The sequence below is a fragment of the Rhinoraja longicauda genome, chromosome 19 (assembly GCF_053455715.1).
Source record: "Rhinoraja longicauda isolate Sanriku21f chromosome 19, sRhiLon1.1, whole genome shotgun sequence".
Classification (NCBI taxonomy): domain Eukaryota; kingdom Metazoa; phylum Chordata; class Chondrichthyes; order Rajiformes; family Arhynchobatidae; genus Rhinoraja; species Rhinoraja longicauda.
Genome location: NC_135971.1, coordinates 40,860,767 through 40,985,335, shown reverse-complemented (window position 1 = coordinate 40,985,335; position 124,569 = coordinate 40,860,767). Strand labels below are relative to the sequence as shown.

Sequence of the window (124,569 nt, the reverse complement as noted above, 5' to 3'; positions counted from 1 at the left end):
TTCATCCATTACTTAACGTCTTTACATGTGCGAAAAGGAGTAGAAAGAAGTGTGAACTTATTTAACCCTATCCCCGTTCCCTAATCAATATTTATCAAGTATTATCTATAATAACTAATACCTAAAATACATATATAACTACATATATACTCACTCACCCCTACAATCATATGAATATACCTATTCACACAATAATGTCTATATTAACTACATCTGATATATATACATACATTAGGCCAATCATATATATACATATACCCAACCATTTACATACAAATATAAATACAAATATAGTCACCCACCCGTATAATAAGTCAGATATTAATACAAAAATACACCCTTATATGTTCATATAGATATACTTATTTAAATAATGAATTGTTATTATATGTAGACCCCTATATCAATAGGTATACTGTCTGACCCTGGTGCCTTTCCTCCTTTCATACTGACAATGGCCTCTGACAGTTCTGATAGTACAACTGGGGAATGAAGCTCATCTTTGCTCCTAGTAGAACAGGTATCTCTAACTGGTCTAGGAAGTTGTGGAGGGTCTGTGAGATGGCTGGACCTTCTGATGTATAGAGTTTTGAGTCGTATGATTGAAAAATATTGTTCATTTCTTGTGGATTTATTATTGTTGTCCCTTCCTCAGATTCAATTTCCAAAATTGATCTTTCATTTTGCAATGATTTTATACGCCAGGCCAATAGCTTCCCTGCCTTCTCTCCTTGATCATAAAATGTCTGTTTCAATTTCATTGGGCTGGATGCTGCTTTATTTGTGGACAATGCGTTGTACTGTGCTCTGAGAATTGACAATTTCTGTTTGGTCTCTTTTGTATCGTGAAGATTAATTTCCATCTCAAGTTCTTTAATATCTTTTTCTAACTATCAATTTCAGGTGCTGTTTATTTGAGCTGCTACTTGTATAACTGATCATTTACTCTCGGATATAAGCTTTAAATGCCTCCCATCTAGTTGATGCTGAAGTTTGAGTTGTATTCAGTTGGAAATAAGTATCAATATTTTTTCCAACAAATTCTAAGATTTTTTTATCATGACATCTTCAGTCCTACCCACTTCCCTACGCACAGGGAGTACAAAGATGAGGATGGTGGGATGGTGTCCTTAAAGTTTTGAGACTAATGGTTGCAGCTATGCTATTGTGGCTTTTTTAATGTTTATTCTTGAAAAATAAAACTTAATTCATTATGCTAAGAGAAAAAGATACATATAGCACTATGACAAAATTAAAATTCCTTTGAATTAAATAAATATAAAAGCATTACTCCAAAATTTATTAAACTAAGGCCACATGTATGAGCTAAATGGCTAAACTATGACAAAAAAAATTCTCGCACAATAGAAATTAAAACTAAATGCATAGTTTGCTGGAAAGTGATTAACAGCATAATTAAAACATCGTATCGGGAAAGCAGATTACCCTACCTACTTTGTTAAAAATCCTAATATAACTATAAATAACATAAAAGAGGTTGCTGATGAGTTTAAAGTCTACTTTGTAAAAGTTGGGCCTACTTTAGCAAATGAGATTGCTGAACCGAGTAGCAAGGAAGGTCTTAGAACATGAGAGCTCTGATAGAAATGCTCACTCCATGTTCCTCAGTGGAGTACACAAAAATGAAGTCATTGATATTATTAATAAATACAGAAACAAAAAGTCTACTGATTACAATTCCATTTGACACTAGTCAAAAATATTATTGAATGTATAGCAAAATCGTTGACACATATGTGTAATTAAATATGTGTAATCATTCCTATGTGTAATCATTCCTTCCTCACAGGCATATTTCCCAACAAAATGAAAATAGCGCAAGTCATTCCTGTCTACAAGAATGGAGACAGACATTTATTTTCAAACTGCAGGCCGATATCTCTGCTTCCCCAATTCTCAAAAATATTAGAAAAATTATTTGTACAAAGACTTGAAAACTTTATTGATAAACATAATATACTAAGTGATCACCAGTATGGATTTCGAGCTAAAAGGTCTACCTCACTAGTGCTAATGGAACTAGTAGAGCATATTTCAACTGCAATTGACAATAAATATACAGTGGGAGTATTTATAGATCTCAAAAAGCGTTTGATACCATAGATCATGGTTTACTGATGAATAGGCTAGAAAGATATGGTATTAGAGGAGTAACATACTCCTGGTTAAGAAGCGACCTTGAAAACAGATATCAGTATGTTCAAGTAAATAATTTTGATTCAGAACTTATGAAGGTTACCTTTGGGGTTCCGCAAGGCTCGGTGCTGGGCCCAAAGCTCTATATAAACTCTATATAAATGATATTTGTAAGGTGTTAAAATTGTTACATTTAGTTATATTTGCGGATGACATAAATTTATTTTGTTCAGGGAAAAACATGAAGCAACTTTTGGACACAGTTGAAGGGGAATTGGAAACCCTAAAAATGTGGTTTGATACTAATAAATTGTCATTAAATCTAAGTAAAACAAGATTTATTGTGTTTGGAAATCGAAAAGTGAATTTGGAGGTAATACTCATGATTAATGATGTAGAAATTGAAAGAGTATATGAAAATAGGTTCTTGGGAGTGATAATAGATCATAAACTCTGCTGGAAACCTCACATAAAACTTTTCAAATCAAAACTGTCTAAATCCATTGCAATACTGCACAAAACTAAGGCCACCTTGAATCAAAATTCTTGAAGTTATCTAAATTATTTCTGTTATATCTAAGGTTTCACATGATGGGTAGATTTTGCAAAAACCTGAATAATAATCTTGTTCCTCAAAATCTCTCCAGTATTGTACAAATAAACATAATATGACATATATGTTGAAGTTTATGAAGTGAACTTTTTATATGTTATGCTGACAATGTTTGTTTAGGGTCAGAGGTCCAATATGACTGGTCACGTGTGTGCACTCACACAGAAGCATTTTTTTCATAACTCAGTTTCATCTTACAAACTCTGTGAATTTTAAAAAGCTAGAATGTTCATCTCTTTAGCAGACAAGCATTATAGTTCTTCGGGTAGAAATAGCAATGAATAAGATTAATGTCTTACAAGAATTTTTTAATGCATTACTTTATGTGATGACGTCTGGTCACGTGTGTGACATTTTGGGTGGTCATGTGTGTGACATGACGCGCATGGAGGAAATGTGTACAGATATGGCAGCATGTGGGTAGTGGATACCAGGCATAACTATCTTTGGTTATTGCTGTTTATGATTTTAACTGATATTGCAAAGAGTGAGTCTCTGAACCTGGAAATAAAGACAAAAGAATAAAGGTGTTGTTATGGTCTCAACGTTTATTCATAACAAGAAAGAAAATGTATGACTTTCATAGCGAGTTTGACATGAAGTTTACAATGTTTGCTTTGGATAAGCTGTTTAAAACACTCAGCATTGAGTTCATGAAAATGTATTTAACTTGTTTTAGTTCCCATGCTGTCTTTATACATTCACCATTTTCTCTTATATGTACCTCAGCATACATAAAGTATGTTGTTGCTCGTTTTATATGCAAACACATGTACACATGTATTTTTAAACAAACATTGTAAATGATGCATTTGTGAAATACATGTAGAGTGGGCAGGTTAATTAAGCAGGTTAACTGCTTTTATAATAATTAATAATGTCTCCAAATCCAGTGTTTACATATTGTATGAGATGAACAATAACATAAATACAAGTACATGCATTAAACTTCTGCAAAAAATATTTCTCAAACCACTTTCTTGGTGAAACACAAAACTTTACTTTGACAGCAAAGTTTCATGTACAAATCTCAAGGACATGAACTCCACTATTCTTTAAGCAAAATGCAAGACTGTAACTTTATATTACATGTATACCACTAAGGTATTAATGCATTAGTTTGCATGGATATTTCTTAAATTCCATCAAATTTGAACTGCCGTCTGGATCCTGCCACCTGAGGCCCTGATATCTTCTTCATAATTTGATCTTGTGTGTAAAACAAGATGTCTGGTTCTTCATGATGGGTAGGGAAAAAACTGCAGATGCTGGTTTAAATCGAAGGTAGACACCTTCTGCCTGACCTGCTGAGTTACTCCAGCATTTTGTGTCTAGCTGGTTCTTTAGATGGGGGCCACTTCCAGAAACACCCAAACGTGCATTAGTTTTACTTCAGTTTCATTTCACTGGAGAAGTTTTAAGGGTAGTTGGAAAAGATTTTGGTCATACCTAACCACCAACCAATCCCCCAACTACCCAGTCAATATTCTGTTTGGGGGCACAGTACTGGTTAGATAAGTCGGGGTCAGCTCCACCACTTGTATGCCAGAACTTCAAAATGCCAGATGGAGACAACTGGATAACATGATACCTGCCTGGTACAGGAATTACACTTTCCCATGGTTGTCTTTTTTGAATGGCACTTTTTAATCTCATCTTCTGAAATATGTATAACCATGACATTGGGCATCAGTGTGGTGGCCAGATTTGCAAAGTCCTTTGAGCTCTGGACAACTGGGGCATCAGCTTTCTTGCTCATGACATTATACCAAACAAGTGACGTGGCAGCACCCACCTATGCCATCAACTACCCCCTTCCCATGAGAAGTTGCAAAGTATTACCATTCATATGTTGCGTGGTGTTCTTTTGCCACAATCAAGAGACGTTTTGCCATGAACTTGTTCTTGAATTCAGAAGATGGCCCATCTGTAAAAAATATGATGGAACCATCAGCTGAAGCTTTGGTAGCAAGATATCGCATGAATGTGTACACGGAATCCTTTCCTTTGTCATTTGTGTTTGACACAATCAAATGAGACTCACATTTACCATTCTGGAAGATGGCAGCTGTGAACAAACTGACTGAATCAAGTGACCACAAAGCACTCTGCACTTCATGCTGATACAGGAGTAAGACATGGAAAAGTTCATTTGAATGACTGTTTTCATTCTTTTTTTCCTCAAATGACATGGCTTTGATTCGTTTTACAACATGTTCTTGAAATTCTGGCATCCTCAATAACACCAACTCTTGTAGTTCACCACAGCAGCCAACTTTCATGATCATTTGTAACCTACCATGTTCTTGTATTTCCCATGTCATCCTACTCACATCCTTTGCTTTATCTGATTCATTGAATCCCTCTTTCATGCACATTACCCGACACTCACCACATTCACCTCTCCAACATTTGTCATGCATATTCTCAGAATTACACAACAGGCTTTTCCACAAATCATTGTTGTAGATGATGCCAAGCCCTGCCAATTGGAGCATAACATTCTCATGCTGCAAACATTTGCATTGATCATTGGGTGTGTCCTTAAGCAAAAGAACATTTGACGGGCGCAGCTTTGCAAAATACTGAGAAGCTTATTGGATGTTCTGGATGGCGTTCCTGAAAGAGTGCATGTGCTTTCATAGATATGTCAATATCAAATATCCTTCATTTTCACAGTCCTGATCGCACGGCATCCAGCATTTTGAACTGCAACAGTGGTACGTGGTCGAGGCCATTCCTGAACTTTATGGTGACCACATCGATGCAAATGCACATTCTGTCCGTAGGGAGCTATATTGATGTTAATAGATATCCATTTCCAACTCTTGTACATGAAACACCGGGACTGTCTGAAAAAAATACATTCAGCAGTTTCTAAAAAGACGTCAATCCAGAATTTAGAAATGTGGTTTAGGCCCTCGGGATGGTTGGAAATGCGTACCTATTAAATGCCGATCTTTGACAATGGAACATGCCTGTGTATTATCTGCAATGTTCTGTAATCTCTCGCGTTAAGAAGCTGCAATCCCAGCCCTCCATCTAGCAATCGCACGAAGAAAGAAGTAGGAGCAATATCCAGGCTGTTCCCGGTCGGTACAAGCAGGCAAGGTTCCTAAGTGAACTTTACCGCAACCTTACTGACGCCTTTTCACAAACGAAAGAGATGATAGAAACATAGAAAATAGGTGCAGGAGGAGGCCATTCGGTCCTTCGAGCCAGCACCACTATTCATTGTGATCATGGCTGATCATCCACAATCAGTAACCCGTGCCTACCTTCTCCCCATATCCCTTGATTCCGCTAGCCCCTAGAGCTCTATCTAACTCTCTTTTGAATTCATCCAGTAAATTGGCCTCCACTGCGCTCTGTGGCAGAGAATTCCACAAATTCACAACTCTGTGGGTGAAAAAAGTTTCTTCTCACTTGAGTTTTAAATTGCCTCCCCTTTATTCTAAGACTGTGGTCCCTGGTTCTGGAATACAAGCCTAGTTTTTTCAATTTTTCATCATATGATTATGAGAGTCCCGCCATCCCAGGGATTATGACAGTCCCGCCATCCCAGGGATTATGACAGTCCCGCCATCCCAGGGATTATGACAGTCCCGCCATCCCAGGGATTATGACAGTCCCGCCATCCCAGGGATGAAATGTGGAAACATGCTGCTCACTGACCTGCCCGAAGTTCCTAATCGTTTATGTCTTTGTGCAGATTTCTGGAAATTGCAACACTGAGAACTACTTGTCCGTCCTTACACGCCAGTTATAAAAAGACCAACATGTTCCAATGTCATTCCGTGACCCATACCATTCAGACATATCTATTTAAAATATATTTTTATACATCTACACTTCTTTAGACTGTTACTGAAAAACAGGGTGCAATATTAGTATTTCAAGAAATTGGATTTTATTTATAAATACAGGGAGAAAATAAAGAAACGCTGATGCGTCAGACACAAACGGCAGAAGAGATTAAACTGTCCGGTCTCAGACCATTTATCAGATCCTCTCTCAGAGTTTCCCTTTTGTTTTATTGGGCTTTCAGATTTCCTGTGTCTGCATTGATCGCAAAATTAATATACCTTAACTATGTAGCCCAGAATTATTGTTTGAAATGCACAGCAAGGTCACACTGATTCTACGTCAACTAATGAAGGTCCGTTCTCAGAATAGAGACAATGTACTGCAGATGCTGGCTTACAAAATAGGACACGGATGTACAAGAGGCCACATCGGCAACACGAGATGCAGTAGTTGTGGTTAACGGAAGTGAACATGCGCATCTGTCTCACCTGGAAGGGGTCCTGGCTGAAGTTCAAGGAGGGGGTAGAGGGAAAGTGTTATATATCCTGTGGTTGCAGAGAAACGTAGACGGGAAGAGATGGTTTGTGTGGAAACTGATGAGTGAACCGAGGACTTGCGGAAGATGGAATGCGGTTGAGATAGAAAGATGTCACTGGCAGTGGGATCACGTTGAATGGGACGGAAATGTCGGTTGTTGGTGCGGAGGCTGGTGGGATTAAAGGTGAGAACCACGAGAACTCTATTCTTGTTCCGTAGGGGAGGGGGTAAGGGAGGGGGATTGTGAAGGGGGGGGTGATAGCGAGAGAACTACGGCAAACAGAGGATAATCGGGTTAGGAACGGGCAAAGATAGGGGACACCAGGGGGAAACCGCGTTTACTAAAGTGTAAGGACATCTTATAAGTACTGGAGTGGAAAAGTTGATCTTGGGAGCAGCTGCGGCGAACAGAGGAATTCCATTAGCAATCCAATGAGCGGAGTAGATTAGCAATCCAATGAGCGGAATTCCATTAGCAATCCAAGGCGCTTGATGGCTTGCCGGCAGTTAGAGATTAAATCAAACATCAACAGCGTGTAAAAGGCCGGTAGGTGGACACCAAACGCACGAAGAATGTTGGAGACGGGAGAATGGGTCGTCACTGCGAGGCGAAGATTCCTTCCCGCCCGGAGGTGGTGGTAAACAAGCTCAACATAATGGCGTGCCGGAAACTTATTGACGTGTGGGTGTTGGTGCATAAGGAGGAGGCCTCTGTGTGGACTGACCATTCTGCATCTACAGGAGTGAGGGCAGGAGTATGGTGATCTACTTTCAATGACTGGTGTACCACGACACCCACGTCTCGTTGCATCTCCCCTTCTCCTAATCCGCTACCATTCAGATAATAGTCTGCTTTCCTGTTCTTGCCAGTGGATAACCTCACATTTATCCTCATTATACTGCATCTGCCATGCCTTTGCCCACTCACCTAACCTATCCAAGTCACGTTGCAGCCTCCTAGCATCCTCCTCACAGCTAACACTGCCACCCAGCTTCGTGTCATCCGCAAACTTGGAGATGTTGCATTCAATTCCCTCGTCCAAATCATTAATATATATTGTAAATAGCTGGGGTCCCAGCACTGAGCCTTGCGGTACCCCACTAGTCACTGCCTGCCATTCTGAAAAGGACCCGTTTATTCCTACTCTTTGCTTCCTGTCTGCCAGCCAGTTCTCTATCCACAATACCGTGTGCTTTAAGTTTGCATACTAATCTCTTATGTGGGACCTTATCGAAAGCCTTCTGGAAGTCCAGATATAACACATCCACTGGTTCTCCCTTATCCACTCTACTAGTTACATCCTCGAAAAATTCTATAAGATTCGTCAGACATGATTTACCTTTCACAAATCCATGCTGACTTTGTCCAATGATTTTACCACTTTCCAAATGTGCTGCTATCCCATCTTTAATAAGTGACTCGAACATTTTCCCCACTACCGATGTTAGACTAACTGGTCTGTAATTCCCCGTTTTCTCTCTCCCTCCCTTTTTGAAAAGTGGGGTTACATTAGCTACCCTCCAGTCCTCAGGAACTACTCCAGAATCCAAAGAGTTTTGAAAAATTATCACTAATGCATCCACTATTTCTGGGGCTACCTCCTTAAGCACTCTGGGATGCAGCCTATCTGGCCCTGGTGATTTATCGGCCTTTAATCCATTCAATTTACCTAACACCACTTCCCGACTAACCTGGATTTCACTCAGTTCCATCTCATTTGACCCCCGGTCCCCTGCTATTTCCAGCAGATTATTTATGTCTTCCTTAGTGAAGACAGAACCAAAGTAGTTATTCAATTGGTGTGCCATGTCCTTGTTCCCCATGATCAATTCACCTGTTTCTGACTGCAAGGGACCTACATTTGTTTTAACTAATCTTTTCTCTTCACATATCTATAAAAGCTTTTGCAGTCAGTTTTTATGCTCCCTGCCAGTTTTCTTTCATAATCTATTTTCCCTATCCTAATTAAGCCCTTTGTCCTCCTCTGCTGGACTCTGAATTTCTCCCAGACCTCTGGTAGGCTGCTTTTTATTGCTAATTTGTACGCTTCATCTTTTGTTTTGATACTATCCCTAATCTCTCTTGTTAACCACGGATGCACTACCTTCCCTGATTTATTCTTTTGCCAAACTGGGATGAACAATTGTTGTAGTTCATCCATGCGGTCTTTAAATGCCTTCCATTGCATATCCACCGTCAACCCTTTAAGAATCAATTGCCAGTCTATCTTGGCCAATTCACGTCTCATGCCCTCAAAGTTACCTTTCCTTAAGTTCAGAACCGTTGTTTCTGAATTAACTAAGTCACTCTCCATCCTAATGAACTCAACCATATTATGGTTACTCTTGCCCAAGGGGCCACACACATCAAGACTGCTAACTAATCCTTCCTCATTACTTAATACCCAGTCTAGAATAGCCTGCTCTCTCGTTGGTTCCTCTACATGTTGGCTTAGAAAACTATCCCGTATACATTCCAAGAAATCCTCTTCCTCAGCACCTCTGCCAATTTGATTCACCCAATCTATATGTAGGTTGAAGTCACCCATTATAACTGTTTTACCTTTGTTGCACGCATTTCTAATTTCCTGTTTGATGCCATCCCCAACTCTACTACTACTGTTAGGTGGCCTGAACACAACTCCCACTAGCGTTTTCTGCCCCTTAGTGTTTCGCAGCTCGACCCATATCGATTCCACATTCTCCAAGCTAATGTCCTTCCATTCTATTGTGTTAATCTCCTCTCTAACCAGCAACGCTACCCCACCTCCTTTTCCTTTCTGTCTATCCCTCCTGAATATTGAATATCCCTGGATGTTCAGCTCCCAGCCTTGGTCACCCTGGAGCCATGTCTCCGTAATCCCAACAATATCATATTGATTAATAAGTATCTGCTCATTCAAATCATCCACCTTATTCCGAATGCTCCTTGCATTGAGACACAAAGCATCCAGGATTGTTTTTACAACACTCTTACCCCTTATACAATTATGTTGAAAAGTGGCCCTTTTTGATTTTTGCCTTGGATTTGTCTGCCTGCCACTTTTACTATTGCTTCTACCTTCATTTTACACCCCTCTGTCTCTCTGCTCATGCTCCCACCCCCCTGCCACATTAGTTTAAATCCTCCCCGACAGCACTAGCAAACACTCCCCCAAGGACATTGGTTCCATTCCAGCTCAGGTGCAGACCGTCCTGTATGTACTGGTCCCGCCTCTCCCAGAACTGGTTCCAATGTCCTAGAAATTTGAATCCCTCCCCCTTGCACCATTTTTCAAGGCACGTATTCATCTGAAATATCCTCCTATTTCTCTCTGACTAGCACGTGGCACTGGTAGTAATCCAGAGATTATTACCTTTGAGGTCCTACTTTTAAGTTTATCTCCTAGCTCCCTAAATTCACCTTGTAGGACCTCATTCCGTTTTTTTATCTATATCGTTGGTGCCAATGTGCACCACGACAACTGGCTGTTCACCCTCCCCTTCCAGAATGTTCTGCAGCCCCTCAGAGACATCCCTGACCCTTGCACCAGGGAGGCAACATACCATCCTGGAGTCCCGTTTGCGGCCGCAGAAACGTCTGTCTATTCCCCTTACAATTGAATCCCCTATTACTATAGCCCTTCCACTCTTTTTCCTCCCCTCTTTTGCCGCAGAACCACCCACGGTGCCATGAACTTGGCTGCTGCTGCCTTCCCCTGATGAGCCATCTCCCCCAACAGTATCCAAAATGGCATATCTGTTTAGGAGGGAGATGACCGCAGGGGACTCCTGCACTACCTGCCTACTGCTACGCTGGCTAGTGGCCACCCGTTCCCTTTCTGTCCGCTTAACCTTTACCTGCGGTGTGGCCAACTCACTGTACGTGCTATTCACGACCTTCTCAGCATCGTGGATGCTCCAGTATGAGTCCAACCGCAGCTCCAACCGTTCAATGCGGTCTGCCAGGAGCTGCAGCTGGACACACTTCCTGCACACGTAGTCATCAGGGACACCGACAATATCCCTGATCTCCCACATGTTGCAGGATGAGCATTCCACGGGGCCGATCTCACCTGACATGTCTAACCCCCAAATTAAATCAAATCCCACTTAATCCTTTAAACTGTACCTTTACTAAATGGCACTGAACCCTTAACTCACCGAACCCTTAACTCACTGAACCCTTAACTACAAAGTACGAACAAAAAGCAGAAATACAACCCTGGGGTTTCACCCAATCAGCGGCTTCCTCCAGACCACTTATTTTGAAGTGAGATGGAACGTTTTTAAACCAACGCCGCTCCAACCGCTCCCCGGGCCCCGCCCACACGCTGCACCAACCGCCCCTGGGCCCCGCCCACACGCTGCACCAACCGCTCCCTGGGCCCCGCCCACACCCCGCTCCAACCGCCCCTGGGCCCCGCCCACACGCTGCACCAACCGCTCCCTGGGCCCCGCCCACACGCTGCACCAACCGCTCGCTCCTGGGCCCCACCCACACGCTGCACCAACCGCCCCCTGGGCCCCGCCCACACGCTGCACCAACCGCCCCCTGGGCCCCGCCCACACGCTGCACCAACCGCCCCCTGGGCCCCGCCCACACGCTGCACCAACCGCCCCTGGGCCCCGCCCACACGCTACTCCAACCGCCCCTGGGCCCCGCCCACACGCTGCTCCAACCGCTCCTGGGCCCCGCCCACACGCTGCACCAACCGCTCCCTGGGCCCCGCCCACACCCCGCTCCAACCGCCCCTGGGCCCCGCCCACACGCTGCACCAACCGCTCCCTGGGCCCCGCCCACACGCTGCACCAACCGCTCGCTCCTGGGCCCCACCCACACGCTGCACCAACCGCCTCCTGGGCCCCGCCCACACGCTGCACCAACCGCCCCCTGGGCCCCGCCCACACGCTGCACCAACCGCCCCCTGGGCCCCGCCCACACGCTGCACCAACCGCCCCTGGGCCCCGCCCACACGCTACTCCAACCGCCCCTGGGCCCCGCCCACACGCTGCTCCAACCGCTCCTGGGCCCCGCCCACACGCTGCACCAACCGCTCCCTGGGCCCCGCCCACACGCTGCACCAACCGCTCGCTCCTGGGCCCCACCCACACGCTGCACCAACCGCCCCTGGGCCCCGCCCACACGCTGATCCAACCGCCCCTGGGCCCCGCCCACAAGCCGCACCAACCGCTCCAGGGCCCCGCCCACACGCTGCACCAACCGCCCTTGGGCCCCGCCCACACGCTGCACCAAACGCCCGTGGGCCCCGCCCACACGCTGCACCAACCGCTCCTGGGCCCCGCCCACACGCTGCACCAACCGCTCCAACCGCCCCTGGGCCTCTGTGTGAACAAAGCCCCGCGCTCGGGTTTTAAACTTCCCGCCCGGACGCTGCACCAGCCTCTCCAACCGTTCCTCGGCCTCCTGGGACCAAAGCAGTCGTTCGGTGTAAACAAAATGCTAAAGATCAGAAACATAACTTTGGCCCAGTTGTGGCGGAGTGGAGCAGTTGGTAGAACACACTGCCTCAGCGCCAGAGATGTGAGTTTGATCCTGATATCTGATGATGCATGTGTGGATTTTGGATGTTCTCGCTGTGAAAGCGTGGGCCTCCACCGGATACTCCGGGTTTGCTGCACATCTCCCAAACGTGCAGGTTTTCTGGTTAATTGGCCTCTGTAAATTGTCCCTGGCGCATATGGAGTGGATGGGAAATTGGGATAACGTACATCCTGTAAGAATGGGCGCTCAATGGTCAGAATTGACTCGCTGGACAGCAGAGCGTGTTGCAATGTGGTATCTCCAAACTGAACTATTGAGGGTTAGATTTACAAGTGCTTCGTGTCCCTACAATGCCACGAACCAATGGAGCTGATGCAGATATAGGTTGTGGTGACCGGGAGACCCCCACTGCTGTGGTGGGCTGGGTTGAGTAACTCTATTATTAGAACATACTAGCGTCTTACCTTTAGCTATGCATCTATGCCAAGGGCTTGTTTAACCTCCCAAAGAGCACTTAATCGCGTATTGCAGGTTTACATTTCACGACCCAATGCTCAATCCATTTTAGGAACTCAGATATATCATTGCTTTGGCGAAAACACCCTGCTCATGTTCAACAGCACTACCAGCTCCTCCAAATAGAGTGATTTACGAAATTACTGTTCATACCTCCTGCGTTGACATAGTCAATCAATAGTCAATAGTCGTTTATTTGTCACATACACATAAATGTGTAGTGAAATGAAACATTACCCGCAGTTAAACAATAAGACCAATAAGAATAATCAATAAAAATGCAATAACACATACAATCACAACTAACACCAAACAAAAAGAAACATCCATCACAGTGAGTCTCCTCCAGTCCCTCCTCACTGTGATGGAAGGCCAGAATGTATTTTTCTCTTCCCTGCCGTCCCATACTGTTTGTTATTGTAACTAGCAAAGGACAAAGCGACCCCTGACAAACCCCCACTCGGAATGGAGTTACAATCGCAATAATAACCCTTTGTCATCATCTCCCGTCTCCTGTCACCCATCTAATTCAGGCTATAAATTTCCCGTGGGCTCTAACTTCGTAAAATATTTCTCTGTGAGGCTATGTTAAATGCCATACCGAATTTTATAAAGGAAAATCAGTCGGCCCTCATTATCACATCCGAGTTGAGATGTCAGTGAGGTGGAAGGGATACGTTTGTTCAGCGCTGACACTTCTAAAGCAGTCACCACCATCCCAGGCATGGACCTCCCACGCTACAAATTCTGACAACAAAGGGACAGTCCGGAACAGTTTCATCAAGCATATGTTTTAAAGAACTAGACAGTTATATTCGTTAAATATTAAGCATTTCAATGATAATCCGCTTCGTTATATTTTAACTTTATTCGAGCTAGCCAAATAAAGAGTATATAGAAGGGTCCTTGTCTTCAAAAGTCGACTATCCATATTCCTTGTACAGATGCTGCCTGACTCTGTGCAGTGCTCAGCCCAATAAAGACGGTGACAATGCCCCACAGACGCATACAATCTGCCCCATACGGGTACGCCGGGACTCTACCCACATTCCGGCGAGCAGCACAAAGTCTCCTCAGCGAGAGGAAGGCGCGTAACGTCATGGTTTCATCAACCGCAGTCCATCAATGTCCTTGCAACCAGGCAGATAATTGAACATGCAATGCAAATTTTTAAAGGGCTGATAACGATTGGAATTCTGTGTTTTTAAATTGTTTTTAAGCCAACAAGGCGCCCAACTACTCCAGTCGCAGGTGCCCACATTTGGCCTATATTCCTCCAAAACGTTTGCATCCATGTACCTGTCCAAATGTCTTTTAATTTTCATAGTACCTTCCTCAAATACCTCCACTTGCTGCACGTTCCATCTCCCCATTGGCGTCTGTGTGAAAAGGTTGCCCCTCTGGCCCCCCTATCACAAATGAATGCCCCCCCTTGTTTATGATTCCCATTCGCTGGGTAAAAGACTCAATGCATTCACCCTGCAAATTTCTCTCATTATTTAATTCACATCCAAATTATCACTATTGAAGTAATAAATTCCAAGGAATAACATTTTAGTCCGCCCAATCGCTCCCTAAATTCCAGGTCTCTGTGTCCTTTTAAACCATGGCACTCTTTCCAGCTTAACGACCTCCTTCCTGTAGTACGGGAGGCGGGGGACTCGACGACGTCTCGTCTGATAGGAAGGAGAAAACATTCCGCGGATGGTGGAGGCGGATTAAACACTGTGAGTATTCGGTTGTATCATCTCTAATACTCCTTTTCACCGGGACCTCTCCGCACATAACTGGAGCAAAGAATAGCGATACAGGTATCTAAGGATGCGGAAGTCTTGAGAAATACACAAAGTGCTAGAGAATCATCGCGGGACAGGCATGAACAGTGCAGGGAACCCATCAGCGATGCTTCGGGTCGTGACTACAGATGTCAAATTTCCAGAAAAACACAAAGTGCTGGAGAAACGTTGCCGGTCGGATCTCGATCGCAGAATGGTGCGGTTTGTTCAACAGAATAGCGAGAAGGGAGACGTCATGTCCGAACTCCAACTCAGGGCTCACTGCCTCGCCAGTTTAATGGGTTTAATAATGAAACTACTTAGAATCTTAATCCCGTTCTTCACCTCCTGCCTGAACTTGCTTTGGGTCATTGCGTAGATACAGGTGTTCGCGCAACAACTGACCCGGACGAGTAAGATTCCCACTTCGTTGGCGATGTTCGAGGGGTTGGTGAGATCCGCGCTCACGTGATTGACTGAGACCCGATTAAAGATCAAAGTTACCGTAGCCGTGGTCCAGAGTAATATGTTGGTGCCGGACACGGTGAAGAGTAAAACGATGGACTTGCGCCGATTCTCCGCCTCACTATCCTTGCTTTCCAGTGACTTCAGGCGCCGGCGGACTCTGCTGGCCGCGATGATGTACCGGACCGTCAGCCCGTTCAGGAGCACGATGAGACCGAATGGGAATAAGGAGAGAGAGACGCTACACATCCATGTAAAAGCCACCCACCACATGGAGGTGAAGTAGTCGACTTTGGGTCGGCACCCCCAGTTCACATTGTCCACGTGGAAGCGTGGCTCGTACAAGAATTCAAAGGGGATGTACTTTAAACAGCTCAGCGCGCACAAGGACACAATGACCGCTGCGGCCGTCTTATCCGTGCAATAGGTGCGTCTCAGCTTCCGGCAGCAAATGCTGACAAAACGGTCAAAGGTGAAGGACACGGTTAACCAGATGGAATAGTCCAGGGTGGCGGTCCGCAGGTGTATGTATGAAGGGCACACCGTGCTGAGGGAGAGGAAGGAGTTAGGGTTGTAGTAAATGTAGATTTCTTTGAGCAGTACGTGAAAGATGACCACGATCAAGTCGGTCATTGCCATCGCCACCATGTAACGGGTGATTCCTCTGGTGAGACCGCACTTTCCCCGGCACAGGATCGCAGCCGTCAGCAGGTTCGCTGGAGAAAGAAAAAATTGCAGCGAAATTTCTATTCAAAGCATGCCCACATAATGTGATGGCAAGTGTAACAGAGGAGAAATATTTGTTTGGGTGGGTGGGTGCCCGGGTGGGGGGGGGGGGGGGGGGGGGGGAGGTTGGAGCGGCGGGACCATTGGGGTGAAACTGTGAAGATAATAACTTAGAACAATAAAGCACAGCGACAGACCTTTCGTCCCACATTGTCCGCGCCCAAAACTTACGCCGTTAAATTAATTTCATAATATAGAGCACTCGATAGCGTTTCGACACACTGTCGCAGTGCACATTGAATGGCATGGTCGGTCTTACCAGGGATTCCCAACACCGCCAGAGTCGGATAAGCGATCTCCCTCATGTACAGAGCCGGAGCCCGCGCCATCCCAGAAGATCTCGGCAGCTCTCTCTGAAGAGAGAATTGAATAAGGTACGCGGTTTCGGTCTTCATTAATACCCGCGTCTAAACCTCTAGTGTGTTCGCAGAGTGACAAAACAAAGGCATTAGTTACGGACATCTTAACAAACATTTCCACGTAATCCTAACTCCTTATTGGCGGAGGAATACACAATGCAAAGATTATAGGAGGGAACGGATTTTTTACTAATCCTTCTCTTCATCCACGATGTAAGGTGAAGGACATTTGTTGTGGCCGGATTCGCTTCAATCACTGGAGGACAATGTGCTGGATGTCAGTGGATTGTTAACAGGAGGAAATCCGAAATAAAAACCGCACTTTATCATATTTCTATCCGCGGAACAGGAAATAGGACGTTTCACAATGGCTTTCTCAATCCTCTGTTTCTATTCATCACATCGATGAGTAACGTTGAATCCAGGGAAACGGGGAATTAATTTCACGTAATGGGTGTGCGGCCTTAATTTTTAAATTCCCTTTTGATACGTGTGCTTGCGTCACCTTGTCTAAAATCCACCCTGAATCCTCCGCCCAGCGATTTCATTGGCAATTTTTCATTGGATCTCTCATTTTGTGACGGATAAACAGTTTCATATTAACAGTAATAGATTGAGCTGAAAAGCACAAACTTGTAAACACATTAAACTAAAAACAAAGGAACAGTCCGGGGTGTTTCATCAAGCATATGCTTTACAGGACGAGATAATGAAATGAGTTAAATACTAAGTATTTCAACGATAAATTGTTTCATGACATACTGATTTTATTCGAGTTAGCTAATTAAAGTGACTGAAAAAGGGGTCGCGACTTAAAACGTCGACTATCCATTCCTTGTACAGATGGTACCTGACACTGTGCAGTGCTCAGCCCAATAAAGACGGTGACAATGCCCCACAGACGCATACAATCTGACCCATACGGGTGCGCCGGGACTCTACCCACATCCCGGCGAGCAGCACAAAGTCTCGTCAGCGAGGGGAAGGCGCGTAACTTCATGGCTTCATCAAACACAGTCCATCAATGTCCTCGTGTTCTTGTCAACCAGGCAGATAAATGAACACGCAATTAAATTTCTAAAGGGCTCACAAGGTTTAGAATTCCGTATTTATAAATTCGTTTAAGCCTTTGGTGGCCCGATGTCCCCTGCCCATCCCATCCACAGAAGCTGCCTGACCCCGACCCGTTGGGCTTTGCTCATCTTTTGCGGTAAACTGCGTTGAATTTGAATTACAAACCGACTGAGTGTCAACGGTTTTATTCCGATACAGCGATCGAGTAAAATTAGGGGATTTATGGGGACATAGTTGGGTACTGACAGAGGTCTTAGCGTTCGCTTCCGCAGAGCACCAAATAGAGAGCAAAGCATCGGGGGGGAAACAAGTAACAAAAAACCCTGCCCCGTACATCTGCAAAAAAACAAAGAACAGTTTGAAATACGTTAGCGGGGCGCGGGAGGTGGGAGGGGGGGGGGGGGGGGTTTAGAATGATGTGATTGCCAACAGTTTTTTGGTGGTGCGGATCCCAAAAGTATTCGGTCTTTGTCAGTAAGGGAATATAATTTGGCCTTCACGATCACCCGGTCTCCAGATTGCTGCGCACTGTATTCCTGACCGTCAGACCATTCAGGAGTATGATGAGACCGAAAGGGTGTAAGGAGAGAGATGTGCTACATAGCCAGGTGGACGTGAAGTGCACGGCTTTAGGCCGTTCGCCCCAGTTCAATTGAAATTTGATGTACTTTAAGCATCTCAGCGCACACAAGGACACAGTGATCACGGCGGTCGTCCCATCCGTGCAATTCAGATAACATTTTTGTTGTGATTCCCTGATATGTTCTTCCATTCCCATCGACCAAGGTACATCAATGTGGAAACACTTGTGATTCAGCACCTTCTACGCTTTCTCACTTTCCGTGGACCGAAACAGCCCACCTGCGGGAGCAACGGTTCGCCGGGACTTCTTTCATTCTTGCGCGTTGCAGTCTTGTTCACAAAGTGATCTGATCTGCAGAGAACGACCAGATTATGTGACGACTGCGCCGCTGCAGAACGCAACATCTTTTGCCGCGCCGCCACATTACAGTACTCTTTCATCAACACTTGCAAAGATCCTGGTCATAATAATAGATGCAACAATAAGTACAATGAAGAATGCGAAACTGCAGAATGGATCGAAGCTTGTAGTGCTAGCTGCTGTAGTGAAAACAATGCTAAAGAGAAAAAAACATGACTGTGGCAGTGTGGCGGCACAGTGACGGAGCTGGTAGAGCTGCTGATTCTCAGCGCCGGAGACCAAACTTCGCTCCTGACCTCGGGTGCTGTCTATCTAGAGTTTGCACGTTTGCTCACTGGTCGTGAATGAGAAAGTGGGATAACAAAGAACTCTTGTGAACGGATGATCACCGGGCATCGTGGACTCAGTGGGCTAAACAGCCTGTTCCCATGCTGTATGTATAAACTGAACTTGTTGCAGTTCAATATGCAAGTGATTCGTGTCTCCACAAGGCCAGGAACCTCTTTGAACAACACCTGTAAGATGACCACCAGCAGATCGGCCATTGCCATCGCCACTATGTAACGGGTGATTCCGCTGGTGAGACCGCACTTTCCCCGGCACAGGATCGCAGCCGTCATCACGTTGGCTGGAGAATGAAAAAATTGCAGCGAAATTTCTAATCAAAATAGTGGATGCATTAGTGATAAAATGTGATGTCAAGTGTAACAGAGGAGAACGATTTGTTTGGTGGGTGCACACACACACTCACACGCGCGCGCATAGCACCGCACAACCATACATATACACGAATCTACACGCACACGCACAAGCACAAACACACACTCTCTCTCACACACACACACGCGCGCGCACACACACGCGCGCATAAACATACACACGCGCAACACCGCTGGCAACGTGGCTGTGTACGGTAAGTGGCTAGAGTGTCAGTGTCGGCGCGGTGTGAAGGGGGTGGGGGTGATGGGGGATTGGCTAGACTTTCAGTGTCGGCGCGGTGTGTGTGTGTGTGGGGGGGGATTGGCTAGAGTGTCAGCGTCGGCGCCGTGTGCGCGGGGGGTTGTCATCCTACCGATCAGTTACCATAGTTCTGTTAATGTTAATATAGCGAATGAAAAGATGAACTCATTCACGTTAACTTCATAGGGGCCCGAAATCAGGAATACACTGCTTAAGTGTGTGGTGGAGCCAGAGGTTCTAGCAACATTTTAGAAGTATCCACACAAGTATTTCAATAGTGGACTAAGGCACGGATAAAGATACATACAACTAGGACACAAAAGATTTAAGAGGCTGGAATCTGGAACCAGAACCAAATGCTGCACGAACTCCGCAGGCGAGGCAGCATCCGTGAGGAAATTGGGCAATCGACGTTTCAAGTCAAGACTTTTCATCTGGAGGGAAATATAGTGGTTGGCACTGCCTCATTGGGCTGAATGTCCTTTATCTGCACATCACGATTATAACTCATGGGAGAGACACAGATGTAGGAAACTTGAACAAAACATAAACGTTTTCTAGGAAGCCAGCATCTCCCCCAGTCAGTCCGAAGAAGGGCCTCTACCCCGGAACGGCGCCTGCGTTCCTCCCTAGATGCTGCCCGACCCACTGTGTTCCTCCAGCTTTTTTGTTTTCACCATAATATGGTGGAGTTCTTCATTAGGATGGAGAGTGACAAAGTCAATTCAGAAACAAGTGTTCTGAACTTAAAGAAAGGTAACTTTGAGGGTATGAGACGTGAATTGTCCAAGATAGACTGGCAATTGATACTTAAAGGGTTGACGGTGGACATGCAATGGAAGGCATTTAAAGATTGCATGGATGAACTACAACAATTGTTTATCCCAGTTTGGCAAAAGAACAAACCAGGAAAGGTAGTGCATCCGTGGCTAACAAGGGAAATCATGGATAGTATTAAAACAAAAGATAAAGCATATAAATTAGCCAGAATAAGTAGCATACCAGAGGACTGGGAAAAATTCAGAGTCCAGCGGAGGAGGACAAAGGGCTTAATTAGGAAAGGGAAAATAGATTATGAGAGAAAACTGGCAGGGAACATAAAAACTGACTGCAAAAGCTTTTATAGATATGTGAAGATAAAAAGACTAGTTGAGACAAATGTAGGTCCCTTGCAGTCGGAAACAGGTGAATTGATCAGAGGGAACAAGGAGATGGCAGACCAATTGAACAACTACTTTTGTTCTGTCTTCACTAAGGAAGACAAACAATCTGCCGGAAATAGCAGGGGACCGGGGGTCTAATGAGATGGAGGAACTGAGGGAAATCCAGGTTAGTGGGGAAGTGGTGTTAGGTAAATTAAATGTATTAAAGGCAGATAAATCCCCAGGGCCAGATTGGCTGCATCCCAGAGTGCTTAACGAAGTAACCCCAGAAATAGTGGATGCATTAGTGATAATTTTTCAAAATTCTTTAGATTCTGGAGTAGTTCCTGAGGATTGGAGGGTAGCTAATGTAACCCCCCTTTTAAAAAAGGGAGGGAGAGAGAAAACGGGGAATTATAGACCAGTTAGCCTAACATCGGTAGTGGGGAAAATGCTAGAGTCAGTTATTAAAGATGCGATAGCATTACATTTGGAAAGTGGTGAAATCATCGGACAAAGTCAGCATGGATTTATGAAAGGCAAATCATGTCTGACGAATCTTATAGAATTTTTCGAGGATGTAACTAGTAGAGTGGATAAGGGAGAACCAGTCGATGTGTTATATCTGGACTTTCAGAAGGCCTTCGACAAGGTCCCACATAGGAGATTGGTGTACAAACTTAAAGCACACGGTATTGGGGGTTCAGCGTTGAGGTGGATAGAGAATTGGTTGGCGGACAGGAAGCAAAGAGTAGGAATAAACGGGTCCTTTTCGGAATGGCAGGCAGTGACTAGTGGGGTACCGCAAGGCTCAGTGCTGGGACCCCAGTTATTTATTATATATATTAATGATTTGGACGAGGGAATTGAATGCAACATCTCTAAGTTTGCGGATGACACGAAGCTGGGTGGCAGTGTTAGCTGCGAGGAGGATGCTAGGAGGCTGCAGAGTGACTTGGATAGATTAGGCGAGTGGGCAAATGCATGGCAGATGCAATATAATGTGGATAAATGTGAGGTTATCCACTTTGGCGGCAAGAACAGGAAAGCAGAGTATTACCTGAATGGTGGCTAATTTGGAAAAGGGGAGAAGCAAACGTGACCTAGCTGTCATGGTGCACCAGTCATTGAAAGCAAGTGTGCAGGTGCAGCAGGCAGTGAATAAAGCGAATGGTATGTTAGCATTCATAGCAAGAGGATTTGAGTATAGGAGCAGGGAGGTTCTATTGCAGTCGCATACGGCCTTGGTGAGACCGCACCTGGAGTATTGTGTGCAGTTTTGGTCTCTGAATCCGAGGAAAGACATTCTAGCCTTAGAGGGAGTACAGAGAAGGCTCACCAGATTGATTCCTGGGATGGGGCAGGACTTTCATATGAAGAAAGACTGGATAGACTAGGCTTATACTCGCTGGTATTTAGAAGACTGAGGGGGGATCTTATAGAAACATATAAATTTCTTAAGGGGTTGGAGAGGCTAGATGCTGGAAGATTTTTGCCGATGTTTGGGAAGTCTAGAACCAGGGGTCACAGCTTAAGGATAAGGGGGAAGTCTTTTAGGACCGAGATGAAAAAACATTTCTTCACACAGAGAGTGGTGAGTCTGTGGAATTCTCTGCCACAGAAGGTAGTTGAGGCCAGTTCGTTGGCTATATTTAAGAGAGAGTTAGATGTGGCCCTTGTGGCTAAAGGGATCAGGGGGTATGGAGAGAAGGCAGGTACAGGTTACTGAGCTAGATGATCAGCCATGATCATATTGAATGGCGGTGCAGGTTCGAAGGGCCGAATGGCCTACTCCTGCACCTATTTTCTATGTTTCTATGTTTCTATAACAAGTTCCCAGCTTCTCTGAAGTAATATAATCCATTTTTCATTTGTTATTTATAATAATAATAATTAATTTATTGCATAATTTTGTAACAATGGAATTCTCTGCCACAGAGGGCATCTGTCCATCTAGATTTCACATATCTCCAAAACGCCTTGGGTTGCTCCCCTTCAAGAATGGAAGGAACATGTTGTCTATGAGTACTCCTAATAGCGCGATCGACTTGCTTTCGTACTCTAGTAAAATTGTCCCATTCCAGTTTTGTACCCCTTTTTTTGGGCACGGATATAAAACTTCTATTTCTTACTGCAGAGACGTTTCAGTTTTGCCGAAAACCAAGGAGGTTGCATACGACCGTTAATGGGTCTTTGAGGAACATGATTTACAACAATGTCATTTAAAGAGTCTCTCAGCCACACCCAGTTGTCCTTTACTGTTCTTTTTTATCTGGAGCAGGTTAAAGAAATCTTTCCTCAGTTTTTCTGCCAATTCTTTAAATTCCTCACTGTTCACTTTTCTCCAGAGGGAAAGTTTACGCGGTGGTTTTGAAGGAACTTTAATCTTTGTGTGTAGTTTTGCATGAATAATAAAATGATCGCTGATTCCATCTAGAATTGATGTCTGCATTGCTCTTCAGGATGGTAGACCCATCTTTGCTTTTGGGGCTTGAACGTGAGTGGATAGGCCAAAAGTGTCCTTAGTTGTGTTGAAAAAGCCTCGAGTGTCGTTGGCGTCTGCTCGTTGTTGGATTTCCTGAGCTTTCTCCCTCCACCATTGGATTTTCAGGTTTTGGGTGCTCATCTGGACTGCAGCCTTGCATTCCTGATAGCACTTCCTTTTGGTAGCCGACTGTTGGTCATTTTGTAAGGTGATGAAAGCGTTTCTCTTTTAATCAAGGAGTTGTTGGAGTTCTTTGTCTTTATCGTCGAACCAATCCTGATGATTTTTTTACCTGAACCCAATTGTTTCCTTGCAGGAGGCGATGATACCGTTCTTCAATAGATTCCAGTGTTCTTCGACAGATGGTGGGATTTGTTGGGGCAGTTGTTCTTAAAGTTTTTGTTGAAACTTCTGCTGTTGTTCGTCCTTCGGGTTCGAAGATGACCATGACTTCACTTCCAATCTTATTATTTCGACCGCTGATTGGGATCCCCGCCAGCCGCGGTATGCTGGCCGAGGTTGAAGTCATGACTTGCGCTTGACTTGGATTTAAGTGAGGGGGAGTTGCGCAGATCGTCGGCCTCACTCTCTCGTCCCGGCATATCGGGCCCCAGCAGCAAGACATAGTCGAGACGGCTGTGGACAGATCGGGATGCAGTGGATGTTCAGATGTGTCCTACCTATGTCACTCTGCCCTGTTTGCGCTCCACGACGCTTTGCTGGGATTGTCTTTCTGCCCGTTGAACCTTCTGGTGGTTTCCTCCGCGCAATCCGCCGAACCCAGGCTTCACATGTACGGTAGACAAGCCCCAAAGTCGCTGGAACCAACGACTTGCCGACGGTACTTGTGGCATGTATACAAGACAGTGGAGACATCGTAGGGGCGGGGGGGTAGTCCTGCGGCTGCTCCCACGGCTTGGGGTGACGGTCGAGACCGGGGCGGTTCCCTCCAGGCGGTGGTCCGTAGCCCCACGGGCGGGGAGGGGAGCGCCGTCCGCCGGCTGCTGCTGCTCCTTAGGCCCCGGGTCCGGGTCGCAGGCCGCTGGCTCGAGTCTCCCCGGGGCGCCGGCAGGCTTCTGTCCCGGCCCGGGAGACCCGGCCTACAGTCGCCTCCTACTCGGCAGTGTTGCCCCCGGGAGGCAGGGTCGTCCTGGCCCTGGCCCTGCCCGCCCGCGTTGTTCGAGGAGTGGCAGCCGTGACAGCGCGGCGGGGCGAAGGCGGCGGCCGCCGGTGGCCCGCGGTAAGATGGCGGCGCCCACTCCACGGCCGACTCCGCCGCCGCCCGCTAACTGAACCGGACGCTCGCTTCCCTCTCCCTTCCTCGGGCTCCCGGTCTCCGACTCTGTACATGGTTGATGTCTTGAAGGACACCAACATTGAATTTCTTAATAGTGTTCTGGTTTTGATATTTCGTTTTGGGCGGAATCTTCATTCTCATGTTGGACCAGATGAGACTTTTCAGTACATCTTGTCGGTCACGGGATCGTAGGATATTGTAGTCGATGAGGTGCCAGTGTTTAGAACGTGGATGCTGCCAGGAGACTCTGTGCCTGTTTTGTTGGCGAAATAAGGTGTTTCTAAGCACCAGGTTGTGTTTTACACTTTTGGCGAGGAGGAATGTTCCATTGGCCTTGAGCTTGCGAACTCCTTCCTTGCCCATTGTTCCGGTCCAGAGCCCATGATCTTTCCCGCCTCTAGCATTGAAGACTCCTAAGAGAATGATCTTGTCGTCGTTGGGAACAGAGGAAAGGACGTCGTCAGGCAGGGCAGAGAAGTTCTTTACTTCGTCTTCAGTGTCCAGAGTTGGAGCTTAGGCGCTGATCATGGTGGTGTATTGGTTCTTGACGAGCTGGATTCGCAGAGTCATGAGACGTTCATTGATTCCCAGTGGTTGCTCTGTCAGCTTCTGAAGTTGGCTGTTTCCGATGGCAAAACCCAGTCGGTAGATCCTCGGTTGTTCAGGATCAAGACCTTTCCAGAAAAAAACGTGTATTGACCTTGTTCTCCCTTTAGTTGTTATTCTCCAGCTCCGTGGGTCTCACTCAGAGTAATGATGTCAAAGCTGAATTTGTGGAGTTCACGAGCCATAAAGGTGGTTCTTCTCTCTGGTCAGTCTGAGTTTAGGTTGTCCATCAGAGTTTGTATGTTCCAGGTTCCATGTTTCATAGTTTTGCTTCTTGATGGTTTTGGACCACATGATGATGATCCCTCTGGACGTGGGTTTACAGACAGGACGAGGCGAAGCAAACTATTTTTAGAGCACCATTTCTAGCCCCTTCCCAGTTCAGGGTGAGCAGAGTGGATCCTAATTAGGGCTGCTCAGAAATGAATACTGCTGGCGAACAACTTTCCTGCTTCTGTCCAAAGTTGAGCGATTGAGTCAAGTATTCACCGCTTCCCGTTGTTGACTGGGAACTTTCAGCGATCACGTAGCCTGCTCCTGTCGCCTTTCCCCGATCGCCGAAAGTCTTCAGTGAAGTTTCGTGCTGCTCACAGAACGAAGACGCCTGTGCCTGTGTTTGTTTAACGTGTACTTGATGTTGCACTCCAAGAAGCACACGGTCCTTCACAAAGCAATCCACTAATTGCAATGGCAAGGGAACCAAGACGATTGGAGCTGATAGATCTGTTGCAGCCTTCATCCGCCTTCACAGTCGTTGAGTTCAAGATAACTTCGTCCGCCTGGTCCGCCGTTGAGGTCTGGTAGATTGGATCGTTCTTTGTCTGGACCCTCATCCTCGACCTTACCGCCATGGGTGGCCCTAACAGAAGCTAGTTCTTCCGACAGCATCGCTCTCGGAATCATGGGGGCACGCAAGCCTCTTCACCACAACAAGGTGAACGATCCGAAGAGGACGGGATAATAACCCTCCATCAGAAGTAAGCGAAATTAAATTTCCGGTACCAGCTATGATGGCGGGATCATACGAAGCAACGAATGCCAACAGGAAGAGCGGTTAATAAAAACATTATTTAAAAAAAGATCTGTTTGCCAACTTAGCGGACTAAATAGGGGGGTGCCTACGTCCATAGACCCGTGAAATACGCTGTCTGGAGAAGGGCGCCGACCCGAATCGTCACCTGACCATTCACTTCACAGATGCGGCCTGCCCCGTTGAGTTCCGCCATCAGTTTGTGTTTTGTTCAACGTTCCGGCATCTGCAGTAACTTGTGTCTCCATTCAAGGCGCCCTCTATCCGTGAGACGAGAACTAGGCGGCGGTGGGGCATGTGCGGCAGCGTGAGCCTCGGCGGCAACGGGAGCCTCAGCGGCAGCGGCAGCGGCAGCCTCGGCGACGGTGGGGCCTCGGGATCGACCCGCGTTCAGCCGTCGATGAGCGTGAGGAGCGAGGGGGGAGGGGGAGGGGAGGGTACCGCGGTGGTGGGGCCGCCGTGAAGAACAATGGAGGGGTCGACGTGGGAGGACCGCCGTGAAGAACATTGAAGGATCCGGCGTTGGGTGGACCGCCGTGAGGGAGGGTGGGAGAAAAAAGGGGGACCCTGTGTGGGGAAGGGGGGGGGACTCTAGTTTTAGAATCCTCTTCCCAGGGGATAAGCCCGCTTTTGTTTGTTTGTTTGTTTGTTTGTTTGGTCGGTCGTTCCGGTGAAAGCGCTGTTAACACGAGATCTGCGTGTCCTAGTGCATCAGTCACTGAAAGGAAGCATGCAGGTACAGCAGGCAGTGAAGAAAGCCAATGGAAGGTTGGCCTTCATAACGAGAGGAGTTGAGCATAGGAGCAAAGAGGTCCTTCTGCAGTTGTTCAGGGCCGTAGTGAGACCGCACCTGGAGTACTGTGTGCAGTTTTGGTCTCCACATTTGAGGAAGGATATTCTTGGTATTGAGGGCTTGCAGCGTAGGTTTACTGGGTTAATTCCCGAAATGGCGGGACTGTCATATGTTGAAAGACTGGAGCGACTAGGCTTGTATACACTGGAACTTAGAAGGATGAGAGGGGATCTTATCGAAATATATAAGATTATTAAGGGGTTGGAAACGTTAGAGGCAGGAAACATGTTCCCAATGTTGGGGGAGTCCAGAACCAGGGGCCACAGTTTAAGAATAAGGTGTAGGCCATTTCGAACTGAGATGAGGAAAAAGAATTTCAGTCATAGAGTTAGAAATCTGTGGAATTCTGCGCCTCAGAAGGCAGTGGAGGCCAATTCTCTGAATGCATTCAAGAGAGAGCTATATAGAGCTGTTAAGGATAGCGGAGTCAGGGGGTATGGGGAGAAGGCAAGACCGGGGTACTGATTGAGAATGATCACATTGAATGGTGGTGCTGGCTCGAAGGGCCGAATGACCTACTCTTGCACCTATTTTCTATTGTCTATTGTTTATAACACGGCAGCCAGCCAAAAGTCGCTTGTCTTTTTCTTTTCTCTTCATGTTTAATTACATTTTTATTTCAAGTTTTTCGTGTACCTTGTTGTGTATTATAACTGTTTGCAAATCAAGTTCCCTCCGGGGATGAACAAAGTTCCTTCGTATCGTATCGTATCGTAAACGGGAAACCCTCAGTGCTCCCTTTATCCTGTTCAGTTACAGGTGCGGGAAGAGAGGGCAGAGCCCGTCAATGATATTTAAGGTGAAGCTTGGTAATGATCAAGGCATTGATAGCAATTGGGAACTGGTATATAATGAGACACATGGCCAGTGTAGATCAGGAATGAGCAAATTCAATGACAGGATAGGTTTGAACGGCCGAGTATCCAATTCTACGCCAATTGCTTTTATGACCGGCGGGTGGGCAATTGAAAATGGACTGCAATGTCAGAACTGTTAGTGGTTCAGTTTCAGTGTTTTTAAACTGCTATATATAGAACATAGAGCACTACGCTACAGTCACATGGTTTTCGGACCAAAATATCTGTCAACCATGTCAAGATAAACCAATCTATTTTGTCTATAAACAATCCATTCTACTCCATTCCCAGCACATACATGTGCTTATCCAGAAGCCTTTTAAATGTCATTATCATCTTGGGATCACCCACCACTTTTGACAGCATTCCAGCGACTCAACGTGCGCTGTGTAACTGTCCCCGCACGCCTCCATTTACCACTCGCACACATTGAAGCTGTGTCCTCTAGTCTTTGACACTTCCACTCAGAGGGGCATTTTTGACGAGTTTCCCTATTGTAGGCGCATTGACCTTCATTGCGGAGATTACTCGACAACAATAGTCATGTTGCAGTACAGCGCACAGACCTAGCAGAGAGAGTGGTATCGGCGTCGGTTTATTATTGTCACCAGATACTTCGTTCGCGGCCTCTGCAGTTAAGTCGTGCCATTCATGAGAACAACCAAACCATAGACAAATGCAACAGGTAGTGCAAAGGGAAAGACAACCAGGGTGCAAGGATGTTACATCTGGAGAGAAAGTGAAGATTTAACAAATTGCAGGCATCCCAATGGGTAGGTTGGGAAATCAGAACTACACCCGCATCGAGCCAAGATGGGGCGAACATGTGGTGGACATTGAGAGCGGTTTTGGTGTTCATATTCGCGGATCATTGAAGTTTAAGGCAGGTGGATCGGAGAGCGGAAGATCCACAAAATATTTCACTTTACCGACCTGCGAGTTTATTCTTCAATAGGAACTGGGTGGATTGGCGGATAATATGCTGAACCTGACAGAAAAGGGACGAGAAACTTCGCCTACCCACATCCTTCGCAGATTCTTCCTAGCCGATGTATTAATAAAACATTTGGCGTTTAGCTCAAATTTCCAGCGTCTGCAGTGCTTTGTGTCTACATTTGCCCTTACTGCGTGTAGCTGACTGCGTGGACTGCGTGTAGCTCTGTCCACTTCATTGCTCGCTTCCAGCCTTCAGAGACAGCTACCTCAACGCTGAGCCCGAATTGAAGCCTGGTGCTCTCCTACAGTACAATATCTTGCCCCCGCCTCACAGACTGTGCCTGAACTCACGGGTCTGAATTTACCAGATGCAAATATAAAGCAATGGAAATACACAGCATTTACATCAGGGCCTGTACACAGAAGAGCTCCAGTGATAAATAGTAAAGAGAAAAGCCTACAACCCTATATTATGAACAATGAATGCTCCCATTTTTTTGCTTATAATATATCCATAAAATGCCGTGGGCTTCCCCTTACTCCCAATTGCCAAGAACCTTTCATGGCCTCTTTTAGCGCCCCCAGTTGTTTGTTTCCGTTTCTTTCCCCCTTCATTATATTCACCTGATACCAGTTTCTTAACTTTGCATACACTTCCTTTTATTGACGAAGCGTATAATATCTCTAGAACTTATTGAATGATGATCATTGTCTTCAAAAATGCGAAACCTTTCAAATATGATCACCTGATCGGACGCATTCCCAATATGTTTTAGTGCTGCCTCATCCCGAGTTTGACTACACGCATTGTTTCAAGAAACTTCCCAGAGGCATCTAACCATTTCAGTTCAATCCAAAACTCACTCATCAAGTGAGTTCTAGTCAAAATTGGAAAAGTGGAAATGACCAATTACAATAACACTTTTGTTCTACATCTTTCCACGATCTGCCTGCATATAATTGGGTGGCCTAAAAATATAACTCCATCAGACGGCTGTGGAGGCCAAGTCATCGGGTATTTTTTAATGTTGAGATTCACAGATTTTTGATTGGTATTGGTGAAAACGTTATGGGGAGAAAGCTGGAGAACGAGGTTGTGACAGAAAGATAGGTGAGTCATGATTAAACGGCGGACTAGATTCGCTGTGCTGAATTGCCTAACTTACTTCCATTACTTACTTATTCATGAATTGATGAACGCACAACCACACACATATACGAATCTACGCACACGCACACACAAACATATACCCACACATTCACAAATACTCACGCACGCGCGCGCACAACACCGCACAATCATACATGTACACGAATCTACACACACACAAACGCACACGCACACTCGCTCACTCTCACACACACACATACACACGCGGGCGCGCGCAAACACACTAATACACACACACACACCCACACACACACACACACACGCACACACACACCCAAACACGTGCGCGCGCGGAAAGAAACTTGTTTGTTCAAGAGAGTGTGACTAATATTGGGGTTCCGTCATTCTCCCGTCCCCACTGGGGAGTTGGTGGGAGTATTAAAGAACATCCGAACTGCGCTATCGCTCCATTGTGTTCCTGAACTTCACTGGGACAATCAGATGGAACGGGCCCCAATTATATACGTCCATGAAATTAGCTATCCGATCCTGGCTGCGTTTGGTATCCCTGGTAAGCTGTGATGAGATTGTTTAATGCTTTCTCCTGACAGACCGTGAGTACTCTGACTGCCTGTTCCATCCTCTCCGGCACTTTACAGTGATCTGATGTGTGATCAACACAGAAATTGCAACTTGAGACGCAGCGCATCGGCGTCAGCGGCCATAAATGGAGGGAATAGGAGATATGTGGACAGATGTCCAAAGAGTGGACATCACGGGGATTTAATGCGGTGTTTTTAAAGGAGGAATGAAAACGCAAACTAGAGTTTAAAGAGCACATGATGTTGTGATAATTAATATGATGAGTTTCTGAAGAATGGAGCATTGAAAGAGCCTCGTCTTACTAACACTATGTGGTTCTTGTGATTCGCTTCGCTGAGGGCTGTCGCGCTACGCAACATTCAATCGTAACTTTAGCTCCATTACATCGGTGGTTCCATTTAAATACTAATTTCACTGTACTTTGCTCTTCCCCCAGCGAACGTGCTGACGGCTGCGATCCTGTACCGGGGTAAGTGCGGGCTCTCGAAAGGAATCACCCGGTACATGGTGGCGATGGCAATCTCCAACCTCCTCGTTCTCATCTTTCACGTGTTAATTCATAACATCTACATGTACTATACCCCCAACTCCTTCCTCTCTCTCAGCGCAATTTGTCCTTCCAATCTATACCTGCGGGTCGTTACTCTGGACTATTCCGCCTGGTTAACCATGTCCTTCACCTTTGACCGTTTTGTCAGCATTTGCTGCCCGAAGCTGAGACTCACCTATTGTACGGATCGGACGGCCGTCACGGTCATTGTGTCCTTGTGCGCGCTGAGCTGCTTGAAGTACATCCCCTTTAACTTCATGTACCAGTCACGCTTCACCGTGGATAGTGTGAAATGGGGGTGCCGACCCAAACGCGCCTACTTCATGTCCGATTGGTGGTTGGTTTTTACGTGGATGTGTAGCATCTCTAACCCCTTGCTACCCTTCCTAATAATCCTATTGTTCAACGGACTGACGGTCAAAAACATCATAGCGGCCAACAGAGTCCGTCGTCGCCTGAAAGCAGTGGATGGCAAGGACACGGAGGCGGAGAATCGGCGGAAGTCTATCGTTTTACTGCTCACCGTGTCCGGCGCCTTCATACTGCTTTGGACAACGATCGCTGTAGCTTTCATCCGCACTCGGGTCACTGTGAACTCCGTGGGTGTGGGTCACCCAAGCCCATCTTACATCGCCTATGAGGTTGGGGTCTTGCTCACACACGTCAGCTCCAGCGCCAATTCGTGGATCTACGGGATGACACAGAGGAAATTTAGACAGGAGGTGAAGAACGCATTTACACATTTAACGAGTATTATTGTTAAACTCATGACACCGGCGCGCCCGTTGCCTAGAACTGGAGGTGGGATATGACGCAGCCCATCAATCTATTATCTCACATGATGATTCGGTGAATTTGGTTCCATCCAGAGCGGGCATGTTGGGCAAGACTCTTCGTGGAATAAAATGTTATCCCAATGCCCAAATTATTGTAACTTGCTAGCCCCGATATATTTCCCATGTAGCGCGCTCGCAACACCCGTTCAAGGCGAGTTCATGCGTGACTTATTTGTTCTTCTAACATCAATATCCGGCACATCCTTTTTGCCCCAAATCCATATGATCCACAACTTCAGTATCAACCTACATGCTTCCCCCTCTCTTTGTTGTGTAGTACGTGAATGTGCATTCACCCCCCCCCTCCAGCGTGTGCCCTCTCCATCCCTCCCCCTTCCCGTTTTACCCACGAGTCTGACTGTCCTCGATTATATAATCTCTGTTTACTTTGTTGTCACCGTCTCCCAGCTAACAATGATCTATTCTACATTTTCTTTGTGCTGCATCCACTTTGATGTCTCATTCTCACTCCTTACACCTCCTTATCTCTGTGTCGCCCTTTCCCCTGACGTTTAGTCTGAAGAAGGGTCTCGACCCGAAACGTCACCCATCTCTTCTCTCCAGAGACGCTGCCTTTCCCGCTGAGTTTCTCCAGCATTTTGTGTCCAACGTCTATGTAAACCGGTATCCGCAGTTCCTTCCTGCACCTTTCCACCTATATTTCTTCCTCTGGCTCTATATTTTTACGCCTCCTGTATCCTTAGCTCCTTCTTTCACACTTTCTCTCTTTTGATGTCTGGAATTTGTACCCATCCGAAATTTATTGTTGGTGCATTTACTGTGGGTGTCCGGATAACACGGCCGTTGCGTCCTGCTCCGCGTTGCTCTGGGTAGCTAACGGTTCTCCACAACAGGTAGCTGCAACATTAACCTACGATCCGTTGTGTTATATTCCTCGGTTTAAATGTACGCTCTAGTGATAGAGAACGATTAAAATTGATTAATCTTTGCATGGACATCGATATTTTGAGAGAAAAAATTGCATTGTATTAAAATCACTGTGTCTGTAAACCTACATTAGTTATTTTCGAATCACGTGACAGGTAATCCGTTCTTGAGTGAGTAGTGGCTAAGTTTAAATGTTAAAGAAGATGTGCGGGGAAAGCGCAGAAGAATGTTTTGAATAGGGACAGGTCTGGATGTTGGGGGAAAGTACTTAATTGAGGCATTGTTCCTTAGATTATATGTTGAAATCAACACGCCTTATAATCAAAAAGCAGGATCAGCATTTCCCACTGAGGATGTGAGATAAGGATGGCAATTGAAAGGGTCAGTGGGTGACGGATGGTGTTGTAAAAGCTCACGAAGGAAGATTGTCAGGTTTAAGAAGGAGGCATTAGACGCGGCTTTGCAGGAACATAAAGCGAGTAGGAAACTCAAACGGACAATGAGAGCGGTGAGAAGGGGCATGAAATGTATCGCCAGGCAGATTAAGGAACGTCCCATGATTTCTTACACGCCCGTTAGAACTAAGGGAATGGTGGCGGGTGGGAGGGGGAGGGGTGGGGGGGGGGGGGTGGGAACATTTAAAGATCAAGGAGGGATTTATGCGTCGAATCGGATAATGTAGGTGAGGAAATAAAGCAGTACTTTGCATCTGTATTCACCCAGGAGAAGGACTTGGAGGATAGACAATAGACAAAAGACAATAGGTGCAGGAGGAGGCCATTCGGCCCTTCGAGCCAGCACCACCATTCAATGTGATCATGGCTGATCATTCTCAATCAGTACCCCGTTCCTGCCTTCTCCCCATACCTCCTGACTCCGCTATCCTTAAGAGCTCTATCTAGCTCTCTCTTGAATGTATTCAGAGAATTGGCCTCCACTGCCTTCTGAGGCAGAGAATTCCACAGATTCACAACTCTATGACTGAAAAAGTTTTTCCTCATCTCAGTTCTAAATGGCCTACCCCTTATTCTTAAACTGTGGCCCCTTGTTCTGGACTCCCCCAACATTAGGAACATGTTTGCTGCCTCTAACGTGTCCAACCCCTTAATAATCTTAAACGTTTCGATAAGATCTCCTCTCATCCTTCTAAATTCCAGTGTACACAAGCCTAGTCGCTCCAGTCTTTCAACATACGACAGTCCCGCCATTCCGGGAACTAACCTAGTAAACCTACGATGCACGCCTCAATAGCAAGAATATCCTTCCTCAAATTTGGAGACCAAAACTGCACACAGTACTCCAGGAGCGGTCTCACTATGGCCCTGTACAACTGCAGAAGGACCTCTTTGCTCCTATACTCAACTTCTCTTGTTATGAAGGCCAACATTCCATTGGCTTTCTTCACTGCCTGCTGTAACTGCATGCTTCCTTTCTGTCCATGATGCACTAGGACACCCAGATCTCGTTGTACGTCCCCTGTTCCTAACTTGACACAATTCAGATAATACTCTGCATTCCTATTCTTACCACCAAAGTGAATAACCTCACACTTATCTACATTAAACTGCATCTGCCATGCATCCGCCCACTCACACAACCTGTCCAAGTCACCCTGCAACCTCATTGCATCTTCCTCACAGTTCACACCGCCACCCAGCTTTGTATCATCTGCAAATTTGCTAATGGTACTTTTAATCCCTTCATCCAAGTCATCTTATACTCCATACCGATGTTCCTATCTCATGTACTGCACTGTTCTATGTTCTATGCTCCTGGAAGGATGGAACGCGCTGCTTCCACCATTGCCCTCGGCAGCGCGTCCCAGCCTTACAGGAGCATAGAACATAGAACAGTGCAGTACATGAGATAGGCACATTGGTATGGAGGAAATAAAGGTACATGGAACTCGAGCAGGCTGAGGACGAGATAGTAACAGAGTCGTAGAGTGATACAGGTCCTTCGGTCCAACTTGCCCACACCTGCCAACATGTCCCAGCTACATTATTTCCACCTGGCTGCGTTTAGACAATAGACAATATATGCAGGAGTAGGCCATTCAGCCCTTGGAGCCCTTGGAGCATCAGGCACATGAGCACATGCGCACACACACACACTCACTCACAAACACGAATCTACACACACAACCCTATGAAATTACAAGCATACCCACTGACACGAATCTGCACATAAATACCCACTGACAGATACACGAACTGGAATGTAGACAGACAAACACATGCGAATATGACTATATGAACATATGCTCACACATACAAAGCCAAATCTACATGTGCACATATATAAACAAACACAATCTCTCTCTCTCTCTCTCTCTCTCTCTCTCTCTCTCTCTCTGTCTCTCTCTCTCTCTCTCTCTCTCTCTCTCTCTCTCTCTCTCTCTCTCTCTCTCTCGCTCGCTCTTTCCCCCCCTCTCTCGTGCCAAGGGAAGAAAACTTGCAATCAGTCGGCCTTGGAAACTTGCAATCAGTCCGCGATCTCCAAACACTAACTCCACTTCCCATTCCCGTACACCCTTTCTGTCCTGGGGCTCCTCCACTGTCAGAGTGAGGTAACAAGCAAATTAGCGGAATAACATCTCATATATCGCTTGGGAAGCTTACACCCCAGCGGTTCCCAGCAACAGGTGAAATACCAGAATATTGGGAAGTTGTGCATTTATTCTAGAGGGTCTAAACGGTAAAACCTTGGAACTAACGGCCAGTGCTCTACGTAGGTGGTCAGAAAGTTATCGGAAATGATTCCGAGAGACAATATCGACCCGCAGTTGGAAAAACAAGGACTGATTAGGGGTAGTCAGCGTGAGAGGGAAATCGGTGGTTGGCCCTGGTTTTGTTTTTCCACTTTTGCAGCGACTCCCTGCACATTATCCAGAGGCCAATTAACCTAAAATACGCACGTCTTTCGGATATGGGAGGGAACCGGATCACCCGGACAAAATCCTTGCTGAGGCAGCGTGAGGTATAAATGGAGTCAATGGAAGGGAGGTTGGTTTGTGTGATGGTCTGGGCTGCCTCCACAATTCGCTGCAATTTCTTGCGGTCTTGGATGGAGCTGTTACCGGACCAAGCTGTGAAGCATCCTGATAAAATGCTTTATATGGTGCATCTGTAGAAGTTGTTGAGAGTTGTAGGTGACATGCCAAACGTCCTAGGCCTTCTATGGAAGTAGAGGCGTTGGTGTGCTTTCTTGGTAGCTGTTTCAATATGGCTGGTCCAGGAGAAGTTGGAATTAAAGGCAGTTAAATACAACCTACACCTGTTGTAACTTCATGCTCCACTTGGAGTTCGCCTCTGACCACGGTATCCCTTCTCTTACTCGAGTTCTGCCAACTTGTAGTGCTATTTGTCTGTGCGTGTCCTTATTCTTCCCTTTTAATCTTTTTTCAAATTAGGTTTGCTGCGATCACAGCACCTTTGTAAATCAGTTATACCTTCCCTCTGCAGTGTGGTAACCTTCCTCCGAGCACACGTTGCTTTAATGACCCTGTACTGGTCCCATCCTTTCCAGCCATGCAGTAATCTGAAACAATTAATTCAGCGCCATTTCTCAAATTCCACTCCAGCTATTCCCCATTTCTACCCACACAGTCTGCCGTGTGCCATCGGCGTCAAATCAGTGAGAAATCACTTCATTATCCAGTCTCCCTAGCATGTGCCAGCAAAACAACATTGTTCAGTTCAGTTTAGTTTATTGTCTCGTGAAACGAAGTACAGTGAAAAACTTTTGTTGTGTGCTAACCAGTCAGTGGAAAGACAAGACATGATTACAATCGAGCCATTTATAGTTTACAGATACATGATAAGGTAACAACGTTTAGTGCAAGGTAAATCCAGTAACGTCCGATCAAAGATAGTCTGAGGGTCACCAATGAGGTAGATAGTAGTTCAGGACCAAAGGTAATAGAGCAGAGCAAGATAGACCACTCGACCCTAAAAATCGTAGTAGGTCATGGCGCCAGTTTAGTCGGCAGAAACTTGCAGAAACATTTAAAAAGAAAAATAACAAAAATGTGTGAATTGAGAGATGAGATATATTCTGCATTTTTATGGTATCATCACACATACTGTTCCCCCAAAACACTGATTACACTGCGAGAGGCATCACGAAAGGCGGGTTTTGCTTACTAAAATGGCGGATGTCACGCTCCTTTGCGTACTACACTTCAGTATAGGCAATTTCGACGGAGTGGTTGATCTTGCTCCTCTAGTATCTTTGTTCAGGACTGCTCTCCAGTTGTGGTCGGATGATTCGCTGCTTGATAACAGGGAAGAAACTGTTCCTGAATCTGGAGGTTTGCGTTTTCACACTTCTATAATAATGCCCTTTCTACCCCTTGTCATTGGCGCAATTTGTTCTATTTGTCCATCCCAAAATTGATGCTGTCTTATGTCCTGATAAAGTTCTATCTGCCAGTGGTCCTCTCAACTTAGCAGCTGATCCACACACCTTTCTATCCTTCCATACTCTCTCCTTCGCTATCCAGTAGCCACCAATTTCCGCGCCACCAGTAGGTCCACCAACGTTCACATTCAAGCCATTTATGTAACTAATGCAACAATGCTCCCACTGCCCTTTGCAGTACTCCGTTGATACTCCTGTCAGAGAAACAGCTCTAGCAATCTCTTCCTTTGCTCCCCATAAAACCTCGGATAGATCTATTTATATTCACCGTTATATCTGATTCAACTGAAATCAGCTCCCTCTTAATTCAGGACTTTAATTCAAAAACTACACTTATCCTTTCCGATAACCATCTTTAAACATACAGAATTGTGGTCATTGTTCCCAAAGTGTTCCCAATTGACATTTGGGACCACCTGCCCAATTCCCAACAAAGTGTGGAGTACTGATCTCTCGAAGGACTCTCTGTTTAATGACCATAAATGAATATTAAATTCTGCCCTATTTCAGCGCCTTGCACTAAAGCAAGCCCTCGCTATCAGAGAAGTGTAAAACCACTCACTACTATCACCCTAGTGCTTTTACACCGTTCTGCGATTTATGTACATATGTTCCTTCAAGTAGTGCTGAATATTGGGTGAGTTATAGCATAATCCGTGCATAATATTAGACTCAGGAAGCATTTAAGTTAGTGAAATACACACAAGCATCTCAAAAAAGGTACACAAAATACACATATAAAATAAGGTACATTTCAAACAACGGGCATGACCACCAAAATTAAAATCTTCTTTTCTCAGCATATCCCGAACTAAATCTTAATAATCGGCGACACGGTGGCGCAGCGGTAGAATAGCTGCCTTATAGTGAATGCAGCGCCAGATACCCGGGTTCGATCCCGACTACGGGTGCTGTCTGTATGGAGTTTGTACGTTCTCCCCATGACATGCATGGGTTTTCTCCGAGTTCTTCGGCTTCGTCATGTCGTCACAGACATTGCAGGCTGAAGGGCCTGTTCAGGTGCTGTAGTGTAGTATGTACTAAGTCTAAGAAGCTGGTTGATTGTTCAGGAATATTTCCATCTTGCCCAAAGTTTGTTCCAGGGAGAATGCCTTATTTCAAGCTTAGCGTGAATGGCAGTTAGTGGCCACACACTCATTTCACCCCTGGCCATCGGGAAGATGTTACAGGAGCCTGAAAACTGCATCGTCCAGGTTCAGAAACAGCTTCTTCCCTGCAGCCATTCGAATTAAACACTACAACCTCAAATAAGCGCTGAGGTACAGAGACTATTATTGTTACTATAGCACTATTATTGGAGCTTTTTATGTGTGTACGTGTGTATGCGTATATATATGTATGTATTTGTGAGTATGTGTATATCTACACACACTGCACTTTTTATTTCTCTCTCGTTTATTACATTGCTTACAGTGTACTATGTTTACATATTCTGTTGTGCTGCTGCAAGAAAGAATTTCATTGTCCTATCTGGAACACACAGGTATGACAATGTCTTGACTCTTGACTCTCTGCTTATGGAGAATGAGAGCAGGTCTGCACATCAGCATAGTTAATGAATTTAAGTAACTGCAATATACTCCTTGTTTTGCACCAATCACACTGCTCACCTAAGTGGGCTGTTGATTGATTTATTGGACAGATGCATCATGGAAACAGCCCTTTAGCCCACTGTGTCCATGCCAACCGCCAGTTACACTACTTCTGTGTTATCTCCCCTTCGTATCCATACACTACACAATAGGGGCCATTTTATTATCTACAAACTGCATGTCTTTAGAATATTTGAAGAAACTGGAGCACCGGAGGAAACCCACACAGTCACAGGGTGAACGTGCAACCTCCACACAGTCAGCACCCGAGGTCAGGGTTCAACCTGGGTCTCTGGCACTGGGAGGCAGAGGCTCCACCACCTGCACCACTGTGCAGCATCACACATTTCTGTCCATTCATCTGTATATTCTGTAATCAGCATCTGATTTTGAATTTAACATCAAACCAGGAGAAATATCTTAACACATGAACTATAATTTTGAAAAAAAAGGACAGAAATATAAGCTGTCGAAAGAAACAAAAAGAAAAATAGGTTTGCATAGTAACTATTTAATTAGCTTAAAACATGCAGCTTTGTTGACCTTTATTTGCGCGGTAACAGATGTGAAATGAATCAACATTTACTTTGGGTTATGGATGAGAAGAATCGATTATTTATAAATGTTATGTACAGTTAAATTATGGTAAAGAAGAAACAACTAATTTTTGCAAGCAATTATCAATTAAAATTAACTGAAATGGAACAGGCAGTTCTAAAGAGGCATATATTTTGAATTGATTGTATTATAAAATGATTGTTACCAAACTTGAAAGCGACGAATGCAACTAATATTATGCAGTTATTGATAAATCTGTTCATAGTTTACGTTCAATTGATGTATTGCTCCTTCACATGCAGACATAGTGAATGACAAATGAAACAGTCACTTGGCAAGATTTTCAGTTAATTTTGCATCACATTCACCAAATTGGATAACATGAGCAAATGCAAGGGAGAAATTAATTTGTAGATTTATTTGCTCATGTCAAATTTCAAAGCCTTCCTTTGAAATTAATATGCTAAGCTATGAGGAGGATTTTGTAGCCAGTTTAAAGTGGACATTGGTAGGTTATCAGAATGAACTCAGAATTTACAAATGAAATATGGAGAAATGTGATGTTTAGTTTAGACATACAGCGTGTAAACAGTCCAGACCGATCATGATCCACCATACACTAGTTCTATCCTACACACAAGGGACAATTTAGAGGCCAACCTACAAACCTGCATGTCATTGAGATGTGGTAGGAAACTGGAGCACTCATGCAGTCACGGGGAGAGTGTACCAACTCCATACAGACAGCACCCGTAGTCAGGATTGAACTTGGCTCTCTGGCGCTGTAAAGCAGCAACTCTACCACTGCGCCACTGTGCGGCCAGTGATTCATTTGGACAAAATGTAGATTAAGTTGCAGGTGATTTATTGAATTGAATTGAATGATACAGCATGGAAACAGGCCCTTCGGCCCATAGTTCATGCCGACTTGTGATCACCCTTTCACGCAAGCTCAGAAACATAGTGACCTCAATGTCAGACATTCTAAAAGTCTTTTTCACATTAACTTTTTATAATTGGCTTCAAAGCCTCTTCTCACTAGCCTGTGAAGTCTCCTTCACATTATCTTCTTATAATTTGCTTAGAAACCTGTAGATTTGCTGATCTTTTATCAGCATTCCAGACTTTTGTGTATATTTAAGTTGAGCAAAATAGGAATAAATGAAGATGGCTAAGCTCAGTGTTAATGGGCCAAAAAGATGGGTAGTGAGGGCAAGTTTAACGCATCAGAATGTGGTTGAGATGTTTGGCTCAGGAATTTTAGCAGATCGGGACATAGATATCTAAAGATGGAGTTTACAGGTGGAGACAATGTTGGAACGATTTATCAGTGTTGGACTCACTGATTAACACTGATAACCCCTGGAGTAGGGCAGTTTCAAGTGTCTCCCCATAAAGGTTGGCCGGGCGTTCACCAAATAAACCTATATATGCAAGTGGACTATTTGCAATGAATCAATGTTGCAGCCCGTTAAGAAGAAAGGATAGAGTTTCTCCGTGAACTTGTCCGTGAAAGTGTACAGATGTGACATGTAATCGGCATTGTACAGTGTCACCTGGCCAGCCTCATAGTTCAGGTAGACGCCCAATCTCTGGGGTTTGACTGGAACAGGGAGGGCAGTACGTGGTGCAGACATAGTGGTATATTCCTCTCCCAGACGCCACAATACCCAGGCTCCGGATTTCTGCTCCGGTGTGAACTCCGCTTTCCTCGGTACCGATGCCTTTACCACTCCCACACTCCACATAGTGTTCCTTCCGACCTCTACCTCCCAGTAGTGGCTCCCAGTGTTGAAGCCCTGAGAAGCCAGGACACCGTGCCACTGCACAAATCGCTCTGGTCTGTCAGGGACCATCTGTTTAGCACCGAGTCTGATGGCTGTCAGGTCACTGGACAGGATGAGTCTCGGATGCGCAGTGTTCGGATTCAGCTTCAGTTTGATCGGGACTGAAGGGGAGAAAAAGGTCTGCATGGTGAATTCACACGATTTGCCATTCAAACATTTTGACACATTGCTCCTCCTCTCCCCATTCGTAACAAGGACAGAGTCCCCCTTGTCCTCGCCTTCCATCCCATCAGCCATCGCATACAACATATAATCCTCCAACATTTTCGCCACCTCCAACAGGATCCCACTGCTGGCCATTTCTTCCCATCTCCACCCCTTTCTGCTTTCTGCAGAGACCATTCCCTCCAAAACTCCCTGGTCAGCTCGTTCCTTCCCACCCAAACCACCCCCTCCCCAGGTACTTTCCCCTGCAACTGCAGGAGATGCAACACCTGTCCATTTACCTTCCCCCTCGACTCCATCCAAGGACCCAAACAGTCTTTCCAGGTAAGGCAGAGGTTCACCTGTACCTCTGACGATGTAACTAGGATAATTGACAGGGGAGAGCCGGTGGATGTGGTATACCTTGACTTTCAGAAAGCCTTTGACAGGGTCCCACATAGGAGATTAGTGGGCAAAATTAGAGCACATGGTATTGGGGGTAGGATACTGACAATGTGATCATGGATCGAAAATTGGTTGGCAGACAGAAAGCAAAGAGTGGGGATAAATGGGTCCCTTTCAGAATGGCAGGCAGTATCTAGTGGGGTACCGCAAGGCTCGGTGCTGGGACCGCAGCTGTTTACAATATACATTAATGACTTGGATGAAGGGATTAAAAGTACCATTAGCAAATTTGCAGATGACACAAAGCTGGGTGGCAGTGTGAACTGTGAGGAAGATGCTATGAGGTTGCAGGGTGACTTGGACAGGTTGTGTGAGTGGGCGGATGCATGGCAGATGCAGTTTAATGTGGATAAGTGTGAGGTTATCCACTTTGGTGGTAAGAATAGGAAGGCAGGTTATTATCTGAATGGTGTCAAGTTAGGAAAAGGGGACGTACAACGAGATCTGGGTGTTCTAGTGTATCGGTCACTGAAAGAAAGCATGCAGGTACAGCAGGCAGTGAAGAAAGCCAATGGCGGCACGGTAGCGCAGCGGTAGAGTTGCTGCTTTACAGCGAATGCAGCGCCGGATACTCAGGTTCGATCCTGACTACGGGTGCTGCACTGTAAGGAGTTTGTACGTTCTCCCCGTGACCTGCGTGGGTTTTCTCCGAGATTTTCGGTTTCCTCCCACACTCCAAAGACGTACAGGTATGTAGGTTAATTGGCTGGGTAAAATGTAAAAATTGTCCCTAGTGGGTATAGGATAGTGTTAGTGTACGGGGATCGCTGGGCGGCACGGACTTGGTGGGCCGAAAAGGCCGGTTTCCGGCTGTATATATATGGTATGGTATGGTATGGTATGGAATGTTGGCCTTCATAACAAGAGGAGTTGAGTATAGGAGCCAAGAGGTCCTTCTGCAGTTGTACAGGGCCCTAGTGAGACCGCACCTGGAGTACTGTGTGCAGTTTTGGTCACCAAATTTGAGGAAGGATATTCTTGCTATTGAGGGCGGAATGGCGGGACTGTCATATGTTGAAAGACTGGAGTGACTAGGCTTGTATACATTGGAATTTAGAAGGAAGAGAGGGGATCTTATCGAAACATATAAGATTATGAAGGGTTTGGACACGTTAGAGGCAGGAAACATATTCCCAATGTTGGGGGAAGTCCAGAACCAGGTGCCACAGTTTAAGAATAAGGGGTAGGCCATTTAGAACGGAGATGAGGAAAAACCTTTTCAGTCAGTGAGTTGTAAATCTGTGGAATTCTCTGCCTCAGAAGGCAGTGGTGACCAATTCTCTGAATGCATTCAAGAGAGAGCTAGATAGAGCTCTTAAGGATAGCGGAGTCAGGGGGTATGGGGAGAAGGCAGGAACGGGGTACTGATTGAAAATGATCAGCCATGATCACATTGAATGGTGGTGCTGGCTCGAAGGGCCGAATGGCCTCCTCCTGCACCTATTGTCTATTGCATTTTTCGTGGTCATCTTAATGGAGGCCAGATATTCCAAATTATTCCAAAATTCCAAATTATGAAATTATGAAATTCCAAATTATGAACTGAATTTAAATGACACAGTTTCCATCGTGTGATATGAAGCTGATAGCAATGCTTAAACTGATGGAAGGCAGAGATAAGGTAGACATTCACAACCTTTTTTCCCCAGGGTGAAACTGTTGTGCACCACAGGACGTGGCTTTAAGGTGAGAGCGATGAAGTTAAAAAAATATGTACGCGGCATGTTCTTTTTAACACAGAGGATGCCTGGAGCATGTTGCTGGATGAGATGGTGGAGGCAGACACCATAGTGTCTTTTAGAGAGGTGCATGGATATGCAGAGAATGGAGGTATAGGTTTCAGGTAGAGGAGATTAGTTTATCTTGGCTTCATTGTCGGCATGGACATTGTGGGCCAAAGGGTCTGCTCCTGCACTGTACTGAACTCTTTAAACTGTTAGTTCAGGCCCCAGGATTACCAGCCGTGTTACATATCTGGTGTATCGCTACTGAACCTGTGGGCTGGCCTGGCCCAAATGTGTAGGAAGGACATGCAGAGGTTAATTTACACTGAACTTAGACACAAGAAGCTGGAGTAACTCAGTGGGTCAGGCAGCCTCTCTGGATAAAAGGAATAGGTGACGTTTCAGGGCAAAACCGTTCTTCAGACTGGAATAAATGTGTCAATTTTTCCTCACAACTCTATCAAAATCTTTTCCATATTTCAAACACCATAATTCCTCGACTCTACTGGAAGATAAGTTTACCTGGATTAATTAGCTTCAGCATCCGTTTCCACAGGCTGAACTGAAAGGGGCCGCTGAAATCATCTTGACTGAGGTCAATGGAAACTCTGGCGGGTCTTTGGAACTGCATGTTTTCACACCTGTGTTGGAAATAGAAAGTATCGCTGAGATGCAAAAGTAGAATGATACACCATATCTTTGACCTCACTTTATATACTTGTCAGCACTGCCCTCAACTTCTGACTTTTCAGAGACTACTATCCAAGACTTAGGTCATAGGGAAATATGAACAACATATATAAGAAATATATAAATCAAGCTATTCTATGTGTTGATTGGGGATAGTTATTGACCAAGGAGGAATTTTCAGTTGGTTTTTATAGTATTCTGCAAGGGCTACTTCAGAAAGCAAATGGAGACCTCAACCAAAAGGCAGCACTTCTGATAGTATTGAACTCCCTGTTCTGCATCCCAAATCTTGGACTTTCCACTCAGCACTTAAATCCCATGCTTCACGTATCTTGTGTTTTATGTTGTATTTTCCTGGCAGAACAATTTCTCTCCTGGGATAAGTAAATTTCTATCGTATGGTATCATATCGCATCCCTTGCACATGAGACATTGGTTTTTATTATCCATTGCTGGTAGCTTAACAGCCACCAGCTATTAACCTTCTCCATGTTTAGGTATGAAAAAAGGAAAAGATTAGTTAAGACAAATGTGGGTCTCTTGGAGACAGAAACAGGTGAATTTATTATGGGGAAGAAGAAAATGACAAACGAGTTGAACAGGCACTTTGATTCTGTCTTTACTAAGGATGACACAAACAATCTCCCAGATGTACTAGGGGACAGAGGATCCAGGGTGTCAGGAAATGGTGTTGGGTTGACTGATGGGACTGAAGGCTGATTAATCCACAAGGCCTGTTGGGCATTCTAGATGGCTCTAGAAATTGTGGATGGTGATCATTTTGCAATGTTCTATAGATTCTGGATCAGTTCATGTGCATTGGAGGGTAGCTAATGTTATCCCACATTTTAAGAAAGGAGGGAGAGAGAAAACAGGGAATTATACACCAGTTAGCCTGACACTGGTGGTGGGGAAGATGATGGAGTCAATTATTAAAGATGTATTAGCAGCACATTTGGATAGCAGTAACAGGATCGGTCCAAGTCAGCATTGATTTACGAAGTGGAAAGCCTGCTTGACAAATCTTCTGGAATTATTTAAGGATGTAACAAGTAAAATGGATAAGGGGGAGCCAGTGGATGTAGTGTATCTGGTTTTCAGAAAGTCTTTGATAAGGTCCCACACAGGAGTTTAGTGGGCAGAATTAGAGCACATGGGGGTAGGGTATTGACATGGATAGAAAATTGGTTGGCAGACAGGAAACAAAGTGTAGGAATTAACAGATCCCTTTCAGAATGACAGGGTGTGACTAGTGGGGTGCCACAAGGCTGGGTCCATAACTATTTACAATATATATTAATGATTTAGATGAAGGAATTAAAAGTAACATTAGCAAATTTGAAAATGACACAAAGCTGGGTGGCAGTGTGAACTGTGAAGAGGATGCTTTAAGGATGCATGGTGACTTGGATAGGTTGGGTGAGTGGGCAGATGCATGGCAGATGCAGTTTAATGTGGATAAATGTGAAGTTTCCACTTTGGTGGTAAGAACAAGGCGGCAGATTATTATATGAATGGCATCACATTAGGAAAAGGGGAGGTGCAACGAAACCTGGGTGTCCTAGTACATCAGTCACTGAAAGTAAGCATGCAGCTACAGTGAAGAAAATTCTCTGCCTCTGAAGGCAGTGGAGGCCGATACAAAGATGCATTCAAAACAGAATTAGATAGAGCTCTTAGGGCTAGCGGAATCAAGGGATAGGGGGAGAAGGGAGGAACGGGGTACTGATTGTGGATGATCAGCCATGATCACATTCAATGGCGCTGCTTGCTCGAAGGGCTGAATGGCCTACTCCTGCGCCTATTTTCTATCTATCTACGGTATGTTTGTTTCCATGAAAACATCCAGCGAATTGGCCTCCACTGCCTTCTGTGGCAGAGAATGCCACAGATTCACAACTCTCTGGGTGATAACGTTTTTCCTCATCTCAGTCCTAAATGGCATACCCCTTATTCTTAAACTGTGACTCCTCGTTCTGGATTCTCCCAACATCCGGAAATATTTCTCTGCATCTAGCTTGTCCAATCCTCTAAGAAATGTATATGTTTGTATAAGATCCCCTCTCATCCTAAATTCCAGTGAATAGAAGCCCAGTCGACCAATTCTTTCATCATATGTCAGTCCCGCCATCCCGGGGAATTAACCTGGTGAACCTACGCTGCACTCCCTCAATAGCAATAATGTCCTTCCTCAAATTAGGAGACGAAAATTGCACACAATACTCCAGGTGCGGTCTCACCAGGACCCTGCACAACTGCAGCAGGACCTCCTTGCTCCTAAACTCAAATCCTCTCGCAAAGAAGACCAACATGCCATTAGCTTTCTTCACTGCCTGCTGTACCAGCATGCTTACTTTCAGTGACTGATGTACAAGCATACCCAGGTCTCTTCCTAATCTGACTCCATTCAGATAATAATCTGCCTTCCTGTTCTTGCCACCAAAGTGGATAACTTCACATTTATCCTCATTCTACTACATCTGCCATGCATCTGGCCACTCATCCAACCTACCCAACTTACCCTGCAGCCTCATAACATCTTCCTCGCAGCTCACACTTGCAGATGTTACATTTAATTCCCACATCTAAATCGTTAATATATATTGTAAATAACTGGGGGCCCAGCACCGAGCCTTGCAGCACCTCACAAGTCACTGCCTGCCATTCTGAAAAGGACCTGGTAATTCCTACTCTTTACTTCCTGTCTGCTAAGCAGTTCTCTATCCATGTCAATATTCTACCCCTAATACCACGGCCTCTAATTTTGCACACTAATCTCTTGTGTGGGAACATGCCAAAGTTTTTTTGAAAGTCGAGATGCACGATATCCACTGGCTCTCCCTTATCCAATCTACTTGTTACATCCTCAAAAAAGTATGTGCAAGTAGATAATGGTTTGTCTTTGCATCATGTATGGCATACACATTGTGGGCTGAAATGCCTGTTCTTGTGCTGTCTGTTCTATGTATCTTGCCCTGTCCCCTTCCATATAGATCCCTCCTTTTTACTTTGCATTTCACCCATCCTCTCTTCTTATCTGACACATGTTTGTTGCCTTTTTATCTCCAGCCTGTGTCACTTATTCCACTGCCAATAAAACCCCCGCCTAAACTGTATCCACCTATCACTCGCCAGGGTTTGTCCCGCTCACTACTCCTTCTCAGCTTTCTCCCTGCTATTACAATCAGTATGAAGAAGGGTCCCAACCCGGAATGTCGCCTGTCCATTCCATCTACAGATGCCGCTGAGTTCCTCCACCACCCTGTGTTTTGCTCAAGATTTCAGCATCTGCATTTCCGTGTGTCTCCTGTCTTTGTTCTGGATTTCCAGCCCCTAAAGTTTTTTGCTCCAATGAACCTAAGTATTCATTCACTTTGCCTGCCATCCGTATCCAACAATGCAAAGGACTACAGGTGGAATGGGTTGCATTACAGAATATATAACTGTCAGCCAAATATGGACAATAATGCACTTACCGGCCAAGAATATTTTTAATATCCTGAAAGAGAGAAGATTGTTTTAGTTTTACTTTTTAATTGTAGAGATACAGCAGAGAAACAGGCTCTTCGACCCACTGAGCCCACACCGACCAGCGATCCCCGCACATTGACACTATCCTGCACATACTGGTGACCAATTACATTTAAACCAAGCCAATTATCCACAAAATTGTACTGCTTTGGAGTGTGTGAGGAAACCGAAGATCCCTGAAAAAGCCCACGGAGGTCACGGGGAAAACGTACAAACTCTGTACAGACAGTACGCGTCGTCAGGATCAAACCCGGGTCCCTGGTGCTGTGAGGCAGCAACTTTATCGCTGAACCACCAATAAAAGGGTGGGCCTTTTATTACAACATCGCATTACAAAGATCTGTCAGAAACTTAAACAATGGCAAAAATGCATTTCCAATATTATTGTGTAAAAACTGCAATTTGACTTTACAATGTCACAAGATTTGGACACAGAATAGTTTCAATACCGAACTCATAGTTCGAAATTCTCGGAGGAGGGCATGTCGATAAAATGGCAGCATTTAAGTGGCTTTTAGATAGGCACATGTATATGCAGGGCATGGAGGGATATGGATCATGTGCAGGCTGAAGAGATTAGTTTAGCTTGGAATCATATTCAGCTGTGAGATTGTGGGTTGAAAGGTCGGCTCCTGTGCAATGTTCCAAGTTCTATGGTCTATTAACAGAAAAAACTGTTAAAATTGAAGCTCACAGACCTATGAGGAAATGATTATTTGGTGCAATAAACCTCTATTATTTCACAGTGTGACTATTTGGAAGTCCTGATGCATCCAATTTGCCACATCACTTGTTGATTTCCCTGTTCCTTTTAACACACCAGGATCTTAGTCGCCACTGATAGACACAAAATGCTGGAGTATCTCAGTGGGACAGGCTGCATCACTGGAGAGAAGGAATGGGTGACGTTTCGGGTTGAGACCCTTCTTCAGATTGAGAGTCAGGGGAGAGGGAGATACAGAGATAAGAAAATATAAGGTGTGAGAACGAGACATCAAAGGGGGTGGAGATGAAGGAAAATGTAGAATAGATCATTGTTAGCGAGGAGAAGGTAACAACAAAGCAATCAGAGATAAAATGTAATCAGGGCCAGTCAGACTGGTTGGAGTACTGGGAAGGGGGAGGGATGGAGAGAGAGGGAAAGCAAGGGTTACTTGAAGTTAGAGAAGTCAAACTATCTCCGGTTTAAACTAGCATCTGCAGTTCCTTCCAACTCTTAGTTGCCATTCTTCCTTCAGCATTCTGGTGCTAAAGTTCCACACTCACAGAGCAGCACAGCACAATACTGGAGCAGGCCCTTTGGCCCACAATGCCTGTTCCAAACATGATGCCAAGATAAACTAATCTCATCTGCCTGCACGCGACCATGACGTGCCTGTCTAATAGCCCATAAACACCAGTATTGGACCTGCACCCACCACCATCACCCCTGGCCCTACATTCCAGGCACCAACCACCCCTCGCCTGCCCCACACATCTCCATTATATTTTGTCTCCTCACCATCACGCTATGCCCACTGATCTTTCATATTTCCACCATGAGAAAGGGTTCTGACTGTCTACCCTGTGGCTCTCTTAATTTGATCTACTTCCATCAGTCCAGAGAAAACACCGACAGTCCAGAGAAAACTATCCAAGTTTGTCCATCCTCTTCTGATACTAATTCCCTGTAATCCAGGCATCATTCTGGTAAACATCTAGTGCATTCTCTCCAAGGCCTCTACAGACTTCTTATATTGGGGTGTCCAGAACTGCACACAATACTCCAAATGAGGTCTAACCAAAGTGCTAAAAATCTGCATTGTGCCTTCCTGACACTTATACTCAATGCCCAACTAGTCTTTTCCTTTTCACTGGCTTGCAGAACTTGAGTCTAACATGATTCTGTGTGCTGATCGTGTCTATAAGCTTGTGATGGTGCAAGAGGCAAGATTTTCACTGCATCTGTCCCTCACTGTATGTATTCATATGACAATAAGCTCAACTTGACTTAACCAGTCTCCCTTAAAACTCACCTGGGCCCCACTCCCCATTCTTGCTTGAAACTTGCCTCGTTCTGCTTCCAGTGCTCTGTTTAAATGTACCTGGTTAACTGGAATAGAACTGGAAAAATCTGGAGTAACTCAGCGGGCCAGGCAGCATCTCTGGAAGAAAGGAATAGGTTTGGGGTCGAGACCCTTCTTCAGACTGAGAGTCAGGGGAAACGAAAATGAGAGATATAGAAGGTACATAGAAGAAATGAATGAAAGATATGCAAAAAACGATGATCGAGGAAAGGTGTAACTCACAATGGTCCATTGTTGCCTGTGGGGTAGGTGATAACGAGTTAACTGGAATGTTTATTGTTATTCTACATATCATCTGTAAACACTGATTTAAAACAGTGCAAAACACAAAGTGCCTGAGGAATTCATCAGATCATACAGCATCTGTCGAGGGGGAAAGGAAACATGATGAATTGGGTCAGAACCTCCTCTAGAGTGATTCAGACCTCATTAGTGTACATAGTGCTGTTATATCAGCAGGTGAAGCAGCATGTTTGATGGTGCTGTTATAACAGCAGGTGAAGCAGCATGTTTGATGGTGCTGTTATAACAGCAGGTCCAGCAGCATGTTTGATGGTGCTGTTATAACAGCAGGTGAAGCAGCATGTTTGATGGTGCTGTTATAACAGCAGGTGAAGCAGCATGTTTGATGGTGCTGTTATAACAACAGGTGAAGCAGCATGTTCAATGGTGCTTGATCTGCTGAGCTATTCAAGAACTTTGTATCCTCTTGTGGAAACCAGCATCAGCAATTTCTTGTTTCTCCATTAATTAAGTGTGTTGGAGTATGAATGAATACGATGCAAGATTCTGGAAAATATGCGATATTTGTTTAGAGTTTAGAGATACAGCGCGGAAACAGGCCCTTCCGACCACTGAGTCTGTGCCGACCAGCGATCCTCGCACATTAACACTCTCCTACATACACTTGGGACAATTTACATTTCTACAAAGCCAATTAACTTACAAACCTGCACGTCTTTGGAGTGTGGGAGGAAACCAAAGTTCTCGGAGAAACTCCACGCGGTCACAGGGAGAATGTACAAACTCCATACAGCCTGCACCCGTAGTCGGGATCGAACCTGGGTCTCTGGCGCTGTAAGTGCTGTAAGGCGGCAAATATACCGCTACGCCACCGTACCACCCATTCTGGAACTGGTGCTGCCAAAGTTTTGAATGCGGACTGATGGAGTTCTCTACTGTACATTGGGTTTTAGAATCTGAATGGTAATGGCATCATGTTTCCCCATGTAAACAATAGACAATACCTGCATAAATTCTGCATCTTCCAGACTCAGTTTTTCTTGCATGTCCAAGATTGCTTTCTTAAGTGATGCATGCTGTTCGGAGATTTTCTTTAGATTTTCATCTTTTTGTTGCAATATGGCATTTTCCTTTTGCTCCAGTATTGTTTTCAGCTTTTTCTCTTCCTGGTGCAGAAACTGGTGCAGTTCTTCGAACTTAGATTCAATGTTCTTCTGCAGAGCCGCAGATTCTTTCTGATGGAATAAACAACAGGTGGATTTACCCAGTGCAAGGTGAGAAGTTCATGGGTCGTGGAGCACAGAACAGGAAACAATACAGCATAGGAACAGGCTCTTTGTTCCACCATGCCACAGCTGAACATTATGCTAGGTTATAACTGAAAACACACACCTCCAGATTCAGGGACAGTTTCTTCCAGCTGTTTCCACGCAACTGAACCATCCTCTCACGAACTAGAGACCAGTTCTGCCCAACCATCTACCTCATTGGAGACCTTTGAACTATCTTTAATCGGTCTTTACCTTTCTTTTTATTTTAGCGATACAGCGTTGAAACTGGGCCTTTGGCCCACCAAGTGTGTGGTGACCAGTGATCCCCCACACACTAGCTCTATCCAACACACTGGGGACAAATTACAGAGGCCATTTAACATATAAACCTGCACATCTTTGGAACGTGGGAGGAAACATCTTTAAGGTGAGAGGAGCAAGTTTAAGGGAGATGTGCAGTGCAAGTATTTTTATTTACACAAAGGGTGGTAAGTGCTTGGAATGTGCTGTTGTAAGGGTGGTGAGACAATAGACAATAGACAATAGGTGCAGGAGGAGGCCATTCGGCCCTTCGAGCCACCACCGCCATTCAATGTGATCATGGCTGATCATTCTCAATCAGTACCCCGTTCCTGCTTTCTCCCCATACCCCCTGATTCCGCTATCCTTAAGAGCTCGATCTACCTCTCTCTTGAATGTATTCAGAGAATTGGCCTCCACTGCCCTCTGAGGCAGAGAATTCCACAGTTTCGCAACTCTCTGACTGAAAAAGTTTTTCCTCATCTCTGTTCTAAATCGCTCACCCCTTATTCTTAAACTGTGGCCCCTTGTTCTGGACTCCCCCAACATTGGGAACATGTTTCCTGCCTCTAACGTGTCCAACCCCTTAATAATCTTATACGTTTCGATAAGATCCCCTCTCATCCTTCTAAATTCCAGTGTATACAAGCCTAGTCGCTCCAGTCTTTCAACATAGGACAGTCCCGCCATTCCGGGAATTAACCTAGTAAACCTACGCTGCACGCCCTCAATAGCAAGAATATCCTTCCTCAAATTTGGAGACCAAAACTGCACACAGTACTCCAGGTGCAGTCTCACTAGGGCCCTGTACAACTGAGTGCTTGGAATGTGCTGTTGTAAGGGGAGGGGGTGATGGGGGGGGGGGGGGATGGGGGGGGGTGGTTGAGGCAGATGCATTAGTGGCATTTAAGTGGCTTTTGGACAGGCAAGTGAACGGTGGGATATGGACAATGTGCAGGCAGACAAGAGTTGGTCCTGTCATTATGTTTGGCAGACATTGTGGGCCAAAGGGCTTGTCCCATGTTCTGGGATGGTGATGGTTTGACACTGTGGTGCAGATTCAATCTCCTTGTTTACAGTAGGCTGTGTTGAAAAGGTTCATTAACTTGACATCATTAAAAGGAGTTGTATTATATGGGAAGTGAATAAGGTTCTGAGTGGAGTTGTTGACAGGATATGTTGTAGGAAGGAACTGCAGATGCTAGTTTAAACCGAAGATAGACACAAAACATATTTCATTATCTCTGTATCACCCTCTCCCCTGATTCAGTTTGAAGAAGGGTCAAGACCCAAAACGTCACCCATTCCTTCAGACAGAGATGCTGCCTGTCCCACTGTGTTACTCCAGCATTTTGTGTCTGTCTTGTTGACAGGATACTTTCTCTGGTTGGGACAATCTAGAACAGGATAGATTCAGCCAACAGCTTTACCTACTGAAGAATGGAATGAAGAAAGAAATCTGAGGAATGAGCCTGCAGAAATGTCCTGATCCAAAATGTTACCTATTCATTTCGTCCGCTGATGCTGCCTAATTCCCTGAGCTCCTCCAGCACTTTATGTTTTGTCCAAGATTCCAGCATCTGCAGTTCCTTTTATCTCCAAGGGAAAGGGAATGATTTTTGTTTGCTCAAAGGATTGTGAGCCTCTGGAAGTCTTCAGACTGGAGAGATGTCTTAGATGAATTGATGTAATAGAGAGAAGTCAAAAGTTATGACTGGAAAGGCGGGCAGGCTTGATGGAGCACATGGAGATACAAGGATGTGCAGATACTGGAATCTTGAGCAAAGTACAAAGTGCTGTCGGAAATATACATCGCATGGGATCAAAGGAAAGAAAGCTGAATGGATAGAAAACTGGCTTCATGGAAGGAAGGAGAGGATGATGGTGGAAGGTTGCTTTTCGGACTGGAGGCCAGTGACTAGTGGTGTGCCATGGGGTTCGGTGATGGTCCCATTGCTGTTTGTCATTTATAGCAAAGATGTGGATGAGAACATACATGCAGAGGGGAAAGAATTAATAGGAACCCGAGGGGTTACTTTTTTATTCACAAAAAGCTGGAGTAACTCAGCAGGTTACTTTTTTACACAACGGGTGATAGGTGTATGGAACGAGTTGCCTGAGGAAGTAGCTGAGGCAGGTACCCTTGCAACGTTTAAGAAACATTTAGACAGGTACACGGATCAGGTAGGTTTAGAAGGATATGGGCCAAACACAGGCTGATGGGACTAGTGTAGATGGGACATGTTGTCCCGTGTGGGCAAGTTGGGCTGAAGGGCCTGTTTCTACGCTATATGACTCTATGAACTGATCGGTTCAGGAGCATCTGTGAAAGGAATGGACAAACAGCCCGAAACATTGCTTATCCATTCCCTGCAGAGATGCTGCCTGACCTCACCCACTGCATTACTCCAGCACTTTGTGTTTTGATGGAGCACTTGTCTGATTCCTGCTCCCTTCCCTACGCTTCTCATGCTGTGTAGTTGGAGAAAACATCGGGCCTTTCAATGAAGGCACAAGAAACTCAGGATGCTGGAACCATGAGCAAATGATCATTGTGATCTTTGGCCTGGAATCGGAGGAAACAAAATATTACAACAGATCAAATATATAATGGAGTGAAAGGCACGGAAATTAAATATTTACCTGGTGCTAGATTGAGTCAATATCTCACATGCATGACATTGGACCGCCACACTAGTTTTTACATGAACTGTTTCGTTTCCCATCTCAACTTTGCTTTGGTGTGGGACCTTTAAACGGCCCTTCGTACCTTCAGTTTATTTACATCTTCCTCTTCTTCATCCTGACTTTCACAGCAATCAAGCATTTGTTCACTCAGGGACTCTATTTCTTTCCGTAGCATTCCCTGGAACAGAGATATTCGCAAAAAATGTCACATAGGTCTCCTGAAAAAGACGAAATTTTTAAAGTCTGTTGCCAATGATCTGGAAGATCAACCCCAATTATAGTCTGGCTCAGCTGGCAGAGCAGCCTCACAGCTCCAGCCATCTAGTTTCAACCTGGTCCACCATGTTTGTCCATGAGGCGTTCTCCTTGTGTGGATTACACCCATTTGCTTGTAATTTTTTCCATGTTCCATAAAACAGGTAATCCGGCATGTTTCCAGTGACTCCAACCAATTTCTACGGATGCACCCTGGAAAGCATCGTATTAGAATGCATCACAGCTTGGTTTGGCACCTACTCTGCCCAAAACTGCAAGAAATTGCAGAGAGTTGTGATGTCGCCCAGTCCATCATTCAAACCAGCCTCCCCCTCATCGACTCCATCGACACCACACTTCCTCAGGAATGCAGCAACATGATGAAGGACTACTTCCTCTCCATTCATCCTCTCTTCTAGCCTGTTACATCAGTCAGAAGATCCAAAATCTTGAAAGTGTGTATTACTTTCAGGAATAGCTTCTCTCCTACTATTATAAATCTATATATAAATCATATATAAATCTATATATAAATCAGACTATTCATCAGACTCTTATAAGCTGTTGGTATGGTCCCGATCACCCAATCTATATTCGTGCAACGTTTGCATTTTTAGAAAATCTGCATTTTCTCTCTAGTGTAGCACTACACTCAACACTGTTTATTTTTTTTCTTTGCACTACCTGGTAGACCTGTCTCTGGTTTGATTGGACTCATAAATGGTATGACTTGCTTGGATAGCAGGCCGAGCAAATGTTTTCACTGCATCTCTGTACACTTGAGAATACAAAACCAATACCAAAGGTAATTGTGTTCTGTTTGGTAGTTTAGGATGACACAGTAAATTGCCCCGAGCATACAGGTGAGCGATTGAATCTGGGTAAAATTGATGGGAAAGTGGAAGGAATAGATTACAGGGAAAATTATTGGGAAGTAAGGTCGCTCTTTATGCTGGCATAGACAGTGGGCTGAAATAGCCTTCACCTAAATCATCAGGATAAACAGAATTGGAATTTGGTCGTGGTATAGGTTCATTATTGTTATGTGTACTGAGATGCAGTGAAAAACCTTTGTTTGTGTTCTAGGCAAAGAAATCAGTTAATACTATACATGAATACAATCAAACAATAAACAAGTACAGTAGTAAGAGCAAAGAGAAAATACCAGAGTGCAGAATATAGTTCCCAGCAATGGAGCATAACAGTTCCATAGAATAAGTCCAATGTCCGCAATGAGTTAAGTTGGATAATTGGGACTGTACTCTGGCTTCAGATAGGATCTTTCAGAGTTATGGTAAATATGACAGGGGAAGAAGCTATTCCTGAGTCTCACTTTATGGACTTTCAAGCTTCTGAACCTTCCACCTGATGGGAACGGGGAGAAGAGGTGGAAAAGGTCCTAGATTTTGTTGGCTGTTCTCCCTTGGCAACACAGATGGAGTGTCATAGTCATAGAATCTTGCAGCGTGGAAACAGGCAGTTCGGCCCAATTTGCCCTCACCAGTACTAGTCGTACCTGCTTGCTTTTGGCCCATACCCCTCTAAACCTATCATCTCCATGTACCTCTCTAAATGTTTCTTAAAAGTTGCAATAGTACCTGGATCAATGACGTCCTCTGGCAGCTCATTTCATACACCTACCACCCACTGTGTGAAAAGGTTTCCCTATTAAATATTTACCCCCCACTTTAAACCTATGTCCTCTGGGGCTCGATACCACTACTCTGGTCAAGAGACTCTGTGCATCCACCCGATCTATTCCTCTCATGATTTTGGACACCTCTATAAGATCACCCCTCATCCTCCTGCACTCTGAGGAAAAGAGTTTTCACCTGCTCAGCCTCTCCCTGAAGTTCCCTCGAGAACTGCCAACATCTACATAAATCTTCTCTGCACCCTTTCCAACAGTGTATGGTGGGGAATGTGGCCTGTGTGATGGCCTGGGTGGCATCCACAACTCTCTGCAATTTCTCGCTGCTTCAGGCAGAGCTATTCCCAAACCAAGTAGCGATGCATCCCCAAAGCCTGATTTCTTCAGTGCACCTGCCGTAAGAGCCGTTGGAGGCATGCCGGATTCCTGAGGAAGCACAGGCATTGGTGTGCTTTTTTGGCTGTAGCTGCAATGCATCTGGTCAAGGACAGAATTTCCATTCATAATTAGAATAACAATTGAAAAATGGGTGAAGAGAGATGGAAGGGATTATCTAAGAATGTCAGAAATTGGAACAGATTTTGATAACATGGCTCCCTGTGTCCTTCACCTGAGGACCACCCACTTCCCTTCCCCATTCTCATGGTCCTCGTCTCTCTTAGGGGCAAATTCTCTCTTGAATGTACTTAACGACCTTTACTCCACAATTCTCTGCAGTAAACTATTCCAAAGATTCACCATCCTCAGTGGAGAAGTTTCTCCTCTTCTCCATGTAAATGAGGAACTGCGTATTCTTGAATACTGACCCTGTTTTTAGATTCCCCCACAAGGGAAATCATCTTCTCAACATCTGTCTTGCAACTCCCCGTCATAACCTTCCATGTTTCAACAAGGTCACATCTCATTCTTCGAAGCAGCAATGAATACAGACCAAACCTACTCAACCATTACTCATAGGGCAAACACGTAATGTGAGCAATCAAACAATATGCATTATCTGGGCTGCCTCCAATGCAAGTTATCTTCTCCTTGAAGGGCCTGTTTCCCTGCTGTATCTCTAAACAAAACTAAACTGCAGATGTTAGAATCTTGAGTAAAACACTGCTGGAGGAACTCCGCGGGTCGGGCAGCATCTGGGGAAAGAACTAACAGATGGGTTTTCAGGTTGGGTCTGAAGAAGGGTTCAGAATGTTGTCTTGATGGGTGGGTATTACGTATAAGGAGTGGTTGTTTCCCCCAGAATGCCAGCAGGTGAAGGGAGATCCCATAGACGTTTATAAAATTATCAAAGGCATAGGATAGGGTGGACAATCAGAACATTTTCACAACAAAAGGTAGGAAATGTCAAAGACTGGAGGCATAACTTTAGGTGAGAGGTGCAAACTTCAAAGGAGATGTACATGGCAAATATGAAAGTGGCTTTTAGGAGACACACATTAATATATGGGGAATGACATGGATCATATGCAGGAAGAGATTTGTGGATGTAACCCTGTCCGTCACACAGAGCACACTCCCCACCACTGTCTCCATCTATACTTCAAGCTGCCTCGGAAGAACAGCCAAATTAATTGAGGATCTTTCCAAGCCTGGTCATTCCTTCTGCTCCCTGGTCCTGTCAAGCAGAAGATTCAGAAGCTTGCAAGAGAGCAACTTCAGAGTCAGAAACAGCTTCTTCCCCTCTTATTGCACTTCTGAATGGTCCTTTCAAAATCTAGGCAACAGACCTGATTTTCTATCCAACCTTATTGCAGGCAGTGGACTTTTTTCTGTGGAACTGTTACATTGTTCAGTTTAATTTAGTTTAGTGATACAGTGCAGAAACAGGCCCTTCGGCCCATCAAGTCCGCACTGATCGGCGATCCTTGTACATCAGCACTATCCTACACATGAGGGACAATTTACAATTTTTACTGAAGCCAAACTAACCAACAAACCTGTACATCTTTGGCTTGTGGGAGAATGTACAAACTCATTACAGACAGCACCCATAGTCATGATTGAATCTGGGTCTCTGGCGCTGTAAGGAAGCAACTCTACCGGTGTGCCACCATTGCCACCCCTGATTGTAAAGCTGAGAAATGGTATTCTGCACTCTGGCATCTTTCTCTTTGCTCTGGATTTTCCTCTCGTGTTTGGCTTGATTCTATTCTTTTATATTATCTGATTTGATCAGATAAGCACGCAAACAAAAGCTTCTCACCGTACCAGGGTACGTGTGTCAATAATAAACCTAAACCAGAGATTAGTTATACAGCGTCATGGTCAGCATAGATATTGTAGGTCAAAATGTTTGTTCCTGGGCTCTATTTTTCTATATTCTATGAAACTGTGAGGGTCAGTTCTTGCCCTGCACTTTTCTATCTATATACTAAAACTCTCGTTTGTTTGTTCCTGAGCTACAGCCAAAACGGGACACCATAGCACGACAATTTTAGGCCCATCTTACTCACCGTCGTCCCTTTGGTGCTAATGGAAGAAGTTTCATTGAAATCGGTGCTATATTTTTAAAGTTATTCACATTTTAAAGTTTAAATCTATCTCCGAGGGAGAGGGGGGGGAGGTGGAGGGAGGGAGGGGGAGGATAAAGGGGTTGAGGGGGATGGATTGGGGGGAGGGGAAAGGGAAGGAGAGGGAAGGGGGTAGGCGGGAGGAGAGAGGAGAGAGGAGAGGGTGTTGCACCAATACAGGAGAGGTTTGGGTCCAACGGGTCCACTTGGTCTAGTATTCTATAACTGTGGGCTGAATGGCCTGTTCCAGTGCTGCGCCATTCTATGTCCAACGACACTGTGGGTCTGCTCCTGTGCTGTACTTTCCTATAATAAGACACAAAGTGCTGGAGTCACTCAGCGTGTCGGGCAGCATCTCTGGAGAACATGGACAGGAGACCGAATCAGGAACATTGTAGTAGATTAGGTTCGGGGACGTGCATGTGAACCTCTCTCTCGCTTGGAAAGTCTGTTTGGGTCGCTGGAAGGAGTAACCTTTTGATATTCAATGACATAATGGGCTGCAGGGCCTATTTCTGTGCTATATTTTTCTACATTCTATGACTCTGTGGGCTGAAGTGACAAGTCCACTGCCATACCTTTCAATGTTCTACGGCACAGTGGGCCACACGGCCTAATTCTGTGCTGTTGTGTATTCTATGACTGTGGGCCAAAGGGCCTGTTCCAGTGCTGCACTATTCTTTATTCTCTGACAGTGTAGGCCGAATGGCCTGTTCCTGTGCTGACTAAGCTTTATTCTCTGAAAGAGTGGGCCGAATTAACTGTTCCTGTGCTGTACTTTTCCATATTCTATGACACTGTGGGCCGAAGGGCCTGTTCCTGTGCTGTACCTTTCTATGATCTATGACACTGTGGGCCGAAGAGCGTGTTCCTGTGCTGTACTTTTCTATGATCTCTGACACTGTGGGCCGAAGGGCCTGTTTCTGTGCTGTACTGTTCTATGTTCTCTGACAGTGGGCGGAAGGGCCTGTTTCTGTGCTGTACTTTTCTACCTTCTATGGCATTGTGGGCCGAAGGGTCTGTTTCTGTCCTGCTCTGTTTGGTGGGTGAGGACTGGGTGGACAGAGAGGCCTGTTCCTGTCCTGTGCTACTCTCTCTCTGTTCTGTGTGGTGGGTGAGGAGGTGGACAGAGAGGCCTGTTCCTGTCCTGTGCTACTCTCTCTGTGTGGTGGGTGAGGACTGGGTGAACAGAGAGGCATGTTCCTGTTCCCGTCCTGTGGCAGTTCACTGTGAGCGCGGTGTCTCACCTTATGGAGTTCAGCGGCCTCGCCAAGCGGGCTGGTGGAGTGGCCGTGGTGATGGCGAGACGTGGCACACACCACACAGATCGGCCTCTGGTCATCGCTGCAGTAAACCTTCAGCCTCTCGTCGTGCTCCTGGCAGCGGAGCTCCGTCTGAACCACCGCCTCGTCCACTCTGAGCTTCATTACATTCTCCACGATGTTGGACACGAACCGGTTGTGTCTGAGCGTCTTGTCGGGCAGCAGCGCCCGGCACTGCGGACAAGTGGCCGGCCCTCGCTCCGACTGCCAGTGCCGGACGATGCAGGTCCGGCAGAAATTGTGGCCGCAGTCTATGGTTACAGGCTGGACAAAGAACTCCAAGCAGATGGGGCAAAGCGCCTCATCTTTCATGGACTGTAGCACGTCTATACTCGCCATCGCTGCTGCCCTCTCCGGGTCCCGGGCGCTTAGTTTCACTTTCGCGCTGCTGCAAAGTCGGCGATTTCCGGGTACGTTTCTTTGCACAAATCTGCAGATTTCAAACATAGACACAACAACACTGGAGTAACTCAGCGGGTCAGGCAGCCTCTTCCTCTTCTCCCGTGATGTTGCCCGACCCGCTGATTTACTCCAGCATTTTGTGTCGACGGTCGGTGTAAACCCGCACCTGCAGTTACTTCCTAAACATTTTGTCAACAGATTTCAAGATTCTGTTTTATTGTTTTGTCCCGAAGCGGAACAACGAGATTCTTACTTGGCGGCAGCACAACAGATTATATAAACAGTACTCGCTAGACCCCATTGTACAGAACAAAAAGTTTCAATTAAAAATAGCCTGAATATAGTCCAAAACAAAAACAACAAAGTCCGAAGTCCTGAGTGCAGCCACGGCAGCTGGTAGATCAGATTTCTGTTTACATTCGTCGTGTCGATCAATTGCCTCGTGTTTCCAGACGCCCATAATTAACTTCTTTCGATGGCAGGAGGGAAATAAGAGCGTAGCCAGCCAGGGTGGTGTGGGTGCTCGATGATGCTGGCTGGCTGGCTTTTTGAGACAGAATCACCTTCCATGGCAGGGAGGGGGACTGGGACTGGGACTGGGCAGTGTCTGACACTTTTTGTAATCTCCTTCATTCCCGGGCGTTCGAGTTGCCGAACCAGGCCGTGATGCAACTGGTCAATATGCTCACTACTGTACACGTGTAGAAGTTCAAGAGTATTTGTCCATATACCGAATCTCCTCTATTTGGGGACAAAAATCCCTGAAGGGAGTGTTTGCTGGAGTCCAGACAAGTTGGGGAGAATACAATGAGATTCGTGTAAATGATTGGTACAGATTCAGTAAATCACTGGAGGCACAAGCTGGAGTGAAATACAAAGTGCTGGATGAACTCAGGCAGGTGTTCTGGGTCGGGATCTTTCTTCCGACTTATTACTGTAGTAGTGGGGAGAGAGAAAGCTGAAATAAGAGAGAGGTGGGGGCAGGACAAGGCCTGGCAAGTGATAGGTGGATACAGGTGAGGGGGGGGGGGTAGATTAGCAGATGGGTGGACAAAGGCAAGAGATGAAAAGTAGACAAAAGGGTGTCAGGGTAAATGAGTGAAATGTAAAGCCAGAGAGAGGGGTATAGATGGAAGGGGAGAGGGGAAAAGTGGGTCATGATGGTGGAAGTAATGGATGCACACTGGGAGTGGGGTCACTGGAAATTGAGGGGGCGGGAGGGTACTTAAAACTGAAGAATTTAATGTTCATATTGTTGGGTTTTAAACTATCAAAATGGAATATGAGGAGTTACTCCTCCAGTTTGCAAATTGCCCCACTCTGGCAATGGAGGAGGCACGAAACAGAAAGGTCAGTTTTGGATTGAAGACATACACAAAATGCTGGAGTAACTCATCGGGTCAGGCGGCATCTCTGGAGATAAGGAATAGGTGATGTTTCAGGTCGAGGTCAGGTTTGGAATGGGAAGGGGAGTTAAAATGGTTAGTGACAGGGAGATCCAGAAGGCTTTGATAGACCGAGTGCAAGTGTTCAATGAAGGAGTTGTATCATTGTGTGTGTAGGTGAATCTGTGTTTGCATTGTTCCATCTCTACCCAGTACACATTAAGGCCAGACTCCCCTTGGGCCTCGAGAGATTCGGGGCAGATAGGCTGCTCGGCCCACTGAACTTTTCAAAAGCCCAGCACGCAGATGAAAGCAGTGACATTTCCTTGAGATTTAAAGAGATTCAGCATTTCACCAAATACTCTGACAAACCTATACAAAACTCAAAATGCAGAGTAACTCAGCAAGTCAGGCAGCACCTATGGAGGAAAGAGAGGGGTGATGTTTTGGATCGGGACTCTTCATCATTCCCAACCCGAAACATCATCCATCTATCCACTCGGTCTACAGATGCTGCCTGACCCACTAGACCACTCCAGCACTGTGTGTTTTTCTCCAGGGTCCAGTATATTTAGTTCCTTGTATCAAAACATATATATATGCACTGTAGAAATTCTTCTCTGTGCAGTTCCGTTCAGTTTCACCGAGGTACAGTGAATCAGGATACAATAGATTACATCGTGGCCTGGTCCGGCAATTACAATGCACAGGAACGCAAGGCACAGCAGAGAGTGGTGGAGTCAGGCCAGTCCATCAAGGGCACAGCCCTGCCCTCCATGCAACACATCTAACAAAGATGCTACCATCAGGCAGGAGGTACAGATGCCTGAAGTCCCACACCAGTAGATTCAGGAACACCTACTGTCTCATCGTGCAGGGGCTACAGATGCCTGAAGTCCCACACCAGTAGATTCAGGAACAGGTACTTTCCTACAACCATCAGGCTCTTGAACTGACATTCAGACCTCCACAATGGAACACCACAGACCATAATTGTACTCCCATGGAGTTGTTTTTCTAATTGTGTTTTGCATTAATACTTTGTTTTTTTGCTTTCCTTTAACTGTCGTGTAGAATGTGTGTAGATTATCTATGATTTATGATTTTGTGTGTTGTCTGAGTGTAAGTGATGCAAGCTATACCTCACTATACTTGTGCATATGACAATAAACTTGACTCAATTCAACTTGATCATGGCTGATGTGATTGTAAGCTTAATTCCACATTCCTGCCTATGCCCATAACTTTTTACCCCTTTATTGAAATGCCTTCAAGCTGCTGCCTCACGGTATTAGAGACCTGGGTTTGATCCTGTCCTTGGGAGCTATCTGGGTGAAATGCTGTCACATAGGTTTCCTCTCACATCCAAAGGTGTGCAGTTGTGCAGAATAATTGGCCTCTGTGAATTCCAGAGTGGCGCAGCGTTAGATTTTAGAGATACAGTGCGGAAACAGGCCTTTCGGCCCATTGAGTCTAGCACCAGAGATCCGAGTTCGATCGTAGCTACAGGTGCAGTCTGTAGGGAGTTTGTACGTTCTCCCTGTGACCGCGTGAGTTTTCTCCGGGTGCTCCAGTTTCCTCCCACATTCTAAAGGCAGGCAGGTTTGCAGGTTAATTGGCTGCCGTAAATATCCCAAGTGTGTCGGATATGAACCTAGGATAAGTGGTGATTGATGATCGGCGTGAAGTATTGCAAGCAGTTCTGGTTGTCCCATTACAGAAGGCATGTGGAGGCTTTGGAAAGGGCGCAGGTGCTTGTTTATACACCTTGTTCAAATTTTACATGGGCAAACCCTTATTTTTAAACAGGGACTCCTAGTTCTAGGACTCCTTTTTCATAAGGGGCAATATCCTTTCAAGGTCTACCCTTTTAAAGACACTGAACAGCTTTAATGTTTCAATCATGTCTCCACCAAAATGAATGCTCACAGCATCAAACTTAGTATGTGCCTCCTTTCCTATTGGGACAGTGTCAGACATTCTAACTGCTAATCTAGTAATCCCTCAATTTTCATCCTTCATTAAATGGATGACTAATAGATACTCCAGATGTGTTCTTCTCTGATCTTTCTTTCATCAAAGCGCTGAAGCATAACCACCCCAGTTATGAATACAGTTTCCTTTGCAAAAAGCACTTCTAGCTGTCCCAATTATTTGCTGTACTTGCATTTCATGTACAAGGAGAACCAACAATAGACACAAAGTGCTGGGGTACGTCAGCGGCTCAGCCAGCATCTCTGGAGAAAAGGGATAAGTGACGTTTCGGATCGGAAACAGTCCAAGCCAATATGTAGAGGAACCAACTAGAGGGCAGGCTATCCGAGACTGAATATTGTGTAATGAGGAAGGATTAGTTAGCAAACTTGTTGTGTTCAGCCTCTTGGGCAACAGTGACCATAATGTGGTAGAATTCTGCATTAAGCTGGAGAGTAATACAGTTAATTCAGAGACAAGGGAACTGAACTTAAACAGTTAATTTTGATGGTATTAGATGGGAATTTGCTAGGATAGACTGGCAAATGATACTTAAAGGATTGACAAGGTGCCACACAAGAGATTAGTGGGAAAATTAGAGCACATGGTATTGGGGGTAGGGAGGGTATTGACATGGATAGAGATCTGGTTGACGGACAGGAAACAAAGAGTAGGAATTCACAGGTCCTTTTCAGAATGGCAGGCAGTGACTAGTGGGGTGCCGCAAGGCTCAGTGCTGGGACTCGTTATGTACAATATATATTAACGATTTAGACGAAGGAATTAAATGTAACATCTCCAAGTTTGTGGATGATACGAAGCTGGGTGGCAGAGTGAGCTGCGAGGAGGATGCTATCAGGCTGCAGGGTGACTTGCATAGGTTGGGTGAGTGGGCAGATGCATGGCAGGTGTAGTATAATGTGGATAAATGTGAGGTTAGAAGCACAAGAACAAGAAGGCAGACTTTTATATGAATAGTGTCAAATAAGGAATAGGGGAGTTGTAACGAGACCTAGGGTACTTGTACATCAGTCACTGAAAGTAAGCATGCAGGTACAGCAGGCAGTGAAGAAAAGCTAATGGCATGTTGGCCTTCAGAGTGAAAGGAATTGAGCAAGGAGGTCCTACTGCAGTTGTCCAGGGCACTGGTGAGACCGCACCTGGTCTTCTAATTTGAGGAAGCACATTCTTGCTATTGAGGGAGCGTGCTGTAGGTTCATCAGGTTAATTCCAGGGATGGCGAGACTAACATATGACGGAAGAATGGGTCGTCTGGACTTATATTCACTGGAATTTAGGATGAGAGGGGATCTTATAGAAACATATAAAAATTCTTAAGGGATTGGACAGGCTAGATGCAGGAAAAATTGTCCCGATGTTGGGGGGAGTCCAGAACCAGAATGCTGCCTGCATTATGTGGTACTAGCTGCAAGGAGAGGTTGGACAAACCCGGGGTTATTTTTCCCCGAATGTCGGTTGAATCTGATAGAAATATATAAAATATGAGAGCCAGTATGGTAGACAGTTAGAATTATTTTCAACAGGGGGAGAACGTCAAACGTCAAAGACTTGATGCCAAAATATTAAAATTAGGGGGGGGGGGGTAGTAGTTTAAAGGAGATGTGCAATGATTTTTGTTTTGCAGAGAGAATGGTCGGTGGTGGTGGTCCTGCACATTGTGTAGGAAGGAACTGCAGATGCTGGTTTAAACCAAAGATAGACACAAAAAGCTGGAGTAACTCAGCACGTCAGACAGCATCTCTGGAGAAAAGGAACAGGCAATGTTTCAGTCGAGACACTTCTTCAACCAGTCTGAAGATGTCTCGATCCAAAACGGCGCCTATTCCTTTTGTCCAGAGATGCTGTCTGACCCGCTGAGTTACTCCAGCTTTTTGGGTGTATCCCGGAACATGCTACCAGGGATGGTGGTGGAGGCAGCTGCAATAGTAAAACATAGAAAATAGTTGCAGCAGTAGGCTATTTGGCCCTTCGAGCCAGCACCGCCATTCAATATGTTCATGGCAGATCATCCAGAATCAGTTCCCTGTTGCTGCTTTCTCCCCATCCCTTGATCCCGTTAGCCCTAAGAGCTCTCTCTAACTCCCTCTTGAATACATCCTGCATTGGCCTCCACTGCCTTCTGTGGCAGAGAATTTCACAGGTTCACAACTCTCTGGGTGAAAAAGCTTTTCTTCATCTGAGTCCTAAATGGCCCACCCTTAATTCTTAAACTGTGACCACTGGTTCTAGACTCCCCCAACATCGGGAACATTTTTCCTGCATCTAGCCTGTCCAATCCCTTAATCATTTTGTATGTTTCTATAAGATCCCCTCTCATCCTTCTAAATTCCAGTGAATATAGCAGCACTTAAGAGAGTTATAGATTGGCACATGGATATGCAGGGAATGGAGGGATATGGATCATGTGTAGGCAGTGGAGATTAGCTCATTTGGTATTATGTTTAGCACAGATATTGTGGGTTAAAGGTCCTCTTCCTGTGCTGTTCTATTGTATGTTCTTGGGGTAGACACCATAGCTTTAAGGTGAGAGGAGAGAAGTTTAAAGGAGTTTTATGTGGCAAGTTTTAGATTTCGGTTTTGGTTTATTACTGTCACATGTACTGCAGTGAGAAGATTTGTTTTGCAGCTACCCATTCAAAATCGGATAATACTATACATAAACACAGCCAATCCAAACTCAGCTACAATAGGTGGAGTGAGGGAAAAGATACAGACTGCAGACGACAGCTTTCAACACTGCAGAGCAACAGTTTCAGAGACAAAGTGCAATGTCTGCAATGGGGTAGAGCAGAATCAGACTGTACTCTAGCTTACGGCAAGACCATTGAGAAGCCGAATACCAGATGGGAAGGAGCTGTTCCTGAGTCTTGTTTAGCGGAATATATATTTTTACACAAGAGAGCATTAGGTGCCTGGAGTGCACTGGCAGGGGAAGTGATGGAAGCAAATACAACAGCAACACTTAGCACACATTTCAAAAGGCACATAAACAGTTAGAGATTTGAGGGGATATAGACGAGGTGCAGGAAGATGGACAGATTAGATCCTCATCGGCACAGACACGGTGAACCGAAGGGCCTGCTGTTGGTTCACACTGAAGATAGACACAAAATGCTGGAGCAACTCAGCGGGACAGGCATCATCTCTGGATAGAAGTAATGGGTGACGATTCGGGTCGAGACCCTTCTTCAAACTTTCAAGACCTGTTGCTGTGTTGTTTTGTTCCAGCTTCGATGAAAGGCTGAGCAGTGCAAGACTGGAGGATTCAGCATTGTAGCCAGCAGGGGATGTGGATGGATGCAGAAAGACACATCACGTCATTTGGCATTTAAACTTTATTTAACTTCATAAAAACCATTCTCCCCGCCTGAACAACTCATCCCCCACAAAACAACAAAGTGCGAATATTTGTGCTCACAGCAATATCAAACTGGACCTTGGATCCACACGCTTGTTAAACCCCCTACACCCGTGAAAGCTTTTTAAAGCAGTTATCACCGTACAATAGTTTGCACAGGTGAAGTTGGAGGGGCATCTATCTGCAAGCACCACACAGCGCCCAATATGCTTTATCCACACCGTGAGGCAGTGGATCTACCACCTGCACCACTCTGCCGCCCTTATTACCTTTAATGCTTCAAACCAAGGGGCAAGAGTGAACAGGAAAAGCCTTGGGATTATCCATCCCAGGTTGGACCAGCCCTGCGGATACCCTCCCAGGGTGAGTGTCAGTGTCAGGGGGCCAGCCTGAGTGGGCCTCTGCTCCTTGAGACCAGCCCTGTGGACACCCTCCCAGGGTGAGTGTCAGGGGGCCAGCCTGAGTGGGCCGCTGCTCCTTGAGACCAGCCCTGCGGACACCCTCCCAGGGTGAGTGTCAGTGTCAGGGGGCCAGTCTGAGTGGGCCGCTGCTGCCTTCCTTCTTGTTGTGGGGGTTGAAGAGAGGGAGGAGTGTCTGGGTGAACTTGTGGTGCAGGGTGTAGAGGTGGCACAGGCTGTCGGCATCGTAGAACGCCAGGTGCCCCTCCTCGTAGTCCAGGTAGACGCGGACTGTTTGCGGCTTGTGTCGGAGGGGGAGGCTCTGGGGCCCAGGGCCTCCCAGGTTGACCAGGTTGCCGTTGACCATCTCCAGCACCCAGTAGCCGTCCTGCGGCACCAGCGGCCCGGTGATCAGCCGGTCGGCCAACTCGCTGGCCACCCCCAGCACCCAGGCCTGGTTGCCCCCCAGCTCCACGTCCCAGTAGTGCCGCCCCGACTTGAAGCCGCTGTCGGCCAGCACGCACAGCCAGTAGTTGAAGCGCTGGGGTGAGAGCGAGCACTCCCGCCGCTTCTGGCCATCCACCACACTGTGCAGGTCCTCGGACAGGAGCAGCCGGGGGTGAGCTGTCCTGGCGTTCAGCTCAGGGACTCCCGGGCTGAAAGGCATGAAACAGTCGGTCAGTGGAGATTGTTCCTCACTGTGGGGCTCACACAGTTGGCTTCATGGAAGGAAGCAGAGGGCGATGGTGGAAGGTTGCTTTATGGACCGGAGGCCCGTGACTAGTGGTGTGCCTCAGGGTTTGGTGCTGGGCCCATTGCTGTTTTGTCATCTCCATCAATAATCTTGATGAAAATGTGCAAGGCACGATTAGCAAGTGAAGATAGACACAAAAAGCTGTAGTAACGCAGCGGGACAGGCAGCATCTCTGGAGAGAAGGGTGCCTGATGATCGAGAAGGATGAAGTAGGGTCTCAACCCAAAACGTCACCCATTCCTTCTCTCCAGAGATGCTGCCTGTCCTGCTGAGTCAGCTTTTTGTGTCTATCTTTGGTTTAAACCAGCATTTGCATTTCCTTCCCACACATGATTAGCAAGGGTGCAGATGACACAAAAGTGGATGGTATTGAAGATGGTGAAGATAGTTGTCACAAATTGCAGCAGGATCTTGATCGGTTGGCCAGGTGGGCTGAGGAATGATTTCTGAAATTTAATGTAGAGAGATGTGAGGTATTGCATTTTGACAAGTCTAACATGGGCAGGACCCACACGGTAGGCAGGGATCTGGGGAGTGCTGTAGAACAGAGGGATTTAGGAGTACAGGTACATAGTTCTTTGAAAGTGGCGTCTCACAAAGATAGGGTGATCAAAACGGCTTTTGGAACGTTGGCCTTCATCAGTCAGAGCATTGAGTAGAGAAGATGGGAGGACATGTTCCAGTTGTATAAGACATTGGTGAGGCCACATTTAGAGTGCTGTGTTCAGTTTTAGTCACCATGTTGCAGGAAAGATGTTGTCAAGCTGGAAAGGGTGCATAGATGATTTACGAGGATGTTGCCAAGGGTCAGGGGCCTTAGCTGTAGGGAGATGTCAAGCAGGCTAGGACTTTATTCCTTGGATCGCAGGAGCATGAGGGGTGATCTTATGGAGGTGCACAAGATCTTGAGGGGAATAGATCGGGTAAATGCAATTTTGCCAAGAGTAGGGGAATCGAGAACCAGACGACACAGGTTTAAGGTGGGGGAGGGGGAAAGGTAATAGGAACCTGAGGGGTAACTCTTTTAATTTACACAAAGGGTGGTGGGTATATGGAACAAGCTGCCGGAGAAGGTAATTGAGGCAGGTACTACCAGAATGTTTAAAAGTCATTTGGACAGGTACATGGCTAGGATAGGCTTACAGGGCTATGGGCCAAGCGAGGGCAGGTGGGACTAGAGTGGATGGGGCATGTTGGTCAGTGTGGGCAAGTTAGGCCAAAGGGCCTGTTGCTGTGCTGTACTGTTTTAAGTTCTGTGATCAATGATCTATGACCTGAAATATTAACGCTCTGTTTCTCTGTCTAAATGCTGCTTGGTCTGCTGATTATTTCCATCCTTTTCTGTTTTATATTTTGCAAGCCAGGACAAAGCTTGATTGGTTCCTCATCCACATTGGACTTTACTGAATTTAACCTGCACTAAACATTATTCACGTTATTTGCTTTATAATGTGTCTGTACACTGTGGATGGCTTGATTATAATCACGCATTGTCTTTCATTGTCATTGACTGGTTAGCACGATAAAACAGCTTTTCATTGTGCCTCGGTACACTTGACAATAAACTAAACCCAAACTCCCTTCATCACCAGTACAACGTTGCTACAGTAGTCAAGTTTCTGCAGTGGGATTTGCAACCTTCTAAGAGGCACGTGTGGGACCACTGAGTCATCGCGCAATGTAGCCCCCATGTAATGGATGTATGAGCAGAACATCCCGAACCCTCAGTCTCCTTGCACCGCCACCCCCCCACCTCTTACCACCCCCTTTCCCTCCATCCCAACTTTCCAAAACGCAGGGTCACGTACCTGGCACAAGTGCTTTCAGCTCATCCCAGATTTTAACGTAACGGAAAGGTGTGATGATGGAGTCAGTGTGGAGGTCGGTGGGAAAGTCCGTTGGCGCGATGTATTCCTGTTTGCATCTGGAACGTAGGATTGGAAGCTTGTGCACGTGAAGGAAGCTTTGCAAAGGCACAGATACCCACATTTCCCCACAACCTTCTGCAATCTGAGCCTTGGAACCAGCAGTGGGCCATCTCTCTCTATGACTTCCCTCTCTCTCGATGTAACTTCAGGCAGCCCTGGGCTGCTTACTGTGCCCATTGAAAGTAAAACAAGAAAGGCTTTGAAATGCACCCTGCAGCCAACAATTTTATTTATATTGTCAGACTGCAGTCATTTCCCAGTTCCCCGAGGAAATCAAGCAGCCAAATTATTTAGAGTGGGGTCCCACCACTTGTGATAATGGTGATGGCAAAGGAATAAATATTGGCCAAAACTGTACCTGTCCATCTTACACATGGATAGACACAACAATGTTTATAAGAGCCATCAAGTGGAGTCACACTCAGAGTATTGAGTAGAGAAGTTGGGAGGTCATGTTGCAGTTGTGCAAGGTGTTGGTGAGGCCACATTAAGAGTATTGAGTTCAGTTTTGGACACCAAGTTGTTGGAAAGATGTTGTCAAGCCGGAAAGTGTGCAGAGAAGTTTTACCAGGATGTTGACAGGACTTGGGGGGCCTCAGATATAGGTAGAGGTTGAGCAGACTGGGACTCTATTCCTTGGAGTACAAGAGTGGATGACTTTATGTAGAAACAAGGAACTGCAGATGCTGGTGTACAGAAAAGGACACAGCGTGCTGGAGTGACTCAGCAGGTCGGGCATTATCTCTGGAAAACATGGATAGGTGGTGTTTTGAGTTGAGACTCTTCGTCCAGCGTTTTTTATTCCCTGGACCTTTATCTTTCTAGCTGCTTTTTTAAAAAAATTCTCCGGACCTTTATATTTACAAATGCTCTTTAGATTACTTTACATGTGCTGCAGAGCCATGGTTCATGGGAAGCGAGCAGAAACGGGAGCCCTGCGCACTGAGAATGATCAGCCATGATCACATTGAATGGCGGTGCTGGCTCGAAGGGCCGAATGGCCTCCTCCTGCACCTATTGTCTATTGTCTATAAGTCCGCTTCCCTACAAGTGCCTGCCGAACAATAACTGGGGCTGTGACCTGCGATGGGACCAACTCACTCAGGGAAGAGTGAAGCAAAGAACTCCTGGCTCTCTCAGGGCTGTGAACTCCCTGCACAGCTCCCAACGGTGAACTAATCAGCCACATACAGCAAACCGATGCAGCCACGTACCTGTCCAACAACTGCTTGATGTCCTAAAACGTAAAAAAAATTTAAAAGGTTTAAATTCTCATGATCCGATCAGTTCATTCAAATAAAATTAAGGATGGCGCATTCAATTAAGGGCTGCACAATGGGGCAGTGGTAGATTTTCTGCCTTACAGGGCCAGAGACTGGGTTTGATCCTGACTATGGGTGCTGTCTATATGTTGGGTGCAATGGATGTCCCATTGCTATGGGTGCAGTTTATATGTTCTCCCTGTGACCATGTGTTTATATGTTCTCCCTGTGACCATGTGTTTATATGTTCTCCCTGTGACCATGTGTTTATATGTTCTCCCTGTGACCATGTGTTTATATGTTCTCCCTGTGACCATGTGATTATATGTTCTCCCTGTGACCATGTGTTTATATGTTCTCCCTGTGACCATGTGTTTGTTCTCCGATTGCTCCAGTTTCCTTCCACATCTCAAAGATGTGCAGGTTGGCAGGTTAATTGGCTTCTGTAAATTATCCCTAGTGGGTGGGAAAGAACTCGTTTATGGGTGATTGTTGGTTGATGTAGACTCGGTGGGTGGAAAGGCCCATTTCCACATTTCATCTGTAAACTAAAATAAAATAAACTGAGCACTTTACGACACAAATTAAAAAAATTGTGGTGGGATTCTTCTTCCGAGGGATGACAGAAACAAAACGGAGCAAGATTGTTTTGAGTGATGGGAAGGTGAGGAAAGAGAGGGGAAATGAATAGCGAGTCATGGCTCAGGTGCAGAGATGCTGTCAAAGTGGACCTCAGAATGATCAGGGAATTTGGCTAAGGGAAGACAAATATTCCATCTATAAATAAGAATTGCTGCTCCTTCATTAAAATAAAATAGATTAATGGGTGTTGCACTCCGGACCTCAGTCTTGCAAATTAAACGTGACAATATTTAATTAGCTATTAGCCAATATAGGAGCATGATTTTTTACACTGGCATAGAGCACCTATCCCTTTAGTCTTTTAACTCCACAATTCCTTGGGTTATTTCCTTATTTAAAAGGAACCTCCAGAAGCTAGGCACAGTCCGATTCACCTCGACTGTTCAGTGAACAGTGGACTTTGTCTATGGAACTGATGATTAAATCCTGTGCCCTTTATCTTCCCTTTGGCTCTACCTATTGTACTTGAGTTTGACTTGATTGTAAATATCTGATCTGTGAGGATAGCATGCAAAACAAAGCTTTCCACTGTATCCCGGAACACATGATCCTAAACCAATGTTTAGAGATATAGCATGGAATCAGACCCTCCGGCCCACAAGGTCATTGCCGACTAACAATCAACCATACACTTGTTCTATGCTACACACTAGTGACCATTTCAGAAGTCAATTAACCTACAAACCTGCACATCTTTGGAATGTGACAGGAAACCGGGAAAAACCTACGCGTTCACAGGGAGAACATACACACCTTGTACAGATAGCACCCGTAGTCAGGATCGAACCTGGGTCTCTGGTTCAATGTGATGGGCTGAAGTCATGTGTAGACTAGACTGGATGTGGACGGTAGATTCCTGCCCAGTCCAGCAAGGTAGATTATAATTCATAGAAATATAGGAGCAGGAATAGGTCATTTGACCCTTCAAAACTGATCCCACCATTCAATATGATAAAGGGGGGATCACTGACTTTCCCAGTTTCAGTATTTGCCCCACATCCACTGATTCTACTGACTCAGAGAAAATACAGAAATCCTCGATGAACAAATGTAATGATTTTGTTGCAACTCCATCCTGCGTTAGATAACTCGACAGACTCACTACGGTCTTGGGAGAAAAAACCTGCCTCATCTCAGTCTTAAACACATCACACCTTATCTTTATACTGGCTTCTAGATTTCAGAAATATCCTTCCTGTATCTAACCTTTCCAGTCCTGATAAAAGTAGAGTCATAGAGTGATACAATGTGCTTGCCCAAACCGGCCAGCATGTCCCAGCGACACTACTCCCACCTGCCTGTGTTTGGTCCATAACCCCCCAAGCCTGTCATAGAAACATAGAAAATAGGTGCAGGAGTAGGCCATTCGGCCCTTCGAGCCTGCACCGCCATTCAATATGATCATGGCTGATCATTCAGCTCAGTAGCCTGTACCTGCCTTCTCTCCATACCCCCTGATCCCTTTAGCAAAAAGGGCCACATCTAACTCCCTCTTTAATATAGCCAATGAACTGGCCTCAACTTCCTTCTGTGGCAGAGAATTCCACAGACTCACCACTCTCTGTGTGAAGATTTTTTTTCTCATCTCGGTCCTAAAAGACTTCCCCCTTATCCTTAAGCTGTGACCCCTGGTTCTGGACTCCCCCAACATCGGGAACAATCTTCCTGCATCTAGCCTCTCCAACCCCTTAAGAATTTTATATGTTTCTATAACATCCCCCCTCAGTCTTCTAAATTCCAGCGATTACAAGCCCAGTCTATCCAGTCTTTCCTCATATGTAAGTCCCGCCATCCCAGGGATCAATCTGGTGAACCTTCTCTGTACTCCCTCTAAGGCAAGAACGTCTTTCCTCAGGTTAGGAGACCAAAACTGCACACAATACTCCAGGTGCGGTCTCACCAAGGCCCTGTACAACTGCAGCAGAACCTCCCTGCTCCTAAACTCAAATCCTCTTGCAATGAATGCCAACATACCATTCGCTTTCTTCATTGCCTGCTGCACCTGCATGCTTGCTTTCAATGACTGGTGCACCATGACACCCAGGTCCCGTTGCATCTCCCCTTCTCCCAATCGGTCACCATTCAGGTAATACTCTGCTTTCCTGTTCTTGCCGCCAAAGTGGATAACCTCACATTTATCCACATTATATTGCATCTGCCATGCATTTGCCCACTCGCCTAATCTATCCAAGTCACTCTGCAGCCTCCTAGCATCCTCCTCGCAGCTAACACTGCCACCCAGCTTCGTGTAATCCGCAAACTTAGAGATGTTGCATTCAATTCCCTCGTCCAAATCATTAATATACACAGTAAATAACTGGGGTCCCAGCACTGAGCCTTGCGGTACCCCACTAGTCACTGCCTGCCATTCCGAAAAGGACCCTGTCCTATCCATTGCACCTGTCTAACTGTTTCTGCAAACGTTGGGATAGTCCCAGCCTTAACTACCTCCTCTGGCAGCTCGGTCCATACACCAACTACCCTTTGTGTGAAAAATTACCCCTCAAATTTCTACTAAATCTTTTCCCCTTCACCGTAAACCTAGTTCATCTGGTCCTCGATTCACCTACTCTAGGCAAGAGACTCTGAAATATACACACTGTGCCTGTGTATGGTACACCTGTGAATTCTGCAGGTTTCTGTGAGGTCCTCTCTCATCCTTCTAAACTGTCAAGAAATTAAGCCTTCATTCATCAGTCCTGCCACCTCAGGGATCAGGAAAGCTTCACTGAACTCCCTCCATGGCAGGAACACCCTTCGTTAGACAAGGAGATAAAAAAATGTACACAATACTCAATGTGCAATCTTACCAGGACTGTACATAAGACCATAAGACACAGGAGCAGAATTAGGCCATTCAGCCCATTGAGTCTGGTCTGCCAATCAATCATAGGTGATCTATTTTTCCCTCTCAACCCCATTCTACTGCTATCTAATTGTAATCAATAACGCTCTACTTAATCAATAACCTATAATTTTCTGCCTTAAAAATAACCAATGCCTTGGCCTCTACAGACTTTTTTGCCAATTTCCACAGACTCACCACCCTCTGGCTAAAACAAATCCTCCAACTCCATTTTAAAGGTACATCCTTTTATCCCGAGGCTGTGCCCTCTGGTTCTAGACTCTCGCATTACTGGGAATGTCCTTGGAAACAGTCGAAGCAAGACCTCCCTGCTGCTATTCTCAAATCCTCTCGCCACGAGCACAAGAAAATAACAGTCGGAGTTGGCCACTCGGCCCTCAAACCTAACCCACACATTCAATATCATCATGGGTGATCTATACGGGCCTGGATACCTCTTTTGTGCAGAGGTGCACCAAGAGTGTCTCAAGGCCAAAAAAGCACCATTTTGATGCAAGCTCTTTTATCAACTGGCAGAAATTATGTACCAGAAATGTGAAATAAGTAAGAAGAATGGTGAAGGTCCATTGCATGTTCCACACGCGTGGGCTGCCTGCTGCTTCTTACCTGAAGCATCTCCTGGGGCTCCCCGTAGCTCAGTTGCAGCTGCACATCCTGGATGGTTCGCTCGATCGTGCAGGCTTCCTGGCAGATCATCGCCAGGTCCTCTTGCAAGGGCTGAACCGTCCTGCCCACCTCTTCATCGATCTTCGCCTCCAGCTCCCGCTTCCTCACGTCCAGGAATCGGTAGACACTGGAAAGATCGACCTCGACCTGCTCCTTCAGCAGTCGACCCTTCTCCTGTTGAGAAACAGCACGCTCAGTGGTTTAGGTTTATTATTGACACCGCGTACAGTGAAAGGCTTTGTGTTGCAGGCCATCCACACGGATCAGATATACAATACCAGATATATTAGATATCTCAGTTATACAGTAAACCCTCGCTGTAACGGACCACAGGGGGAGATGGTGTCCGTTATTACTAATTGTCCACTCATACCGAATGAGGGGTTTAATTTGAACAGTACTTCATATTCTTGCTATTGAGGGCGTGCAGCGTCTGTTAATTCCCGGTATGTTGAAAGACTGGAGCGACTAGGCTTGTATACATTGGAATTTAGAAGGATGAGAGGGGATCTTAACGAAACTTATGATTATTAAGGGGTTGGACACATTAGAGGCAGGAAACATGTTCCCAATGTTGGGGGAGTCCAGAACCAGGGGCCACAGTTTAAAAATAAGGGGTAGGCCATTTAGAACGGAGATGAGGAAAACCTTTTTCAGTCAGAGAGTTGTAAATCTGTGGAATTCTCTGCCTCAGAAGGCAATGGAGGCCAATTCTCTGAATGCATTCAAGAGAGAGCTAGATACAGCTCTAAAGGATAGTGGAGTCAGGGGGTATGGGGAGAAGGCAGGAACGGGGTACTGATTGAGAACGATCAGTCATGATCACATTGAATGGTGGTGCTGGCTCGAAGGGCCGAATGGCCTCCTCCTGCGCCTATTGTCTATTGTCTAATGTCTATTGTCTATAGTACAGCCGATAAACATTCACTCCACAATAAACAGTGAAGGACACACAATGCTGAAGGATGGCCCAGTGGCATCGCAGTGGTTGCTACCTTACAGCGCCAGAGACCAGAGTTCAATCCTGGGTGCTTCCTGTGACAGTGTGGGTTTGCTGCGGGTGCTCGGGTTTCCTCCCGCTTGGCGGAGACGTGCAGGTTTGGGGTTTGGTGGCTTCTGCGGGTTGTGGGGGTTCAGTGGGTCACTGGTGGTGCCGCTGCTCCAGGCCCGGATCTGATCCAGTCTCGGGGAGCTGCTTGAGGACGTGTGGGTTTCCTCCAGGTGCCCCGGCCCACTGGTTCTATACCACACACCGAACTGTCCCCAGTGTGTGGGGCAGAGCTGGTGTGCCGGAGTGCTCAGAGTCAGGCCCGGGTCACTGGTGCTGTGGGGCAGGGATCTGCTGGTGGCTCCCACACAGTTGGGCTGCAGGCCCACACATCCTTGCGGCTGAGTGGGGGGAGGGTGGGGTGAAGGTTGTGGTGTGGGGGATCGCAGCACCTGGGAGAGCCCCATGCTGTCACTATGTCTTTGTGTTCACACTGTGGGAGGAGAGAGAACCACTGCGACTGTTCTATCCTACGCACTGTCAATTGTCCCTGGTGTGTCGGGTGGAGTGTGTATGGGGATCGTTGACTCAGTGTTTCAATGCTGTATCTCGAAACTAAACTAAAATGCATCAAAAACAGCATTCGTTCCATCCACCTATTCGTCATTCCTTGAAACAACAAACTTGGTCTGCATCAAAGTCAGCCCGCTAGGACCAAAATTTGTTATAGAGGTCCGTTAAATCAACGGCTTACTGTACTGAATGGTCTACTCCTGCTCCTATATTTCCCTGAATTATCATTGACACCCAGCGTACTGGACTGGGAAGGAATCTGCCTTCTGTGTCCTGTCCGGTCCACACGTGACTCCAGCCCATCAGACTGGGTTAGCTTTGGGTCTATTATTGTCACCTGTACCAAGATACAGTGGAAAGCTTATTTTGTATGCTATCCAAACAGATCCAATATGGCATACATAGATACAATCAGTTCAAACTCAAGTACAATAGATAGAGCAAAGGAGAAGCTACCGAGTGCAGAATATAGTTCTCACCATTGTAGCGCATCAATCCCTTGGACAAAGTACAATGCCCTCAATGGTGTAGAGATGGATCAATACATTTCACTGGGAATAAACATTGCTGTTACCAAGGCACCAAAGAGAGGAGGGGCAGGACAAAGCATGGCAGGTAATAGTTGAACACAGGCGAGGGAGGTTTTCTGATAGGCAGATGATTGGACAAAGTTCATAAGTTGTAGGAGCAGAATTAGGCCATTCAGCCCATCAAGTGTATTCTGCCATTCAACCGTGGCTGATCTATCTTTCCCCATTCTCTTGCCTCCCCCCCATAACCCCTGGCATCCGTACTAATCAAGAATCTGTCAATCTCCAGCTTAAAAATATCCATTGACTTGGCCTCCACGGCCTTCTGTGGCAATGAATCCCATAGATTCACCTCCCTCTAACTAAACAAATTCCTCATCGTCTTTCTAAAGGTATGGCCTTTAATTCTGAGGCTATGAGGGATTCTAGACTCTCCCACTAGTAGAAACATCCTCTCAATATCCACTCTATCCAGGACTTTAGGGTCCAGAGATGAAAAAAACGTCTTCTTTCGTATGTCAACGACAACAATCAAAAGTGGCAATTGGTGCTTCAGAATACCGTAGTTGATGCATTGCTGCAAATTTTGCCAGTTCTGTAGAACTAACCAGGGTGGACAACGAGGACGTAAAGCAGTTCCCACCCCTGAAAAAAACTGATGGAATGAGACAAAAGTATTGAAGAGTTGCAAATTGTGAAACCAGAGGAAGGAATATAAGTGGAGGGAAATATATTGGTGCATCCAGGAGGGGGGGAGGGGGGAGGGGGGAGGGGGGGGGGGGGGTAGGACAGGCAAAACGATATCCTTACCATCAAGCCCTGTGAAAATGATGTACACTTCAACAGGACCAGCATGGTGGAGCAGCGGTCGAGCTGCTGCCTCACAGCAACAGGGACCCGGGTTCAATCCTGACTATGGGAACTGTCTGTACAGAGTTTGTGCATTCTCCCCACGACCTGCGTGTGTTCTCTCTGGGAGCTCCGGTTTCCTACCACATTCCAGAGATGTACAAATTTGTAGATTAATTGGCTAGTAAAATTGTAAATTGCCCCTAGTGTGTGCAGGACTGTGTCAGTGTGCGGGGATCGCTGGTCGGCGCGGACTCGGTGGGCCGAAGGGCCTGTTTCCCCGCTCTATCTCTGAACTGAACTACCTGTAAGTTCAACGTGCATAGGTCACTTCAAAACTAAACCTGGTGTGAGAAATCGTACCTTGATTTTATAAATCTTTGCTTCTTGTTGGCACTGACTGTGACTTGCTTGCTCCTTTTGGATTTGGAGAAAATCTTTGTATTTTTCCAACCTGTCCTGGTGAAAAGGTGCACAGTGTTAGTGCAGGCACTGACAGATTACTGAGCAGAATCAGTAAGTCAGCAAAAGGCAACACAAACACTGAAAAATGCCACAAAATACACGCCAGGCCAGAGCATTTCCATGGAAGTGGATTAAAGTCTTTAATGTCATAATCCTCAGCCACATCAGACAGTTTAAAACACATTGCTGCCTCATAGCCCCAGAGACCTGTGTTAGATCCTGACCTCTGCTGCTGTCTGATTCAGTTGTTTATTGTCACGTGTACCGAGGTACAGTGAACAGCTTTTGTTGCGCGCTAACCAGGCGGCAGAAAGACAATACATGATTAATGAACTGTCTATGTGGAGTTTGCACGTCCTCCCTGTGACCATGTTGGTTTCTTCTGGGTGCTGCAGTTTCCTCCCACATCCCTAAAACATGTGGGCTTGTACCTGTTTAATCGACCTCTGTACGTTGCTCCTAGTATGTGGGTGAGTGGCTGAGGAAGTGGGATAACATGGATCTGGTGCAAACGGGTGATCAATAGCTGGGGTGGACCTAGAGAGGCGAAGAGTCTGTATCCATGGTGTATCTTTCAATGATTTAGTGATTCAACCTCACCAGACAAACTGCAAGCTCAGCAGAACATGAAGTGCTGAAGTAACTCAGCGGGTCAGGCAGCATCAGTGGAGGGAACGGACAGGCGGTCTCCAGGTCTGGACCCTTCTTCAGGCTGTAAACTGCAATCGTAGGGTGTGTGCAGTGAGTGCTTCTCATCCTTTCATCTGGATGTGACTCTCAGCCATCTTTGCTCCAGATATCGAAGGGCAGGAGACAACAGCAGTAGCAGGAGACAACAGCGGGAGACAACAGCGGGAGACAACAGCGGGAGACAACAGCGGGAGACAACAGCGGGAGACAACAGCAGGAGCAGGAGACAACAGCAGGAGACAACAGCAGGAGCAGGAGCAGGCCACTCAGCCACTCAAGTCCGGCCCACCATTCCATGGGATCATGACTGGCTCCGCTGGTCTCAACTATTCTTAATTATCAACATTGTCATTACCCCTCCAATATTTCTCAGAGCAGAAAAAAAAATCACAGTATTGTTTTCTAGACGGTGATGTGGGGGGGGGGGGGGGGGGAGTTATCAGGAGAGAATGGGAAGGCGATTGACATTTTTCTTTTAAACAAAGTTTATAAAATTATGAGAGACACAAACAGGGTAGATAGTCAGCATCTTTACCCTGAACTTTCAAATATTTTTTCCATCTCCAACGTAAATACGTCTGATGATCCAGCCTCCACCACCCTCAGGGGCACAGAATTCCAGAGATTCACCACCCTCTGAGACAAGGATGAAACAGTGGCAGGAAGATAATTGAATCCTCAATGATACTCCGAGTCCAATGGCAGCATTTGAAACTTGTTATTTAGGCACGGTGGTTACATGGGATCAGAGTGAAGCATTCTGATAGGAAACGTTTCTTGATGCGATTACCAGTTGTACATTACAGAAACAAGGAACTGAAAATGCTGGTTTACAAAAAAAAGTCACAAAGTGTTGGAGTAACTCAGAAGGTCACACAGCACCTCTGGAGAAGTGACATTTCGGACCTATATTCACACTGGACACTAAGTGCTGGATTAACTCAGCGGGTCAGAAGAAGAATCCCAACCTGAAACAACACCTACAATGATTCAACGATACTTTGTTGTCACATGTACCTGGGTAGAGTGAGATTCTTCGTTGTTGCATACAATCTTTGTTGTGGGGCAACATTGTTGTTTTCACCCAGAAGGGCGGCACGGTGGCGCAGCGGTGGAGTTGCTGCCTTACAGCACTTGCAGCGCCGGAGACCCGGGATCGATCCCGAGATCTTCGGCTTCCTTCCGCACTCCAAAGACGTACAGGTATGTAGGTAAACTGGTCGGTGCAGACCCGTTCGGCTGAAGGCCCTGTTTCCGCGCTGTATCTCTAAACTGAACTAAAAGCTAAATATGGTAAAATCCTACCACAGACTTCACCTTGGCAGTGCACAAAGATGCACCACGTTTCTGGCACTGACAACGTTTCTATCCAGGTTCTCCAGAGATGGTGCCTGACCTACTGAGTTACTTCCAAAATGCTGGAGTAACTCAGCAGGTCAGGCAGCATCTCGAGAGAGAAGGAATGGGTGACGTTTCGGGTCGAGACCCTTCTTCAGACTGATGTCTGAAGAAGGGTCAGTCTGAAGAAGGGTCTCGACCCGAAACGTCACCCATTCCTTCTCTCCCGAGATGGTGCCTGACCTGCTGAGTTACTCCAGCATTTTGTGAATAAAAACCTTCGATTTGTACCAGCATCTGCAGTTATCTTCTTATACTACTGAGTTACTCCAACACTTTGTGAGATTTTGTAAAAACCAGCTACACATTCTGGCAGTCCCCAACTATTACTTCCCTTTTCTTCCTATTTGTACCCTGTCATTATTTGAGATTGTGTTTATTGTTGTGTTTATTTGTTTAACTCCGACCAGCATGGAATATGCAGACTTTCTGCCACTCCCCCATAAATAGGAATCTCTCCCCTCTATTACAGCAGCTTTCAGAGTGACTGACCAACCGAGTTGTGTTGTTTATACCCGAGTTTACTTGCAGCCATATCTTGGCAACAAGCTATTTATAGTTCACATTCCATTCCGCCCCCACCCCCACCATCCCCCCCCCCCCCCCCCCCCCACCTTCCCCCCCACCCCCGATTCTTTAATCACAAAGTAAGAATGAATCACCCAAGTAAGAAATCTAAGGAAAGGTAGCACAAGCACACAACATTGGATATCTTTAGTTTAGTTTAGAAATCCGGCTCGAAAACAGGCCCTCCTGCCCACAGTCCACACCGACCAGTGATCCCCGCACACCAACACTATTCCACACACACTAGGGACAATTTATAATTTTTTACCAGGCCATTTAGCCTATAAACCTGTTTGTCTTTGGAGTGTGGGAGGAAACCGGAGATCCCATAGAAAGCCCACGCAGGTCATGGGGAAAACGTACAAACTCCGTACAGAGAACACCCATAGTCTGGATCGAACCCAGGTCTCTGGCGCTATAAGGCAGCAACACTACCACTCCTACATTTTTAACGGCCTCCATATTTTAGAGACAGCCTTCAATATTTTTGATGGGGTAATAAATTTACATTTCTCTTGATATTGGAAACACGTTTGACATGCAAGAAGGGCTGTCTATAGCCTTGCAGGGCTTATCTAAACTTCTCTCAAAGAAATCAACCATTTGTTTGCAACAGCAATAAGCATAAAGATACAATAGAAAATAATAATGGTTATAATGAACAAGACCAAGCCTTAAAGCAATGACGTTGCACAGCCACCTCCCCCACCACCCCCCCCCCCTCCCCCAGTAAACGGGTCGCCCATCAACTCTCCCTACCCCACCGATGCTACGTCTAGACACTCTCTTGGTCCACTGCAGTCCCCTTCTTGATTAGTACAGCTGTGAGGGGTTATGGGGAGAGGTTAGGAGAATGGGGTTAGGAGAGACAGATAGATCAGCCATGATTGAATGGCAGAGTTGACTTGATGGGCCAAGTGTCCTAATTCTGCTCATATCACTTATGACCACACTGATCTTCTCAGCCATGTCCAGAACCAGGTTCCACACACAGTCCCAAACTCAGCAGTACTGTACTGGAAGGTACATTCGTATTACTGTAACACTGGGGAACAGGTCTGCCATTGCATGACAGAGGATACAGTAGCAGTGGATACAGGCAGGTAGAACACAGGGGGAACAATGCTTGTGAGGGCGGGTCTGTCGGTGTGGTGGAAAAACTGAGCAGGTCAGGCAGCATCTGTGGAGGGAAATGGGCCATCGATGTTCTGGTTGGGGCCTGGTGCAGCGGCAAGCAGAAGATAGGACGGTTCAGTGACCTTTTGTGACTTTGTTGGTGCCAGAAACGTGGTGTACTGCCTTGGTGAGGTTCGCTGTGTGATTTTACCGAGTTGTAAGCAAAACAAAGCAATTCACTGTGCCTAGGTGCATGTGACAATACAATATAATTTAATCTAACCATTCCTCAGACAAATCACTAGATGTTATTGCCGGTTAGCTTTCTGTGACCCAGGACAACCTTAACCTTAACTTTGAATGTCAATTTTTAATCAGTACTTTATCAAGCTATTTGCCAATATTATTTTCCACCACATTGTATCCCATCAGCCATGTTACAAACGTGGATGGCATTTTCTAGATGTCTGAAGAAGGGTCTAGACCCGAAATGTCACCCATTCCTTCTCTCCTGAGATGCTGCCTGACCCGCTGAGTTACTCCAACTTCTTGTGATACCTTCCAGATGTTGGAGGTTGAGGGGGGAGACCTGATAGAAGTATATACAATTGTAAGAGGCAAAACTAGGGCAGACATTCAAAACCTTTTCCAAAGGGTGGAAATGTTCCAGACGAGAGGGCAGAGCTTCAGGGTCAGAGGCAGAAATATTAAAGGAAATATGTGGGGTCAGTGTTGTTGTTGACACAGAGAGGTGGTGGATATCTGACAGGGGTAATGGTGGAGACTGATATGATAGTGGTGAAGTGGCATTTAGATAAGCACATGCAGGGAATAGAGGGATATGGATCAGGTTCAGGCAGAGGGGAGTAGTTCAACTTGCCATACTGTTCAGCACAGACTTTGTGGGCTGAAAGGCCGGTACCTGTACTATATATTGGTCAACGTTCTTGCTCACACAGTCAATATCCCTTTTGAAGTTTCCTTGTATCACATCACAACCTCACCTCTTCCTCCACCAGCTTTTCCCATTGCCGCCTGTTTATCTCCCTCCTAGGTAGGAAGAGGGATGAGGCCCTGCGGAGTGAACACAGGGAGTTAGGCGAAAGGCTAAAGTGTGGGACCTCCAGGGTAGTAATCTCTGGTCTGTTCCCAGTGCCACGTACCAGTGAGGGCAAGAATGGGAAGATAGGACGTGAATGAGCAGCTGAGGAGTTAGTGCAGGGGGCGGGGATTCAGATGTTTGGGCCATTGGGATCTGTTCTGGGGCAGAGGTGACCTAATGAAGAGGGATCGTCAAGTCAAGTTTATTTGTAGAGCATATTTAAAAACAACCCACGTTGACCAAAGTGCTGTACATCAGTTCAGGTACCAAGAATGAACATACAATGGCACACAAGCATAACAGCACATACATAAACAATTCACAGTGCCCCCTCAGAGGGCCTCAAACGCTAGGGAGTAGAAATAGGTTTTGAGCCTGGACTTAAAGGAGTGGATGGAGGGGGCAGATCTGATGGGGAGAGGGATGCTGTTCCACAGTCTAGGAGCTGCAACTGCAAAAGCGCGGTAACCCCTGAGCTTAAGCCTAGACCGCGGGATAGTCAGTAGCCCCATGTCGGCCGACCTGAGGGACCTGGAGATAGAGTGGTGGGTTAGAAATGTTTTTATATAGGGGGGTTTAGGGCTTTCTATGTGAATAGGAGGAGCTTGAAATTGATTCTGTACCGTACTGGGAGCCAGTGGAGAGAGGCCAGAATCGGGGTGAAGTGGTCCCTTTTACGGGTACCCGTCAGCAGTCTCACTGCGGCGTTTTGGACCAATTGCAGGCGGGACAGGGATGATTGGCTGATCCCAGTGTATAGGGAGTTGCAGTAGTCTAGGCGAGAGGAAATGAATGCGTGGATGATTTTTTCAATGTCGTCAAATTGGAGGAATGGTTTGATTTTAGCTATGGTACGAAGATGGAAGAAGCTGGCTTTTACCACAGCGTTGACTTGCTTGTCAAACTTTAATGCAGAGTCAAACGAGTTGCAGCTGAACTACAGGGGAACCAATATCCTGGCAAGTATGTTTACTAGTGCTGATCGGGTTGGTTGTTAACTAGATTGGCAGGGGGATGTGATCCACAGCAGGAGTGATACAGGTCAGGCTAGAGGTTGATGAAAGCAATGTCTGTATGCAGGAGCAAAGCTGGGAGTGAGGAAGTACTGTTGGATTCATTAGCATCTGTTTCAATGTAAAAGGCCTGATGGGTGAGGCGGATGAGAACAGGGCCTGGATAGGTAGGTACGTGTGACTGGAATGTTGTAGCCTTTATGGAAGTCTGGTTAAGGGCGGGACAGGACTGGCAGCTTAATGTTTCAGGGACAAACACAAAATGCTGGAGTAACTCAGCAGGTCAGGTAGCATCTCTGGAGAAATGGAATAGATGACGTTTCTGGTCAAGACCTTTCTTCAGACCTGAATTACTTTATTCAATTACGATTCCTTTTCTCCCCCTGAGTTATTCCAGCATTTTCTGTCTATCGTTGGTGTAAACCAGCATCTCAGCAGGTCTGAAGAAGGGCCTCGACCCGAAACGTCACCTATTCCTTTTCTCAAGAGATGCTGTCTGAGCCGCTGAGTTACTTTTGTGTCTCAATTCCTTCCAACACATTAACTTTAATGTTTTAGGGTACAGATGCTGAAGGCGAGATAGAGGTGAGGGTAAAAGAGAATGGGGCAGTTGCTTTACTGATTAAGGAGATCGTCATGCCGATTATTTCGGGTGACGTTAATGATGATTCGTCCAGTGAGGCTGTAGGGGTGGAGCTGAGAAATATAAAGGGGATGATCACCTTGTTGAGAGTGTACTACAGGCTGCCAAATAGCCAACACGATGAAGAGCTAATATGCCAGGAGGTTGCAGGCAGTTGTGAGAATAATAAGGCTGTCATAGTAGGGAATTGTAACCTTCCCAATATAGACAAGGAACGCCATAGCATCAAGGGCTTAGACCGGATGGAATTTGTCAAATGTGTTCAGGAAAGTCTCCTGAGCCAATATGTAGAGGATCCTACAACGCAGAGGGCAAAGCTTGACCTCCACTCTGGAAATTTGGACGGGCAAGTGACCGAAGTGTTTTGGGACATCGACCACAATTAAATTAGCTTTATAGTTATGGCTGGTCTTCAAATGAAAGTTCTGAACTGGGGCAAGACCAACTTTGATGATATCAGAAGATAGATACAAAACGCTGGAATAACATAGAAAAAAATGTGCAGGAGTGGGCAATTCGGCCCTTTGATCCAGCACCGCCATTCAATATGATCATGGCTGATCATCTAAAATTAGTACCCATTCCTGTTTTTTTCCCCATATCCCTTGATTCCTTTAGCACTAAGAGCTAAATATATCTTGCTCTTGAAAACATCCAGTGAATTGGCCTCCGCCGTCTTCTGTGGCAGAGAATTCCACAGATTCACAACTCTCTGGGGAAAAAGATTTTCCTCATCTCAGTCCTAAATGGCCTACCCCTTATTCTTAAACTGCGACCCCTGGTTCTGGACTCCGCCAACTTCCAGAACATTTTTCCTGTAACTCAGTGGGACAGGCAGCATCTCTGGATAGAATAAATTGGTGACCTTTCAGGTCGAGACCCTTCTTCAGACTGAGAGTCAGGAGAGTGGGAGGCGCAGATATAAGGAAGGGCAAGGCGTGAAGACGAGACATCAAAGGGGGTGGAGGTCAAGGAAAATGTAGCATAGAACATTGTTAGCGAGGGGAAGGAGACAACAGAGATAAAATTTAATCAGGGGGATAGTCAGACTGGTCAGAGAACTGGCAGAGGCAGACTTGTAAAAGTTGATTGGAGTAGGCTGTTTGCAGGCAAAGGGATGGCCGGAAAGTGGGATGCTATTAAGAGTGTGATGGTAAAAGTTGAATGCATGCATTTTCCTGTTCAAGTGAAGGGCAAGGCAGGTGGGAGTAAGAAAGCCTGGATGACGAGGGAAATTGAAGCTCTGTTCAGGAAAAAGCAGGAAGCACGGGACAGGTAGAGGGAGCTCGGATCAAGTGTATCCCTAGAGGAGTTCAGAGGACTAAGCATACTTAGAAAGGAAAACAGGCGGGAAAAATGGGGGCAAGAGAGTGCTCTGGCAGATACGATAGAGAATTCAAATGTATTGTACGAGTACATTGAGGGAATGTGAGAGAAAGAAATAGAGAACTAGAGAGAGAATAGGGACCGTCAGAAAACAAAGTGGTCATCTACAGTAAGTGAGGAGCTGCAGGAAGTGAGCAAAGTTTTCAATGAGTAGAAACAGAGATCTGCAGATGCTGATTAATACACAAAAGGCCGGCAAGTGCTGGAGTAACTCAGCAAATCAGGCAGCATCCCTGGAGAACATGGATAGGTGACATTTCGGGTCGAGACCCTTTTTCGGGCGGCACGGTGGCGCAGTGGTAGAGTTGCTGCCTTACAGCGAATGCAGCGCCGGAGACTCAGGTTCAATTCTGACTACGGGTGCTGTCTGTACGGAGTTTGTACGTTCTCCCCGTGGCCTGCGTGGGTTTTCTCCGAGATCTTCGGTTTCCTCCCACACTCCAAAGACATACAGGTTTGTAGGTTAATTGGCTGGGCAAATGTAAAAAATGTTCCTAGTGGGTGTAGGATAGTGTTAATGTGCGGAGATCGCTGGGCGGCGCGGACCCGGTGGGCCGAAGGGCCTGTTTCAGCGCTGTATCTCTAAAAATCACAAAGGAGTAGGGTCACGATCCAAAACATCATCTATCCATGTTTTGCAGAGATGCTGCCTGACCTGCTGAGTTACTCCAGCACCTTGTGTCCTTTTGGCTCTTCAATGAGTATTTCTCCTCTATTTTTACTGTCAAGAAGGACATGAAAATTGGGGAACTCGGGACAGTTAATGGAGATGTCTTTAGGACAGTCTGTTTTGCTGTTGAGGAGGTACTGGATATAGTGAGGCACATGGAGGTAGATAAATCTGTCGGGCCTGATCAGACGTAGCTGACATTGTGAGAAGCTAGAGAAATAAATTGCAGGAGCCTCTTGGAGACAATAGGAATCATCGTTAGGTGCCGGGTGACTGGAGGGTGGCTAATGTTGTGCCTCTATTTAAGAAGGGTTTCAAGTAAAAGCCAAGGAACTATATACCAGTTGGCATTACATCTGTTGCAGGCAAGTTACTGGAAAGGATTCTGAGGAATAAGATATATGCATTTGGATCGACAAATGGGAGAGCGTGTCTCACAAATTTCATTTGGGTTCTTTAAACCCAGAAGGTTGATGAGGGCAAGGCCGTACATGTTGTCTTTGTGCACTTCAGTAAGGCCTTGGATAAGGTTCCGCATGTTAGGCTGCTCTGGAGGTTAGATTGCATGTCATCCAGGGAGAGATAGCTGACTGGATCCAGAATTGGCTTCATGGAAGGAAGCAGAGTGTGGTCGTGCTGTGTGGTTTTTCAGACAGGAGGCCAGAGACTAGTGTGCCTCAGGGATTGGTGCGAGACCCATTGCTGTTTGTGGTTTATATTAAAACAATGGGCCATACAGTGGCACATCGGTAGAGTTGCTGCCCTACAATGCTTGCAGTTTCCGGAGACCCGACTACGTGTGCTGTTTGTACGGAGTTTGTACGTTCTCCCCATCACCACAAGGGTTTTCTCCAAGATCTTCGGTTTCCTCCCACACTCCAAAGACGTACAGGTTAATTGGCTTGGGTTTGTATACTTGGTGTGAGTGTAAATTGTCCCTCGTGTGTGTAGGCTTGTGTTACTGTGCGGGGATCGCTGGTCGGCGCAGACTCGGTGAAATAAAGGGCCTGTTTCCGTGCTGTATCTCTCAAAACTAAAGCTAAACTAAAAAAATTAAAAACTAAAACAAAAACAATTTGGATGAGAATATCCAAGACAAGATTAGTAAGTTTGTAGCTGACATTATAGTAGGTAATATAGTGGACAGGGAAGAGAGTTGTCACAAATTACAGCAGGATCTTGATCAGCTGTAGAATGAGTGAGCTGAAGAATGAATAATGGAGGTCAATGTTCGTATGAGATGTTGCATTTTCAGAAGTCAAACCAGGGCTGGACCTTCACAGTGAATGGCAGGGTTCTGGAAGTGTTGTATAGCAGAGGGATCTAGGGATACAGGTGCACAGTTCCCTAAAGGTGACGACACAGGTAGATAGTGGGGTAGAGAAGGCTTTCAGTATATTAACCTTTCTTCAGTCAGGGTACTGAGTATAGAAGTTGGGATAGTTTTGTAGGAAAATAATTGCAGTTGGGATGCTCTGTTACAGTTGTACAAGACATTAGGGAGGTTGCATTTGGAAGATTGTGTTTACTTTTGAGCACCCTGCTTAGGAAGGATGAATCACAGAGGTTCTCAACACGATACGTCACCCATTCCTTCTCTCCAGAGATGCTGCCTGGCCCGCTGAGTTACTCCAGCATTTTGTGATACCACTGCTTAGGAAGGATGTTAATGACCTGTAAAGATTGCAGAGAAGATTTACGAGGAGTTTGCCAGGATGTGAGGGCCTGAGCTATGGGGAAATATTGGGCACGCAGGCACTTTATTTTCCAGAGAGCAGGAAGCTGAGGTTGTGAGTGATCTTACAAAAGTGTTTAAATTCATGAGAAATTGATAGGAAGAAATCACAGAGACTTTTACCCATGATTGGGGAATCAAGAACCAGAGATCATAGGTTTTAGATGAAGAGGGGAAAGAATTAATAAGAATATGAAGGGCAACATTTTTCACTCAGAGGGTGGTGGGCGTATGGAATAAATTGCCAGAGGAGGTAGTTAAGGCAGGTACAATAACAACATTTAAAGGACACTTGGGCAGGTACATGGATAGGAAAGGTTCAGCTGGACATTACCCAATACAGGCAAATTGGACTAGCTTGGATGGGACATCTTGGACAGCATGGATAAATTGAGGCAAGGGGCCTGTTTCTGTGCTGTATGAATGCCCATACTCCCCTCCCCCTGCCCCCCACCCCCACAGTCACCCCGTCACCACCCCCCTGCACCACCACAACCCTATCATGGAATAGATAGTTTGGATGCATAGAGTACTTCACCCAGATTAGGGGAATCAAGAACCAGAAGACACAGGTTTAAGGTGAGAGGGGAAAAATTTAATAGGAACCGGAACCACTCACTGAGTGGTGGGTATATGGACAAGCTGTCAGAGGAGGGAGTTGAGGCAGGGACATAGAAATCATACTGAAGATAGACACAAAATGCTGGAGTAACTCAGCGGGACAAGCAGCATCTCTGGAGAGAAGGAATGGGTGACGTTTCGGGTCAAGACCCTTCTTCAGCCTGATGTCAGAGGAATGCACGGTAAAATGTAGTCAGAGACAATAATACTGATGGGTGAACTGGGAAGGCGGAGTGGTTGGAAAGAGAGGGAAAGCAAGGGCTACTTGACGTTAAAGAAGTCAATGTTCAAACTGCTGCGGTGTAAGTTACCCAAGTGAAATATGAGGTGCTGTTCCTCCAATTTGCGTTGGGCCTCACTCTGACAATGGAGGAGGCCCATGACAGAAAAGTCAGATTGAGAATGGGAGGGGGAAATTAAAGTGCTGAGCCACCCGGAGATCAGGTAAGCTTAGGCAGTCTGGGCGGAGGTGTTCAGCGAAACGATCGCCGAGCCAGCTTTTGGTCTCGCCGAAATACAAGAGCTGACACCTGGAACTGCGGATACAGTATGTGGTTGGAGGAGGTGCAAGTGAACCTCTGCCTCACCTGAAGACTGTCGGGGTCCTTGTACGGAGTTGAGGGTGGAGGAATCTCCTGCGGTTGCAGGGGAAAGTACCTAGGGAGAGGGTGGTTTGGGGAAGAAGGGATGAGTTGACCAGGGAGTTTCAGAGGGAACGATCTCTGCGGAAAGCAGAAAGGGGTGGAGATGGGAAGATGTGGCCAATAGTGGGATCCCGTTGGAGGTGGCGAAAATGTGGGAGGATTATATGCTGTATGGGTCGGCTGATGGGGTGGAAGGTGAGGACAAGGGGGACTCTGTCCTTGATACGAATGGGGGGAGGGGCAGCAAGAGCTCAGCTGCGGGATATCGAGGAGACCACAGTGAGAGCCTCATCTATAATGGATGAGGGGAACCCCCATTCCCTAAACAAATCATGCTGTTGGGTTGCATCACAGCTTGGTTTGGGAAGAGCTCTGCCGATGACTGCAAGTAATTGCAAAGAGTTGTGCAAAAGTAGCCCAGTCCATCACACAGACCATAAGGCAAGGGAGCAGAATTAGGTTGTTGAACTCATCAAGTCTACTCCACCATTCAATCTATCTTTCCCTCTCAACCTCATTTTCCTGCCTGTAACCTTTGACACACTTACCAATCATGAATCGACCAATCTCTGCTTTAAAAATACCCAATGACAGCATCCACAGCTGCCTGCGGCAATAAATTCCACAGATTCATCACCCATTTGCTAAAGAAATTAACACTAGGCTCCCCGCTACTGACTCCATCTGCATGTCACGCTGACTCGGGAAAGCAGTCAACATATCAAAGTATTTTGCACGCCCCTCTTTCCTTCTCCTCCCCGTTGGGTCAAAGATACAGAAGCTTAAAAGTGCGCTCTACCAGACTCTGGAACGTTTATTCCCATCTGGTATCAGGTTTCTCAATTGTCCTTCCATAAGCGAGGGTACAATTTGATTTTGTTCAACCTCATTGCAGACCTCGGACTTTGTCTCTGAAACTGTTGCTCTACAATGAGGAAAACTATACCCTGCTCTCTGTATCTTTCCCTCCCCTACATATTATACCCGAGTTTGACTTGATTGTGTTTGTGTAGTGTTATGCGGACAGCAACACTGGTGCAGATAGGGTTTCTGCTTTACAGCCCCAGAGACCCAGGTTCGATCTTGATTACAGGTGATGTCTGTACACAATTTGTACATTCTCCCTCTGACTGCGAGAGTTTCCTCCCACACTCCAAAGATGTACAGGTGAGTAGGGTAATTGGCTTTAGTAAGTTATAAAATGATCCTTGGTATGTAGGATAGCGTTAGTGTAGGGGGTGATCACTGGATGGCACAGATTTAGTGGGACAAAGGGTCTGTTTCTGTGCTATATCTCTAATATCTAAAGTAAATCTGAATTTGATTGGACAGCATGCAAAACAATGTGTAGGAAAGAACTGCAGATGCTGATTTAAATCGAAGATTGGCACAAAATGCTGGAGTAACTCAGCAGGACAGGCAGCATCTCTGGAGAGAAAGAATGGGTGACGTTTCGGGTCGAGACCCTTCTTCAGACTTTTTATTAGCAGAAACAATGGGTCTGCCAGGGCGGTTCTGTTTGTGGATGTTGGGGAGAAGATAAAATCGAGACGTGCGGGACTGGGGAATGATAAGTTTGGAGGCTTTAGAGGGCAGAGAGCCGGAGGTAATGACATCAGAAATAGTGTGTGATATTAAGGTCTGGTGCTCGTCTGTGGGATCATGGTCCAAGGTTAAGTAGGAGAGAGATGTCTGAGAGTTGTCGTCTGGCCTCTGCCCGGTAGAGCTCAGCGCGCCAGACTACCACGGCACCTCCCTTGTCAGTGGGTTTGAATATCAAGTCGGGGTTGCTGCAGAGCGAGCGGAGGGCTGTACGTTCAGGGGGGAGAGGTTAGAGTTAGTAAGGGGAGCGGAAAGTTTGAGGCGGCTGATGTCCCGCCAGCAGTTGGAAATGAAAATGTCTAAAGAAGGTAGATGGCCATCTGGGAAAGTCCAAGAGGAGGGGTCTGTTGGAGACGGGAGAAGGGTCATCACTGGGTGGTGAGGATTCCTTCCCAGAGAACAAAGGCATGAATGCGGAGGGAACAGAAGAAGAGCTCTACATCGTGGCGGACCTGATGCCTGTCCCACTGAGTTACTCCAGCATTTTGTGTCTTCATGCAAAACAATGTTAGGTACATGTGAGAATAATAAACCTAAACCGAAAACTCAATTTGAAAGACGGTTGGACAAATACGTGGATAGAGAAGGTTTTGAGGGATACAAAACGCGGGCAAATGGGACTTGCTCAGATGGGATATCCAGGTCAGCATGGATGCGTTGGACAAAAGGTAGATACAAAAAACTGTAGTAACTCAGCGGGACAGGTAGCATCTCTGGAGAGAAGAAATGGGTGACGTTTCGGACCGAGACCCTTCTTCAGATGTGGTGCCAAAGGGCCTGTCCTCATGTTGTATGACTCTTTGAAGACACTTACTTTGTAGAGGACGGAAGCCTCCTCGATGGGGATGATGACGTGGCCTTGGTGCTCACTGGAGCAAGAGCAGACGATGCAGATGGCACCCTGGCACTCCAGGCAGAAGAGCTTGTGTCTCTCCTGGTGCCGCTGGCAGTAGAAGGCCGGCTGTCCCTGGTGGGGCTCCAGCTTCAGCTCCTTCACACCCTCCACAATGTTGGCCAGCTTGCGGTTGGGCTTCAACCTCTTGTCCTTGAACACCTCCCTGCACTCGGGGCAGGAGTAGAAGGCATCGCCCTTCTCCCAGCTCCGCGAGATGCACAGCCAGCAGAAGTTGTGGTCGCACTCCAGGGCCACCGGCTCCTGGAAGAAATCCAGGCAGATGGAGCAGGTCACCTCGCTGTAGAGTCGACCAAGGGGTGGTAGGGAGGCCATTATCCAAGGTCCAGCCTTCTCAGTAACCTCCGTCAAAATCTGTGGAGTAAAACACAAACATCTAAATTTAGTGTCTTCCTGCGCTGTTTCATGGTTGATCAGGTGTACACGTCCTATAGGCTCCCAGTACGAATGTTCCTCTGGAGATCAGAGCTTTCAGCTTAGGCCAAAGCTCCAGCACGAAGAGAGTGGCGGCACAGTGACGCAGCGGTAGAGTTGCTGCCTTACAGCACAAGAGAACCGAGTTCCATCCTACGAGTGCAGTCTGTGCGGAGTTTGTACGTTCCCTATGTGACCACGTGGGTTGTCTCTGGGTGCTCCGGTTTCCTCTCACATTCCAGAGAGATGCAGGTTTGTAGGTTAATTGGCTTTATTGTAAATTGTCCCTAGTGTGTGGGATAGTGATAGTGTACGGGGTGATCACCGGTCGGCATGGACTCGGTGGGCCAAATGGCCTGTCTTCACTGTGTATCTGTAAAGTCTAAAGTCCAAGGAATGCTCCTGCCTTGTCAGAGGCACCATCTTTCACCTCCAACACAATGTCATAAATCCCAGTGTACGATCACTGAATTCATAATGATTTCCTGAGTCCAGTTTCAGCGTTAAAAAAATGTTATTCAGGCAAAATGGTTATTTGGTATCAGAGCAAAGCATTAAAGGATCTGCAGACCTTAACTAAAAACTGAACATATCATAGCTAATACAACGAAAAGCTGACTAATTATAACTGAAAGACTGAAGACTGAACTGGTCATTCAACTAAAAAATTCCACACAGAACTCACTTTGTACACGCAGCTGAGAAACAGGCTTCTTTACCTATATAGGATGATCTATGTATCTCTGTATCCAAGGGCCCCAGGACCTAATCTACAGGGAGAGGATGGGCGGGCTTGGACTTTATTCCTGCAGCGCAGGAAGATGAGGGGTTATCTAACAGAGGTGTATAAGATAATGATCTGTATCGACACATATATAGAAAAACTGTATCCAGTAAAAACATATGCAAGCCATACACGTTCAATAGGTATTGTGAAGAGAAAATTGGGCATAGTGCAGAATATTGTATTACAGCTACAGAGAAATTGCTTGTAACATGTAACCTGGCCATTTACATCATTGGTCTTTGTACGATCTTTGTGTATGCAAACATCCTATTGTCAACACAGAAAATGTTGGAGTAATCAGAGTAACTCTCTGGGAGATAGACACAAAGTGCTGGAGTAACTCAGCGGGTTAGGCAGCATCCCAGTAGAATGTGCACAGGAGAAGCTTTGTGTCAAAACCCAATGGCTGGTAATAGATGAACACATGCTGTGTCCTGCCTCTCCTCTTTTCCAGCTTTCTTTCCCAACTCCCACAATCAGTCGGAAGAAGGGTTCTGACTAAAAACATCACCTATCCACATTCTCCTAGGATGCTGCCTGACCCCCCAGTGTTACTCCAGCAGTTTGTGCCTATCTTTGGAAATAACTAATTCTGTGATTCTTTTTTATCAGCACCTTTGGAGAATAGGGATAGGTGACGTTTCGGGTTGGGACCGTTGTTCTGACATACTACAGGGAACTATGTGAACATAGAAACATAGAAGATAGATGCAGGAATAGGCCATTCGGCCCTTCGAGCCATCACTGCCAATTAATATGATCTTGGCTGATCATCCAAAATCAGTACCCCGTTCCTGCTTTTTTCCCATATCCCTTGATTCCGTTAGCCCAAAGACCTAAATCTTACTATCTCTTCAAAACATCCAGTGAATTTACCTCCACTGCCTTCTGTGGCAGAGATTTCAAAAGATTCACAACTCTCTGGGTGAAAAAGATTTTCATCACAGTCCTAAATGGCCTACCCCTTATTCTTGAAATATGACCCCTGGTTCTGGACTCCCCCAACATCGGGAACACTTTTCCTGCATCTGGCCTGTCGAATCCCTTAAGAATTTTATATGTTTCTATAAGATCCCCTCTCATCCTTCTAAATTCCAGGGAATACAAGCCCAATCGATCCATTCTTTCATCATTTGTCAGTCCTGCCAAACCCAGGAATTAACCTGGTGAACCTACGCTGTACTCCCTCAATACCAATGGCTCCTTCCTCAAAAGACCTAAATTGCACACAATACTCCAGGAGTGATCTCACCAGGGCCCTGTACAACTGCTGTAGGACCTCCTTGCTCCTAAACTCAAATCATCTTGCAATGAAGGCCAACATGCCATTAGCGTTTTTCACTGCGTGCTGTACCTGCATGCTTACTTTCAGTGACTGATGTACAAGGACATCCAGGTCTCGTTGCACCTCCCCTTTTCCTAATTTGATACCAATCAGATAATAATCTGCCTTCCTGTTCTTGCCACCAAAGTGGATAACCTCACATTTATCCACATTGTACTACATCTGCCATATATCTACCCACTCACCCAACCTATCCAATTCACCCTGCAGCCTCACAGTATGCTCCTCGCAGCTCACACTGCCACCCAGCTTTGTACTTGCACTCCTAGATCCATCTGCTCTAGAACTTGCTCCAGTAAGTTCCTGTCTAATACTATTAAAGTTGGCGTTGCTCCAATTCAGAATTTTAGCATGTGGGGCTGCCCTGTCTTTTTCCATCACGACTTTAATACTCTTAGAACAGTGGTCGCTGCTCCTAAATATTTAGCTGACGGACATTTCAGTCACTTGCCCGATCCATTAACCTGCACAATAAACCAATTCCCACAAAATTCAAGCTTCAAGTTTTCCCTGTGGCATAATATACTCTGTTCCCACAAATTTCAAGTAAATTAATTTCCACTGCATTTAGTTACAATCAATTTAAAATTGATCATCAGAGAGTCAGAATCATATGGCATGGAAACACGCCACATGTCGGAAGGAATTGCAGATGCTGGTTTACACCAAAGATAGACACAAAATGCTGGGGTAACTCAGCGGGACAGGCCCATTTCTGGATAGAATGAATGGGTGACATTTTGGTTCGAGACCCTTCTTCAGGGCCCAAAACATCATCCATTCCTTCTAACCAGTGATGCTGGCTGTCCCGCTGAGTTACTCCAGCATTTTGTGTCTGTCTTTGATGGAAACAAGCCATTTGCCTCAACTGATCCAAACCCAATAAGATGCCTCATCTAAGTAAGACCCATTTGTTTGCATTTGACCCATATCCTAACAAATGTTTTTTTATCCATGCACCGATCAAAATGCCTTCTAAATGTTGTTTTTGTACCCGCCACAACCACTTCATCTGGAACGTTCCACCCCCAGTGTAAAATGATTGTCCCTCAGGCTGCTATTGTCTATCCCCTCTCACATTAAACCGATGTCCCTATTTCTTCATTTCCCTATCCAGGGAAACAAAAAACTGTAGTCACCATTTCTATTCCCCTTATTATTTTAAACATCTCTATAAAAGATTACCCCTCAGCCCCCTGCACTGCAAGGAATAACGTCCTAGACTAACTAATCTCTCCCTATAGCTCAGGCCTTCAAATCCTGCCATTAACATTGTCAATTTCTAGTTTAGTGATACAGCATGAAACAAGCCCTGTGGCCCACTGAGTCCATGCTGGCCAGCAATCATCCATATACTAGTTCTATCCCACACTCAAGGGACGAGTTACAGAAGCCAATTAACCTACAACCCTGCACGTCTTTGGAATGTGGGAGGGGGGAGGGGAGTGAAATGTTCCACTGAACTGAAAAACCTTGAACGCAGTCATGTTTCATATCGCGGAGATGGAATGCGGAAGGGACGTGGAGAATGCGATTGGGTGAACGACAACGTTGACAAGGAAAGTTAATTTTAAACTCGACAGTTTGAAGAAGGGTCTCGACCCGAAACGTCACCCATTCCTTCTCTCCAGAGATGCTGTCTGCCCCGCTGAGTTACTCCAGTTTTTTGTGTCTATCCTCGGCAGTCTGATACATCAGCGTAACATGCAAGAGCATCAAACAGAACAGTGTCGTCACATGTTTAGGGAGAAGACACGTTGAGACGGTTTGCTCCGTTAGGGCAGCACAGTGGTGCAGCTGATAGAGCTGCTGCCTCGCAGCGTCACGGTCCCGGGTTCGAGCCTGCCCTCGGGTGTTGTATGTGTAGCGTTTGCACATTCTCTCTGCGACCGCGTGACCACATCGGAAAGACGAGCGGTGTTTGTGGATTAATTGGCCTCTTTAAAAATGCCGCCCGCCTGTCTCCATACGGTCTCTCTAAACTTAGCGATCCAATGTCAAACACAATTAGTAACAATGAAGGACATGTGAAAAGTTCAGCGCCTTTGTATCCGTCCAGGCTTGTTATAATGAGCGCTTATACAGGGGAATCCGCTTTCCACCAGAGAGCTTTGCACATTTAAATCCCTGTCCGAGTGTCGGTCCAAGTCCAGACTTCATGTCCAGACACCGCTTTGCAGCCTGCGCCTGAGTTACTATTTAAAGCGCCATTTTACGCAAGGTCGTTAAAAAGTTACAGAGGCCTTCGATTCACTTTAGCCCGGCGCCCAATGTTTACATGTAGTTTGATCGCAAAAGAATGATCTTCGAGCGTGAAAAAAAATTATCGAGGGTTGAATGAACTCACCCGAACATTGCAAATAAAATAACTTTTCTCGCTGGAAGTTGCAACACCGCTCGGGTGTGTATTTAGTGCACTGCACTGATTATTTCTCGTGCACTGCACTGATTACTTCCAGCTACGGAACCCTCGATATATCCCGACATGTGTTGGGTCGCGCCGTACCTGAGTCGGGCGTTGAGGCGAGTTGCAGTAGGAGCCGTTACAAAACCGCACCTCAAGTTGCCTTCACTTGTGGCGAGGGTTTCACTCGCTAATGGCAGCTTTTGATTCTGCCCGCAGGGAGACTGGTGAAGTTGAACGTATTGCACCACCGGCCACAGCCGACAGTGGCGCTACTGAGCGAGTTCGGTGGCCGGCAGCGTTGCAGTGCCAGTGAAAGAATCAAACAGAATGTGTGGGAAGGAACTACAGAGATGTTGGTTTAAAGCGAAGATGGAAACAAAAAGTCGGAGTAACTCAGCGGGCCAGGCAGCATCTCTGCGGAAAAGGAATAGGGGACATTTCGGGTCGAGAACCTTCTTCAAACTTACCACCTCATGTTCGTGTGTCCAACTTCGGTTTAAACCAGCATCTGCAGTACTTTCCTACATGTTTTTCTTTTATTTTCATTGATTTTGAAGCACTGAAACAGGCCCCTCGGCCCATCTCGTCAATGTCGACCAAGATGTCCCATCTACCTGCCCGCGTTTGGCCCTTATCCCTCGAAACTTTCCTGTATTCACTGGAATTTAGACTTGTATTCACTGGAATTTAGAAAGATGAGAGGGGATCTTAGAGAAACATATAGAATTATTAAGGGATTGGACATGCTAGATGCAGGAAACATGAGCCCAGAACCGAGGGCCACAGTTTTAGAATAATGGGTAGGCCATTTAGAACTGAGATGAGGAAAAACCTTTTCATGCAGAGTCGTGAATTTGTGGAATTCTCTGCCTCAGAAGGCAGTGGAGGCCGATTCACTGAATGCATTCAAAAGAGAGTTTGATAGAGCTCTTAGGGCTAGTGGAATCAAGGGGTATGGGAAGAAGGCAGGAACGGCGTACTAATTGTGGATGATCAGCCATGATCACATTGAATGGCGGTGCTGGCTCGGAGGGCTGAATGGCTTCCTCCTGCACCTAATGTCTATGTATCTACAGTATGTATCTATGTATCAATCCACATCCCTGTCCAAATGTCTTTTTAAATGTTGTTACAGTACCAGCCTCAACTACGTCCTCTGGCAGCTGGTTCCAAATCTCCACCATCTTCTGAAAAACTTGCCCCTCGGGTTCCTATTAAATCTTTCTCTTCTCACCTTAAATCTATGTCCTCCAGTTCTTGTAAACACAAGGATCTGCAGATGCTAGTTTATACCACAGATAGATTCAAAGTGCTGGAGTAACTCAGTTGGTCAGGCAGCATCACTGGAGAAAAAGTATAGGTGACATTTTGTGTCAGGACTCTTCTTCAGACTGGAAGGAGGGGGTGGGGTGAGAGCCAGAGGAGAGAAAAGACCTAAACAAATCAGCGTCAGCAACAAAGGACCTAAAGCAGGGTTGAACCTTGCATGGCCCATTGTTGGCTGGGGAAGGTGTGATCTCAAGAATCTGAGGTGAATTGTAGAACTGGTGAAATGACCAGGGTGGTGGAAGTGGGCTCATTTACCCGGTTCCTGAGAACCATCTGAGGCAGGATAGGTGCCCTGCCAAAAGGCCCATTGGACGGTGTAACCGGGAGGGAGCTGGAGATGTTGCATGTGAGGAGCGTGGGCTGGTGGGAGGATGACCCGGGGTATTGCCTCCAGCACCTTAATGGTCGGCCGCAGGAGCCATTCCTGGGACACAGAGATGTCCAGGAGAGGAGATGGATGTTGGTTCGTGCAAGGGCTCCAGTACATCGAGCTGACCGGACTTTGGACTTTGAATAATGATGCCAAAATATGGCGCCCGCATGTGTAATATATGCAAAAATAATCATTGTGCAGTTGCACATGTGACAAATAAAACACTACTCAACCTATTGAACTATTGAGTGTCTTGACACCTCATTCTCATAGAGTCATAGATTGATACAGTGTGGAAACAGCCCCTTCAGCCTAACTCGCCTACACCTGCCAACATGTCCCAGCTACCCTAGTCCCACTTGCCTGCGCTTGGTCCATAACCTTCCAAAACTTGTCCTATCCATGTACTTGACCAACTGTTTCTTAAACGATGGGAGAGTCCCAGCCTCAACGACCTCCTCTGGCAGCTTGTTCCATACACCCACCACCCTCTGTGTGAAAATGTTACCCCTCAGATTCCTCTTAAATCTTTTCCCCTTCACCTTGAACCTATATCCTCTGATCCTCAATTCCCCTACTCTGTGTAAAAGACTCTGTGCATCTACCCGATCTATTCCTCTCATGATTTTGTATACCTCTATAAGATCTCCCCTCATGCTCCGACTCTCAATGGAATAGTGTTTTTCTTTTCTTGATCTCTTTTTCTGCATCACAGGCGACAGACTATCAACTGATCTGCACTCTAAACCCACCGACTGCAACAGTTATCTGGACTGCTCCTCCTCTTCCTACTCTACTTTTTGCAAAAATGCCACCCCTTACTCTCAATCTCTTCATCTTCGCCGCATCTGCTCCCGAGAAGAGGTTTCCCATTCGAGATGTCCTCTGCCTTTAGTAAGTGTGGTTCCCCCCCCGCTGTCAAAGATGGATCCCTCACCCCCTTCTCCTCTGTGTCCCATAGTTCTGCTCTCACTGCCCCTTGCCCCCAGACCAGAGAAAGGATAGAGTTCCCCTGATCCTCATATCTCATCCAGTGCAGTATGCTCCAATATAAAAAGGATAGTTCCCCTGATCCTCACATCTCATCCAGTGCATTATGCTCCAATATAAAAAGGATAGAGTTCCCCTGATCCTCACATTTCATCCAGTGCATTATGCTCCCATATTTCCGTCCCCTTCAACATGACCTCACCACGAGACACATTTTCCCATCCCCAACTCTTCCTGTTTTCTTCAGAGACTGATCCCTCCACAAATCCCTGGTTCACTCAGCTCTTCAACCAACACCATCCCCTCCCCAGGTACTCTCCCCTGCAACCGCAGGAGATGTAACACCTGCCCTTTTACTTCCTCTGTCATATCCATCCAGTGATTCCAACAGCCCCGACATCAGTCTGAAGAAGGGTCTCGACCCGAAACGTCACCCATTCCTTCTCTCCCGAGATGCTGCCTGACCTGCTGAGTTACTCCAGCATTTTGTGAATAAAGTGATTCCAACAGTCCTTCCAGGTTAGAGAGAGGTTCCTCTAACTTCATCTACTGCACCTGATGTTCCAGCTGTGCCCCCTGTACATCAGCGAGAGAAAATGTAGACGAGGCAACTGTTTCACCGAACACCACTTGTAATGTGAAAACCTGCCAGAACTGCCAGAGGAGGTCGTTGAGGCAGGGACTGTCCCAACGTTTAAGAAACAGTTAGACAGATACATGGATAGCACAGGTTTGGAGGGATATGAGCCAAACATGGGCCGGTGGGACTAGTCCGGCTGGGACATGTTGACCGGTGTGGGCACGATGGGCCAAAGGGCCTGTTTCCATGCTGTATCACTCTGACTATGATCTGCTAGGTCTACTAGTTAATGACAATTTTAATTGTCACTTTCTCTTCACATTCCCCTATTTAACTTTCTGTCTTGGGCCTCCTCCATTGTCAGAGTGAGACCACAAACAAACTGGAAGAACAGCACCTCATATTTTGCTTGGGTAGCATGCAACCCAATGGTATGAATATTGAATTTTCAAATTTTAGGTTACTAACCTAAAATCGGCCGACTCAACCTCTCCCTGCAGGTCAACCCCTCTAGTTGTGGCAACATCCTCGTAAATCCTCTCTGTCTTGGCAATGTTCTTGTAAGTCATCTGTGCACCCTTTCCAGCTTGACTACATTTTCCCTACAACATAGAACTGAACACTATACTCTAAATGTACTCTCGCAAATGTCTTAAACAACTGCAACACGACCTCCTAATTTCTATATTCAAATGTTCTGACTGATGTACCAAAAGCCTTTTTGACCATCTCACATTTCTCTGTATTAAATTTCATCAACCATTCTCTAGCCCAGCTGGCCAATCAGTTAAGATCCTGCTGCAATTTTTCACAACCATCTTCACTATCTTTAATACCATCCACTTTTGTATCATCAGCAAACTTTTGTATCATCGGCAAACTTTATATTCTTGCCATGTATGTTCTCAACCAAATAATTGATATAAATGACAAACAGTAACTGGCCCAGCACCAAACCCTGAGGCACATCGCTAGTCACAGGCCACCAGTTTGGGAAGATACCCTCCACCATTACCCTTTGCTTCCTCCCAAGAAGCCAATTTTCTATCCATTCAGCTATCTCTCCTTTGATCCCATGCAATCTAACGTTCCAGAGCAGCATACCATGTGGTAATCTAGCAATGTATGTGCCAACAGACACAGCTATCTAAAATCAGTCTGAAGAAGGGTCTCGACCCGAAAAGTCACCCATTCCTTCTCTCCAGAGATGCTGCCTGACCCGTTGAGTTACTCCAGCATTTTGTGATACCTTCGATTTGTACCAGCATCAGCAGTTATTTTCCTTCACAGCTATCTAAACTATATGATAGCAGCACTAAAGAGGCTTTTAAAAAAGCTTTTAACAAGGCACATGGATATGTGTAGAATGGAGGGCTATGGATCATGTACAGGCAGATGAAATTAGTTTATGCTGGCATCATGTTCGACACAGACATTGTGGGTCGAAGGGCCTGTTCCTGTGCTGTACTTTTCTGTGTTCTATGTACACCTCCACCCAACTGCTTCCTTTTATGAGCCTATTTTATTTCCCCAATTTCACCCTCCCCATTGTATCTCGAGTGATGGTGAAACTTTTTTCGTGCAGGGAAAGAAAGTTGCCATGTGTCGGAGTAAGACGAAGGATACACAGAAGATTTACAAGGATGCTGCCAGGACTCGAGGGCCTGAGCTACAGGGAGAGGTTGAGCAGGCTATGACTCTCTTCCTTGGAGAGCAGGAGGATGAGGAGTAATCCTTTCAAAATCATGAGAGGAATAGATTGGGAAGATGCACAGAGTCTTGTGCCCAGAGTAGGGGACTCTGGAACCAGAAGATATAGGTTTAAGGTGAGGGGAGAAAGATTTAATGGGAACCAGAGGGGTAACATTTTCACACAAAGGATGGTGGGTGTATGGAGCGAGCTGCCAGAGGAGGTAGTTGAGGCAGGCATTATCACAATGTTTAAAAATCATTGAATGTCTGCAATGAAGCAGAGGAGAATCACACTGTACTCTTGCTGATGGAAAGACTGTTCTGAACCCTGATAATGGAGACATTCTACCCAGTCTCATACAAGCAAGCTACAAGGTTGATCTCCCATCACTTCCTCTGTGTGTGCCATCAAAGATCACTCCGAGTGAAAAAGTTCCTTCTCACCTCAGTTTTAAATGGCCTCCCCTTTAATCTAAGACTGTGCCCCCTGGTTCTGGACTCCCCAACATTGGGAACATTTCCCCTGCATCTAGCTTGTCCAGTCCTTTTATAATTTTATATGTCTCTATAAGATCCCACCTCTTCCTTCTAAACTCCAGTGAATACAAGCCTAGTCTTTTCAATCTTTCCTCATATGACAGTCCCTCCATCCCAGGGATCAATCTCGTGAATCTACGCTGCACTGCCTCAATTACAAGGCTGACCTTCCTGAAATTAGAAGACCAACACTGTATAAAATACTCCAGATGTGGTCTAACCAGGGCCCTATTCAACTGCAGAAGACCCTCTGTATTCCTATACTGAAATCCTCTCATTATGAAGGCCAACATGCCATTAGCTTTCTTCACTGCCTGCTGTACCTGCACGCCAACTTTCAGTGACTGGTGTACAAGGGCACACAGGTGCCGCTGCCCTTCCCCCTTGCCTGGGATCAACACCTGTGGATTCCAGCATCAAGGAGCTTGCAGTCTCGGGGAGAGACTGATGTCAGGAAGCTCCAAAGATTGAACTTTTGTTCGCCTTCCTTCACAGTGAGGAATGTGGAGGAGTCACTGCGGTGGATGTTTATGTTAAAATGTAATTTTTGTGTTTTGTTGCTTTTTATTGGTATGACTGTATGGCATATCAAATTCCTTGTATGTTGCAAAACATACTTGGCTAATAAAGTATAATTATGATTATGAAATGTTTCCTGTGGCAGAGTGGTCTAGACCCAGTCAGACAGAGTGTTAGACAGTAGGGTAGGGCATTTACGACTGGGATAAGAAAACAATAATTTGTCCTTGTAAGATGCAACGGATAGAGGAATAAAGTCTTCAGACTTCTCTACCCTGGAAGGCCCTGGAGGTTCACGTCTTGTTTATTCAAAAAAGAGATTTGAAGATTTATGTGCCTTAAGAAATTAAGAGACGTGGAGAGTAGGATAGAAAAAATGGTGCGGAGGTGGAACTTTAATATTTTATTGATAGTGAGCAGTCGTGGTATTAGTAGTGGTTTACTATCGTCACATGAATCGAGATACTGTTTCGCAAATTGTCCAGGTCATTCACACCATCCAGATCATGAGTATAATCACACCACATCCGTACAACGAGTAATGCAAAAAAGAACGCGAACAGAATGCAGAATATAATGTCACAGCCACAAATAAATGTGCAGGTTGAAAATGAAAGCTTCACGGGACATAACAAGGAAGATTGGAAGATCCAAACTATACCCTTAGCTTACAGCCGGGAAGCTGTTCTTGAATGAGATTGTATGTGGTTTCAAGCTTTTGGGAGAGAGGGGAAAAGGTTATGACCAGGGTGTGGGTCTTTACAGGGGCAGCGGGAAGTGTAGATGGAATTAATGGCGGAGCGGCTGGTCTGTGCAATGGACTGGGCTGTATGATGGGCTGGGCTGTGTGATGGGCTGGGCTGTGTGATGCAACAGTCTGTGTGATGGGCTGGGCTGGGCTGTGTGATGGGCTGGGCTGGGCTGTGTGATGTAACAGTCTGTGTGATGGGCTGGGCTGGGCTGTGTGATGGGCTGGTCTGTGTGATGGACAGGACTGGTCTGTGTGATGGACAGGACTGGGCTGTGTGATGGGCTGGGCTGTGTGATGGGCTGGGCTGTATTGGGCTGGGCTGTGTGATGGTCTGGGCTGTGTGATGTAACAGTCTGTGTGATGGGCTGGGCTGTGTGATGGGCTGCGCTGTGTGATGGGCTGGGCTGTGTGATGGGCTGGGCTGTGTGATGGTCTGGGCTGTGTGATGGGCTGGGCTGTGTGATGGGCTGGGCTGGGCTGTGTGATGGGCTCGGCTGTGTGATGGGCTGGGCTGTGTGATGGGCTGGGCTGTGTGATGGGCTGGGCTGTGTGATGGACTGGGCTGCATCCACAACTCTCGACAATGTCCTCTGTTCTTGTGCAGCGCAGTTGTCAACCCCAACTGTGACGCTCACCGAGAGGATGCTTTTTATGGTGAATCTTGAGATTATCATTTGGTTGCCCCTGTTCCTATTTTTCCACATTCTGACCAGTCACACATATCTCATTTATCCTGCCCCACCATGCATTTCTCTGTCTAGGGTAGAGCCTTTAATCACAATATTACTGCCTTCCTCTTGTTGGCTTCTGAAAAACTGAATTGCATCTTTGTCGGCTCTTAATTTACTGGTAGACGGCACCACTTTGGTTCAACTCTGACCCGGGCATAAAATTATGTTCCCCCACTGCCCTTGGACGTCAATAAAAAGTCAAGTCTTATTTCAAGGGGGCATGGACACAAAAACAGGGATGTGATACCGAGGCTTTATAAGGCGCTGGTCAGGCCGCATTTGGAGTATCGTGAGCAATTGTGGGCACCATACCTGAGGAAGGATGTTCTGGCGCTGGACAGGGTCCAGAGGAGGTTTACAAGGATGATCCCAGGAACATATGATGAGTATGCACTAGGCCTGTACTCGTTGGAGTTTAGAGGAATGAGGGAGGACCACGTTGGAATGCACCAAAGAGTGAAAGGCTTGGATAGAGTGAATGAGGAAGGGATGTTTTCACTAGTGGGAGAGTCCAGGGCTGGACGACATAGCCTAAGATTTAAAGGATGTTTCTTTATGAAGAAGACGAGAAGGAATTTATTTAGTCGGAGGCTGGTGAATCTGTGGAATTCGTTGCCACAGAAGGCAGTGGAGGCCAAGTCAATGGATATTTTTAAAACAGAGATAGATTCTTGATTAGTACGACTGTCAACGGTTATGTGGAGAAGGCATGAGAATGGGGTTTGGAGGGAGAGATAGATCAGCCATGATTGAATGGCGGAGTAGATTTGATGGGCCGAATGACCTGATTATGCTCCTATCACTGATGACGACCTTATGAAGTCGTCGCTTGACCCTGAATCAAGCATCCCTTGAATGTTGAGCCAAAGGATCGGAAGAACAGGTCTGCTTACCAAAAGAATACAAATGGAAGTGATGAAGAGAGGCAGGCACAGAGGAAGAGAGCTAGTCTTTACGCAGGTAAAGTAAGAAAAGGGGGATAGATAAACCCGAGACTCCGATTCGCAGCTCAGGGCCGTGAGCAGTAGTGAGCCCGGAACTGCCCAGAGTAATCCTGTTTATTGCAGTCACTCGTATCAATTACCGAGCGCGGACATTAGCTGTTTATTCAAATGGAAAGAGCTGGAGATGTTTGTGAGATGGAGTATGCGGAACTGTAATGTAATTTGGTCTCCCAGTGGAGAAGGATGACGTATAAATCAGGCTGCACGGTGAATCGCTTCAGTGTGGCATCTGTACGTTTGCATTAACGAAATCTTGCTCCTATCCATCATAGAATGCAGGGAATAGAGGCGGCTGATGCGACCATGATTTGCTACCCGATTCTTGCAATTATCGGTATCCCAGGTGAGTTATTTTGTTGCCGCCTCCGTCGCTTTACTTCTGATTATCTGTATTCCTTATTAATATCTCCTCTTTTGAGTTTCAATCTAGTTTCTTGTCACGTGAAGCGAGGTTCAGTGAAAAGCCCTTCTTCCATGCTAACCAGTCAGGAGAATGAAAATGCATGATTGCAACCGAGCCATCCACAGTATACGAATACATGATCACGATAATAACGTGAATAACGTTTAGTGCAAAATAAATCCAGTAAAGTCCGATCAAGGATATGTGTAGTGAGGAACTGCAGATGCTGGTTTAAACCGAAGACAGACTCGAAAAGCTGATGTAAATCGGCAGGTCAGGCAGCATCTGTGGAGAAAAGGAAAAGGTGACCTTTTCGTTTCGAGACTCTTCTTCAGATTGAGAGTCAGAGGGAAGTGGAACGAGAGATATAGACGGTATTTAGGACAAATGAATGGCAGGAATGCCGATTCGTTTTCTCCAGAGTTGCAGCCTGTCTGATCAAAGATAGTCCGAGGGTTTCCAATGAGGTAGAAAGTAGTTATGACGCTGCAACCTGACTCTGAGACCCAATACCCCGATCGATGAAGGCAATTGGTCCGTTGTTGAATAACCAACATCGTCCCCCTTCACAGAGCCAATGATGTCTGCCCTGCAATATTGACAGCATCAGTTACAATGTTCCCGGTTCAGTTATTCCCAGCGTTTCCATGGCCAAAGACACGGTCTCAATGCTGGTGTTTCTCTCTGGTAATTACCTGCCTTGTCATCTTGTTACAGCAAACGTTCTCTCTCTGGTGGTCCTGTCCCGGAGAATGTGCGGCCTCTCCAAAGTGGTCATCCGTTACATGCTAACTATGGCAGTCGCAGACACAATGGTCTGTATATTTAATGTCATCGTGAGAAACGTCCTCAGCTATCATTTTCCGCATTCATTCCTGGCATACACCTGTACGTGTCGTCTTACATCCTTTATACAAATATCCTGCGTGCAATTCTCCGTCTGGTCCACAGTGTCATTCACAGTCGACCGCTTCTTCGCCATTTGTTGCCAAAAATTAAAATCAAAATACTGCACCGAGAGAACCGCCGCAGTGATTCTAACGACCGTGTGTTTGTTCAGCTTTTTGATCCATATTCCAGTTTATTTTCTGTATGAGCCCCGCTATGTTGCCGGTGATATACGATGGGGCTGCCGTACAGTTACGGAATATGCTTCTTCGCCCGCATGGAAGACGTACAAATGGTTCTCCAAACTGTTGGTACCGCTGCTGCCACTGCCGCTGGTACTGCTGTTAAATTCACTGACCGTCAGGCACATTGTACAGGTCAGTCGAATTCGCAGCGCCCTGAAGCGCCGAGTGGACGGTAATATCTGTGATCCCGAGATCAGAAACCGGAGGACTTCAATGATTCTGTTATTTGCCATCTCGGGCAGCTTCACTGCGCTGTGGACTCCGGTTACGATACTCGACTTGTGTTTCGAAGTCACGCAGAGTTTTGCGGTCAACGCCCCGAGGTCTCTTTATCTCGCGATTAGAATAGCGCTTCTGCTCATGTATCTGAGTTCCTGCACAAACACTTGTATTTATGCTCTTGTCCAGAGGAGGTTCCGGGAGGAAACGAAGAAGGTGATAGCTTATCCATTTATTATTATCGTCCGGTTTTTAAAAAATAATTAGACCGTCGCGTTGAATCAAAGCTCGATGCCCCGTTTCTTGCTTTACCGGCCATTTAACTACCCGTCCCATTCCCAAACCCACTTATCTGTCCTTGTCCTCCTCCGTTGTCAGAGAGAGGCCACACGCAGACTGGAGGAACAGCACCTCGTATTCTGCTGGCTTAGCTTAGAACCCAACGGTATGAAGATTGATGTGGAGGAAGGAACTACAGATGCGCGTTCAAACCGAAGACAGACACAAAATGCTGGAATAACTCAGCTGGGCAGGCAGCATCTCGGGAGAGAAGGAATGGGAAACGTCACCCATTCCTTCCCTCCACAGATGCCCCCTGGCCCGCTGCGATACTCCAGCATTTTGTATCTACCTTCGGTATGAAGACTGAATTCTCCAATGTTAATTAATATCCCCTACACCCTCTCTCCCTTTCATGTGCCCCGAACCCGAAACGGCACCCGTTCCTCCCACTATCCCCCCACCCCATGTTCCCTTCCATCGATATCCCTCCCTCTGGCTTTACATTTCACTCGTCTTCTTTCCACCTAACGCGATTTTGTCTCCTTTTCACCTTTAGCCGTTTTCATTATTTTCAACCATCTGCCAATCACCCCTCCCCTCACCCGAATCCACGTAATACTTGTGTTGGGAGGAACTGCAGGAGCTAGTTTCTAACGAAGATAGACATAACGTGCTGGAGTAACTCAGCGGGTCAGGCAGCATATCTGAAGGAAAAAAAATGTGACGTTTCGGCTCGGAACTTTTCTTCAGACTGAAAGAAACGTCACCTATTATTTTTCTTGAGAGATGCTGCCTGACCCGCTGAGTTACTCCAGCACTTTGACCTCTGAAGAAACGTTCCGACACGAAAGATCACCTTATCCTTGTTCTCCAGAGATGCTGCCTGATTTACTGCAGCACTCTGCGTCTATCCACCTCTTACTTGCCAGGATTGATTCCGGCCCCACGTCTCTTTTGCAGCTTTCTCCTCCTACCACAATCAGTATGAAAGAGAGGCTCGACCGGAATCGTCGTCTATCAATTCCCTCCACAGATGCTGCCTGACCCGCTGAGTTCCATCAGCACGTTGTATTCTGATCCTAAAACATCGCGCTGTTGATTTAAAGCCGAAGGTTTGGATGACCGGCCAGTGTAAGGTTCCAAACAATGGAACGTAATGTTCAATTATACTTTAATCCATTTTTGCCCTGTTAATCAAACGGATTTTTTAAAAAACGGAAAAACCTGGAAATACTCAGCAGGTCGGGCGGGCGGGCCTCTGCGAAGAGAAACAGAGTCAATATTCCAGATCGAAAGGCAACACCAGATCTTACCAGCAAGTGAGATAGTAGGAAAATCAAATAATGTCACGGTAGACGCTGAATATCTAAAATAAGAACAATTTTGATTGAATATCTTTGTCCTAAAAGATTGGCTCGGTTTCTATTCTCACAGATGCTGCTTGGCCAATATTTCCTGCGTGTTCGGTTTACGTTTTCGTTTCAGCATTTGCAGATTTTTGTTTAGATTAATACTTTTCAAATGGCAGTCGTCCAATCTCAGACCTCAGGTTAAAATATGTTACAATCAGATGACAATTTAGCGAGCTTTCAGTACGAATCGCAGAATCGCTGCAATGTACAAAGAAAAGGCAACAAAATGCAGATACACGGAACTGCAGGTGCCACAATCTTGAGCAAAACATAAAATACGAGAGGAACTCACCGGGTCAGGCCACTCTCGTGGAGGGAATGGATAAGTAAGATTTCGCGTCGGGATCATTTTTCAGAATGGAGAGCAATCAGCCCATCGCGTCAATACTGCCCCAAACAACTGTGCTAATCCCACGTAACTGTTGATGGACCCAACCAGACCGGTTAAGGCTCTTCAACTGTTGAAATCTGAAGGGCACAAGATTGTTTCTGAAACGTGGCGACTCTTTGTGTTCTATATCAGAAGTGTACTGTTATTAGAATAAACGGTTGAACATATTTATGCGTGACTGTCGTTCTGTAGAGCATGATTTTACTGAGTTAATAGCAAAACAAATAATGTCACTATCTATCTACTTGTGACAATAAAGTATCATTGAACCGCTGAGTTTCGGATTACCATCATTTATTGAGTGAATACATGTGTTTATAATTATCCATCTACCAACGTCCTGTCGTTACAGGGGCAGGGCTGCACGTTCACTTCTTTGTTTTCCCCAAGAGATAACGGGTGGTGTTTAATAATGTTCCTATTTCACAGACAACTTACAATGGAATTACAAATGATGGCAATGCTCGAGAGGTCAGGCAGCTTCTATGAAACAAGAAATAGGAATGATGTTACGGACGAAAGTCCTTGGTCAGAACTAACAGGAGATGTGAATCTCGCCGGAGGGAGGTGCAGAACTTCTTTAAGTCACGGGTATTCCTGGAATGAGCAGTGGCAGTGAATTTAACATTGAAGGAAAAGACACGAAGGAATGCAGAATCTGACGACGCCGCTGCGAAATTCGAAACCGTGTTGGGTAAATGTTGAAATGTACAAATAAGAATAGTGCAGGTGGACAATTTACACCGAACCGAGATGCAGAGAGCTTGAAACGGTAGCGTTGGGTTATTGTCCATCCATTAGTATCAAGTACTGGAGATGTAATCTGAACAGTAGAAGCCATTATCGCGTGGAAAATCACGAGGGGAATGGATAGGGTGAATGCACATTATATGTTACCCAGATTAGGGGAATCAAGAACCAGAGGACATTGGCTTACGGTGAGAGAGGAAATATTTAATAGGAACCTGAGGGGCAACTTTTACACTGAGCCGCTCTTGCGTATATGGAACGATCTGCCAAAGGAGGTAGCAGAGGCAGGTACAAAACTGTAACAACATTTTAAAGAGCGTAAGAAGGAACTGTAGATGCTGATTTACATCAAAGATAGACACAGATGCTGGAGTAACAGCGGATCAGGCAGCATCTCTGGAGAAAATGAATAAGTGAGGTTTCGGGTCGAGACTCTTCTTCAGATTGGGAGACAGGGGAAAAGGAAAGGAGAGATATAGAAAGTAAATGGAACGAATGAATGAAGGAAATATAAAAAACAACCCACAATGGTCCATTGTTGGTGTGGGGTAGGTGATAACAAGTTGTACAGACTGTGAAATATGAGGTGCTGTTTCTTTACTTTGTATTTGGCCTCACTCTGACAATGGAGGAAGCCTGGAATAGAAAGATCAATATTGGAATGGGAAGGGGAGTAAACGTGTTTGGCAACCGGGAGGTCACGTATGTCGAGGCGGTCTGAGCGAAGGTGCTCAGCAAAACGATCGCCGAGTTTGCTCTTGGTCTCGCCGATATATGGGAATCCACACCTGAAACAACCGATACAGTAGATGACGTTGCAGTACGTGCAAGTGAACCTCAACTTAGGTGCAAGTCTCACCTGAAAGGACTGTCGGGGTCCGTCGACAGAGTCGAGGGAGGAGGTGTAGAGACAGGTGTTGCATCTCGTGTGGTTACAGGGGAAGGTACCTGGGGTGGGGGTTGGTTTGTTTGGGAAGGGATGAGTTAACCAGAGTTGCGGAGGGAACATAAAAACATAGAAAATAGGTGCAGGAGTATGCCACTCGGCCCTTCGAGCCAGCACCGCCATTCAATATGATCATGGCTGATCAACCAAAATCAGTACCAGTTCCTGCTTTCTCCCCATATCCCTTGATTCCGTTAGTCTTGAGAGCTATATTTAATTCTCTCTTGAAAACATCCAGTGGATTGGCCTCCACTGCCTTCTGTGGCAGAGAATTACACAGATTAACAAATATCTTGTTGAAAAAGTTTTTCTTCATCTCAGTCCTTAGTAGCCTACCTCTTGTTCTTAAACTGTGACCCGTGGTTCTACACTCCCCCACCATCGGAAACATTTTTCCTGCATCTACCCTGCCCAATCTCTTAAGAATTTAATATGTTTCTATAAGATCCCCTCTCATCCTTCTAAATTCCAGTGAATATAAGCCCTATCGACCTATTCTTTCAACATATGTCAGTCCCACCATCCCGTGTATTAACCTGGCGAACCTACGTTGCACTCCCACAATAGCAAGAATGTCCTTCCTCCGATTGGGAGACCAAAACTGCACACAATACTCCAGCCGTTGTCTCACCAGGGCCCTGTACAACTGCAGTAGGACCTCCTTCCTCCCATATTCAAATCTTCTCGCTATGAAGGCCAACATGCCATTTGCTTTCTTCACTGCCTGCTGCACCTCTATGCTTACTTTCAGTGACTGATGTACAAGGACATCCAGGTCTCCTTGCACCTCTCCTTTTCCTAAACTGACACCATTCAGATAACAATCTGTCTTCTTGTTCTTGCCACCAAAGTGGATGACTTCACATTTATCCACATTATACTGCATCTGCGCACTCACCCAACCTATCCAAGGCACCCTGCAGCCTCATAGAGTTCTCCTCGCAGCTCACACTGCCGCCCAGCTTTGTGTCATCCACAAACTTGGAGATGTTACATTTAACTTTTTCACCCAGTGTTGTAAATCTGTGGAATCCTGTGCCACGGAAGGCAGTGGATGCCAATTCACTGGATGTTTTCAAGAGAGAGTTAGATTTAGCTCTTTGGGCTAAAGGAATCAATGGATATGGGGAAAAGCAGGGACCCGGGGCTGATTTTGGATGATCAGCCACGATCGTATTGAATGGCAGAGCTGGCTCGAACATCTGAATGGCCGACTCCAGCACCTATTTTCCATGTTGAACCATATTGTATCATTAAATTAATCAAAACATTCAAGGCATTTCCACTGTGAGCTCACTGCAGTCGCTTATAAAATAAACCTAAAACCGGAATATTCTGTAAGCACATCTGCACTTCCCAGAATAGCGGAATAGTAGAGCCATCGAGTCATAGATTGATACAGCGTGGAAACAGGCCTTTCGGCCCAACTTGCCCAAGCCGGACAACATGTCCCAGCTACACTAGTCCCACCTGCCCGCGTTTGGTCCATACCCCTCTAAACCTGTCCTATCCATGCCACTGTCTAACTGTTGCTTAAATATTGGATAGTTCCAGACCTCCTCTGGCAGCTTGCTCCATACACCCACCACCCTTTGTGTGAAAAGTTTACCCTCAGATTCCCTTCACCTTCATTGTTCCCTTTACCTTCAACCAATGCCCTCTTGTCCTCGATTCACCTACTCTAGGCAAGGGACTCTGTGCATCTACCCGATCTATTGATCTGCGGCACGGTGGCACAGCGGTAGAGTTGTTGCCTTAGAGCGAATGCAGCGCCGGAGACTCAGGTTTGATCCTGACTACGGGCGCCGTCTGTACGGAGTTTGTACGTTCTCCCCGTGACCTGCGTGTGTTTTCTCCGAGATCTTCGGTTTCCTCCCACACTCCAAAGACGTACAGGTATGTAGGTTAATTGACTGGGTAAATGTTTTTTTTAAAATTGTCCCTAGTGTGTGTAGGATAGTGTTAATGTGTGGGGATCGCTGGGCGGCGCGGACTCGGTGGGCCGATTCTAAATCTAAATCTAAATCTAGCTTGGGCAAGTTGGGCCGAATGGCCTGTTTCCACGCTGTATCAATCTATGACTCGATGGCTCTACTATTCCGCTATTCTGGGAAATGCAGATGTACTTACAGAATATTCCGGTTTTAGGTTTATTTTATACATTCTCATAAGATCACCGCTCATCCTCCTGCGCTCCAACGAATAAAGTTCCAGCCAACTCAACCTCTCCCTGCAGCAACATCCTCGTAAATGTTCTCTGTACCCTTTCCAGCTTGACAACAACGTTCCTATAACATGGTGCCCAGAACTGAACAAATTACTCTAAATGCTGCCTCACCAACGCCTTATACAACTGCAAAATGACTTCATAACTTATGTACTCAATACTCTGACTGATGATGGCCAATGTGCCACAAGGCTTTTTGACCACCTATCTAGCTGCGACTCCACCTTCAGGGAACCGTGCACCTGCACTCCAAGATCCGTCCGTCTGCAACACTCCCCAGAGCGCTACCATTCACTGTGTAGGTCCTGCCCATGTTAGACTTTCCAAAATGCAACACCTCACATTTCTCTGTATTAAATTCCATCTTCGCCGTCGTCCCGCGCCGAAAACGCAGTGTTGTAATCGGCGGGTCGGATCTGCCGGCAGAAGCCAGGGCTCTGAAACCCCGGGCCGGTCAGACCGTGTAGATCCATCCCCATAGAAGACTTCTGAGGCTGAATTTACGGGCCTGTATCGCATCTCCGTTGCGGCGTAGACTGGACATTCCGGTTCCCAACGACTCGGCGCGGCAGTGCGCGTAGGACAGCGGGGTCCGGGGCTCCTCACAGCCGACCGCGATTTCAGGAGATTCCCGGCAGCGGTACAGACACGCGGTTGGTCACCAGTTGACGATTCGCGGCCCGATCAGAGCGCCGCCGCCACTTCGCGTGTCCCCGAACCCCGCGCTGCTGCCGCCGAGCTCCCCGCCGACGCCCCCGTGCTGAAAACCCAATGTTGCAATCGGCGGGTCAAATCTTCCGGGAATCTGACGGAATCGCGATAGCCGACATACAGGCCTGCAAATTCGGCATTGAAAGTCGGCTATGGGGATGGATCCACCCGGTCTGGAGTTCCAGAGCCCTGGATGCTGGCGGCAGATTCGACCCGCCGACTGCAACATTACGTTTTCTACACGAGTCGTCGGCGGTGAACTCTGTGGGCGCTGCACGGTGTTCGGAGACACCTGAAGAGCCGGCTGCGCCCCGACCGGGCCGCGAATCGTTAACTGGTGACCGGCTGTGTGAGTGTACCGCTGCCGGGAACCTGCCTATATCACGGCTGACTGGAGACGCACGGCGACCCCGCTATCCGACGGGGAATGCCGCGACGAGTCGATGTGTACCGGAATGGCGAGCATAAGCCGCCGCGGAGCCGAGATAGAGACCCGCAGATTCCGCCTCGGAAGTGGTCTCTGAGTACAGATCCACCCGGTGTGGCCGGGCTGGAGATCCAGAGCAGATTCGACCCACGCGGGGCGTCGGCGGGGAGCTCGGCGGCTGCAGCGCGACTCGTCAACCGAATCTGCGGGTCTGTATCTCGGCTCCGCGACGGCGTAGGCTGGACGTTCCGGTGGACATCGACACGTCGCGGCCATCCGCACCGGACAGCGGGGTCGCCGGGCTCCCCGATTTACCGCGATTGCGGCAGATTTACCGGCAGCGGTATTCACGCGGCCGGTCACCACTTGCTATGGGAAAGTGTAGCGTTGGTGAACCAAACACACCAGCAATAGTTGGGTCGACCTGCTAGTAGCGCAGAAACGTTGCAGACAAGGGGGGCTTATGATGGTCTCGGGGAGGGGCAGTGGCGCGGTCTGGTCTGATGAGAAATGCCATAAAGGATGGTGTTGGCGGCCTTTCGCGGAGAGAGCCCCAGCCTTGGGCCGTGTGGCGGACGGTGCCGGGTGATGGAGAACAGAACCATCCTGCGGCGAGCTGTGCCGTGTACTCGGGGTTTGCGAGCGTGTACTGGGGTATTCGTGGACACGTGAGTGTACGTGCCTTATTTGGTCGTGTAATAAATTACATAGTGAATCAAACTGTTGTGTGAATCCGGTGATGTATCGAACACAACAGGTGCGTGAACGCGGCCGGTCGCCAGTTGACCTGATCGGGTCGCCGCCGACTCTTGGGTTGTCATTGAACACCGTACTGCGCCCGCCGAGATCCCCGCCGCCGCCCCGCGCTGTAAACGCAATCTTACAATCGGCGGGATGGATGTGCCGCCTTCGGACTGGACTATGGAACTCCAGCCCGTCCAGACCCGCTGGATCCATCTCCACAGCTGACTTCCCGACGCCGAATCTGCGGCCTGTATCGGGGCGAGGCGACGGCGTCGGCTGGACGTCCCGTTTCCCATCGATTGGTCGCGGCATTCAGCGTCGGACAGCGGGGTCGCCGGGCGCTCTCGGCCTATCGCGATTCCGGCAGATTTCCCGACAGCGGTACATTCCCGCGGCCGGTCACCGGTTGACGAGTCGCATCCCGTTTGGCGGCGGCTGCACGGTGTTCGTTGGCACCCGCAGACCAGGCGGCTGTGGGCCCGTGGAGTCAGAGAAGACGTGACTTCCTTTAAGTGATGGTGGAGAGGAGAGCGATGCCACTGTGGTGCAGAGTTTCCTGTGAACCGCCAATGACTGAAGCACTTGCGGGCGGCGCTGCGCCTGAACGGCAGCGGGAGCTGATGCCAACGTGTAGAGACAGTTCCTTCTGGCAAGAGGGGAAGGGCGGGTTGCAGGGTGTGCAGCCGGGGGAGTGAGGGGTGAAGACAGGGAGACACTGCGGGATACAGCGGTCCGAGTGAACTGCGGCGTGCGGGAGGATTGCGGGATGCGAGAGTGCGGGGTGAGCGGGGCATTGCGGAATGCAGTGGTGGGAGTGGGTGCGTGGTCAGTGCGGGGGGCGGCGGGAGTGACGGTGTGTAGGGGGGAGTGGGGTGCGGATGGGGGAGTGGGGGTTTAGGGGAGAGTGGTGTGCGGATGGGGGAGTGTGGGGTGCGGGGGGAGTGACGGTGTGTAGGGGAGAGTGGGGTGCGGATGGGGGAGTGGTGGTTTAGGGGAGAATGGGGTGCGGATGGGGGAGTGCGGGGTTTAGGGGAGTGTGGGGTGCGGATGGGGGAGTGGGGGTTTAGGGGAGTGTGGGGTGCGGCGGGAGTGCCGGTGTGTAGGGGATTGTGGGGTACAAAAGGAGTGAGTGGTGCGGGGGGGTCAGGGTTGTGTGGGAATGTGGGTTCTGGGGCTGTGCAGGGTGCGGTGGCGCACGGACGCGTTGCGGGTGTTGATAAGCCAATGAAAACGTGCAGGGGTCGGTGCGGGGGCGTGCGGGGTCGGGGAGGTGCGGGTGAGGGGAGTGCGGCGTCTGTGGGACTGATGGGTCGGGGAGTTGGGCCGCGCCGGGTATCTCGGACATTTACCCGGTGAGTCGCTGCCTCTCGGGAGTTGCTTCTGAAGGTGCCCTACATTTGCCACAAGAACGGACGGAGGGCACCGGACCCCCGAACCCCCCCCCCCCCCCCACCCCCATTCCTCCGTGAATCGCCAGGACGTGAGTCCCTGGAATTCTCCGCCCCAGGTCACGGTGGAGGCGTCAGGTCACAGAGTCAAGGCGGAGATTAACGGTTCGTTAGACTGAAGCGATCGCGGAGTAGGAGCAGAGCAGATAGAGGCTGAGGCCAAGGTTGGATCAGCCACGTTGTTACTGAATGGATGGCAGCTCGTTGTCGTGTTAATAGAGTCCATGGATTAACAGCCGCCTGAGTTTTATTCCGGGGGGAGATGTAGACTGGAGCGGGTGGGGCGACGGGAGGGGCCTGTGTGGGAGGAGTTGTCCAGATGCTGCTGTCAATGGGCTAGCGGGGGGCAGTGGGGGCGCGGAGTGCGTGGTGGGCGGTGGGGGAGTGGGAAGGGGTGGTGGGGGCGGGGAGTGCGCGTTGGGGGAGTGGGGAGGTGGTTGTGGGGACGTGAGTGCGCGGTGGGCGGTGGGGGAGTGGGGAGGGGGTAGTGGGGGCGGGGAGTGCGCGGTGGGCGGTGGGCGGAGTGGGGAGGGGGTTGTGGGGGCGGGGAGTAGTCCCGGCGAGGGGAAGGACGAGGAGGAAGTGAGTGCTCGATGGTCCCGGTACTCAATGAGCCGCGGACGCGCCCTCACCACCCGGGCGCCCTGACAGCGCTGCCCGGCTGCGATGGCGATGGTTCGGCGCCGTGGACGGGACTGCCCGGGGAAGGACAGGCGGGTGAAGTGGGCCCGGCCGTGCTTGGCCACGCGTCTGGGGAGCTGTGTGCGGGTAACACGGAGAGAGTGTCCCACACACCGGATCCCACTCTTTGCCTTCTGCCATTCGGCCAATCTTCTATCCATTCCAGTAACGTCCCAGTAACAGCGTCGGCTCCCATGTTGTTGAGAAGCTTTGCCCGCGAAGCAAAGGGCAGTGAATGAGACGGCAGTTGCTGGAATGTCCAACACAAACAGAAGACAGGAAAACACCAGCGGGTCAGGCTAGATTTGTCACCAGTTCTGATGAGGGAATTATCCAACCCGTTGATTTACACATTACACCTCCCCAGGTGCTGCCCGACCCGCTGAGTTCTTCCAGCGCTCCGTGTTTAGCTGCTGTATCTTGCTGCATATCTGGTGCAGTACCAGCCTGGCACACCAGGTGGCAGCATCCTCCGGCATCGCGCCCTCCTCACCATCAGCCCTGTCAAGGCCGAGAGATTTTCCACCGCTCTCTCCGCTTTGTCCCAACATCCCCGTTACATTCTTCACCGCCCTGTCTACTGTGGTCTAGCATTCATAGTCCGTTAGGCTACAGGTCCTGTATCCGAGGCCCCTCTGTTCCTCAACACCCCCAGAGCCCCTACCTTCATTTGACCTCACTTTGCACTCTTTAGTATTAAATCCCATTTCCATTCATGTGCCCAAGTTACTCGCCAATAGTTACATTTCTCCACCCTGAGACTATCCTCAATAGAACTGTTTATCGCGTCATCTGCCACTTTACTAATATCACCTTCTCTTCATCGAAGTTGTTCATGTACATAAGAAGCGCCGTGGGCCGCACGTAACTAACTACATGTAGGTGTGGATTAAGGACCAAGGTGGCACAGTGGCGCAGCGGGAAGAGACGCTGCCTCACAGAGCCAGCGATTCAGGTTCAATCCTGACCTCGGGTACCAGCTGTGTGGAGTGTGCACGTTCTCTCAATGAATGAATGAATGAATGAATGAATGAATGAATGAATGAATGAATGAATGAATGAATGAATGAATGAATGACTGAATGGATGAATGAATGAATGAATGAATGAATATATGAATACTTTATTGTCGCATGTGACAACTCACAGTGATATTCTTTGTTTTGCACACCCAAGGTCTGTAAAGAGTCGCCTCATAAAGGGCGTAGACAACGTTATAAAGCATCCCACGCGTGGCCGCCTTTGCTTTCCCTCCCCACACGGCGGTCCCTTCTCGGCGGTCCCCCCCTCCCCCGCCGGGTCCTCCTTTGTTCTGACCGCATGTGTTTCTCCGGGTGGTCGAACTTCCTACTTTAACCCACAGATATGTAGGTTTTCAGGTTAATTTGCCCTCTATAAGTTGCTCCTCGTTTGCAGGGAATGGACGAGGAAGTTGTAACATTGAACGAGTGCGAGCGGGTGATCGATGGTCGTTGTGGTCTCAGTGGGTGGAAGAGCCTGTTTCCATTCTCTATCTCTCTTTACAAACAAACCCCAGGTCCTCTCGTAATGAAGGTCAATATTTCACACGCCCCGAGTGCCCACTGTACCCGCCTGTGGGTTTCATGTGACTTGTGCACAAGGACATCCAGGTCCCTCTGAATATCAACACCGTACAATCTCTCGCCGTTTAACAAGATGCGCGGGTTCTCTGTTTCTCTCGACACACAGCAGGGCTTTTGTGTCCACCGCGTTCATGTTGGCCGTTCAGCGCCCATCTACACCAGCGTGATTATCAGCAATTAAAGTGCACATTTGGGTACATTTAGAATGTGGGGGAGTCTTTGCCTCCAACAAAGCGCGTTCCGGATCACAACACCCAATGTCGATCTGAGCACTTTTACACCCCTTATGCCTCACCTTTAAACTGATGCCCTCTGGTATTACTCATCTCGGTTGTGGGGTGAGGTGTCTCGCCAACTATCAACACCCATGTTATTCTGTACTTTTACAGCACGGAACCAGCTGAACACAGTGGGTCTTGACCCGAAACATCGCCCATTCGTCCTCTCCAGAGATGCTGCCTGCCCCGCTGAGTCACTCCAGCACTTTGTGTTTTTTTTAAAACATGCAAGACAAGAACAGTGCAAACCATCTTGCCCATTCTCGGCGGGCACAGATATTGATTAGAATGGTATTGGGTCGTGTTCACAATTCCCATTATACCCGGCACCCGTGCCACTCATGTGCCCCCCGGGCGTTATCCCTTCCCTCATTTGAGGGGCGTCTCCACCACACTCTGCCCCCCAATGTCCAGCAGCGGAGGGACCCGAGTCGGTCGTTCGACCCCACAGAGTCTTGGCGTTGGCTCCACCAAGATTCAGTGGGTCCCTCAGCACGTACTCCTGCAGTCTGCAGCGGGCCACTCGGCAACATTCCCTGATGGACATCTCGCTCCGCTGGGAGGTCAACAAAGCTCGGGCAGACCAAAGAGCGTCTTTCACCGAGTTAATGACCTTCCAGCGGCATTTCACGTCCGTCTCTCAACGTGTCCTTGGGAACAGCCCGTAAATCACAGTCTTATATGACGGAGCTGTTTGGAATAAACCGGGACAGGGATCCTTGCAAACTTCTCCAGACCCTCTTTGTAAATCCACACTCTGCGAAGAGGTGGGCAACCGTCTCCCGTCTGTAGCAGCCGTCCCGAGGGCAGCGAGCGCTGGCAGTGAGGTTCCGACGGTGCAGGAACGATCTGATATTTAACTTTTTTTAAATTTAAAAATACTTTATTCGAAAACAAAAACAAACATACAAAGTGCAACGCGATAAAATCAATACCTGCCCGTATTGGCAGTTTACAAACAAACATTTATTAAATTAAAATTCCACCAACTTTGTCAATAATACATTCGACTCCAGCGGCGACCATCAAATGTGGTTTTATAAAACTGCCACAGGACTTCCCAACCCTGATAATCAAAGCCGCAACCGACGTAGGGAAACGGACCATGTAGGGAAACGGACCCGACCTTATGTACGCGGAGGGGGTCCCGTGTGCGAGGGGGCGCGCTCCGTGTTCGTGAGTCGCGGGTGGCTGCTCGTGTACGGGCGCCGGATCCCGGATTGGCGAGGTTTCGTGTATCGGGGAGACTGGAGGTTGTGGCCGGGCCGGGGCTCCGGAGTCGCGGGCTCCCGGTACCCGACCCACCCCCGCCCCCACCCACCGCTCCCTACGCCCCGCTCCCCGCTCCCCGACCCGCCTCCACCCCCGCCCCGCTCCCCCTTCCCCGCTCCCCCCTCCCCGCGCCCCGCCCCCGTGTGGGCTTTGCTTCCTTATCTAGGAGGGTGGTCCCTATCTGCCTTTTGGTGGGCGAGCGGCTCGGTGTTGGATGATGGGGACTTCGTGTCGGGGGAGGGGCGCGTGCGTCCCGTGACTGGGGATGGAGAGTTGGGGAGGGTTTAGTGTCTGGGGCGATGCCCCGGGGGTTTGGTGTCTCCGGGTCAACTCTACCCCGACCCAGTCTTCATCTCCATCTGGCCTGGAGTCTCAGACAGGGCGGTTCCTTGTCGGGGGCCGGGGCTCCGTATGTGAGAGAGAGAGAGACGGTGGGGAGTGCCCGTGTCGGGGCCTCTATGTCTGTGGGTCCGTGTCGGGGGCCGGGACCTCGTGTGTGAGAGAGAGAGACGGTGGGGAGTGCCCGTGTCGGGTCCTCCACGTCTGTGGGTCCGTGTCAGCGAAGTGAAGGGGGTGGGGGAGCTGTATCCACAGCGGAGACTCTAGGAGATGGATCTGTGTCCGGGGTGCTGGGCTCGGTGAGAGGGCGGCGGGTGGGGTGTTCGTGTCGGGGTCTCCGTGCCCTGTGGCGGCGGCTCCGCGTTCGGGGAAGGAGGGGGTGGTCGAGGCCGGTACGGGGGGCTCCGTGTCCGGGTGAAGAGGAGGGTGGGCTCACCATTAGGGAGACGGGCGCTGTGGGTGACCGGGGTGGGAGCGCTTCCTGCGCGGGGTGAGCGGGAATGGGCTCCGTGTCGGGGGAGCGAGGGTTCGGTGTCGGGGAGGAGGCGCGGGACGTGGCCGGTGAATTGGGTTTTGTGGTGGAGAGACAGGCGGGGTGTTGGCGATCGGGGGACGGCCCAGGAGGGGCTGTTCGTGCACGGGGGCCGGGGCCGTGTGACGCCAGGTCCTGGCGGATGGGAGAGCAGCCGTGATTAGCTCTTTTAAACAAGAATAAAGACGCTTGGACAGGTACAGGGGTGGGATAGATTTAGAGGGATGTGGGCCAAAGGCGGGCAGGTGGGACGAGTGTAGATGGGGCATGTTGGGCGGCGTGGGCAAGTTGGGCCGAGGGGCCTGTTTCCACGCTGTGTGAATCGATGCCGCTCTAACAAGACACATAACTTAACCCTGATATAATTAGACAGGGAAACGACAGACGGACCGGCGTTGTGGGGGTGGGGAGTGTACCGGGTGACGTGGGTCAGCTGGTAACTTGGGCAGGGCAGGGGCGGGGGGGGGAAATGAGTCCCGGTCAGTGCGAACATATACGCTCTGAGAGGAGCAGTAAGGGGCGGCCACACGCGGTGAATGGAGGGGAAGAAACATAGAACATAGGTGCAGGAGGAGGCCATTTGGCCCTTCGAACCAGCACCGCCCTTCATTGTGATCATGGCTGATCATCTACAATCAATAACCCGTGCCTGCCTTCTCCCCATACCCCTTGATTCCACTGGCCCCCAGAGCTCTATCTAACTCTCATTTAAGTTCATCCACTGCCCTCTGTGGCAGAGAATTTCACAAATTCACAACTCTCTGGGTGAAAAAGTTTCTTCTCATCTCAGTTTTAAATGGCCTCCGCTTTATTCTTAGAATGCGTCCCCTGGTTCTGGACTTCCCAACATTGGGAACATTTTTCCTGCATCTCGCTTGTCCAGTCCTTTTATGATTTTATACGTCTCTTTAAGAACTTCTCTCATCCTTCTATACTCCAGTGAATACAACCCCAGTCTTTCCAATCTTTCCTAATATGACAGTCCCGCTATCCCAGGGATTAACCTCGTGAACCTACGCTGCACTGTCTCAATAGCAAGGACGTCCTTCCTCAAATTAGGAGAACAAAACTGCACACAATACTCCAGATGTGGTCTCACCAGGGCCCTATACAACTGCAGAAGGACTTTGCTACTGTACTCAAATCCTTTCGTTATGAAGACCAACCTGCCATTAGCTTTCTTCACTGCCTGCTGTATCTGCACGCTTACTTTCAGTGACTGGTGTACAAAGTCACCAAGGTCTCGTTGCACTTCCCCGTTACATAACCTGACGCAATTGAGATAATAATCTGCCTCCTTATTTTTGCCGCCAAAGTGGATAACCTCACATTTATCCACATTATACTGCATTTGCCACGCATCTGCCCACTCACTCAACCGGTCCAGGTCACCCTGCAACCTCCTAACATCCTCTTCGCAGTTCACACTGCCACCCAGCATTGTGTCATCCGCAAACCTGCCAGTGTTAAATCTAATTCCATCATCCAAATCATTAATATATGTTGTAGATTGTCCCGGGGAGTATTGGGGAGCGGGGAGATCTCGGGGTACTCCATGAAGCTGCAACGCAGATCGACAAGACGGTCCTGTCCCTGTCCCTGACACACACGGTGAATGCAGGGGTCCCGGGGAGTATTGGGGAACGGGGAGATCTCGGGGTACTCCATGAAGCTGCAGCGCAGATCGACAAGACGGCCCTGTCCCTGACCCTGACACACACGGTGCTCATTCGCCCTCATCGGCCGCGGCGAGGGAACCAGGAGCCGGGAGACCGCTGGGAATGTGAGCAAATCACAGAGAGTGCTGGAGGAACTCCGCGGGTCAGGCAGCGTCTGTGGAGGGAATGGACAGGCGAGGTTCCGGGTGGGTTCAGTCTGAGGAAGGGAGGGGTGGGTGAAGCTGAGAGAACCTGCCCCAGGGTCAGAGGTGGGCAACTGATGAGGGGAGCAGAGAAGCGGCGGCGCCGTTAAACCAGTCCGCCGTTGCCGAGTTCGCAGAAGACGTCACCGGCACTTAGTGTAGATTAATGTAGTTTATTGTTATCACCTGTACCGAGGTGCAGTGAAAAGATCTGTTGTGCCGCGCTGTCCAGTGAGCGGAAACACTGTCCATGATTACAATCAAGCCGTCCACAGTGTACAGATACAGGAGACATGTATCATGTTAAATGCAGGATAA

General features: G+C 46.9%; 2 protein-coding genes across 2 annotated transcripts; both read right to left on the bottom strand.

Moving 5' to 3' along the window:
- Positions 1–39,240: 39,240 nt before the first annotated feature.
- On the bottom strand, positions 39,241–60,528 carry LOC144603242 (E3 ubiquitin-protein ligase TRIM39-like). Its single transcript, XM_078416436.1, has 6 exons — positions 59,897–60,528; positions 54,316–54,411; positions 50,979–51,209; positions 47,611–47,633; positions 43,967–44,085; positions 39,241–41,212 (listed from the first exon to the last, which is right to left on the bottom strand). The coding sequence occupies exons 1-6, from the start codon at positions 60,416–60,418 to the stop codon at positions 40,689–40,691; spliced, it is 1,515 nt and encodes a 504-aa protein (XP_078272562.1). The 5' UTR covers positions 60,419–60,528; the 3' UTR covers positions 39,241–40,688.
- A 6,589-nt stretch (positions 60,529–67,117) lies between these two features.
- On the bottom strand, positions 67,118–98,293 carry LOC144603243 (zinc-binding protein A33-like). Its single transcript, XM_078416437.1, has 7 exons — positions 98,185–98,293; positions 93,034–93,486; positions 78,931–79,026; positions 75,568–75,801; positions 71,406–71,428; positions 70,068–70,187; positions 67,118–68,165 (listed from the first exon to the last, which is right to left on the bottom strand). The coding sequence occupies exons 2-7, from the start codon at positions 93,445–93,447 to the stop codon at positions 67,634–67,636; spliced, it is 1,419 nt and encodes a 472-aa protein (XP_078272563.1). The 5' UTR covers positions 93,448–93,486; positions 98,185–98,293; the 3' UTR covers positions 67,118–67,633.
- Between the last annotated feature and the right edge of the window lie 26,276 nt (positions 98,294–124,569).

What these genes read in the sequence shown, in the direction of transcription:
- LOC144603242 (XM_078416436.1), bottom strand. Translation starts at nt 60,418, where the DNA reads ATGTTTGAAATCTGCAGATTTGTGCAAAGAAACGTACCCGGAAATCGC. An exon ending in AAGATGCAGAATTTATGCAG is followed by an intron (nt 47,634 to 50,978) that starts GTATTGTCTATT and finishes TCTCTCTTTCAG; the next exon opens with GATATTAAAAATATTCTTGG. An exon ending in GCTGAAGCTAATTAATCCAG is followed by an intron (nt 41,213 to 43,966) that starts GTAAACTTATCT and finishes TCTCCCCTTCAG; the next exon opens with TCCCGATCAAACTGAAGCTG.
- LOC144603243 (XM_078416437.1), bottom strand. Translation starts at nt 93,447, where the DNA reads ATGGCCTCCCTACCACCCCTTGGTCGACTCTACAGCGAGGTGACCTGC. An exon ending in AGGCTTCCGTCCTCTACAAA is followed by an intron (nt 79,027 to 93,033) that starts GTAAGTGTCTTC and finishes CCTTTTCACCAG; the next exon opens with GACAGGTTGGAAAAATACAA. An exon ending in CAAAGATTTATAAAATCAAG is followed by an intron (nt 75,802 to 78,930) that starts GTACGATTTCTC and finishes GTTTCTCAACAG; the next exon opens with GAGAAGGGTCGACTGCTGAA.